The sequence below is a fragment of the Felis catus genome, chromosome B1 (assembly GCF_018350175.1).
Source record: "Felis catus isolate Fca126 chromosome B1, F.catus_Fca126_mat1.0, whole genome shotgun sequence".
Taxonomy (NCBI): domain Eukaryota; kingdom Metazoa; phylum Chordata; class Mammalia; order Carnivora; family Felidae; genus Felis; species Felis catus.
The window spans coordinates 48,280,722-48,395,941 of record NC_058371.1 but is presented as its reverse complement, the minus strand read 5'-3'; the positions used below and the strand labels follow the sequence as shown (position 1 = coordinate 48,395,941).

The 115,220-nt window shown below is 43.2% G+C and overlaps 1 protein-coding gene, 1 long non-coding RNA gene and 1 other non-coding gene across 4 annotated transcripts; 1 reads left to right on the top strand and 2 right to left on the bottom strand.

Moving 5' to 3' along the window:
- The first annotated feature begins 21,946 nt into the window (after nt 1-21,946).
- On the top strand, nt 21,947-110,821 carry LOC123384859. Of its 2 annotated transcripts, XR_006596544.1 has the most exons (4): nt 21,947-22,279; nt 23,187-23,319; nt 105,720-105,857; nt 110,643-110,821. It is a non-coding gene; the product is annotated as an uncharacterized LOC123384859 (long non-coding RNA). The 2 variants fall into 2 exon arrangements; XR_006596543.1 differs by lacking the exon at nt 21,947-22,279 and having other exon boundaries at nt 22,290-23,319.
- LOC101090098 (ATP synthase membrane subunit K, mitochondrial-like) lies at nt 94,154-94,460 on the bottom strand. The gene has a single exon (XM_045055592.1). The coding sequence runs from the start codon at nt 94,443-94,445 to the stop codon at nt 94,260-94,262; it is 186 nt and encodes a 61-aa protein (XP_044911527.1). The 5' UTR covers nt 94,446-94,460; the 3' UTR covers nt 94,154-94,259.
- Nucleotides 98,486-98,631, bottom strand: LOC123385251. The gene has a single exon (XR_006597452.1). It is a non-coding gene; the product is annotated as a U4 spliceosomal RNA (small nuclear RNA).
- Nucleotides 110,822-115,220: the final 4,399 nt, after the last annotated feature.

Here is a 115,220-nt window from a genome sequence, read left to right as displayed (position 1 = left end):
CATCGGGCTCTGTGCTGGCAGTGCAGAATCTGCTTGGGATTCTCTCTCCCTCCCTCTCTCTCCTTCCCCCACTCATGCAGTCTCTGTCTCTCTCAAAATAAATAATAAATAAATAAACTTAAAAAAAAAAAAAGAGTCAGATGCTTAACCAACTGAGCCACCCAGGTGCCCTCTATGCATTTGCCTTCAACAGTTATAATTTTGTTTGTAAGTAGCCAGTGTGAATATAATTGTTATTCACAGTTGAACCATGTTGTTTGCTATTACTTTTCCTCTCTTGCATAACTTTGTTTTCCGTTCAGTTAAGAATTATTGTTTGTTTAATTTCCAGCAGATGTCTCACTAATTCAGCCTCACACTTTCCCCTAATTGCCTAAATCTCCTCTTGGCAAATACATCAATTACTTTCTCAGTGTCATTTGTTTTTTTTTTTTTTTTTTTTCCCATAAGTCTTTTCTGGACCTTTCTGACCTATCCTCATCTCTACGCTAGTGTAGAGCCGTTGCCCTGGGATCTCCTCTTATTCTCATTCTGGGAATTCCTTTGGCTTCTGGAAGCCCGGTTTCCTGGGCATCCTCCTGTTTTTAGTAGGATACCAGCGTGCTCAAACACCCCTGATATTCCCCTCGTCAAGAGACCCTCTCTTTTATTCTTCAGAGAGTGAGCCTCCAGTTTCATGCTGGGGGAGGGGAGGAGCAGATGCCTGATGTGCAGTGATAGATCTGTCGAGTTCACCTTGAAAGATGCCCAGTGCAGTCTGTGGGTTTCGTCCGTCTTCCGCTCACCTCTACTGACAGCTAGCGTTGCCAGTTGCCTGGCCTTTTGGGTGCTCTGTCCTGTAAATCAGATCGATCGCCAATATTCCCCAACTGACTTGCCTCCTGCTTTTCGGCATCCAGCATTTTGTTGCTGCTGAAATACTTCCTGTTCTTTTCATTCTGGTGGGTTTTATGTTTGAAAAAAAAAGGTCTGTTGATTGTCATTTTTTGTGGGGTTTCAGGAAGAAGCAGAATCAAATGGTAGCTTTTAATATGCTATCTTTAACTGGGAGTGCCAGCTGGTTTTTGAAAACACACACAAAATGATTGATATTGTAATTTTTTTCACATTCAGTATTTATTTAGACTTACCAGCATATTTTAACAATTCTTCTGCATACTCTTGCTTCTTTGTCCTTTTCATCCCTTCTAGGTTCATTTTTTCTTATTTAGTATTTCTTTTTGTGAGGGTCTATTAGTAGTAATTTCTAAGTGCTTAAGTGTCAAAAAATTTCTCATTTGCCTCGACTTGTAAATGATATTTTGCCTCACTTTAGAAATTTTGGTTCCAATTTTGTTTCCTCAGCACATCAAAGATATTGCTTCTTTGTCTTCCAGCATTTAGTTTTGCTGATGAAAAGTCTTTTTTTTTTTTTTTCAGTATTCTTGCCATGACTTTATTGTAATCTGCCTTTTTCCTTTGTTGGCTACAGAGTTTTTTCTTTGTCCTTGTAGAATGCTGGCTTCCCAAATCGTACCCACATAACCTCTTGGTAGCAAAAAACTGTGTTTATTGCTTATTAGAGGAAGGGAGAATGACAACTTCACAGATAGTGTCTCCACAAGACCCGACTGACTGGGATGTTGAACTGTGGTTTAAGGCAGGCCTTTCAACTCAGGGACTTGGTTGCAACGAGGTAATTATCATGATATAAGAGTTTGGGATTTGTGGCAATAGCAAGGTGAGGGTTTTGAGACAAGGCATTCAAAGAGTCTTGGAATGTGAACTCTGTGTTGATGCTTTCTTGAATCGCTGGGTCTTATGATGAGTTCCTATGATGAGCTACAAAGTTATTTGCAACTTTTCCTTTCTTGGATACGAATCACCTGGGATAGCAAAATTATGCTACTGACGGCCGTGGAATGGGAAGGGGCCGTGGAATGGGAAGGGGCCGTGGAATGGGAAGGGGCGGTGGAATGGGAAGGGGCCATGGAATAGGAAGGGCGTGTTAAAGCAGACACCAAACGATGTGGGTGTAGATAGTTTTCGTTTTCATTGTTCTCCCTTGGGGCCACTTTCAGCCTGAGCTAGAGGAGAATGGGCCGCTAGTATAGGTCTTCGCTGCTCTTTGAGGTCTCACGATCTGGTACCAAGTTTCTGGGAATGTTTAGTTCAACCTCCAAGGTTCTGAGCATGTTTGTTTCGACCTCCGTCAGCATCAGATTTCTTGCTCGTTTTGCTGGACGCGTATTTGCTCCCAGCTCTTGACTTTACACCATGTCTCTCGAGGACCTGGTGCACCTGTGGGGCCAACTCTTGCTTTGCTCATTGAAAACTCAGCCCCCCTCTTTGCCTGGTCTTCACCCTGCTGCGGGACCCGTGGGTTCGTCCCTCTCTTAGCACTCCTCCCGTTTCTGGTGTGTAGAGGTTTTCCTTTCTATTGCTGTGTATTTTTCTCATCAACATTTTATGCTAAAGAACTACAGTCTTAAAGAGAATTTAAAAATATAGTGAAATGAATATTCTTCATCCTCTAGATTTAACAGTTGTTAATGTTTTGTCACATTTGCTCTATTTGTGTATGTATAAACATGTTTATATAAATATGTATGTGACTTATTTCTAATTTCTTGCTGAGATATATCTATATCTATCTATCTATATACATACACACATAATTTTCTGCTGTTTTATAAATATAAATTTATAATTAATTTGTGGACCCCCAACATCCTTGTATCTCAAATACCTTAGCATGTACTTACTAAAAATAAGCACATTCTCATATATACCCCCAGTGCCATTATGAAACCTAAGGAAATTGATAGTAATTCTTCTATGTATTTTAAGAGGTATACTCAATTTTCTCCAATTGAGGATATATATTTTTAAGTTTATTTATTTATTTTTGAGAGAGACAGAGACAGAGAGAGAGAGAGAGAGAAGGTAAGGGGCAGAGAGAGAGAGAGAGAGGGGAGCAGAGAATATGAAGCAGGCTCTATGCTGACAGCAGAGAACCCCATGAAGGGCTTGAACTCACAAACCATGAGATCATGAGCCAATGTCGGAAGCTCAACCAACTGAGCCACCCAGGCGCACCCTGAGGAGAAATTTCTGTAGCATATTTTTTTCAACAACGACCCAATCGATGTTTACGAATTACATTTGGTTGTTAGGCCTTTGAACTAAGAATACAATCCCTCCACCATGTTTCCCCTCATTACATTGGCTTATTAGACATACCAGCCCATTGCCTTAAAGGATGTCCCACAGACTGGACTTATTTGACTGTTTCTTCATAGTTCAATTAAAATTTTCTTCTACCCCTGTATTTCTTGTACACTTAGAGTTATGTCAACAGCTGTGATTAGTCTTGGGGTAATCAAGTCGGCTCAAGTCAATGGAGCATGTGATGCTTGATCTTGGGGCTGTTATTTGAGCCCCACGTTGAGTGTAGAGATTATTTCATAGGTGGTACTGTGCACTTCATATTATAACACATTAAAAATGGCTATATACTTCTAAAGTATAATTTTACATTAAACGTATTTATGTGTTTTGAGCTGAGTAGGAATGGCAACAATTCAGTATGTGCTCAAATAATCATTTATGGTAGCAATACAGTTTTCATTTGTTTGTTTGTTTTTTAAGATTTTATTTGTAAGTAATCTCTGTACCCAATATGGGGCTCAAACTCACAACTCCAAGATCAAGAGTTGCATGCTCTTCCGACTGAGCCAGCCAGGTGCCTCTGCTCCTTTTTTTTTTTTTTTTTTTTTTTTTTGGCTTTTTCTTAAGAGAACAGATACCCTACAATATAAATGTTGAATGAGTGACTAAATAAATGCAAATTTAAAGAGTATGTCCAGTTCTGGGTTGCACGAAGGGGAGCATGGTCTAGAGAGACCATGAGGAGGATCATCTTGACATTTTTTTCACCAATGGTCAAAACCTCCTGGTATTTAATTTAGCATTAATTCAGCATTTAATTCAAATCAGCGTGGTGTTTAATTCAACACTAGCTTAAGCACTGCAAGTCTCTACCGTGTGCAGGACATAGTCCTTACCTGTCAATCTTTTAAAATTCATTTTAGCAACACAGATTCCAGAGATTAGAAAATACAATCATTTGTAAAAAACAAAACAAAACAAAACACCAAAAAACTTTTACTGATGAGTAATTTGGCTGCAGAAGGGAGGACTGGAGAGAAATTAAGACTGTTTTTTAGTTTATAAAGTATTCTTCATCCTTGATGAAGTCAGATGTGCTTCCACATTAGAGGCCAAGAATAGATAAATAGGACTTCTGACAGTGTTAGATCTGTTACAGAATGTTCCTAGCAGGGCACCTGGGTGGCTCAGTCGGTTAAGCGTCCGACTTCGGCTCAGGTTGTGATCTCGCCATTCCCGAGTTCAAGCCCTGGGTCTGTCTCTGTGCTGTCAGCTCAGCCTGGAGCCTGCTTGGATTCTGTGTCTTCCTCTCTCTCTCTGCCCCTCCCCCACTCACACTCTGTCTTTCTCTCTCAAAAATAAACATTGAAAAACAAACCAAAACCACCCCAAAATGTTCCTAGCAATAAATATGTGTTATGAATAAATATATAGTACAGCCAGAAGCTGGGATTAATTTTCTTCAATCTGAAATAGTTTAAGTTAACTTCTACAGTTCATCGGGTCAGTGGTCTCAATGATGTCTTTAGGGATTTCCATACTTCTGATTTCAGGTTGAAAATAGGTAGCAAAAATTAATTTAGCTGATTCTTAGTCATTCATGGTGGGAGGAAAAATTAGGAGATTAAATGTATACAGACTAAACAGTTCTTTTTTTTTAATTTTAATTTTAATTAACTTATTTGTTTTTAATATAATTTATTGTCAAATTGGCTAATGTACAGTGTGTAAAGTGTGCTCTTGGCTTTTGGGGTAGATTCCTGTGGTTCATTGCTTACATATAGCACGCAGTGCTCATCCCAACAAGTGTCCTCCTCAATGCCCATCACCCACTTTCCCCTCTCCCCTACCCCCCCATTCCACCCCGGGTTTGTCCTCAGTATTTAAGAGTCTGTTATGGTTTGCCTCCCTCCCTCTCCGTTTGTAACTGTTTTTTTTTTTCTACTTCCTTTCCCCCATGGTCTTCTGTTAAGTTTCTCAAGATCACATATGAGTGAAAACATATATTATCTGTCCTTTTCTGACTGACTTGTTTCACTTAGCGTAATATCCTCCAGTTCCATCCATGTTGCTACAAAGGGCCATATTTTATTCTTTCTCATTGCCAAGTAGTATTCCATTGTATATATAAATCACGTCTTCTTTATCCATTCATCAGCTGATGGGCATTTGGGCTCTTTCCATAATTTGGCTATTGTTCAAAGCGCTGCTGTAAACATTGGGGTACAAGTGCCCCTATGCATCAGTACTCCTGTATCCCTTGGGTAAATTCCTAGCAGTGCTATTGCTGGGTCATAGGGTAGGTCTATTTTTAATTTTTTGAGGAACCTCCAGACTGTTTTCCAGATTGCCTGCACCAGTTTGCATTCCCACCAACAGTGCAAGAGGGTTCCCCTTTTTCTATATCCTTGCCAACATCTGTTGTTTCTTGAGTTGTTCATTCTAGCTACTCTGCCCAGTGTGAGGAGGTATCTCAGTGTAGCTTTGATTTGTATTTCCCTGATGCTGAGTGATATTGAGCATCTTTTCATGTGTTTGTTGGCCATCTTCCTTGGAGAAGTGTCTATTCATGTCTTCTGCCCGTTTCTTCACTGGACTATTTGTTTTTCAGGTGTTGAGTTTGGTAAGTTCTTTATAGATGAGACTAAACATTCTACAATGGTAACATTCTTCACTAGTGATCCTGAGAAATTATACCTCATTAACTCACTGAGATACTTCTGCCCAGAGTTAGTGAAAGGTTGGTGAAAAGTGTATGGAAGTTCCTTGTACTGTTCTTGCAACTTTTCTGTAAATTGGAAATTATTTCAACATAAAGAGTTAAAATAAAGCCTCTGGCACCTAAGAAGAATGAGACAGACATATTGAATATATTTCTCCCTGGGTGCCACACGTTCATGATTGTTAATATGTTTTACTTATGTGCCCTTATCAATGCATATTTACCTTTCTCTGGATAGAATTTCAACATGATTGGTTTCTCCTTCTAAATCTGTAGGAGATTAAAGGAAGCAAATCGGAAATCTAGAATGGTGATATTTTGCAACCTAATAGCAATGCCTTCAGAAAAAGGCAAAAAAAAAAAAAAAATCCAAGAATTAAAAAACGTAGAGGCAGATAGTCCCCATACTTCAATAGCTCCTCAAGCATTGCTGTTTTATGGGATTGCAAAAAACAGAACGATGCATGGATATTGATTAAGGAATTCATATGTGTAAAGCAATTAGAATAGTGTCTGGTGCATGGTAAGCACTAAATAAATATTAGGCTATTATTAGGCTTATCAGGATATTCTTGTGTTGTCACACAAAGGATAAATTCAGCTCTTTTTTTTCTAAGAAGGCAAGCAACTTTGCAGTATATTGTGTTGGATGGTTGAAGGTGATGATGAAAGTTTGGTGCCTCTCCTGTGCTCTAGAAAAATGTAGACCCAATTTCCCTCCCCCTCCCCCCCAACCGGCTTGCTACTCCTTATGTAGCGTGTTCTGTTAGGCAGTGGCTGTAGCAGCCATGTGGATAGGGGTGGGGGCTGTAACTCACACTCCAAGGCAGCATAGACTATTCCAAATAGTTTGAAAGTAATCGAGGGAAACAGAGGAGAGGAAGGGGGATAAAGCAGGGAGGAAGGAGTGGAAATGGATGATAGGGAAGCAAGCCCTCAGCTATCTAGGAAACTCAGCTGTTCACAATGAGTCATTTCCTTCAAGTTCGGCTGGCATCTAGGACTTCTTTCCAAAGATGGAATGAAAGGTTTTGTGTCTAGTAAGGGAATTTCAGAGCCCAGGAAAACAGGAGTAAATAAAGGAACACAGTGCTTGAGTATTGGCTCTAGGCCATTTTCACTGCCTGTGGCAAACCACCTAACCTCACGGAGACTTCCCTCCTCACCTGTAGATGGAGAATTCTGATTTCTACCCGGCGCCGTTGACTTTTCAGGGCTGTTTGAGGCTCTTAGGGAGGTCATCTATGGTGACCACGTTTCTTGAACCAAGAATCGAAAATGCATGATCTGACAAAAGCAAGGGTATGTGCACAGGATATTTGTAACTGTGTTGCCTCAGAAAATCCAGGACTTGTAGGGATAAATGAACTGGGAGAAAAAAGCAAAAAAAGAAGCGGTTTGGGGTTACGAGCAAGAAAAAGAGATCTGGGAGGAATTCACCTCTCCAGCCACTGGAGGCTGCTCTGGTTTTTCTTATAAGTAGCTCCATGCAGCCAACATGCTTTATTAGCCAAGGAATCTTAACACTGAACACTGAGGAGCAGAAATAGGAAAGAAAGATGATCGAAGGAGAAAACTGTGGACAAGAGCTCTTCGTCGCTGGCAGAAGAAGGATGACTCATGAAGAGGGCATCTCCTATGAGGGCATAACTCCTTAGGAAAGTCCGGTGTGTGTTGGGTGGGGGAGGAAGGGGTCCTGGGTGTGTCTGAGGGTTAAGCTTCTGACTCTTGGTTTTGGCTCAGGTCATGAGCTCATGGTTTGTGAGATCGAGCCCCAAGTCAGGCTCCGTGCTGAGTGTGGGGCCTGCTTGGGATTCTCTCTCTCCCTCCTCTCTCTCTCTCTCTCTCTCTCTCTCTCTCTCTCTCTCTCTCTCTCTCTCTCTCTGCCCCTGTCCTGCTCATGCCTTTTTCCCCCTCTCTCTAAGTAAATAAACTTAAAAACAAAAACAAAAACAAAAACGAAGTCTGGTGGGATAGTAGGTGGGCTCGGCTACGTGACATCTGACATTATGGAACTCAGGTTTCCTCTTAATTAGAGAACATAAGGGGACAGTAAATACCTCTGAGGGAGAGGTGTCAAATTCACACAGAGGTGCAAATGACTGACACCAGGTTCTTTCCTGATAGTGAAACTTTATGAGCCAGAGCAAGGAATGAAATCTATTTCCTCCTAAAAACCTGTTTCTAATTGTAAACCTTTCCATTATGGGGAAAAAAATGCAAAAAAGTGTAAGAAAAACCTATTGCTCTTGGTCCCGCAATCCAGAGATAACTTCTGCCGATTTGGTGAATTTATTTTCGGTTTTAAAATTTGCCACTGTAGATATAGAATAAATTTATAAGGCAAACCGTTTGGAAACAATATGAATTTTTAAACCCTGGGATATTAAATATGCATCGTTTTGAGTTTGGCAAATGCATAAAGACACAACAAGGAAATAAAAAATCATTTCAAATTCTCAATACTCAGAATGATATTTTGCTGTTTTTCTTTCCATTTTTTCTTCTAAGTATAGATGCACACATATTTTTCTGAAAATTAGAATCATATTGTACATACTATTTATACGTATGCACTATTTATGTATCATACCCGTTCTTTTCCACTTAGGAGTACTTCACAATGATTTCCCCCATTCATTAAATATTTTTAAATACAAACCATTTTAAATGGTAACACATTATATCACTGTGTGAATATATCCTAGCGTTACCAATTAGAAAGGGACATTTAAAAAAAATATGCAGGAAAAGAAATTTCCCAGTACATAAAAGCACTTGGAGACAACCATTTAAATCCAAACAATTAGAGAATTCTTACATGTTCACAAAAGAAGATTCAGTAAGACAGGTCAACTAGGAGACAGTAAAGATAAAGACAAAACAAGGCAAGGGATGCTGGGCTGGCTCAGTTGGTAGAGCATGTGACTCTTGATCTCAGGGTTGTGAGTTCTAGCCCCACTTTGAGAGTAAAGGCAAAATTAAAAAAAAATAATTAAAAGAAAATAAAGCAAAACCCAACACAGTCATAATTTTTCACATAAAGTCTATAATTTAGATTTTTTAAAGGTTTTTTTTTTTTTTTTTTGAGTAGGCACCACACCCAACGTGGGGCTTGAACTCATGACCCTGAGATCTGTAGTCACATTCTCTACCGACTAAGCCAGCCAGGTACCCCTATAATTTAGTTTTCTGTTAACTCTAATTAGTCTCTGACCAGTGAGCCCAAACTAATGGAGGGGCTTTCGTGTTAGTATTTATCCTATAAACACTCAAACCCAACATTCTCTAAACCACATTGATTTCTCTCTTCTCCCCATTCCTCTATCTCCTGTCTTATTAGCAATGTGGCTCCCTTTCCTCCAGTTGCCTAATCCTGAGACCTAAACTCAGGCTCCCTTAGTTCCTGCCCCCACCTGATTCATCAGGTCTGTACCCTGGGGTTGGTCCTGCTCATATCTTGCTTAGACTACCCTAACCATTTCCAGACTGGCCTCCTACTCTCCATTTTGAATTTGCTCCAAGTTTCTTTCTAGGTTGCTAACTGAGTAGGGGCCTTTTTAAGCACACATTTCATTTTGTCCCCATTGATTAAAATAGTTCCCTGGCTCCCCACTGGCTTCAGAGAAAATCCAAGCTCAGCAGGGCAACCTGTCTAACCTCATTTCTTATTTCCCACTCAATCGTATTGTACACCAGCCCTAAGCAACCTTGCACAAGTTCCAAAATAGTCCGTGTTCCTTCTCATCGGCATGGCCTCGTACAGGCCAAGGATCTCCTGGTGAGTCCCCCTGCCTCCCCCCAGCCCCCCTTTTTTTAAAGTGGCTCTATCTACTCATCACTTAAAACTCATCTCCAAGGTTATCTTACCTGGTAGGTGTGTCCTTTTCTTCTCTCACTCTCCAGTCTGGTGTAGTCCTCTCCTTTACGGGCTCGTATAACCCCCAGAAACATAATCCTGTCATAATACTTTCCCACTGCCTTGTGACAAGTGGTTACTTATTTCTCACCTGCATTCAACTTGGAGCCATCTGAGGCAGGGACACTGTCTTTTATCTCTGCATTCCCCTCTAACTGCTAAGTACTTGGGACATAGAGGGCGCTCCGTAAATATTCTGCTCATTGGTGAACGACTGACACTTTGGACTGAGTAAGGGCTCACACCATTCAAAAATGGGTGTTAGAGTCAAGAAAATAATTTCTGATGTGTGGGAACTTCTCAGAACCTGGGACAGCTTGGGTCATTTAACTGAGAGAGGTAAGATCCCTGAGAGGAAGGATGAGGTTTGTGTTTTTAAATTAATGCTTTTTAAAATTTAAGTGTATTTATTTACTTTTGAGAGAGAGACAGAGAGAGAGCAAGCAGGGAGCGGCAGAGAGAGGGAGGGATAGAATCCCAAGCAGGCTTCGCACTGTCAGCGCACAGCCCAATGTAGGGCTCGACCTCACAAACCATGACATCTTGACCTGAGCAGAGATCAAGAGTCAGACGCTTAACCCCTAAATTAATGCTTTCTTAAGTTGATAGGTGTGGTGTCATTAAAATATGTCCATTAACTGTTTTGGTATTTCTCCTTTTATTTGTTTTCTTAGAGATTTTTTTTAATTTTTAAGTAATCTTTACATCCAACTTGGGGCTTGAACTCACAACTCCGAGACTAAGAGTCGCCTGCTCCACTGACTGAGCCAGGTTGGTGCCCCAATATTTATCCTTTTAAAAAGTGGAGCCTAATCTCCTCCCCTTGAACGTGGGTTGTATTTACTGATTTTTAATGAACTGAATGTGGTAGAAGTGAAGGCATGTGACTTCAGAGACGGGGTCATAGAAGGCGTTGCAGTTTCCTCCTTGAGCTCTCTCCATGGACAACTTGCTTTAGGGAAACCAGCTGCCATGTCATGAGTGTGATACTGTGATTTATAGTAAGAAATGCATATTTGGTCTTTCTCTCTGTTCCTGGCAGAGAATGCCTAAAACCTTTGTGATTTCCTCTGCGATGAGTGATAAAAGGTGACTTGTTATGTTCAAGTGGTGACTTTTGGAAAGCCCTTAGGAGACTTAAGGATGGGGATTGGTCGGGGGGAATCCAAATGGAGGGTTAGAACTTTTAGTCCCATCCCTATGACCTTTGGGAAGGAAAGAGGGGCTGAAGAGGGGAGGATAGAGTTCAGTTGCCAATGGCCAGTGATCTAATCAATCGTGCCTATGTAATAAACTCTCCATAAAAATGTGTCCGTATGTAAGTACAGGATTTGGAGAGCCTCCAGTTGTTGAACATATGGAGGTGTTCACACATCTCCCTGAGTGACACAGCGCATGGAGCTCTGCTCCCCTTCCCACGTACCTTGTCCTGTGAATCTCTTCATCTGGCTGTTGATTTGCGTCCTTTAATATCCTTTGTGATAAACCGCTCATGTAGCGAGTGAACACTTTCCTGAGTTCTGTGAGCTGTTCTAGCGTATTAGCCGAACACAAGGAGGGAGTTCTGGGAACCTCTGATTCATAGCCGGTCAGTCAGAAGCACAGGTGACATCCTGGACTTCTGACCGGTGTCTGAAGTGGGGCGGTCTCGTGAGACTGAGCCCTCAACCTGTGGGATCTGCACGTAGATAGTGTCAGACTTGAACCGAGTCGTGGGGACACCCCGCTGGTGTTGGAGAGTTGCTGGCTTGCGTGGGGAAAGAACCCACGTGTCGGTAGCGACCCAGCGGAGATACCCAAGTGGCAAGCATCTGAAGCCTCCTGCCAAAAGCCAGCAAGGAGCTCAGGTGAGTGAGCCATCTGAGGAGCGGACCCTCTGGTGCCAGCCAACATCCTGACTGCGACCTCATAAGAGACCCTGTGCCGGAACCACCCGGCTAAGTCGCTTGAATGCCTGGACCACAGAGATAATAAAAGTTCGCTCTTCGAAGCTTTTAATTTTGGAGCACTTTGTTACACAGCAACAGATAGCACAGTGGGGCAGAGCACAAAGGAGCAGCAGATAACTCCTCGTGTCGAAGCCTGGCTGATTTCTGGCAGGCACTACCGATCCCCTGCCCAGCCTGACAAGTCTTCCTGTTCTCATGAAAAGGCCCTTATCCTGAAATGGAAGGGTGGCTTCTACAGGGACCCCAAAGGCTCTAAAAAGCTCTGGGCGTAGAGTAATTAGGTGGGCAGCCCAACCAGTCCATTGTGTTGGCTGTTCTTCTGTATCAGCTGAAAGGGAAAGTTTTTGGCAAATTTCTCTGCTTTGTTATTTGACACCAGGGCCCGCAAAACATATTTAATCAAAAGAGGAAGAAAACTGTAGGAAAAGGAGATGCTGTTTATTTATTTTTTCAGCTTCCCTTGCCCCCCCCCCCCCCACCTCATCAACACAGCTCCTGCCTTTGATTTATGTTTGTAAATATGAGTTGTTAGAATTTTCACTGGGTAGAGAGGGGGAGCTCTGATGGACTATTATGGTAAAATAAGAAAGAACGGAGGACTCCAATGAAACATTTTGCATAGTCCTTGATTAATTTAAATTCTCACACACTTTGGTGGAGGGATTTGCTTTATCGTGTGGGCTATTGCACGGGAAGGACCAGGGCTCAAATCTGGGGGCTTTGCAGAACACCTGGGTGGCTCAGTCAGTTAGGCATCAGACTCTTGATTTCGGCTCAGGCTGTGATCTCACGGTTTGTGAGTTCGAGCCCTGCTTCGGGCTCTGTGCTGACGGCACGGAGCTGCTTGGGATTCTCTCTCTCCCTGTCTCTCTGCCCCTCTTCTACTCGTGCGTGCACACTCTCTCAACATAAATAAATAAACTTAAAAAATATTAAAAAAAAATCTAGGACTTTGCTAAAAGCTCTGTGTCTCTGGACACGCTTCTAAACCTCGTTAGCTCCAACTTCCTCTAAAACACAGGAAAATAATACCTGTCGTAGCCATTGAACGGATATTTGTTGAGTACCTGTCATGTATGTTGACTATCATGTGCCAGATAATGAGTGTGGTCCCAAGTATACAGGTAGTCCCTATTCTTAAAAAAATTTTTTTTTTAATGCTTATTTTTGAGAGAGCGACAGAGACAGAGCACAAGTCAGGGAGCAGCAGAGAGAGAAAGGGAGACACAGAATCCGAAGCAGGCTCCAGGCTCCGAGCTGTCCTCACAGAGCCTGACACGGGGCTCAAACTCACGAACCATGAGATTGTGACCTGAGCTGAAGTTCGACACTCAGTCGACTGAGCTACCCAGGCGCCCCTGGTCCCTATTCTTACTGACCTCTCAGCTCAGGGGAGGAAAAGGACAAGTCAACACGAACTTTGATTTTAAGAGTCTGATTAGTGCCACCTTAGAGATTATTAATGGGTCCTATGGTATCTTGAAGGATAGGTAGTAAACTCAGTCTTGGAGTGTGGAAGAGGTTTTCAGGAGGAAGAGACTTCTGAGCTAAGACCTCAAAGATTAGTAGACATTAGTCCGAAGAACATCAGGGTGGGTGGTAGTGACAGGGGCAGAGGGTCCAGGCAGAAGAAGCACCATTTATAGAGGACTGCAGAAGAGAGATAACTTGGAACTTCAGGAAACAGACAGAAGGTAGTTCTGTGTGGCTGAAGAACGGAGTTCTGGGTAGAGATTAGTGAGAGGAACCAGAGGCATAGCAGATGCCAGACTGGGAAGGACTTCACCAAGTTGATGTAAAATTTAAGTGAGATAATGTGTGGAAAGTATATCAGTAGCATCTTGTTCCAGAGTTTATCTTGTGTGATGAGGGGACGATATTCTGTAGTTTGGGGGCTCTGATTTTCAGTGAAGGATGCTTGTACGAAGACAGTTGCCAGCTCATTGAGGAATAAGGACCAGGTGGTATTCATCTTTTTTATACGTCGAACCAAGTCTCGGGCTTTGTTGGATTGAAGCCTGAATCCAGGATGTTTTCAGAGTGCCTTCCTTTAGGTAGTCTCTCTGCTGGTGCCATTTACTTCTTATCCTTCTTAGGATTTGTTAGTGTGTGGATGTCTTGGGGAGCTGATAACAGCTGAGGTTACAGTAAATGAAACAGATGAAAAGCAATTGTTCATAGAGAAAAATACTTGGCAAACGCACTCTGCTGTCAGATTGGAGACAGCTGGGACAGTGGGCATGGCCAACATTCCCCACAACCATTGCAGATGGGTGGGAGAGCAGGGGGGTGACAGGAGGGAGAAGGCAGGGGAGAAGAAGGGCTCCTGCCTTTTAGGTCCTCGTGATATGCTAAAGGAGACGCGTGCAAATATAACCCTTACATTAGAGCAGATTGTGGAAATGTCTCAAAGAGGCCTGAAAATATCAGATGTAGAGAAATTACTTCCGACTGAGGGATCTAGGGAAATGCAGAGGTAGAATTTGGGCTGCAAGGAGGGATGTAACATGCTTGGCACACAGAGCACTCATTCACTGGATGTTACACCTTTCGCTTCACTGTGTCTTCTGCTCTTACCCTCTCTGCTTAAGATCAAGCGATAGTCTATACCTAGAAGCGGCTCTGGAAGGATACTGTGTAGGGACAGCAGGTTTTTTGGCTGTGGTTCCCGGGTGCCTTGCAGGATTGCTGGGAGGATGAAGCGGGCCAGAAGAAACTCGACACACATGAGCTGAATACAAATGTGATTTGAATGAGTTCCGTGCCAGGCTTTGGGATTTTTTTTTTTTAATGGAAAAGGGAATTTAATCACCAAATATAGTCACCGAGAAAAATGCCATCCCCAAAGCTGTTCTTGATTTTGAACGCTAAATTGGTCTCGATCTGCCTATTACTATTTTGTATTTCCTTATTTTGGCAAAATATACATAGCATGAAATTTACCGTTTTAACTATTTTTTTAAGTGTAAAATTCAGTGGCAATACTTGCATTCACTATGTTGTGCAACCATCACCGGTATCTATTTCCAAATCTCGTTTGTTACCCCAAACAGAAACTCTGTAACCATGAAAGGAAGCAATAACTTAAAAAAAATTATTTAATGTTTATTTATTTCTGAGACAGAGACAGAGCATGAGCGGGGGAGGGGCAGAAAGAGAGGGAGACACAGAATCCCCAGCAGGCTCCAGGCTCTGAGCTGTCAGCACAGAGCCCCATGCGGGGCTCGAACTCACAGATCGCAAGATCATGACCTGAGCCAAAGTCGAAGGCTCGACCGATTGAGCCACCCAGGCATCCTAAGCCAGTCGTAACTTCTAACCTACTTTTTGTCTCTACGAATTTGCCTATTCCCTGTACCTCATGAAATGGAATAATACAGTATCTGTCCTTTTTGTGTTGGTTCATTTCATGTAGCATAATGTTTGCAAGGTTCATTTATGTTGTGATGTGTCAGTACTTCATATTTCTTTATGGCTGAATAAGAATTCATTGCATGGACATACCACATTTTGCTTACCCATTCATCTGTTGACAGACCCTAGGGCTGTATCCATCTTTTGGCTATCGTGAATAATGCCGCTGTGAACATTCGTGTACAAGTACCCGTTTGAATTCTTGCTTTCAATCCCTTTGAGTATATACCAAGGAGTGGAGTGCCGGCTCACCTGCAAATTCTATATTTAGCTTTTTGAGGAGCTGCCAAAGTGTTCTGCACCACAGCTGCAGGATTTTAGGTTTCCACAGGCAATGCATAAAGGTTCCGATGTCTCCATATCCTCACCGACATTTGTTATTTTTTTAATCAAAAAATTTTTAAAGCATTTGAGAGTGAGAGAAGGAGAGGGAGAGCATTTTAAGCAGGCTCCATGCTCCGTGCAGAGCCTGAGCCCATGACTCTGGGATCATGACCTGAGCCGTAATCAAGAGTCAGACGCTCGACCGACTGAGCCACCCAGGTGCCCCAACATTTGTTAGGTTTTTAAATTTTTTAAAAATTTTAAATTAAAAATTTTTAAAAAATATTAGCTATCCTAATTGGTATCGAGTAATACCTTGTTGTGATTTTGATTTGTATTTTCCTAACAGCTAGTGATGTTGGGCATTTCAGGCCTTAAGATTTCACGCACGCTTTATCTCTTGCTTTCCAAACCATTGCTACCATTCTGTGGATGTTGAAACCGAGGGCTCTTATGAATTGTGACTTGGCCAGTTGCACAGGTTTAAAAGGTGGAGGCAGAATGGAAATTCAGAACTTTTGACTTTGTCCCTTCTTATTTTGTAGATTGTTAAGCACCTTACAGCACAAGGTAATCTTCATGCTATTCTTACATGGCAAGGTGTAAATCAGGGTTTTGGGCGAGCCTTTCTGGTTTTAAGCATGAATATTTGGGGCTCACTAAAAAGCAGTTAACCTTTTACCTGTTAAGAGTGGACAATAGCTCCTTCCACCCACACTTAGGGCCTGAAGAACACAGGTGACTGATCACTGAAAAGCTGAACCATTTACTAATCAGGAAGGTTCAGGGAGAATCTCTGCCTTGCATTCAGTGGTGATAGTTCCAGAGAGGAAATAGAAGGCAGAAGTCTGGTGGGAAAAGCAACAACAACAAAAAACAACAACAAGAAAAACCAGACTCCCATAATATTAGACCTGAATTCAGTTTCCTTTTTTCTGGGCTTAGCCTCCCATTCCTAGAAAGCAAAATTCCTATTTGTACTCGGAAGGAAATAGGAGTCACGCAAAATGTTTGATTTTGATTTTGATTTTTGCAAAGGCTCAGCGCACACCACCTAGTGGAGAGCATCTGAAAGCACAAGGCTGCATGTTTCCTCCCTTTGCTGGAAGTCCTGTTGACTTCCGTCTTCCTGCAAATGGGTTATGCCAAGGTGGCAGGAGTCAGTGCTAGCTTTCTGGTGACTTTCACTTATTTCTTTTCTTCCAATTTTTGTGTTTATGCCATCGGTTTTGCAGAAAGGACGAAGTCTCGAGTATGTGGAACTGCAATGTCCGTTTGTCTTTTCGATGGGATGGAAATCAAGGTTCCAATTGTTTCGAAGTCCTGGATCTGTCTGGCTCAGAGGCAGCAGAGTCCCATCACTCTTCTGCAGTGTGTGTGTGTGTGTGTGTGTGTGTGTGTGTGTGTGTGCGCGCTGGGAGAAACCCGGAAAAAGGGCAGGGAGAGGACCACGCAGGGCTCAGGGTACAGAGCACCCAGGACAGATCCTGAGTCCTCACCGTAGATCACTTATAGGAGAGAGCAGAGCCTTTACATGGCTCGGCCATGATCAAAGTTCAAAGTCCAGGGAGGAGCAGGAGTCCGGCCACAGCATTGTTGGCAACAGTCCAGGCCCTGCAGCCACAAAACACACACCCCATGATGCTGCCTGTCTCGTCCCAGCTTTGGGGAGCTCAGGACAATGCAGTTGCTTCTGACGTCTGCATCCCAGAATCCAGATACGCCCCAGGCAACTTGTGTTCTTATGATCATGTGTTCTCCAGTTGGCAGTCAGGCTTGGGTCCACATTAGCCTACTTTCGGGCAGTATTCACACAGCTGTCTGCTGATGGCTCTGTGCTTTTGAAATAGGGTGTGGATATAGCAGCATTTCTGATGATGAAGTTGTCTGGAGAGATTCCGCTCGCCTATTTTCTTCACGAGGCTCTCTCTCAACTTCCTTCATTTTCTGATTCAGTTCGCCCAGTGTTGGCTTAATCAGCTCCCAGCTATCAGGGGAATATTCTGGATTCTTGACCTTTTTCACATGCAGGCTGCTTGCATTGAACAGAGTGTGGAAACTCCTGGTCTGAGTCCTTCTCCCTCGGCCACCAGCAGCTTCTGACCCTGCGCCAGTGGCCGTGGGCTTTGTAAAGGGCTTCCATTTGATGGCATCACACCCAGCCAGCACCTTCTCTCTCGATTAACCCAAGGATTTGAAACTCAGTTGACATCAGCTGAACCCCTTCACAGCTGCATCTCAACTAGGGTTTGGTCGGATAACAGGGAGATGGTGTGCTAGGGACAAGAGTCACGACAAAGCCCAGATCATCCCAAAGCTGTGACTGAAACAACTCACAGATCTAAAATCTAGATAACATGTTTATGGATTTAAATAAATAACTGACCATGTTTGCACACGTCTGGCTTTTGGTAGGTTAATCACCTCTTTAGATGGCAGGAATGATGCCGTATTTTCTGTAGTATGGATGTTAAATGAAGGTGGTCCTAGTGAGTTCTCCATGGCTGATTTTAAACCCCTCTTCATAATTGTATTCTGTGCAGACACAAATAAACACAAGTTTTGGATTTAAGGATTTCAGGTTTCCCCCCACATAAGAACACTCTCTATGTGGGCAATCTTGTTTTGCTTTCCACGGTTGATGGTTTAGAAAAGCTCTTTTGAGCTCTGAAGCCCCCACTGGCAGGGCCCCTTCTGGCCCAGCAAGTGCCATGTGCCCAGGGAGCCTCTGGCAACCCTCTCTCCCAGGTGTGAAGAAGAAGCTGTGTATTTGAGGGCCCTTGCGGTAGGGCTGAAAATGGTCCCCCCCAAAGATTTCATATCTAATCCCTGGAACCTGTGCATGTTACCTTATGTGGATAAAAGGTCTTTGCAGATGTGGTTAAGGATCTCAAGATGGGGACATTAACCTGGATTGTCTGGATGGGCCCTAAATGCCATCACATGCCTCTTCATAAGAGGGAGGCAGAGAGAAGACGCAGGCAGAAGGAGCTAAGGTGATGGGATCATGGAGGCAGAGACTGGAGTGCTGGGCCCACAAGTCAAAAAATGCTGGGAGTCACCAGAAACCGGGAGGGACAAGGAATGCATGTCCCCTAGAGCTTCTAGGAGTGTGGCCCAGCTGACACTCTGACTTGGGCCTACTCATGCTGATTTCAGACTGTAGCCTCTAGCGCGGTGAGAGAGTAAAAGTATCTAAGTGTTGTTTTAAGCTACCAAATTTGTGGTAGTTGGTTACAGCGGCTTAGGAAAATAGTACAACGCTGAAGCTTAGGTTTTATGAGCTTTGCACCCAACCTAACTGCTTTTATGTTTTAGTCTTTTGGGTTGGTGATAGGTGGAGTGAGATTGAAGAGGGTGGCGGGCTCCATGTTCAGAAAGGTATTCGGTGCTTCTGCGTGTCTGCTGAGAAAGCAGTCAGGTTATGGGGCCTCTGGGGACACTGAACCCCATCGGTTTCCCACTGGTGGCCATTTTGTCACAGCGCTGTTTCCTTTCATGCTTAGCGAGGAGAGCAGAAAGGCTTTGTGTTGTTTTGGCACAAACTGCAAAGAAGGATCTAGAAAGGAACAGTGAATTCTTCTGCACATTGGGTCTTGGGAGAAGTGGGGAATAGAATCCTACGAACTAAAACTGAACTGGCAGGTTTTTTTTTTTTTAATTTTTTTTTAACATTTATTTATTTTTGAGACCGAGAGAGACAGAGCATGAACGGGGAAGGGGCAGAGAGAGAGGGAGACACAGAATCGGAAGCAGGCTCCAGGCTCTGAGCCATCAGCCCAGAGCCCGACGCGGGGCTTGAACTCACAGACCGCGAGATCGTGACCTGAGCTGAAGTCGGACGCTTAACCGACTGAGCCACCCAGGTGCCCCTGAACTGGCAGTTTTGAAAAGGAACTGGGAAAATCAGATCCTAAGTCCTTGGGGCCCAACATTAGAGAATGGGAAATCTAGAGCTACTGCTTACTCAGAGGTGGGGGCCGATGCCTCACCTGCATGGCACAACCATACACGGATTTCATTTCTACTGGTGAAGATGGAGGAAGAAAGCTATTAGTCAATAGCAGATTGCATTGTTGTTCTGGATTACTGTTTCTTGTCCTGTAAGAGAAGTACACATCTCTGCCTATTGTCATAAGACTTACTGTACCTGTCTTGGGAGGGTTATACTTCCCCACCTTACCAATACCAGGCTTAGCCATACGGTTTGATTTGGCCAGTGTGATTGGAAAGGGCTGTGTCTACTGCCAGTTCCCATTAGAATCTTCAGGAACCATCAGAATGTTTCTCCAGCTCTCCTGCTTCTCTCCTTCTGCTAAGGCGTAAGTACATCCCAGATGGGGACTGTTCCTTTCACTTAGAAGATGAGTGAACCCACAGCTGACCCTCCACTGGCAGGTAGTGAGAACAATCTCTGTGATTCTTAGCCTTTGAGATTCTGGAGTTGGCTTGTTCCCACCTAGCTCTACAATGAAGGTGATAAAGGAGGCATCTCTTACTGCTTCTCAGTTACCTTAAATGTTTAAAAAAATTTTTTTTTACATTTATTTATTGATTTTTGAGAGACAGAGACAGAGCACAAGTGGGGGAGGGGCAGAGAGAGGGAGACACAGAATCCGAAGCAGGCTCCAGGCTCTGAGTTGTCAGCACGGAGCCCGAACTCACAGACCGAGAGATCATGACCTGAGCCGAACTCGGACGCTCAACCGACAGAGCCACCCAGGCGCCCCTCAGTTACCTTAAATGTTAAGGCAAGAATTATAGCGGTGTCGTGAATGGTTTCAGAGCAAGGGGCATGTGTGGGGGCAGAGGGGCGGGATGGAGGAAGAAAGACAGGGATTTCGGTCAAGGGAGGTTCCTGGTAAAAGTGAACTTTTAGAGGGCTATGAAGGTGTTAGCTAAGTGGGGAAACTTCCTAGCAAAGAGTAGGAGACACAGCCCACAAAAGTAGAGGCGCGCACAATAGGGTGAGGTCTACAAAAGCATGGATAGGATGGCTCCACTTGCCTGTGTCTCTTGGTGCGTATTTCTTGTGAAGGGATTTGGAGTTCATCCCCACCTCTCTGGGGAGCTAATAAAAGGTTTTAAACAGAAGCACTGGTATCATATTTAGATTGTAGGGCGGATAGAAGAGGTAATTTCTCAGGCAGCAGGATGCGTTCAAACCTGAAAGGCAACAGTGAGATCTACCCTCTGCTAAGTGCTCCCAGGTGTGTGGTTTGCAAAGGTGTGCGAGGGTGGCCACATCACTGCAGACGGTGGATTCCAATGTCCACGAACAAGCAGGTACAATAATAGTCGTGTGGATTTTAGAAACAGAACAACATGAGATCTCGGTGTGTTTGAAGGGAGAGCCTTGTGATCCCCCCCTCCCGTGGCAGATGGGTTACACTCAGCTGAATACCAGTATCTGCTCTGGTGATCTTTATATGCTTGTGATTTTTCCTCTCAGCTCTTGTTTAATATGCTCCTATAACGTGCCACTGGTTGGAGAAGGACGTGTAAAGAGCTTACACTTTAATATATAGCAAGTTAGGAGTGGAAACTGAAAACATTTCTGCCAGTTTCCTTCAAGTAGATCATGATCATCGGTTTGAGTTCTCTTCTGCTGATCAAATGTTTCAGTGGCTCATTGAATGTCTTTAGCCTAAAGTATAGGTTAAAAGGAGAAAATATAGTGATGCTTATATTCTAGTTTTCTTCTTCATTAAGTGGGAGCAAATGCTATTCATACCCAATGTACTATCACAAAGAGGTGATCTCTTCTCTCATCTTGCCATTTAGAAATAAAACATGAAAATTTAAAACCCCTTCATATTTTAATGCAAAATGAATGAATTCAGAAGTTTTGAGGTGGCGATGGCAGTTTTTGACTAATTTTGATGACTTAACATAAGATTGATTTGAATGCATATTTTGATATAAATTCAGTCTTCAAATCAGGTGATATGGCACCAGTTAGCAATTTATTTTTGTCAAGAAAAATATATTTTATACATAATTTAAAATAAACAACATATCACTGATGAAATAAATTCACACGTGTCTTTGAATTAGAACAATACCTGGCACATATTATAACCTCAATCCATAGTTGTTAAATAAATAAGTACATATTGTTAAGACTGTATTTAAATAAACTGTATAATACATTCTTTCAAGACATACAGAGCTAAAATAATATTCTTTGTATATAAAACCACTTAAATATTGTAGATTAAATGGTGAAATAGTTTTAATTTTAATCAAGTTTGAGTTTCCATTTTTAAAAAAATTTTGTTTTATCTATTTTTGAGAGAGAGAGAGAGCAAGGAAGAGAGGAGAGTGGGGGAAGGGCAGAGAGAGAGGGAGAAGAGAAAATCCCAAACAGGCTCACACTGCCAGCACAGAGCCTGATGCAGGGCTCAAATGAAGAACCATGAGATCATGATCTGAGTTCAAACCAAGAGTCAGACGCTTAAAGCACCCAGGTGCCCCAAGTTTCCATTTTATTTAAGGTACAGGGACACAGGCTGGCTGTCCCCCTGGGGGCACTACTTGCCTGGAGGATAATGTCACGGGCACTGGAACTGAATTCAGAAGTCAAGGAGACTGACAAACATTTCTCTACCGAGATTGCCTCATTAAATCCTATCTTAAATGTGAGAACACAAAAGCTAACAAGTTCATTGCCTTGTTCCCAACCGCTGGGCTGGTTCGTGGAAGGAGTCGGATCTGAACACAGGTGTCCCTAATTCACTTGCCTGCCCCACTGCCTCACGATCGGTTCTAAGTGGGCAACAAGGAGAGCCTGAAAAAGTGGTGAGTGGAGGAGGGACACAGTTCAGAGCGTTTGGGGGGATCCAGTGGGCAGGAGTTTGTGGCTGGGCCGGTGGAAGCTGCTGTGTGGGTTGTGGGGGATGGGAGCCAGTTAGGCTTGGACACTGGGTGCTTGTGATTCCGTGGGACGCTGACGTGGACGGGCCCAGCTGGCAGTTGTTCATGTCCGCCTGGAGTTTATGGGCGTTGGTTGGGCTCCTAAGAGGATTTTGAGCAAAAGGTGCGGGGGAAATACGGAAGACAGTGCTGACCTCCTTCTGAGATGTCAGGGGACAGATAGCCCTGACAGAGAAACCTTTATGGCCTCGCTCAGGTTCACCAGGAAGAGGATTCAGATGAGGGCCCTACAGGTGCAGGTGGGCCCATCGTAGTCTCCCCTCCCCACCAGCCCCCTGTATTACATTTAATGTGCGTTTCAGGCCAGCGTGGGAGGCGCTGTCTATACAACCCAGCACAGTCTTTTGAGGTTTTGTTAGAGGTGCTTTTTCCTAAGTCTATTTATTTTGAGAGAGAAAGAGTGTGTGCACGTGCTGGTGTTGGGGAGGGGCAGAGAGAGAATCCCAAGCAGGCTCCATGCTGTCAGCACAGAGCCCGATGCGGGGCTCGAACTTGCAAAACGGTGAGATCACGGCCTGAGCTGAAACTGAAGCAGACTGAACCGCCCAGGCACCCTGGTAGAGGTGCTATGTTAATACTGCACTAGGTCGTGGATCCTGAGGAACATCACAGGGCCAGAGCTTAGCTTTGGCGCCAGGAACTTGAAGAGAAACTGCAGTCCTTCCCCAGTTAACTCCTTCCGTGCTGAGCCAGCCCGGGATTCTGGCCGAGGCTGAGTCCTGGGGCCGTGTGATGTTGAGGAATGTGACAGAAGACGGTGTCTGTACTCCAGGTCTACTTTGAGCCCGGGCTGGGAATATTACAGTGACGTCTATCATAACCAGCTTATGGCTTTGACTGGGGACACAGGAACGCATGCAGCAGTCACCTCTCCTTTCCTGAGCTGCCGAGTTGAACCTTGATAGGTAAGAGAGCGGTAAACGTGGGTGTGGGAAATGTGGGCGGTGTGGGGGGTGGGTTTGGCATGGGTAACATCGTTTACGAAAGGAGTAACCTTTCTAGAGAGCGCAGGGAAGAGGAAGAAGAGGCATTGTTCTTTGCAGTGCCAGATAGAATGTGGCCTTGACTAAAGTAAGAAAGGTCGAAGGGAGACAGGTGTTGGGAGGAGGCCTTGTCCTGGTGAGGTCACGCGTGGTGCCCAGAAGCATAGGCCTTACCTGTTGGGGGCTGACTCCTGTAACCACCGTGAGTGGGAACAGACTGCACAGCCCGGCCGCCAGCTGGCCTCCTCCACCTGGCCTCTTCATGATGGATAACCAGCCGAGTACATGTTTAGTCAGAGGCAGCACAGAATCTGTTTGGCCTCGGTGTGAAGGAGTTTGGGTAAATGGCAAGTATTCAGCTTACACAGTGAATGTGACTTGACCAAGAATTCTCAGAGATATTCGAGTCTCTCTAGGATTTGTCTCTTCGACAAGTGTCCTGTGCACCAGTCTTACCAGTGGGTAAGGCATGTCAGTTCCCAGTTTGGCATGTCAGGGGACCCAGTTCGTGGCTCTATTTTGTAAAAGTTTAAAACTCACTACTCGGTGTTCCTTTCTCAAGAAGAGAGGCTGGAATAGAGCAGCAATCCAATCTCTTGTCTGTAAACAAGAAAGGTCTCAATCTTAAAGGTTTGAATGTTGCCTCTTATGGGTTGACCTATGTGCCTCCAAATTCACATATTGAAGCCTAACCCCCAGGACCTCAGAATGTAACCTTTTTTGGAAATGGGACTGTGCAGCTATAATTAGTTGAGATGCAGGCATACTGAAGTAAGGTGGTCCCTTAATAAAAGGTGACCTTTTTCTTAAGTCCTTAATAGAAAGGAAATGTGGACACAGTCATGCACACAGGGAAGATGCCGTCTGAAAATGAAGATGGCCGTCTCCAAGCCAAAGAGTGAAGCCTAGAACAGATCCTTCCCTCAGCCCTCAGGAGGAATTAACCCTGCTGATAGGATGTCTAGTCTCCACAATTGTAGGGACTGCCTTTTTGTTAAAGACACCCAGTTTATGGGATTGTGTTAAGGGAGTCCTAGGAAACTAATACACCAACCATGTGGTCAGAAATAACGAACATGCATGTTGCAAAAGTAATTAACTTTCCAGAATCTGAAAAAGCCTTTCTCATCTTGATGAGGGTTGGGTTGCCTTTTGAGCGTCCCCTGGCCTTTGCCTTTAATTAGAGCTTCATCCCAAACAATCCGGGCTAACACCTCTGGTATGACTCAGAGTTATTATAATAGATAATAGAATATATTCAAGTTATTTTTTCTTTCTCCACCCTTGCCATGTTTTCCTTTCCATGTTCACATGCTCACTTGACTGGCTTTAGCCTTGACCTTATGACCTGAGTTGGCCAGTGGAGTGTGGGTGGCTTTAAATGCCACTGCTTTGCTTGGGTTCACATTTTTGCACCCTGCTCTCTGTCACGAGCATCTAGAATGTCTACGGAGCTTCTCCATTGAGTTGGGTTCTGAAATGAGAAGGCGTGTGGAGTCCAGCCTGGCTGGAGGAAACTGAGCAGAGGGTAACAGAATTAGGAAACATGATATAGGGTTCATCTATTAATATGACAGAATCTGACGAATATCCCAATGAATTAGTAATAGCTCTCACCGGTGTGTCAGTTTCTGCGCTAAGAATTTCCACGTGCTCTATTTCACGTGGGCGGGATTTCCACACCTCTGTTGTATTTCTGTTCCCCTGCTGAGGAAATAGGCTCAGAGAGATTAAGTCAATTTCTTGAACTCCCAGGCTGGTAGTGGCAGAGTGTAATCCAGATTATGTTGACTCTAAAAGCAGTGCTCTTTCCTCCAGCCAAGATGCCTCCCTGTCATCAGTTATTTCCATTGTCCGTATATATTGCCAATAATTCCTATTCCTATAAGTAATAATTCTATTACCCTCTTTTTTTTGGTCAAAAGCCTACTAGATGTCACACTCTATCCTTATACACCCAGGACTGGAATTTGGTTCCTGGAGTCTGGCAGGATCATGGTCTCCATATGTTCTCAGTCTTCTCCCTTTTTCTTCCCACAGCTCTTTCTAACCTTCACATTCCTTTAGGACTTCCACGGCACCCTTTCCCCCACAGTCTTAGGCATGACTCTGTCTTTTACTGTAAGAATGATTCTCAAACTTGAGCTGTATCCTAATCACCTAGAGGGCTCGTTAAACACAGATTTCTGGGCCCCACCCCTAGAGTTTTTGATTAAGTAGGTCTGGGGTAGGACCTTAGAATTTATTTTACGTGAGTTCTCTGGTGATGTTGATGTTATGGGTCCAGGGACAACACTTTGAGAATTGCCCGGGAGAAAATACTGGTGGTGAACAGAACTTGCTTAATGACTTTCTACAACTGCAACTTTCTACAACTTCTTGACACATAAACTTCCTACCCTCCTTTCTGCCTGTAACATCCAGCAGGGGCTAGTTGCTTCCACCTGTGATCTGGGTCCCAATTCTGTCTACCTCCTCAGAGGCGATTCAGTTTTTCACTTTTTTCTCTTTTATTTTCAAAATGTGCTTCTCTGTTGTCTTTCCCTTCTGAATATGCATGTGTCTGAGTCTTTCTAATTTTATACGCCTGCTTCTCCTCGACACACCTCCTCTCAAAAATATTTATAGCCTGATTTCTTAAAAGTGTTGATATGCTCATTATTACCACTTGTGGTGGCCAGAATTCTAACAATGTTTCCCCCAAGACTCCTATCCCTTGGCTTCCTCATCAAACACCAATCTAGAGACTTTACAGATAGAATTAGGTTACTAGTCCGCTGAATTTAACATAGATTAACCTCGATTATCTTCGTGGACCCAATGTGATCACTGGAGCCGTGAAAAGCAGAAAAGGAAGGCAGGAGGGATGAACCAGGAGGAGAGGTCAGGGAGATTCAAAGCGTGACCAGGAGTCGACCAGCTGTCCTTGGCTTTGAAGTTGGAGCGGAGGAATGGAGGCAGCCCCTGGAAGCCGAGGACAATCCCTGGCTGGCCGCCAGCAAGGAAATGGGAAACTCAGCCCAACAACCACATGGAACCCAATTCTGCCAACAACTTGAAAGAACAGATTTTCCCCGGAGCCTCCAGACAGGAGCCCGGCCAGCTCACACTTAGATTTAGCCTGGTGAGACCTGAAGCGTCCTCTTGGCTTTTGATTTACGAGCTATGGGATAAGAAGCTTATGTTGGTTCCAGTTGCTAAATTTGTGGTAATTTGTTACAACAGCAGTAGGGCGCAATCTATCCCTTCCCTATCTTCCATTCATTTGTCTGCAGCTTGTTTTCAGCTTTCCCTCATCGCCACTGAAACAATGATGATGAGGTTTGCAGTTATATTTTGTTGTTAAATCCTCTGGATGCTCTTCCATCTAACTGGAAACCTCCCTAGCATCTGATGCTGCTTTACTGTAACTCTCACCTCCTTTAAATTCTATGACCCCATCCTCCACATTTTCCTTTTGCTGCCCCTCATCATTTTCCTTCAACAGCTTCTTTTCCTTTGCTGTCATGGAAATAGTGAATTCCCCAGAGTTTTGTTTTTTTCTTATTTTAAGACCTTTCCTTGATTACTCCTCCTTTTTTCATGATTTCTACTATATAATGTTGAAAGAAGTCAGGGAGGAAACACATTTCCCTATACCCTGGGATTTAGGGTCAAGGAGCCTGTGAATTAAACTACCAAAAGACAGATAAACAGGAGAAAAGGCACACAATTTTTATTAGGGGGAGGTTAGGCCATTGGGAGGGAAATGCCAAGGGATGACAGTACAAAAATAAAAAATGTTGAAAGATCACCTCACCACAATGAGATATCACCTCACATCTAGCCTGGGTGGCTCCGTTGGTTAAGCGTCCAACTCTTGGTTTCAGCTCGGGTCATGATCTCATGGCTCATTGGTCTTTGAGCCCTGCATCAGGCTCTGCACTGACAGTGTGGATCCTGCTTGGGATTCTCTGTCTCCCTCTCTCTCTGTCCCTCCCCTGCTCACGCGGTCTGTCTCAAAATAAACTTAAAAAAAAAAAAAGACAAGAAGTAACAAGTGTTGGCGAAGAAAATTGTGGCCAAAAGGGAACTCTGTGCACTGTTGGTGGGAATGTAAATTGGTGCATCCACTATGGAAAACAGTATAGAGGTTCCTCGAAAAGTTAAAAATAGAGCTACCCGATGATCCAGCAAGTCTAGGTCTGGGTATTTATCTGCAGAAAATGAAAACACTAACTTGAAAAGATATGGGTGTTCTCACGTTCATTACAGCATTACTTACAACAGTTGAGGTATGGAAATGACCTACGTGTCCATCAATGGATTCATAAAGAGAATGTGGCATGTATACACACACACAAAACACACCACACCGCACACTCCATCGCACACTGGAATATTATTCAGCCATAAGAAGAATGAAATCTAGCCAGTTGTGAAAACATGGATGAACCCGAGGGCATGATGCTAAGTGAAGGAAGTCAGACAGTCAAGACAAAGGCAGTATGATCTCACTTACATGTGGAGTGTTTGCCGAACCAAAGCAACACCCCCAAGTTCATAGATACAGAGAACAGATTAGTGGTGGCCAGAAGCAAGGGATGTGAGGTGGGTGAAATGGGTGAAGGGAGTCAAAAGTACAAACTGGCAGTTATAAAATAAGTCGTGGAGATGTAATGTACAGCATGGTGACTAGAATTAATGATCCCATGTTGCATATTTGAAAGTGACTAAAAGCATAGATCTTAAAGTTCATTTAAAAAAAAATTTTTTTTTAATGTTTATTTACTTTTTTTCTTGAGAGACAGGATGTGAGTGGGTTGGGGCAGAGAGAGAGGGAGACACAGAATCCCAAGCAGGCTCCAGGCTCCAAACTGTCAGCACCAAGCCCGATGCACGGCTCGAACTTACGAGCTGCGAGATCATGACCTGAGCCGAAGTCGGACGCTCACCTGACTGAGCCACTCAGGTGCCCCTTAAAAGTTCTTATCGCAAGAAAAATTCTATAACTATGTATGGGGACAGATGTTAACTAGACTTATGTAGGTGATCATTTTGTGACATATACAAACATCGAATCATCATATTGCACACCAGATACTAATATGATGTTGTATGTCCATTATACCTCAATAAAAAAGAAGTAAGTGATAAAGTTGTTAATGACTAGTACGGTTTTATGTTTGTGAGCTTTCAGTGTTGAATAAGAGAAATTACCTTCAAAAGAATAAATATCTAATGGTAGAATTTAATGGAAGGTAGTTTGAGACTACCAGCCCTATTTGCTAAATTAAATTATATCAATAAGGCAACTATCTTTCCATTTCCCCTTAAAATTGATGTTATTCTTGCTGCTCTTTTTCTTTCACTTCTTACAAGTATTCTCCTTTTCATCCTTCTTGTGGTTCCTCCAGGGCCTCAATAATCAGTAAGCTTCGTCTCATAAATGAGCTCTGTTCTATTGAGAGTAACTGTTTGGAGGAAGGTATTCTATATACTGCTTCCCAGATAAGTCAGAAATAAAGCCAAGATCAGTCAGTCATAACTACCATGGGCAGGAATAGTTGCTCGTGTATAATAAATTCACTCCTCCAAACTTAACCAAATATTCGTGATACCATTAATATTATTCGACTAGACTGTATATCAACGGTCGTTAAGTGACCAGAATTCAAAATTAAAGCAGGGATTAGAGATTTAAAAATCTTCGGTTGGAGTTTTTTTCATTCAAAAAGTGAAACCTCAAAATAGTTCCTTTAAAAACGTTTTAATACCATCACAGTGAAAATATCCTTTTCTTGGAGGCGGCAAGTGTGGGATGCCCTGGACTTAAATCTGAATTCCAGCTAATTATAAGTTTAATTAACTGGATGTAGTTAGAATTAGTTGGAAAAAGGCTGATTGTTTCATGTCTTGTGGCAAACGAAATGTATATTCATTAATTAACCTCAGACCATATTAGCAACTGGAGCTTGCTAAGGCTTAACTGATTTATGTCAGCAATGGTTTTCCATATTTTAATGTACTGTTACTAGATACAGAAATGTCATATGTAAAAAAATTAAAAAAAATTTTTTTGCATGGAGGGTCATAGAAAAAAACTCAAGCGAATGGGTAGACTTGGGGGCTTATGTACCTTTTAAAAAATGCTTATTTATTTATTTTGAGGGAGAAAGGAGGGGGCAGAGGGGAGAGATAGAGAGAGAGAAAATGAATATGAGTGGGGGAGGGGCAGAGAGAGAGGGAGAGAGAGAGAATCCCAAGCAGGCTCTGCATTGTCAGCGCAGAGCCCGATGTGGGCCTTGAACTCACAAACTGTGAGATCATGACCTGAGCCGAAATCACGAGTCAGACCCTTAACCAGCTGAGCCACCCAGGTGCCCCACTTATGGGAAAGGAAAGGGGGTTTGGGCTTTGAGGGATGAAAAATCCAGGGGAAGTGGTAAGGAAATAAATGGAGGGAGACTGCTGAAGGTAAGGATCATTTTAGTAAGGTTCATGTGTGCAAACTCCTCTCCATCTCCAGTGATAAGAGCTGCTCTCCTCTGTCTTGGTATGGAAGAGAGGTCCGCCTTCACAAGGGAAATTTATGCCCTGCTTTCAGACAGATAAGGAAGGACAGAGAACTCTTCCTGTATCTGTTGGTTCTCAGTGGCCTTCAGCTCAAAATAATCCTGATGCCAAAGTGGCATATTCTAGGGTGGCATATCCTGGTCCCCATTCAAAGTCCTTATAGTTCCAAGACTGTTAGTTCTCAATGAACACTTGTCCTCCTCTTGGAAACACAGACACCTTAAGAAGAACTTGTCCTAAACTGAAGTCATCTTTCCTTTTACCTTTCCCAAATGAAATCTCCTTTTATAGTGTCTATTATTTGTAAACAGCACCACTCTCTACCCCATATCAGCATCCACCCTATATTAGATTAGGATTGAATAACAGAAAACCCGAAATAACAGTGGATTAAAATAGATATTGGGCTCTCATGCAAAAGAAATGCAGAGCTAGGCCAATCAAGGGTGGTAGGCTAGTTTCTTAATTACCACACACCCAGGCAACTTCTATCTTTCTGTCTCCACATTACAGAACAGTTTCTGTCCTCAGGGTCACCTCATGGTCCAAGACTGCTGCCAGAGAACCTGCCATTGCATGGGAGCCTAGGCAGCAGGAAGGAGGAAATGAGGAACGTCAGCTAAATCTGTATGGGGGACTGAAACATATGAACATTAATGGCATATATTGTCACCCTGGATAAAACCGAAGTTCCATTACCAGGCAAGAATGGGAGAATGGATAATATGTAGCCAATGAGCAACCTCTGCAATTACCATTCTTCCACAGCCCAGACTGCCAAAGCCAGGACCTGGAGTTGTCTTTAGTTCCTCTTTCTTATTCACATGCAATCTGTCTTTGGCTTCTGCAGATTCATCTTTCTTCATTCTCGCTTCCTTTATTCATAATTTCTTCATTCTAAGCTGCTGATGATATTGATATTAGTAATATTTATCGAACTCCTACCATATATTGGTATGCAAAGTGCTTAAGGTGTGCTTTCTAATTTTATCCTCACGACAACTCGATTTGGTGCGTACTATTATTATATCAGTATGCCAGATTATAAAACAGAGGTTTAAGAGGTTAAGAAAGCCAGAGGGCCATAAGCATGCGGTTTTATAATTGTCTATTTCTCCATTTTTCCCCAGTGGTCTCCAAGCTCCTTGAGGGAATGGCCCAGGTCTTAATTCGTCTTTGCTTCTCTAGGACCTGACAGAGTGCCTGGCTCTTAGTAAATGCTTGTTGAATTACTGAATGCATGTCCAGAATAAAGTAGATTCTAAATAAATATCTATTTTGGGGCACCTGGGTGGCTCAGTCGGTTAAACATCGACTTCAGCTCAGGTTGTGATCTCAGGTTTGAGCCCCACGTAGGGCTCTGTGCTGACAGCTTGGAGCCTGGAACCTGCTTTGGATTCTGTGTCTCCCTCTCTCTCTCCCCTCCCCTGCGCGCGCGCTCTCTCTCTCTCTCTCTCTCATAAATAAAAAAATTAAAAAAATTTAAATAAATATCTATTTCTCTATGATTAAATCATACTGACCTCAACATTTCTAAAATAAAAAAAATGTAGAAGAGAATGGGCACAAAGTCAGGTCTTTATCAAACAATATATATAACACTTAGGTCTCTGGTGCACTTGAGTGGGAAGAGATAGCTTAGCCTGGCATTAAAGGTGTGTAGGTTTTAGGGGCACCCGGGTGGCTCAGTTGGTTAAGTGCCTGACTTCGGCTCAGGTCATGATCTCGCTATTGGTGGGTTTGAGCCCTGCATCGGGATCTGTGCTGACAGCTCAGAGCCTGGAGCCTGCTTCAGAATCTGTGTCTCCCTCCCTCTCTGTTCCTCCCTGACTTACGCTCTGTCTCTGTCTCTTTCTCTCTCTCTCTATCAAAAATAAATAAACATTAAAAAACATTTTTTAAAATGTGTATGGGTTTTGAAATTGGTTGGTATTATAGTTTTTAAAAATATTAAAAAAAAAGTTTATTTACTTTTGAGAGAGAGAGGCAGAGGGAGAGAGAGAATCCCAAGCAGTCTCCTCACTGTTAGTGCACAGCCTGACACGGGGCTTGATCTTATGAACCATGAGATCATGACCTGAGCAGAAATTAAGAGTCAGTTGCTTAACCGACTGAGACACCCAGGCGCCCCTGGATGGGATTGTGTTTTAATTACAGCTGTGACACTGATGTGTTTTATAACCTTTGGACTATTTTTTATTTAGCCTTTTTGAATTTTGGAATCTGGTCAGTAGAAGTAGAACTAATAATGGCTGCCTTTCTGATTGGAAGGATTAAGTGAGATAAAATATAACACCAGTGGCCAGGGTGGCGGTGGGGGGGGGGGGTGCGCCTGGGTGGCTCCGTCAGTTAAGTGTCTGACTCTTGATCTTGCGGTTCGTGAGTTCGAGCCCTAAGTCGGGTTCTGCACTGACAGTGCAGAGTCTACTTGGGATTTTCTCTCTACCACTCTTTCTGTGCCTCCTTCACACTCTCTTGTCTCTCTCTCTCTCTCAAAATAAATAAATACGTTAAAAAATATATAACATGGATGCTCTGGTGTCATCTTACCACCTGGAAGGAAACCAACCCACGTGATCCTATGTTTAATTGTATCTCCCCGTGTTCTCTTTATTTCTGTCTCTTTGCTAGATTCCTCTTCTCTTGTCCCTTTTCCATCCCAGACAGACATCATGTGGAATCTGGGTCTAAAAATGGGAGTTTGAATCTCAGCCCTGCTACTGACTGTGTTTGTTATTTTGTAAAACTGTATAAGCTGTTTTCATTTTCTTCTTCGAGTTATATTTTCTTGTTTCACCCCCAGCTTGTACCATAGCTCTATGGACAGAGTTTAGTCGGTAACGTTGATCTATTCAGGAAATATCCTCTGGGCTCCTATGGCTGCTAGTTAAAAAGCCAGTTGCTAGAGGGAGGATTTCCATGATGGGGAGGGCAGGCGCATTCTGGGGTGAGCCAGCAGCTGCTGACCTGGCCCGTCAGGACCAGCTCGGAGCCATCTGCGTGGCCTGCACTTGATTGGTTGGACACGGAAAGGAATGAAAACCAATCAAGAAAGATGACCTTTTGTGGAATTAAGCAATTTGCAAGCAGCTGCAGGGGTACTGGGACCCCAGTAAGAGCAAGCAGATTTGCCTGGCTTTTATGTTGGACTCACATCAAACTCGTTAATGTCAATAAGAAAGAAATTGAGCTTGTCTTTGTTGTGAGCCTAATGAAGCCGTTGCTGGTTGAGCAAAATTTCTCCTTTTGACTTCCCTCTCTGCCTTTTTTCTGCTTCCTTTTACTTAATGTTCTTCTTGGCAGTGGCTCTTTCACTCGTTTCAAAAAGGAAGAGGAGATAGGGAAGAGGAAGAGAAGTTTAAAAACCAAGAGAAAGTTTCAAGTGAGGGTTTAGCCCTTTTCCATGGCGATATGCTTAGAGCCTCCCAAATCCGACTCTGGGAAAACTCTGTCCCAGACTGGTGGTGGTGATGTGAAGGTGGGGCACGGTTATGTTGTGGGTTAGAATTCACACCACTGGACGGCGGGCGGGGTCCCCCCGCTCCTCTGTGGAACCACTTCTCAATGGGATGTGTCTCATCTGGGAACACTGGTCAGACCTCTAATTGACTCCTAGGTGGTAAGTTAGGTTGTAGACAACACAAAGCCCAACTCAAACTGACCTAAGCAAAAGGGACCCTTTGTTTGCTCATCTATCTGAAACCTGCCAGGGTGAAGTTCACGTCCTCGGAAAGATGTTCCTCTCCCTCTCTCACCTCTGCAGTCGGCTTCCTTGTCTGGCTTCATGCAACAGTTTCTGGCAACTGCAGAGTAATATCTACCCAAGTGTAAGTTCACCAGCTGGTACCGTATTACTCCCATACTCTATCGTAACCAATCATTCTTTATATTCAGTTTTCCTGCTCAAATTATGATGTGGTTTCTCTCTCGCGATTGGACCCTGATTGGTAAACAGTGCAAAAAATGTCCTCATACGTATCCCTTTATGGACCTGAAATTTTATTTGGGCATATATACCCCCAAACAGCCTTGCTAGAAGACGGGGTAAGTGTTTGATTTACCTACATAGTTCCTGACTGCTCTTTTGAGTAGCTATACTGTCTGTACCTTCACTATATGGGTGTACTTGTGCTTGTGTCCCACCTGACCACCAAGATTTGAAAACAGCTTTCAAGTTTTTGCTTGTCTAACAATGATGAGGCAGTACATTGTTTTTCTAAATTGCATGTCTCTGCTTATTAACATCTCTTTATATTCTTGTTGGCCTTTAGTTTCATCCTCTGTGAACTGCCTTTCCGTATGCTTTGCCCATTTCTTTCATCAGTGTTTATGATGTTTTCTTGTTGAATTGTAGACATTCTTTGTATATTCTGGCAAACATTCCCTTGTCAGTTTTTGACATTGCAGATATCTTCTCTCAATCCTTCCTCTGTCTGCAAACTTTGCCTGTGGTATACTTTATTGAAAAGAAATCCTCTTTTTGAGGTAATAAAAAAGTTTTGTTTAAGTGTTCTTCTTACCCCCAAAATATTCTGTCACATATCCTCAGATGTAAAGTTTTAAAAACTTTCACATTTAGGTTTTAAATATGCTAAGTGTACTTTTGATTGTGGTGTTAGAAGTGACTGTGTATTTTTTTCTAATTATTGAGCCAAAAAATTAATATTTTAAAGGAGAAGAGAATATGACTGTCAGCCTTTGTGAGTGACCAAAAAGTAGTTATGACAAAGTTTAAAGGAAAAATGAATTGTCCAGACTAATATACATAAAATGAGACAATGTATCATAAAATAATCTATTCCATATCATTATGGTAATTACAGAAATGCTGATTATGATAATTTTTGAGTGTTAGATTAAAGCATTAAACCCAGAGACCTCATGGTGATTGTCTAACTGTGGCTTTGAATGACATTATTCTACTTATGAGAAATTTCATCTTTCTATCCACTACCCAGTTTTTATGAATAATTGTCTGGTTTGGTTGCCTTGAATCCATTTTTTTAATGCAATAGTATATCACTTTTACTTCTCCATTCTCAGGAACACAAACCTTCTCTATTCTCAGGATGCATCATTTGAGTGAGATCTATCCTAGATCAGGAGTGGATTATGTAGCCCAGGGTCAGTGGTCATGGCCCCGAAATTCCCTAGTTTAGTGACTGGTCACTGAGAACATATGACCTGTGTCTGGCCAATTGAGAAACTCTATTTCCATGTGACAGTGATTGCCTTGGTAATTTCATATTGATCCAATCATAGTTAATCCCAGGATATGTGCAGGAACCATATATATATATATATATATATATATATTTTTGTTTTGTTTTGTTTTGTTTTGTTTTGTTTTGTTTTTTTGTTTTTTTGTTTTGTTTTGTTTTTGTTTTTGTTTTTGTTTTTTTTTTGCTGATCTTAGCCTCTAGTAGATAATACCCTGCAGTTGCCAGAAACTACTACATGAAGCTTGCCAAGGAAGCCAATTGTAAAGGCAAGAGATGGAGAGGAACTTGTTTCCTGGGACAAGACACTTCACCCTGGCAGGTCCCAGCTAGATGAGCAAAGGGTCTTTTTCTTAGGTCAGTTTGAGATGGGCTTTGTGTTATCTACAACTTAAGTTACCACTTACGAGTCAGAGGCCAAACTTACCAGATGAGACATGTCCCGTTGAGAAGTGTTTTAGCAGAGAAGGGGTAGGGAGGTACTCAGCCGTCCATTGGTGTGAATTCTAACCCACAACGTAACCGTGCCCCACTTTCACCTCACCACCAGAGTCTGGGCAAAGTTTTCCCAAACTCAGACTTGGGAGGGTCTAAGCATATCACCATGGAGAATGGTTAAATCATCACTTTAAAAGTTTTTCTTGGTCTTTAAACCAAGTCTATATAGTGCTTAGAAGGAAAAGGCCAGATGTGTGTGTGTGTATGTGTGTGTGTGTGAAGCATGTGTATGTGCGTGTGAAGCAATATGGATATAAAGCAATATGGAAAGAATTTAAAACTAGGTGCTGAGTGAAGACCTAGAACACAGTACTGTCTTTGTAAATACACGCACACAAAACAACAGTGTATTTTTGGCTAGATTTCATTTAGATAGCAGATATATACCAAGTACAAGTAAAACCTTGGATTGCAAGTAACTTGTTCTGCAAGATGAGCAAACATTTCTAATAAATTTGAACTTAATAAACAAGTGATGTCTTGCAATACGGGTAGTACGTGATGCTGAATGTCACATGATCACAACTGAGCCAATGGTTCTTCTCTTTCTCTTTCTCTCTCTCTCTCACTGAGGATTGTGGGTGATCATCAATGCAATGCCACATTTCATTGAAATCCTTTAAAGGAGGCAAAAGCAAGTGTTACTGGATGGGTTCCTTGTTTAAGTTGCATGAAAAGAGAAAGATTCCATTGAGCCAATAGATGGCAGTGACTCCGTTAGCGATAGTGAAAGTCATCCTACACAATAACCTTCCTCTCTCTTGCCTCCCTCACACCAGCCACGAAGGTTTTCAAAGGAAAGTGCAGGTGAACTTGTTTATTTTCTTTATATTTTGTATTTTCTTTATTATTTTGTATTCTGTTACAGTATTGTAATCATTTTTATATGAGTATTTTTGGGTTGTGGAATGAACCATCTGAGTTCCCATTATTTCTTATGGGGAAATTCGTTTTGATATACAAGTGCTTTGGATTCCAAGCATGTTCCTGGAATGAATTATGCTCGCAAACCAAGGTTTTACTGTACTTTAGAATGTTTGCTATGTGGGAGATATCAATAAAAGTAAATATAAACTAAAAAGGGAAGCCTTTTTTTTTTCTTTAAATGTTTATTTATTTGTGAGACAGAGAGAGACAGAGCATGAATGGGGGAGGGTCAGAGAGAGGGAGACACAGAATCCGAAACAGGCACCAGGCTCTGAGCCGTCAGCACAGAGCCCGATGCGGGGCTTGAACTCACGGACCGCGAGATCATGACCTGAGCTGAAGTCGGCCGCTTAACCGACTGAGCCACCCAGGCGCCCCAAAAGGGAAGCCTTTATAGACAATTTACAGTAGTGTGCCACGAACTGAAGAGTGTGGTTAAATTAACTTCTGGCACATAAATCAAAAATTTTGAAAAATTTTATTTTTATCATTGCAAATGTTTAGACCGTATATTCTCAGTGTTAAACAAGTAGTTTTTGATGTACCTAGTCTTTTGGGATGAGTGATATCTTTTTCTAAAAAATTTTTTAAGTGTTTATTTATTTTTGAGAGAGAGAGAGAGAGAGAAGGAGGGGGCAGGAGGGAGGGGACGAGAGAGAGGGAGATGCAGAATCTGAAGCAGGCTCCAGGCTCTGAGCTGTCAGCACAGAGCCCAAGGCGGGGCTTGAACTCACAGACGCGGGGCTCGAACTCTTGAACTGTAAGATCACGATATGAGCAGAAGTCAGATGCTTAACTGAGCCACCTAGGCGCCTCATGGGATAAGTGGTATCTTTTCATTAGTTAAAGGACTAAAGGGAAAAGTACCAAAACAGTAATATAGGTCATGATGAAAACAATAATAAGAATAAGAGTTAAAATATAATTTAAATTTCATTTTAGAGATGAAACTTTACAAAGATTTGCTCAAGAAGGACTGTAAGTAAATAAGTCTAAAAGAGAAGAAGGCAATGCTTTTTTTTTTTAATGTTTTATTTTATTTTTGAGAAAGCTCGCGCATGAGCATGAGTGTGGGAGGGGCAGAGAGAGAGGGAGACAGAGGACCTAAAGCGGGCTCTTCTTTGGTAGCCCAGAACTGGGCTCAAACTCATGAACCTTGAGATCACGACCTGTGCTGAAGTCAGACCCTTAACCGTGGAGTCACCCAGCGCCCTTGGCGATGCTTTTTGAGTAACAAGCCATGCTGTTTCATTTACTTAGACATGAAGTAACATGACAGCGAGGTCAGGGAAATGTGTGCAGTGTCATAAGGTAGGTGGTTAAGATGAACCCTCTGTGACAAAAATAGTTTATAACCTTGGTGATCTAACAGTTTACTATAGCAAACATTTTAACAAATACTCCTGTAACAAATATGTGTAGTACCAGAATTGTAAATCGGCAGTCCTTGGGATTGTTAAAGCTTTCAATATTGCAAGGAAGTTCTTTGCCATTCTTAGTAGACTTTCTTGGACAGGACTCAACGTTATGCTGACAAGACACGCTCGAAGTCCATAGTTAACTTAAATTTTATGTGTTGGATGTGAATGTTCACTACGCTTTTCCTCCAATCCAACAAGATGGAATGTCTGGTTAGATACTTTGTCTTCTCAAAGCTCCCGTTCAGTCTTCCAGTTCTCTTCAAGGGCTCTCATTATACTGCTAATTAGGTTTTGTAGCCTTTGGCTTCAGTGACATTTTCTACTCAAGACTGAATTTAAAAATATAGGGCACCCCTGGAGGAGAAATGTTATCAGAGGTCTGTGATTTCCCTGGCGGGCACTAGGAGTGAAACTTTACCATGGCTGGAGGTATGAATCTGGAGTTTTATATTTTAACCTGATGGGAACCAGGGAAATATGTTACCACACCAAGCCTAAGTGTTTTGAAGTCAAGGATTCTGTTCCCTTTTCTTTGTGTTTCCCCACATGAAATGCAGATTATAATAAATGCCATATACATATTGAAATTGATTCTCCTGCTGTCATTGAACTCAGCAGCAAAACCAGAGAATGTGAATAGTGAGTAAATAATGTTACAGATTATTGCCTAGATCCGCACCTTGGATTTTCCATTTTCCTTGTTCATGCTGTTGTTGTCAGAAGTATTTCTGTATGCAGAGTGATGCTTTCTTAGGGGAGACTCTATGGTTAAAGCTCAGAGCATACGATTTTATTTTAACGGCATAACCAACCTTATAGGAATCCTGTCCTTATATATTCCAAGTTGGTAGGCAAATGGTTACTTACCAGGGGAAAATATGAAACATTAGTATGCCAATACCATCCATCTCTGAGTTTAGGAAAGCAAAATCTAAAATTACATACTATAATATGATTTTGATAAGAGATACCATTTAATTGACTTCTGTCATAGCTGTAAGAAAAAAATCATCTGGTAAGGGGCCCTGCTACACAGTTTTTTTGTTAAAGTTTGGATTTCTTTTCTTATGGGGGTTGCTTCAACTAGATGAGATGATTCTTTCACAAGAGGCATGTTGACATATAGGGACGACCTCCTGCTTTCAGCGTGGAAATTTGGAGAAAAAGTTATAGAACATTAACCCAAGATGAGGAAGGCCCTCACTTGATGTTTCATGCCAAGAATGGTTAATGGTTTCCTAAAGTCTACCCTCTCTGCTACCTGAGCCACTGTGTGGATGTAAGGTGACTCTGGTGTCATGGAAAGAACACGTGAACTCTGGACCAGGTACCGCTTTTCTTCTCTTGTATGAACGGTGTCTGGAGACACTTAGGACATTTGTGTTTACAGGTAGATGGCATATTCTCTCCTTGGGGGAGCCTTCGCATGTGCAGAGTGTGGGTATGTATATATATGAGTATACGGCATAAAGAGATATGTGTGTGTGTATGTGTGTGTAGAGTAGTGGACTGCTATCTATATACTATGACTCAAAGCGTGTCACTGGAAGTTTCACTCATCTGATCCACCTACATATTCCCCCTATCCCCCACTGACTCTGTCACTTTTCATGGTGCCCCAAATCCTGCCGGTTAGTCATGGCTTTGAATTAATTAAGCGGCAGAAGCCTCTGTCAGCACCCAAACATTTGACGGTAATTAATATATTAAATAATTACCCATAGTAACTGGACTCTCAGTTTAGGTGGTTTGGCAGAAACAACCAGATCACTGAGGAGGGGAAACCAGAATAGGAAGTTTCGATGGTTAATTGTTGAGGGGGAATCAGGGAAGGTCCCGAGTGTGTGTGTGTGGGGGTCCAGGTTTGGCAACGTGCCTCACTAAATATCTCAAAGGAGAATTTGGACAACTAAGGCCCATCAAAAGGTTTTGGGCCTGGAAAGCAGGGAAAAAAGGGAAAATACATCTCCAAAAGGTAAACAGAACCCTGAAGAGATCAGCTTTGCTTAGAAGTTTTCTGAAATCTGGCTCTCCCTCTCTTTCCCTTAATTGCACTTAAGGTCAAGTGAGAACATTTCAGGTGCCACAGAGAACCCACATGGGTCTCTGTTTAGCTGAATATGTTTTATGTCTACATATTCTTTTTTATTATTAAAATTTTTTTGAGTTTATTTGTTTTTGCGAGAGAGACAGAGCACAAGTTGGGGAGGAGCAGAGAGAGAGAGGGAACGAGAGAATCCCAAGCAGGCTCCGCACTGCCAGCATGGAGCCTGATGTGGGGCTCGAACTCACAACTGTGAGATCATGACCTGAACCGAAACCAAGAGCCAGACGCTCAACCGACTGAGCCACCCAGGCGCCCCTATGTCCACATATTCTTAAAAAATAGTCTCCTAGTCAGTATGGCTAGGAAGGTACATACATAAGACTCGAGAAGAGCTATGTGATGTGTGCTTATTTATTCCTAGAAGAAAGGGAGATGTGCTATCCTGAGACACAGGGCTCGTCATTAAAAAGTCTGACACTACACAGTGTTTCAACAGTAAGTAATTCATCTTGAGTGAATGAAAGGAAACAGAAGACGAATTGCTGTATAATGGGGCGAGTCAGTTAAATAACATAAGGGGGTAAGTTCGCTAAAGAACCAGGTGAGTTTAGATAGGCAGAAGGGTGACCTACCTCAGAAATGTGCTGAGCTACTGGAATAATAAAATTATTTACCTAAACCGAGGAGCACAGATTGGCCATGGCATGGATCTTTAAATTCTTTTTGTCTGAGGAAAGCAATCTCACTTCTGTACAGCAGGTGGCAGCATTGCTGGCCACAATCCCTTGCTCCGCTACGGTTGGCTGAGTTTGTGTGATGAATCTGCCAAGGCAGAAATGCTTGTTTGCATTACAGGAGACTGTAGCTCTTTAGAATTTCATTAAGAAGAGAAAGACTACTCTTATTGCTATTACAATCATTTTCCATTTTCCGTATGTCTCTAGAGCGGACAAATAAGATAGCCGTGTTATAAGTTACTGCATGGTTAATTCAAAACCAGAGGTAAGAATTTGTTGAATTCTTGCCCACAGTGAAAATAGATGCATTGCTTTTAACTGTATTTGCAAATAATATTAGTGGCTACATCTTGGCAAGATCACAGTCTGAAAATACTCATTGTGTTGGCTAAAGCCTCACGTTCTTAATTTCCAGCTAGAGAAATTATTCTTGTTATCTGTTTTATTTTCTTGAGTCTATCTAGTGAACAATGCCTTATTAAATGGTAATAATTGACAAATTTCTACCATGCTCTGAGTTTCTGCAGAACATGTACATTCTTAGATTGTTAGCTCCTCGAGAGTAGTCATTGCATCTTAATTATGGTGTATTCCCAATATTGACAGAATACATAATCATGATATTAAATATTTATTGAGTGCTTACTCTATGCCAGCCAGTGTTCCAAATACTTTCCATGTATTAATGCAACTCCTTCTCATCAGGGTGCTATGAGGAAGATGCTATTATCTCTATTGTATAGATGAGGAAACTGAGGCACAGAGAGATTAAAGTAACCTCTGGAAAATTTTCAGGATACGCTAGTCTTGGTTACTTTTTGGTTTCTTTTTTTTTTTTTTTTAATTTTTTTTTTAACATTTATTTATTTTGGAGACAGAGAGAGAGAGGGAGAGAGAGAGAGAGAGGGAGAGAGAGACAGAGCACAAGCAGGGGAGGGGCAGAGGGAGAGGGAGACACAGAAACCGAAGCAGACTCCAGGGTTTGAGCTGTCAGCACAGAGCCCAACGTGGGGCTCGAACCCATGAACCATGAGATCACGGCCTGAGCCGAAGTCGAATGCTCAAACAACTGAGCCACTCAGGCACCCCGGTTACTTTTTGGTTTCTCAATGGTGTTTTGGTGTGGTATTCCTCCGAATGCTAATTGTGTGAGGTCATTAAAAGTTAATGCAAGGCAGGGCAGCTGGGTGGCTCAGCCTGTTAAGTATCTGACTTCAGCTCAGGTCATGATCTCACAGTTTGTGGGTTCGAGCCCTGCTTTGGGTTCTTGCTCACAGCTCAGAGCCTGGAACCTGCTTTGGATTCTGTGTCTCCCTCTCTCTCTGCCCCTCCCCTGCTCATGCTCTGTCTCTCTCTCTCTCTGTCAAAAATAGATAAACATTAAAAAAAAAAAGGTTGATGCAAAGCAGCATTTCACATATTTAAAAAAGTGTATTGTGTCACTTATGCAAATATTTCTGATTCGACTTATGTGAGGTATCTAGAGCCGTCAAATCCACAGGAATGGAGAGTAGAATAGTGGTTGCCAGAGGCTGAGGGAAGGAAGAGATGGGGAGTTGTTGAATAGATACAGAATTTTAGTTTTATAAGATGAAAAATTTCTGGATATTTGTTGTACATCAGTGTGAATATACTTAACACCACTAAACTGGTTAAGATGCTAAATTTTGTGTTACTCTTTTTACCACAATTAAAATTGGTTAAGATGCTAAATTTTGCGTTACTCTTTTTACCACAATTAAAAATTTAAAAAGAAACTTGTTAATGGTTAAGATGCTGAATTTTGTGTTACTCTTTTTACCACAATTAAAAATTAAAAAAGAAACCTGTCCAAAGAAACAAACAAAAAACACATTTTGCTATTATGTAGTGAATTCAGTTTGTAGTTAATTAAAATTTTATTTGAGGGTCTTAAAAATTGAAATTATATTTGTTGGACCAGGAAGCAACATAGCACGCTTGATTGTATCTTTTTGTGTTTCTAACAATGAATTAAAAAATTCCATCTGAAATGCCAAAAGCCCTTGATTAAGAGAGTTAATGATATGCAAACGTTTTTTTATTGTGGCAGAAACCGCGTAAAATCTGCCCATTGTAACCATTTTTATGTATACGTTCAGTAAAGTGTACTCACATCTTAGTGCAACAAATATCTACAACTATTTCCTCTTATGACTCTGCAACTCTACACCCATTCAACACTAATTCTGTCCCCTACCCTGCCCCAGCCTTAAGCAACTACTTTTCTATGTTCTGTTTCTATGATTCTGAGTATTATATGGTTCATATGAGCGGAATCAGACAGTGTTTGTACTATGGTGACTGGCTTGTCTTGTAAAATGCAACAGGATTCCCTACTTTTTAGAAGCTGCGTAATATTCCGTCATCCGTATATACTACGTTTCCTTTATCCGTTCATCTGGATGGGTCGCCTTCATCTCTTGCCTACTGTGAATAATGCTGAGATGTACATGGATGTGTAGATCTCTCTTTGAGATCCTACTCTGAGTATTTTTGGCTCTGTACCATGGAGTGGGATTGCTGGATCATCTGCTAATGTTTTATTTTTTTGAGGAACCTCCATACTGTTTTCCCTCATGGACGCACCAACTTACGTTCCCACCAACGGTGCACAAGGTTTTCAATTTTTCTGCATCCTTGGGAGCACCTGTTATTTTCTGTCCTTTTGATTTGCATTTCTCTTGTGGTTAGTGATGTTGAATGTTTCTGCATATGTATGCTGACCATTCTTACATCTTCTCTGGAGAATTGTCTGTTAAGTCCTTTGCCCGGTTTTTTAATTGGGTTAATTTTTTGTTTTGTTTTATTTTGTAGTTGAGTGGTAAAAGTTCCTTACATATTCTGGATATTAGCCCCATCAGATATATGATTTGCAATTATCTTCTTTCATTCTTAGATTGCCTTCTTGCTCTGTTGATTGTTTCCTTTGCTCTGCAGAAGTTTAAGTTTCATGTAATCCCATTTTTCTCTTTTAGCTCTTGTTGCCTGTGCTTTTGGTATCGTGTCCGAGAAACCATTGCCAAATTTAGTGTCTTGAAGCTTCTCCCTAATGCTTTCAGTTTGTTTTATAGTTTTAGGTCTTGTGTGTATACCTTTAATCCATTTTGAATTAAGGTAAGGGTCCAAACTTCATTCATTTGCATGTGCGTCTCTAGTTTTCTGAGTGCTGTTTGTTGAAGAGACTGTCCCTTTCCCAACGTCTAGTCTTGGCACCCTTGTTGCAAACCATTTGGCCATACACGCAAGGTTTATTTTTGGGTTCTCTGTTCTATTCCACTGGTATATGGGTCTGTCTTTATGCCTGTGCTATTTTATCTTCATTACCATAGCTTTGTAGTATGTTTTGAAATCAGGAAGTGTGAGGCTTCCAATTTACTTCTTTTTGAGGACTGTTTTGGCTGTTCAGGGCCCCTGAGATTTCTTATGGATTTTAGGATCGTCCTATTTCTGGAAAAAAAAATGTCCTATTGGGATTTTGATAGAGATTGCACTGAATCTGTAGTTTGCTTTGGGTAGTATGGGCATTTAGTAAACAGTTTCTAAATTATTAAGTATACCTCATTTGTAAAATTTTACCATAAATATGGTATAGTAGGAAGAATCTTAGACTTTGAGACTGAAAACTTGGATTTAAATAATTATTTTGCTTTGTGACCTCGTGCAAATTGCTGTAGATCTCTGAGCCATAGTTTTATCACCCTTGTAAAGATAATAATCCTTTGTGTCCCCTAGAATTATTAAATAGATTGAATTTGTTAATGACGAGAGAACTCAGGAGTATTGATGATCCTTTTTAAAAAAAGTCTTTTTCATGTTTGTTTGTTTGTTTATTTATTTATTTATTTATTTAGAGAGAGAGAAAGAGCGAGAGAGCATAGCAGCTGGAGAGGGGCAGACAGGGAGGGAGAAAGAGAATCCCAGGCAGGCTCCATGCTGTCAGCAGAGAGCCCAGTGAGGGGCTTGATCCCACAGACTGTGAGGTCATGACCTGAGCTGAAATCAAGAGTCGATGCCCAACTGACTGGGCCATCCCGGAGCCCCAGTGATGATAGTTGTGAAATTATGACCAGTACTAGTAATGCCTTACATTTACATGGCAAATTATGTAGAAAAATCTATGCTTTATGTTAGAATAGACTATCCTAGCTTGTAAAATCCTAGAAGGCAAGGAGTAGTTCTTGTTCAGTGTTTGTATGTGTGATGTAGAAACACAAGCAACAGATTTATGGTGCTGACAGCTGACAGTGATAGTCGAGATGGTCAGGGACAATAGTCTCAAACAGCAAAGAACAGTTTTTTACTTGGGAATTAGATACACCTACAGTTTGACTCTCTTAAGTAACCCAACCTAAATTGGTATCAGGGGTAACCCCTTATTATAGGTATGGACTTTTTACAAAGTAGAATTTCTTTCTCTTTTTCTTTCATTGCTGTTTTGTTTATCCCACCACCTAGAGATCTGGCTTCTATCACTGTTAACATTCTAGGACACATTCTTTCCTGTTTTTTGTTTTTTTTTTTTAAGAAAAAAATTTTGAGACAGAGAGTACGTGAGTGTGAGTGGGGAGGGGGGCAGAGAGAGAGGGAGAGAGAGAACCCCAAGCAGGCTCCACACTGGCAGCATGGAGCCTGTTGAGGGGCTTGAATCCATAAACCATGAGATCATGACCTGAACCGAAATTAAGAGTTGGACACTTAACCGATTGAGCTACCTAGGCGCCCTCCTTCTCCTTATTTAAAAAAAATTTTTTTTAATGTTTATTTAATTTTGAGAGAGAGTGACAGAGCAGAGAGAGAGAGAGAAAGAGAATCTGAAGCAGGGTCTAGGCTCTGAGCTGTCAGCACAGAGCCCGATGCATGGCTTGAACCCAGAAAGGGTGAGATCTTGACCTGAGCTGAAGTCAGATGCCTAACCAACTGAGCCACCCAGGCGCCCCTCCTTCCTGTTTTTTTTTAATTTTTTTTTCAACGTTTTTCATTTATTTTTGGGACAGAGAGAGACAGAGCATGAACGGGGGAGGGGCAGAGAGAGAGGGAGACACAGAATCGGAAACAGGCTCCAGGCTCTGAGCCATCAGCCCAGAGCCTGACGCGGGGCTCGAACTCACGGACCGCGAGATCGTGACCTGGCTGAAGTCGGACGCTTAACTGACTGCGCCACCCAGGCGCCCCTCCTGCCTGTTTTTTTAATGCATATTGCTTACAAAGCTGAACCTAAACTGTACATATAATTTTGCATCTTACCTTTTATAGTTAAAACCATATTACAGTCATTTTCCCTTGTCTAAGTTTCCGTAAAATTGTATTAATGGCTGCATAATATTTTATCATTGGATTTATACTAATTGATTTAACCAATATCCTTTTTTAAAAAAAGTTTATTTTGAGAGAGAGAGAGAGAGAGAGAGAGAGAAGGAGAAGGAGAGGAAGGGGCAGAGAGAGAGAGAGAGAGAGAGAAGGAGAAGGAGAGGAAGGGGCAGAAAGAGAGGGAGAGAGAGAGAGAGGGAGAAGGAGAGGAAGGGGCAGAGAGAGAAGGAGAGAGAGAATCCCAAGCAGGCTCTGTGCTGTTAGCACTGAGTCTGACATGGGGCTTGAACTCACAAATAGTGAGATCATGACCTGAGCTGAATCCAGGAGTTGGACGCTTAACCAACTGAGGCACCTAGGTGCTCCTAACCAATTTCCTAAATGTGGGACTTTTAACATTATTCAACTTTTCATATTAACACTAAGATTTTGTTGTCACCCCCGTGGAACCATCGATCCAGACCCAACTTTGTTTCTTCGTTAGGAGAATGAGCTCAACTCCCTGGATCTAAGGGTTATGGTTCCTATGGAAATTTTTAGTCAACGTGGACTTGCCAAGGAGGCTGTGGCAGTCTCTCTGAGATTCAGTGGGGTCTTCAAGGACCCTCCAAAATACCTACAGTTGTGTCGGTCCCTCAAGTTTCTTTTGTAAAGCTGGGAACAGCCTGATGTTGCCGCAACAACTTAACAAATGAGAATCCGCCTCAGAGTCAATAGTAATTATAGGAATTTATCACAATTGCCAATCAAGGTGTTCTGAAGAGACTCATCTTTCTTGTTAAATTAGCTTTCACTGCACGCAAACAGTGAGTTATCTTTAGGAAATCAATTGCAGGGAAATTACAGCTTTCATGGAGTGATATAACCTTGCCAACTGTCTTGTTATACATAATTCCTCTACCAAGAAATTCAGCTGGGCTCATATGACTTATTTGGGAAGATCATATTTCAATGCAGGAAATGTGGAGAAGTCAGCTTCTAAAGGCCTGGCAAGAAGGTGGAGGTAAGGACCTTTGGAACATCCCCAAACCATTGTAGCCAATTGAACCATCACCACAGAAGAGATCAGTAGCCTGGGGCTTGCCCTCTCAAAAGATCTTGATCTGGAGGATTTAGGGGGAGCAGTTGGTCACTGGTGGTAGATGTTACTGGGTATGCTTTATGTATGTACGGTAGAGGAAACTTTAGTTGGAGGGTACTTTGGATTATTACTGAACTCTTTAAAGAAGCAGTAATCTAGAAGGTTTTTCTGAAAAGCCCTGGTAATACAGAGTGATCAGGGATCATTTCCTGCAGCAGAGAAAGTCCATTTTAGCCTTTCATGTCTGCTGCAGGTTTCCACGTCAAATGTATGGCTCATTGATGCTATAACAAGGTGGTAATTAATATGCAATTAACCCAGAATTACCAGGGAATTACCATGTGGTTTTAAAATGAACTTGACTAGGCAATTTTTATATTGATTGGCTGTACCCAGTGTATGTTTTCCTCCCAGAGCATTTGTGAATGTGTTACATGATACCAGCAGTCATGAAAATCAGCCAAATCTAGACTCTTACCTTAGCATGACCCACCTGGGCATGGCATGTGTATAAAATACATAGGTCTTGGGAGGTTATTAGTTGAAGGCAGAAGGACCTCTTTAAAAAAATTAAAAAAAAATTTTTAAATTTATTTTAGAGAGAGAGTATGTGTATAAGCAGGGGAAGGGCAGAGGGAGGGAGGGAGGGAGGGAGGGAGGGAGGGAGAGAGAGAGAGAGAGAGAGAGAGAGAGAGAGAGAGAGAGAATCCCAAGCAGGTTCCATGCTCAGCATGGAGCCCAACACAGGGCTAAATCCAACAACTCTGGGATCATGACTTGGACTGAAATCAGGAATTGGATGCTCAACTGACTGAGCCACCCAGGCGCCCCCAGAAGGACTTCTTTTAAGTTATGTGTAAGTACCGTGTTAAACACTTCTTCCATAGGCTTTCTCATTTAGTCCTTGCCTCAACGCGGTGAAGTCAGACTGGATTGTTTCCATTTTACAGATCAGGAAACTGAAGCATTTACTCAATGTCACAAAGCTCGAAAATGGCAGAGGAGGAATTTGAACCCAGCCAGTGAACTCTTAGGTCCATCTTCAATGCCTCTGTCCTTGCTGTGTTTTCTAGTGAGGGCCCCTGGGGACCCTCCACAACCAGTCGTGCATGAAAGCACGCCTTCATTATCAGTCTGTTGGATATTGCCTGTCTTGAGAATATCAGAGACAATTTCTCTCTCCAGAAGCATGGTCTGTCTTTGGTAGATGGATAAATGATAAATGCAGGTTCCGGGGAGGGGCAGATTGCCAGGACTGTACTCCTATTTCTACAACAAAACATTTGTGTGATTTTGGTTAAGTCACTTAATATTTCTAGCCTCAGTGGCCTCATTTTCTCTCAAAAGAAAAAATTGCATCAATGAAGGCTATGACTTCTTCCAGAAGCTGGATTTTTACTTCTGTGGAATTAATCATTTTGGGCATACTCCTGCATTATCATAGAGTTTCAGGGCTCTCTAACATCATCCTGAAATTGGGAATTCAGACCGAGAGCCTGGTTAGAACCCATAATGACATTATTCACAAAGGTCACTAGATCCATTGAGGGGCACCTGGGTGGCTCTTGATTTCTGTTCAGATCATGATGTCACGGTTCGTGAGTTCTAGCCCCCAGTTGGGCTCTGCACTGATAGCACAGAGCCTCTTTGGGATTGTTTCTTTCTTTCTCTCTCTGCCCCTCCCCCAACCACTCACTCTTTCTCACAAATAAATAAATAATCATTAAAACAAAATCCATTGACTGTGGGACCTTAAAGGAAAATCTGGCTAAATGAAACCTAGGGTAGTTTTGTCGGCTTCTAACCAACTTTTGCAAGAGAATAACAATGAAATGCTAGGCTTTTCTACCTGGACAGGTGGTATACAGGTTTTTGGCAGATTTCTGTGCTTTTCAGAGGCAGGACACAGACACGTGCAGGATGGCTCTTTTTGCTCAGGTGGGACCACTGCTAGCACATCTGGTGCTTTGTGTGCGTTAAGAAAAAAAAAAAAAAAAGACAAAACCACCCCTCCAACTGCTCCTGGGGACTGTGGCTTGGGAGCAGAGCGTGTGTTTATGAGAAAGGCATGCCTTCGTCTGTCCAGCTGTCCCCCTGCCAGGGGCATGACTGGGTGAGTGTGCCACGTGCTGAAGGTCAGCTCCCCTCTCCTGCTTAGCCGGGCACCCGCCTTACAACTTTGGGAACCGAGGCCACGATACTGGAAGAATCTAACCCTTCAGCTAAATAAAGGGAGCAGTCCGTGTAGCTACAGGGTTAATTTCCCTCTCTCTGCGAGAGGGGCCTTCTACCTGCAGAGTGAAATTGAGATGTCTCTCCGATTCCGTGTCTCCTGTTTATAGGCTACGGCTTCTGATGTATGTCAGGGGTGCTGATACTTGTTGGTTCTACAGGTTGATAGACTGGAGAGATAGTGCAAGGGCATAAAATCAACCTGCCATTCCCAGTTTCTCTGCTTGATCTAGTTATGAGCTTAGCAGCTGAAATAGTTGATGGCCCGCTCTTGGCTGGAGAGGCTGTTGAAGGAGCCCTGTCCTGAGAAATAAGGCCCTTGCACGAATTCAGCCTGCAAATCAGAAGCAGGGCTGCAAGCATCTGGAGTCAGTACCTTTCCTTTCAGAATGGGAAGGGTGAGAGCCTCGGAGCTGCAGCCTTTGAATCGGAGCCCAAGGCTAAACACAATTTGATGGCTCTTCCCTTGCCCTTGGTGTCCCCTGGAGCCCCGAGTCACAAATCTATAGAAGGTGGCAGCTCTTTACCCTGAAGGGGCCTCGGAGCATCTTCCAGCTGTTCTCTGCAAGCTTCTGTCATTGCTAGAAGCAAATGCTACCCTCTAGGCCCCCAGGGCTTAAAGGGACAGGGCCTCCAAGCATCTTGGAAACTGGTGGGGGCAAGGATTGGGGGCGCCTAGTCTGCAAAGAAACCAGGCAATAAGCATTTAAAAAGGGAATGTAATACCTTTTCTCTTGTTCTTATTTGTTATCCCCCAAACGATAAAACAACATAAAATAAAATGAAAAGAATAGGCAGATGTGACCCATAGCCCACCCCACCCCACCCCACCCCACCCCCATCTCTGCACAGCGACTGTTTTCCGTTTGCATATTGACTTCCAGCTCTTGTTCTTGTATCTGTATATTCACACTGTTGTAAATCAGAGTTGCAGCTTATAATATATTAGGCGAAGGAAGCCGAATTCTAAAAGCTTTCTCATATTTCTTCTTTCTGTCTTCCCGTTTCTCAATTTTAATGGCTGGGTAATATTCATATATTAAAATGCCATACTTTCAAAGCCTTGCCCTTTAACCTTTGGTTCTTTTCTGTCTTTGCATCTTTCTTAACTTCATCCTGCACTGGACAAGGAATGTTTCTCATGTTTAGACTTTAGAAAACAGGCCAGACAGGCCCATACTGATATATTGTAAACATAAGGGTCCTACCCTCATGATTATACTTGCTATCACTTGTTATCGGTGGATTTATAGCAGAGAATTCTCTGTGGTTTAGAAGACCATTTCAGACATGTTCTCTCATGAGATCCTCACCACAGGCATACAGTAGATCTTTTTTTTTACTTTTATCAACGAGGAAAGAACACCACATAAAAGTTAGTGGCAGCTCCAAGCGCTGAAAGTCAGACTTCTGACTCCTAGTGTGGTGAACTCCCATTCACCCTTCAGCACCCAGTTCACACATCATGACTTCTCAGCAACTTTTGTTATCAGTGCCTTCCTAAATCTCATTCTCCTAGAATGAAAATTTTCCTCCACTGCTTACTGCTTTTTTTTTATTGTAGTAAAATGCTTATGACATAAAATCGACCATCTTAACCATTTTTAAGGAAGTTCAGTGGCATTAAGTACATTCACACTGTGGTGCAACTATCACGGCTATCCCTCTTCAGAACTTTTTCATCATCTCCTACAGAACTTCCGGGTCTAGTAAATACTGAACTCCCTTTACCCCTGCTCCCTGAAGCCCCTGGTAACCTCCATTATTCTTTCCATCTTTATGAATTTGCCTATCCTGGGTACCTCATGTGAGTGGAATCATATAATTTTGGTCCTTTTGTGTCTGGCTTGTTTTGCTCAGCATTATGTCATGGTTCATCGATGTTGTAGCGTATACCAGAATTTCCTTCCTTTATAAAGCTGAATAATATTCCTCTGTGTGTGTGTGTGTGTGTGTGTGTGTGTGCGCGCGCGCGCGCACGCGCATCATGTTGTATTTATCCATTCATCTGTTGACGGAGACTTGGTTTGTTTCTGTCTCTTGGCTCTTATGAATAATGTTGCTGTGAGCATTGGTGTACAATATTTGAGTCTTCACTTTCATATGTGATAAATTTATGCTAAACTTTCTTAAGGGCCATTGAACAGCTTTCCATAGTGGCTGTACCTCTTACATTCCTACCGGCAGTGCATGAGAATTCTGACTCCTCACCAACAGTTGTTTTTGAGAGGAGCCATCCTAATGGGTGTGGAGTGGTACCTTCATTGCCTTTTAAACATCTACTAAACATAGCTCTATTGCCCACTCCATCCCCTGGACCATCTCGTGTGCTTTGTGTGCCTGAGTCTTGCGGTGGACTGTGAAGTCCTTGAAGTTAGGGACCGTATATATACCCCCAGTCCATAATACAGTGCCTGGAAGGGTACAGGTACTCAGGGAATGCTTGTCGAGTTGAATTCTACCAGCTCACTGTTTTGGCATATTCTATTCTATTCTATTCTATTCTATTCTATTCTATTCTATTCTATTCTATTCTATTCTATTCTATTCTATTCTATTCTACATTATAACTATTCCCCTTCTAGAGTTGAAAATTACTTCGGTAATTTGCCAAAGTCATTATACTGGGCCGAATAATGACTCTCTAAAGATGTGCATGGCCTAATCTTTGGAAGTTGTGAACAGGTCACTTTACATGGCACAAGGGAATTTGCAGATGTGTTCAAAAGGAGGATGATTCTGGATTCTTTGAGTGGGCCCAATCTCACCACATGAATCCTTAAAGTGGAAGAGGGAAGCAGAAGGGGGGTCAGGTATGAATGAGGACTTGACTGCATCTTGCGGGCTTTGAAGATGGGGAAAGGGAACCAGGAGTTAAGAAATGTAGTGGCTTCTAGAAACTGTAAACAGTCCTTAGCCACAGCCAACAAGAAAACAGGGATCTGCATCCCACAAGCACAAAGAACTGAAATCTGCCAACACCTTGAATGAGCAAGGAAATGGATCTTCCCCTACAACTTCTGGGGAGGAACACAGCCTTGACAATGCCTTCATTTTAACCTGGTGAGTCTGTAGGTATGACCTACAGAACCGTAAGATAATAAACTTGTGTTGTTTACACTGCTAAGTTTGTGGTAATTTGTTTTGACAGCAGTAGAAAGCTAATACAGTCACAAAGCTAGTAAAAGCCGAGATTGCACCTGAGGTCATATTAGAAAGCCCACATTCTCTCCATTACGTTTCATCATCTTAAAATGTTCCCCGGTCCACAGTTACCCTACACAAAGTTAAATTAGAAACTAGGAGATGCGGAGTTTTTTTTCTTTTGGAGATAATCTTATTGTGTAAAAACAATAGATCTTATTCAACGAGAGTCAAATAATACATACAAATACACAGAAGAAAGTAAAAGCTCCCATAAATTCCATAACCTAAAAATCAGCACTAACATCATTTCCACAAACATCCTTCCAGAAAATCTGCTTTGCATGTATATATGATAAATATTTATATCTTTTTGTATGTTTCTGTAATTGCTTTTTTGACTGGACAATTTTTCATAGACATCTTTGTGTCAGTAAATATAGATCAACACTATCATTTTAGGTTGACTGAGTAATATTCTGTTGTATGGATGTTTCATAATTTACTTAAGCAATTCTTATAAATGGACACTTACGTTGTTTACGATATTTTAGCTCTTCAAAATGATACAGTGATTAATGCCTTTTTATCTTATCTTACTCATTTAAATATCCCATAAAGGTAATTCCTAGGAGTAGGGATTTTCAAAGAGTATATATAAATTACATTTTTATGTATTTTGAGAAAACTGCCCTCCAGGATGGTTTTATAACTTAAATTCTCGATAATACTGCATAAGCAACTCAGTGTTCCCATAAGCTCGTTAACAGGCTTTGTTAATCTTCTCAATCTTTGTCCACCTGATAAGCCAAAAATTAAATAGGTCGTTATTCTTTTGGTTTTGACTTTTTGGTTACTATCACAATCGAATATATATATTTTAATGTTTATTGGTCACTTGTGTTTCTCCCTCTGTGGGCTGCCTGTGAGAAATTGATATGCCATGGTGTAAAAGTGTAGACTTTCAATAAACAGACCCGGGTCTGAATCAGTCTTTCACCATCTGCTAACGTTGCGATCTCGAGCAAGTTAATTAAATACTCTGAGCCTCAGTTTTTCCACCTGTCGAATGGGCATAACGTTATTTACCTGTTAAAGTTTCTGAGAGAGTTGAAGGAGATAATTTAGATAAAGCTCTTAGTTTGTGACTGGTGTGTCGTAAAGTGTTCCATAACTATCAGCAATTATCGGTGAGACCTCTTGCTTATTCTGTTTGATTTGCAAGAACTTACAAGCTTTGTAAATATTAAGGCTATTTATCCTTTTACAGGTATGTTGCAAAATGGCTTACGTGGGTATATATTAAACTGAGAAATGGGGGAAGAAAACACACCTATCAGTGATGTGCCTGGCTGGGGTGAGGGGTGGGATACACCATCATCACTTAAACCCTTAAACCGTCTCCAAACAACTGGTTATTGTTGCTCAACGCGGCCTCACAGACCCTTTCATTAGCATATTAGCTGCTTTAAATTCTTGTTTTTTAGGGGAGAGGAGCCCTGCTCCTGATGTCCCTTTCTTTCTGGTTGGCATTTCTGTCTGTAACAGGTGCACATCTGCCTCTGGGGCCCCTTTGCTATCTGGAGCTCTACTGAGCTTACAGGGGCCGGCCCAGGGTGGGAGAGGAGACATGCCCTGCCCCACCCCTGCAGAGACTTTTCCTGAGTCCTCAGTTTTCTTCCTTATCAGTGATTGACTCTGGGGCCCAGTCACAGCCGCTGACAAAGGAGTGATTCGGTGATTCATGTTAACAACTATTAATAGGGCTCATTATTTCCCGGGAAACCGACAGGATGACGCTCCTCCTTGTCTTCTGTTTTCAGGGCGCAATTGATTCCTCCTCACCACATTAAGTGGCAGCCGTTTAAATCATATTGATGTCTGCAGTTCAAAGTGATGCCTCTGATGTCTTGCGTGTTAACAAATTAAATACGGAAGTTGGAATCCAGAACATGCCATTTGCCTCTCGTCAGGCACGTGGTGGGGCTCACTGCATGGAGTGGGTTTTTCGTTTTGAGGCATAAATGTGTGCATATAGCCCATTTGTGTGGAGTTTCCATAGATCTGTGTCTTTGTGTGACTTCTGTCTGGCTATGCATTTTTTTTTATCAGTTACTAAAATTCTAAATTTCCTTCTTTTTCTTTATCATTAATTTTTTAAAAATTGTCTTTTTTTTTAAGTTTATTTATTTTGAGAGAGAGAGAGAGTGTGTGTGAGCAGGGAGGGGCAGGGAGAGAAGGAGAGACAGAGAATCCCAAGCAGGCTTCATCATGGAGCCAGGCACGGGGTTCGAACTCAGGAACTGTGAGGTTATGACCTGAGCCAAAAATCAAGAGTCGATCGCTCAACTGACTGAGCCACCCAGGTGCCCTGTATCATGCATTTTTATTACATACCCTCAGTGCCTCAATGGAATGAATCGAAAGGATTTTACAAGGTCTGGCAGTCTGGTGTTGAACTTGTTTTAAGTATAGATGTATTAGGTTGGTGGAATGGACAGTAGGGTGAGTGAGAATGGGAAATTAAGATGGGGTTGGAAGGAGGAAACATAAGACCGAAGAAGACATAGAAAAAGATGGCGGCTAAAATGAAAGTCACCCAGTAGATAGCAGAGCAGCCTGAAAAAGTGGCATACAGGACCATTGTGTCTTGCTGTTTCTTTTTTCTTTTCTTTTCTTTTCTTTTCTTTTCTTTTCTTTTCTTTTCTTTTCTTTTCTTTTCTCTTCTCTTCTCTTCTCTTCTCTTCTCTTCTCTTCTCTTCTCTTTTCTTTTCTTTTTTCTTTTCTTTTTTCTTTTCTTTTCTTCCTTTCTTTTCCTTTCCTTTCCTTTCCTTTCTTTTTCTTTTCTCTTTTCTCTTTTCTTTTTTCTCTTTCTTTTCTTTCTTTCTTTCTTTCTTTCTTTCTTTCTTCTTTCTTTCTTTCTTTCTTTCTTTCTTTCTTTCTTTCTTTCTTTCTTTCTTTCTTTCTTTCTTTCTTTCTCAAAACCCAATAAAATCGTTGTCCTTTTATTTATTGTGGCCAGCATGCTTGCAAAAGGGGGCATTGGTGATCCATCCATTTTTTTTTCTTTCTCTTCTGACATGGTATTTCCTCACATTTCCCTTTGGGTCTAAGCCCTGTGACCTGGGCCGGAAGGTGGTGTGGATGCCCATGGTCCAGCACCTGGGTGTGTGCGCCTTTCTGTGTGTCTGCTGGAGGATACCCCCTTCCCGGGCAGCGTATTTCTGCGTGGATGCATTTCCGAATATTTGCGGCTTGTCTAGGAGTAACCGATTTGCCAAGCGCAGCATAAAGCCGCAGAGGGAAGGAGAGCTCTCCTAAGGACTGGTGCATAATGGCTTCACCAGGTGGACTAGACTCAAATAAAACCGCAAGGAGACGGAGCTTATGTGGTGATTGCTTCCCTTTGCATCCCTTAAGTGAGTCGGCAGCCCCAGCTGCTGTGAGTGGCACCCCCGATTGATTGATTTAACATTACAGCCTCCAAAAAATGTGGAGCAGCTGTAATTGTTGCTGGAGGTGGCTGTCAGCTTCATGCCGAGTGAGTGACTGGTACCTGAGAGACCCCTAGCGGGGCTCCTGCCAGCTCAGCACGAGAGGGCTCCCTTCTTGCTCCACCCGCACTTCCTTTATTGAGCAGAACCCCCAGGGACCAGTTTAAGATCTCTGGAAGCTAATGTGCAGGCAACACACACATGCACACACACACACGTGCAGGCACGCATCCACACAGACGTCATACCTTGGGGTCTCGTGGGGAAGGGCAGGGAGACTGAGACTTGGTTGCTCTGTATTTATTTGCTCAGAGTCACAGAACAGAGGGAAGGATATTCCACACAAAAGGAATAACACGTGGCCAAACATGAGTGTGTTTACCCCCAGATGACCGTATTTCCTCCTTTTGGGATGAATGGGACTGGAAGAGTCAAGGAAGGCAGGTACTTTGAGTCATGGCTGTGACCCTACTATTGTCTCAGGAGGTAGCTACAGAGTAATATGAGTCCAAGGCCACTGACCCTTAAGTTCCCGTAATCTGATTTCTGATATTTCATAACTTTGTCCCTTGGTATATAGGGTGTTGTGTACTTAAAAAAAAGTTTTTATTTATTTTTGAGAGAGAGCATGAGCAGGGAAGGGGTCGGAGGGGTGGGCAGAGGATTTGAAGCAGGCTCTGTGCAGACAGTAGTGAGCCCCATGTGGGGCTGGAACTCACCAACCATGAGATCATGATCTGAGCCAAAGTCGGATGCTCAACCGCCTGAGCCACCCGGGTGTCCCCAGTTTCTTTTTAAAGAAATCATTTACTTCTGACTGCAAATTGGTTTATCCGATAGGTCTTCTTCTGTGAATATGCTTTGAGGGGGCGAGCAAGTGGGGGTGGTGGGCACAAGACTCTTTAGGAGATAACTAGCTTTGCTCTCTAGGAATATTGATGAAATAATTCATAATTTCATGGAAAGTGACTGCTGGGGACTTGGCTGTTCTCTTGGTGTGGTGGCTGAGGTGGTTGGGGCGGGCAGGGGATGGGAGAATGCTCATGGGGGGTGACCAAACACTAATGTTTCCTTCAGTCTCTTTCTTTAGATTTGTTTCTTCCATTGCATTGAAGAAACTGAGGGCTTAGGAAATGCTTCTGGAAGGGTTCCTGCTGAACATGGCCACATGGCCCGAAGGGCAATGACATTGATGAATGCCGTGTTCCCTCTCATACCTAGGCCAAACTCCAGGGAAATGGAGGCTACAGCTATTCCTCCTCTTCCCACTTTCCTCCAAACTCCTGATCTCCCCTCAAACCTTCTCCAGGGCAGGCTTCCCTATCTCAGTTGGTAGAAACTCTCTATTCTTCCAGTAGCTCAGGGCCAAAGCCTTTCACCCACTTCTTCAGGCGAACCTGGTGGTTCTGCCCTCAGCATATAGTCAGGATCGAAGACTTATCATGCCTCCACTGCTGTGACCCTGGTTCAACTACTGTCGATGCCTGCCTGGCAAGTTCAACTGCAAGGGCTTCCCAGAAGCTCACTTGCTTTGTCCCCGTAGACTCGAGTCTGTTCTTAGCACAGTAGCCGGCGTGATCCATCTACGGCATAATCCTGATCATGCAACTCCTTTGACTCATAACCTGGCAATAGTTCCCTATTTCGAGGGAGAAACCAATGTCCTTAAAGAAGCCCCAGGGCCCTATATCATTTGACCCCTTAAATTCTCTCACCTCCTTTCCTCTGTTCTTTTTGCTCACGCTGCTCCAGCAATCCTGGTCTTATTATTCCTGGAACAGCCCTGAATGCTGCTACCCTGGGCCTTTGCTTGAGATGTCCCCTTTGCCTAGAAAACTCCTCTCTGTTGAGACCTGCTGGGCTAACTTCCTCAGCTCCTCAACTCTTCACTCAACTGTCATCTTCTCCATGAGCATTTTCCTGGCCATCTTATTTAAAATGGGATCTCCTGCTCTTTACTTCCCCTCCATGCTTTGTCTTTTCTTCTTTCTGCAGAATATATTACCTTTTAATACACAGTATAAACTTAATTATTATGTTTATTTATTTGTTTGTGTTTTTGTCTGTCCCTTTCACCAGAACATAAGTTCTTGAATCCCTGTTTTGGTCAGTGATGTATTTTCGGAATACTTAGCACAATGGCCAACACAGTGTAGCTGCTCAGTGTCATTGTTGTTTATTTTTTGATTGATTTCCTCTCTTAGTTTGGTGCCTTGCCTTAAAAACTCTCCTCTGACTGCTCATTCTGACCTTCTAAACTAAATCTACCTTCCCAGGTAGTGCCTCAAGCTTCTTGATATTTTCAGGTTTTTCATCAATCCCTTTTATCAAAACTTACATATTCTGTATTCTGTTCTCTTAGGACTTCGCTTTTAAGTAGGTAATGTAACTCATTAATCAATGCTAAGACGTTATTCATTTTTTTCCCTTTGAAGTGTTTACGGTACAATATAATTTGGTCCTAAAAACCAAATGTGCTACTCCCAGGAGTCACAACTCAGGTTTCTAGCACACCGGAGGGGCAGACATTTTTCATTGGTAGAGGAAAACATTTATATCTCAAATCAGGTAATAATAGAGGGAGTGCTGTTTAGGCTTGCCCTGTCTGCTTCGGAACAGCAGTCTAGAATCCTAGCCCCAGTCCGTTCCCCAGATTCTACGCAGTAATTTCCTATCGTTACTGAAAAAACAAACATTGGCTGTGTGTCTATACACGTTATTTCATTTTAACCTTTGCAACATTTCTGTCTAGAGGATATCATCATTTTCATTTTATAGGTGGTGTCACTGAGGTCCAGAGCAGTCATGTAACTTGCCAAAGTTTGCACAGCCAGCATGTGACCAAGACCACGACAAAGTTAGAGCCCGTATCTTTTGAGGCCAAGTTTAATGCCTTTAAAATAATAATAATAATAATAATAATAATAATAATAATAATAATAATAAAGTTTACTATTACTATTGTTTTTTGAGAAGTTTTAGGTTTGAAGCAGAGTTGAGCAGAAGATACAGGGTTCCCAGAGTGGCTGGGTGGCTCAGTTGGTTAAGTGTCTGGCTTCAGCTCAGGTGATCATCTCATGGTTTGTTTGTTCAAGCCCCACATCGGGCTCTCTGCTGTCAGTGCAGAGCCTACTTCCGATCCTCTGTCCCCCTCTCTCTGCCCCTCCTCTGCTCATGCTTGTTCTCTCAAAGAAACAAGTATAGAAAAGACAAAAATACAGGGCTCCCTGACCCCATGCATGTGCGACCACCTCCACCCACAGTGGTACTTTTGTTACAATTGATGAACTTACCACCTGAAGTCCATAGTTTAGAGTCTACTCTTGGTGGTGCACCTTTCATGGGTTTGGACAAATGTATTAATGGCATATATCCATCATTACAATATCCTATAGAATAGTTTCACTGCCCTAAATATCCTCCGAGCTCTGCCTGTTCATCCCTCCTTTCCCCTCTCCATTGAAAGCCACTGATCTTTTTTATCTCCATTGTTTTGCCTTTTCCAGAAAAGAGAGTCCCGGAGTTGGAATCGGCAGTATGTAGCCTTTTCAGATTGGCTTCTTTCACTTAGTAACATGCATCGAGTGCTCTTTTTAACATAGCAGACTCCTCTTGGGTCCAAAAAAAATCACCCTCTGTTGCTCAGAGTATAAATGCATTTAAACATGCCTAATTTCGTCACTGTAATGCTTTTGTATAATAGGTATTTATAAGATGCCTAATTATGGCTGATTGTGCACATGCAGTATGATTTCACTTATTCTGACTTCCCGCCTCCCAGCCCTCAACCTCTTGTGAAAATGGACCCCCTCCTAAGTGCATAGCAACAGGACTCGGAGCTCGTGGCCTCCTTGTAACTAATGAGGTATAAATGGTAAGACAAACAAGATGGGGAAGGAGAAGCCAGAAAGAAGGAGGAGAACGGAGACACGGTGACCTCTGATTATCCAAAGCTGTTTATTGAACACATTTTTGTGCTCAGACCGCCCGCTGTCTCCAGTCGGCATGCCGCTTTACTCCTCCTAATTAAAGCCAGCGGGCTAGGATGCAGGAAAACAATTTTGAGGCAAGAGGGGCGGGGGGTAGGGAGCAAGTAATAGCTTTCTTTTCTCTTTTTAGGGAGACTCTGAGCTTTACTAAGTGAAGCCGGCCTGAAGGACATGCCTGGAAAATTAAAATCCAGGGTAGTCCAAGGCATCTTTGGAATTTTTCTGCATTCCACTTCTCCACGGCCCCTGGACCGTGGCTCAGTGTGGTATAAGACAGGGAGCCTTAAAGAAGGAAAAGTTAGCCTTTGTCAGGCTGGTGTTCGCAATCTGCATGAACCTCTCCTTGCCTTAATTATTACTGGAGGGCATAGCTGTTAACAAATGATGGCAAATTTGCCGTTTCTCTCCTTTCTTCAGTCTTACCACAAAAGTGATTCTCAAATTTCGGTGAACATCAGAATCACCCAGAGGGTTTATTAAAACACAGATGGCTGGGCCCCGCCTTAAAGTTTCTGATTCAGTAGAACCAGGGTGGGGCCCAAGAATACACATTTCTGGCAAGTTCCCTCTGGATGCCGAGGCTGCTGGTCTGAGGACCACACTTTTTGAAAAGCACAGCTCTCAACCAGCTGTTCCATGTACAACCAACTTTCTCATGTACTGACCTTCACACTCATGATCGCTGTATTTTTCTGATTTGCATTATCCCACAATATATGGAGCTGGAGCATGCCAGCATGAGAGGTCATGTTTCCAGCTCAGGATGTCCTGAGCGAACATGATCCCACTGTCAGTGGGCAGTGACCCTTCCATCCATAAGGCCCTGGCAGAGGGGGGTTAAGCTCCTTTTAAAGAAAGTTGGGCAAAGAAGAGGTTGGAGCTGAATTTCCCATCTTTTTAGGGAGACCACATGGTATCATGGAAAAAGCATGCATGGCTTTAGAGTTTATCAAGCCTGGGTCTATTCAATTCTTAGCCCTTCCCTTGTAGTTGATAGACTTTGACTATGTTATTGAACTTGACTGAACTTCAGTCTCCTACCTGTAAAATGTACTTATTCAACAAATATTTATTAAGCACAGACCTTCTTTCTCGCTTCTGGGAATACAGGGGGGGAGGGCACCCCACCCATGTCTCATGGAATTTATATTCTAGTGGGCGGGGGGCAGACTAGACACAAGTAAACCAGTAAATACGCATTATAACTTCAGCTAATGATATGAACAATAAAAAAAAAATGAAATGGGGGAAACATAGCTTTTTGAGTGAACTGCTTTGTGGGTGAAATAAGATAACTGATATAAAGGGCCAGGCATGCCGATGGGACACACTCAGCATGATGGGCTTTGGCCTTCGCTCTGAAAAGCTGGAGCAGTTAGTGGCCAGGTAGTGGCCAGTTCTCAGGATAGGCCTTTGTGGTGTCTATCAGACTCATGGGGGGGTGGGGCTCCTTCCGGTGGGAGGAGCTTCCACATTAGTGGAAGAACATCACCTCTCTGTGCTTAGCTTAATACTCACCTAGCGGGGGTGCCTGGGTGGCTCAGTCAGTTAAGCGTCCGACTTGGGCTCAGGTCATGATGTCCCGGTCCGTGAGTTTGAGCCCCGCGTCGGGCTCTGTGCTGACTGCTCAGAGCCTGGAGCCTGTTTCGGATTCTGTGTCTCCCTCTCTCTTTGACCCTCCCCTGTTCATGCTCTGTCTCTCTCTGTCTCAAAAATAAATGAACGTTAAAATAAAAAAAAAAAAATACCTAGGGACAGCGAGCTCTACACACCAAAAGTACACATGAATTCGGGGACTTTTCTATCCTGCTTCTACTTCTACAAGGCCACCCCCTTCACCCCAAACATGGACCAAGATGGAGTACTTGGAGCCCCACACTCTGTCTTCCTCAGAGGGTGGGGTTCTTGAAAGATGCCAGAGGGAGGGACTAGCATCTTAGGACAAATAGGGCAAATCAGATTTGGGAGGGGGGAAGAGGCATGTTTCATATAGGATGACAGTTTCTGTCTGGAAGACAAAACTGTATCATTTGGATTCCACTAAAACTTCTTGGCCCCTGGGAATACTCAGCAACGAGATCCTGTTTCCTCTCGTTGGGGGCTGTGAGACTGTGTGTTTATCAGGAAGGGTAGCAGGGGAAAGGGTTCAGAACACACGACCCCAAAATGTGGAACCTTGGCACACTGGGATATTTCACCACGAGGGAATTTTTAGAAATGGCAGGTGCGGGAAGGAATTCCTGACCTTCCCCTGAAGCAGCTCATGAGACCCTCGTGTGAGAGGTGCCCACCCTGTACCAGGAGGAAAGGAGCATCCTTATCTCTGAAGATGGAGGGATGCTGACAGGACTCTGAAGGAACAGCTCTTCCCAAGTTTCTCCCAGTTTACTACTCTTGGCTTGTACCCTTTGTCTGATCACATTTTCTCCATGGCTCTCCACTCTTCATCTAACCTAGCAAAAAAAAAACCCCAAATCTCAGGTTTACCCACTTTGTTGGGCCTTCATTTCCTTATACAGGCCCTCATGTCCTGGAAAGCTTATATTAAATACATTGGGATGCTTTTCTCTTGTTAATCTGTCTTTTTGTAAATTTTTTAAAAACATTTATTTATTTTTGAGAGAGAGACAGAGTGCAAGCTGGGGAGGAGCAGAGCGGGGGGGACACAGAATCCGAAGCAGGATCCAGGCTCTGAGCTGTCAGCACAGGGCCAGACGTGGGACTCGATCTCACGAACGGCAAGATCATGATCTGAGCCGAAGTTGGCCGTTTAACCGACTGAACCACCCAGGTGCCCCATTAATCTGTCCTTTGTTCCGGGGGGCCCGGTCCAAAACTTAGAAGAGTAGAAGAAAAAGATATTTTCCTCTCTTACATGAAGATAAGAAGATCGAGAAAGATTACCGGATGCCTCTTAGAGACCTTTTATCGCTAATTCTGAGGATTCAAATACTCTGCCACTGAGGTGTTCTCAGGCTGGCCACTGAGGCAGGGGTAATTCTGGGGGTCCTGGAAACCCTTTCTGCCCTGGGTCCCACCCTTCTCACCTGTTCTTCAGCGTGCGGCAGGCATACATAGGACCTTAAACTTCCATCCTTCTCCAGTGTCTAACACTCTTTTGGAAGAGACTTAAAAATATCTTACCAGGGGCGCCTGGGTGGCTCAGTCGGTTGGGCGTCCGACTTCAGCCAGGTCACGATCTCGCGGTCCGTGAGTTTGAGCCCCGCGTCGGGCTCTGGGCTGATGGCTCAGAGCCTGGAGCCTGTTTCCGATTCTGTGTCTCCCTCTCTTTCTGCCCCTCCCCCGTTCATGCTCTGTCTCTCTCTGTCCCAAAAATAGATAAACGTTGAAAAAAAAATATCTTACCATAATTCATATAATTTTAGGTTAATGGGTTTGTCTTTTCTCCCTGGGCTGTCTGTATCCCTTCTTGTTTCTAAGGTATAAATGACCCATAATTAGACTCTTATCTGAGAGCAAGTTTGTTTTAAATGTTTATTTATTTTGAGAGAGAGAGAGAATGAGTGAGCACCAGCAGGGGAGGAAGAGAGAGAATCCCAAGCAGGCTCCACACTCAGCACGGAGCCTGATGCAGGGCTTGATCTCACGACCGCAAGATCATGACCTGAGCCAAAATCAAGAGTCAGATGCTTAGCCAATTGAGCCACCCAAGCACCCCAAGAGCAGGTTTTGATGGAGACAAAGGCAAAAGCATAAGGGCCAGCTGAGGCCCTTTAGTAGGATGGGGTGGGGGGGGGGAGGTAGGGAAAGTACTTCTGTACTTTGTATCCTGGTGTAGGAAAAGGGCATGGATTTTGCTTCAGATGGGCCCAAGGTTGAATTCTAGCACCTTCACTTACACTTTGGGCAAATTACTTAACCTTTCTTTGTCATCCATGAAATGAAAATTAATAATAATAATAATAATAAAATAATAATAATACCTGTTTCCGAGGCTGGAGTAGGAGGATGGATAGTCCCTGGTCTCAAGTCTCTGCTCCATTAAGTACTTGCTACTTCGCATGTCATTTAGAGGCTCCTTTGTACCAATTCCCTTGCTGTTGACCAGCTCTGTACCTGCTTAGGGGAGACAGGTTTTCTGCTGCCTGGGCTTCCCGCTTTAGGGAAGAAAGACATAAGGTACGGTAATTTACATTGAGGTTTGGAGCGCAATACGTCAAAATGCTACCTATGCTGCGGGCATTGCATTTTCAAAGGGAGCATCCTGTGGAGAAGGTGAAGCTTGACACCCGCTTCTCTGGTTCTCATCCCCGGATCCCAGAAAGTGGGTACATGCACCATCTTTGCGATTGCCATGCTCACTGAGGGGAGGGGCTTCTCTACCAGCGAGGGCAGACAAGCAAGACCCTTTCAGGCCTCAGCATGGTTCTGTTAGTTTCTGCCCACAACCTGGGGTGGTGGTGGTAGTGTGTGTGTATATATAATTGTGTATATTGTATATTTTTTATATTTGTATACATGTGCGTAATATTTGGTGGTGTTATTTGTCTCCAAGACAGGTTGTGAGAAACACCACACTAGTGGTAGAAATGAGGAAGTAGGGCCACAGGGGGCGTGGTTGGCAATGGAAGGAAGGAAAGGCTCCCGAAAAAGAATGGGCTGTACCTGGAGGAAGCAGGCAGGAAGGGCATTTGGGGCAGAGGGAGGAGCCTGAGCATGCCCCCATGTGATGGAGGGTGCACTGGGGCCTGCGAGGAGCTGCTGGCCTCTCGCCCTGGGGTCCCATCCCCACCCCATTCAGTTCAGGGCCTTCCAGACCACTGAGCCGAGAGCAATTCATTTGTCTTGAAGGACAAACTCAGTGCCCTTCCTTTACTCTGATGCTGTGTTCTTTAGGTGTCGGTTCCCAAACAGCCAGGGGATGGGGACGCTGTCTGTCCACACTTGCCTTTTTGAGAGGCAGATGTAACCTTTTTGGTCCCTGGGCGGCTAACCTCTGTGATGGTTTTGCCCATTTGCTATAAATGACGATCTCTACCGCTTGGTTAATTATGTGATTACAGCACCCAGTGACAAGGAGAAAATTAAAAATCCATGCTGCATTTTCTATAACACTTTACAGCTCTATGCAAAAGAGGGCAAATGCAATTTAGCTGAGCTGTGGTGAACAAGAGCTGTTTCCTCTCCTTTCAGCCCCTCCCTCGTCTTCCCCGGAGAGAAGCTGTGTTAGCAGTTGACTAACGCAGGGAAGAGAGCAGGTGTGGAAGAAAACATAAATTACCATTATCCCTGACAATTCTGGACGGCGCCACCCGCAGAGAGGGCGCTCAGCCAGACTTTCCCCCCTAATTTCAATAAAGGCCAGGAAGTTGTGGGCTTTCAGTGAGTGCATTAGTGTAGAGCACAGATCCAGCCCGGGTTCCGCGTTTGATCTTTATTTCTTTATGTTCACCTGTTGTGATCGTGCCTCTTTGGAAACATCCAAGGCACTCAGATGGGGACTCAGTGCTCCAGCCCTTGGAGCCAAGAGTTTGCCGGAGTCTTCCTCCTGGTTCTGGTGTCTGAACGTGGAGGCAGGGCTCACTCTCTCGGCTTTAGGTTTCACACTTATAAAATGGAGAGTTTTAAGACACATTTTTTTTTTTCTCGCATTATCTTACGTCTCAGAAATCAGGATGCCCTTATGATGGACGGTGTTTGAGCATGTGTTCCAGTTAACTGACTTTTTTTTTTTTTTTTGGTGTTCCATAAAATAGTAGTGGGTCTTAGAATTGGCATTTTAGGCCTGATAACAGAGGATACCATGCAGGTTTGTTGTAGGGATTTAAAGAGGAAATATCTGTCATCTGTGTGGCTCTGTATAATATTGTTAGACTCTGGGGACATGGATTCTAATTCTGGCACTCTGTGTCACTGGCACAAGTTATTCAAACTTGGCACTCTCACCTGGAAAATGGGATTATCCCCCAGATCTCCTTAAGAGCTATCATAAGACAGGGTGCCTGGGTGGCTCAGTCGGTTAAGCATCCAACTCTTGATTTTTGGTCAGGCCATGATCTCATGGTTCGTGAGATCGAACCCCGTGTCTGGCTTTGCGCTGAGGGTGGTACCTACTTGGGATTCTCTCTCTCTCCCTCTCCGTCTGCCCCTCCCCTGCCTGCGTGTGTGCTCTCTTAAAACAAAAAGGAAGAAAGAAGAAAAGAAAAAAGAAGAACAAAAAAAGAATGATCCTAAGGCAGTCTTGGACTGAGGAGCTAAATGAGGAAGAGAGGTCAATATTCTCTACACCGTCTCTGCTTCTTCAACACATGTTTGTGGATGCAAAGATTCACAGAGGATACAAAGGTGAAGAAAAGTGGGTCACAGAGATGGTTTATGATGCATGGTCACAATAATAATGTAATTAATATACACACATATGTATAATGCACAGTTATACATCAATTATAAATAATACATACTATTATCACAATATTAATATTACTACAAGATGAAGGGGATAGATGTGGTAATTGAGGTATAAAAAGCATGGTGGATAGAAGAAGAGACGATTTCAGCAGACAAGTCCAGGAAACATAACATTGGTTTGGAGTCGAATTATGGTTTCAGAAATGCAGAAATGAGGGAAATGGTCAATGGAACATGTTAACAAGCAGTAAGTTGTGCTCGCGAGAGGACATGGTATCCAGTCTGACTCCAGGGTGTTTGGGGCATTGAGGGGCCAAGCAGGGGACGGGCGGGGGATACTGCTCACACAGCACCACTTCCTTCCTCCCAGCACTTTGAAGTCAGCTCTGACGTCTTTCCTTCTGTTTCCTCTGCCTTCTCATGTGACCCAAGAATACCTTTTGTCAGTGTGTGTCCCCATGTATCAGGACTCGATTCACCTCTCTCCTTCTCTTTTGCTCCCACTCGGACCCAGGCCACCATCGTCTCTCACTTCAATTTCATGAGAACTTCCAATGGGCGTCTCCCTGCTTCGTCTCTTGCCCCAGATCAATCCCTTGTCCTCCGAGTAGCCAAATGGACCCACTTTGCCTGCAAGACCGATGTGGTCCAGGCACTCTGCCCCCTCCTACCCTCACCTCACACCCCTCTCTCTCCCATGTACCTGAAGCTCTACCATTCCTGGTCTTATGGTTCCACCGGGACTTTGTCTTGGTTAGTTCCTATGTTTGACACATTCGTCCCCTAGAGGGTCACGTGGCTTGCTGCCTCTTACTCAGATCTCAGCTTAAATGTCACTTGCTCAGATGCCCTTCCTAACCACCCACCCTGAAACATCTCCCCTGCCATTCTCTGATTCAGATGCCTTTTCCTTCAAAACACTCATCGCCGTTTGAAATTTCGGTTTGTTTCCTTAATTTGTTTCCTTTCTACTGGTCTATAGATTTGGAAATCTTGACTGGTATTATTTTTCCAGTATCTCCCATACCCTGAGCAGTGCCTGACATGTAAAAGCTATTTATTGACGATGTGAGCAAGACTGCAACAAAAGGGGGAGGCTAGGTTTTGCTGTGCTTGGGTGCCATGCTCCAGAGTCTGCGCTTTACTCAATAATCCAGGGGAGAGGTATTGAATGTGCATAGGAGTGGGAGAGGGGCAGACGGAGAGGGAGAAAGAGAATCTTAAGCAGGTTCCATGAGCCTGGCTCATGGAACCTGAGCCAAACTCAAGTGTCGGATGCTCAGCCGACCAAGCCACCCAGGCAGGCTTTGGCTTCTTTCTTTAGCTTTGTGCATAAGAAATAGCACTTGGAGGCTCATATCAGCGTACTGTGTTGGACATGAAACCATTAGAGCATTTATCACTTTCCAGTGTCCTTGCTCCCTCCCTGTGTCACTACCCTGTGAATTCTTGGAGGCTGGGGACACATTCTTATTTCTCTCTTGGTCTCAGAGTCCGGCACAATGTAGGGCACAGAGCAAGCACTTCGTGTGCATTTGCAGAGTAAATAGATGTAAGAAGCAAACACTTTCAAGTATTTTCAGAAGGCATTATCCTGAGTCGTTTCAGGTTGGCCTGTCGGCAAAAGCCCTTCTCTTGCAGAAACCTTGGAATAAAACCTTTGATAATCTGGGGAGGCTGAGGTAGAGACAAAGGGGTGATGAGTGAAAAGTTGGTGAGTTTTTCTTCTGGTTTCTTCTCTAGACTTTGACCTACTATTACAGAGCTTTTCGGGTCGTAAATGAAGAGACGTTTAGATCATTTCCCGGAGTGCTGAGAAGATATCTATGGTCATAATTCAGTATGTTTTATTTGGGGGAATGAGAAATTCTGTTTTCCTTTCATTTGTAGTTGCTAAGCTCTGAAGATTGCCAATTAGCCCTTGCCCTCCCTGGATGCCTTGGTGCATTTTTAAAATTCGTGGTTCTTGAAAAAACAAAGCAAACAACCCTATTATTTTTCCTTCACTTTTCTATCTTTATTATAGCACTCTTCTAGTCCACCTTATATTACAGTCATTTGCTGGTGTGTCTTTCTTCTGTGCTAGATTGGAAACTATGTCAGGCAGGCACATGTACATTCATCTGGCACGGTGCCAGGTACACAGAAGGAGCTTAATTGATGCAGGTTGTGTTGTATTGGTTGTAATTGCACATTAAGACCCTGAGAAGGGACTGTTTCGTTTTATTCTGTTTCCTCGGGAACTTGGAGTTAATACCAGATTCTCCCCTCTTACTGATTGAGTTGAAAACATTTGTACACTGCCTTCAGTTGATTCCCAAAGATTATCTATCTATCTATCTATCTATCATCTATCTATCATTTATCTATCTGTTCTGAAAATAGAGCCGTCTGTCCTGCAATAGACTGCTTTTTAGAAGCTGGGCAGTATCCTTGGGATAAGGCCTCCACTGGTATCTTCTGAGATGTTTGCCTTACTTTGCGACTTCAGGGATGTGGGGCAGGAGGTGTTTCCCAAGTCACTGTCAGTGAGGACTTCCGTGGAGTTTTCCTGAGAGGAGACTATGTGTGGAGTAGAGGGTAGAATCAGACCTTAACGTGATTCTTCTTTGAAGAATAAGTAGTGACAGAGGCTATCTGTAGCCTTGGGTTAAACTCAAGTCATATGGATGGATGTACAACCTAGCCCTGGCATAGGTACTCAGAACCCCCAGGAGATGGTGATTCAAAATCTTGAGAGGGCCTTGGAAGTCCCTAATGGGATTTCTGGAGCCACTACCACTAGAATACTTATCCCCAAAGGTCTGATCATCTGGACTCCGTCAGGGCTTGGTCAGGCGATGTCCTTTTTGTTTCCCTTCACTCGAGAGGAAAGTAGCAAACTGAGAGTGGAAAGACCACCTTCCAAACAGTAGCTTAGAGGGACCTGTGGAAGCCTGGGCAGATGCTGGTGGCAAAAGGTGGTCTTGGCTGCCTGCCTTGCGATCAGGCTGGAACTCGGGATTTAGTCTATACCTCCAGAAAAACCCTCAGGTTCCTTTACTCCACGAGTCCCAGTTTCTTTTTGGGATTTGGTTTTAAGTTTATGTTTCACAGAGCTAATTAAAGAATCATAGTGTTGATGTGTGGTTGGTGCCAGGGGCGGAGGGTGGGGGGTGGAAGAGAAAGCTGGAGCCTCAGGGAAATGCATCAGAGTGACAGGAGGAAACAGACGATGCACTTAAAAGATTCACAAAGGTGGTCCTGGCAGTTAAAAGAAACCCCTGTGAGCCAGCCGCAAGCCAGAGATCTTCAGTGATAGCTCAGGAGGGAGATTTTCAAATAGCAGTCCATCGGGTGGCTGATTGTTTTGGATATCCAGAGAAAGCCACGGCACTAGATATAACCGGCCACAGCATGGAGTATCCTACAGAATGGCGCCTTTAAGAACGAACAAGTTTCTGATTCTGTCGAGATAAAGTAACATAAAAGAATTTTTAAGTAAGTGGTCATATCCATGATAGAGAAAGCGATTACAATCACATGAATTAAATCAATTCTGGAGACAGAAGGGAGATTACTTCCATCAGATTATTTAGTCTGGGTTGAACAGGCTCAATACTCAGAAGACGTACCAGGTGGTGATTTCTTGGTTTCTAGATGGTTTGCTAACCTGGATTGCCGAAGGTGAGGGCATTGGCCACAAAGCTCCCATTACAGTGATGAAACCCGTCTTATTCTTCTTGCCAGTGAAGCCTCTCTTAGAGCCTGGGAGAGGTTAGGGACAGCTTGGCACAGAGGCAACAGAATGGCCATCACACGCTATGGCTATAGTTCCCTGGAAGAGGTTGGAGAGCCCTTGGGGCAGACTAACAGGCAGCTATGAGAATTGCCCAGGGAGATGGTTGTGGGATTGTGGCTGTGGAGTAAGGGGGTGGACAGTCTCAGCGTGAGCCAGCACTGGAACTCATTAGCTGTGTGGGGACACGCGATCCATGTTTATGCCTTGGATTCTGCACCTGTCAAGTAGGGATGATAAAGTTACCTCCTGCATGGGCTTCTGGAGGAAAAAGAAAAATAACATTAAGTATTATAATAGAGTAGGTGGCCACAAACTATAGCTTGTGGGCCAAATCCAGCCTGCCACCTGTTTTTGTAAATAAAGTTTTATTGGAACTCAGCCATACCCATTCATTTCATATTGTCTCTGGCTGCTTTCATACCACAATGGCAGAGCTGAGGAATTGTGACAGACACCATGGATCCCACAAAACCTAACATATTTATGGCCCTTCCCAAGAAAGTTTTCCTGACCTCTGTTAGGGGCTTCCAAAGGCAAGCATACAAATCAAGAGGAATGAGGCCACTAAACAAACGAGAAAGAGAATTTGCAAAGTGTCTTAAAGTTGGCAGATAAGAAGACTGGGGGACATATGTGGGGTGGTGAGGTTTGACTCCTAGCCCTCATTGTTTCATAAACACATGTGTCAGTTGTATTAAGAACACAGCCCTGCTGTGTTTTCCCCACCGCAGCACATATCTGGTGCCCAGAGTTACACTGCCTGTCTGTCTGAGCTCCCAGTTTTATCCTCCGCTGGGCAAGTGTGTCCACTGTTGGAGGCCTTCCTTGCTGTCCTCAGGCTTCTTACCCGTCTTTCCCTGATCGTGGAATACAGTTGTATGTTGGGATCTTCCCAAGGATGGCAGGGAAGGAGATGCCAGAACAGCAGAGAGGGGATTGCCATTTTGTTTAACGCGAAGGAATTTTTGGTTATTGGGTTCAAATTAGCATGTTTCTGTGAACATCCCTCAGGCAGAAGGGACCCTGCCGCCTCCTAAAAAATCAGGGTGCTTTCTGTGATCACGGATTTGGGCTCACTCTCGGGAATGCTCAGAAAATGCTTCAAATCTGAAGCCTTGGGGACAGGACAGGCTTTTGTGGTATAATTGGAAGAATTCATATAAACCAACTTTACCCAAAACATCCTGTTCCCTGTCAGGGGCTGAATGAAGCCCGAGGGTTGATACTTCACAGGTTTTGAAGTGTCCTTAGGAAGGAGAGCGGTGTGTTGCTGGTGTTTATAATACCCTGTTCCCCGGGGGAGCTGTCTCCTAAACCAGCAAACACATTTGAAAGATTAGGGTCTTAAGATCACAAAAGGACAGGGCCAGTAACGTTGTAGAAATCATCCAACCACCTCCTCTTTGTGAGACGGAAAGAGAGGGCCAGAAATGAGAGGACGCCTACCCAAAGCCTTACTGTCAGTCACAAATCAATGTTCTGACATTAAAGAAGGTTAAGACAAAAGGTCTGGTTCAGTGGGACTTCCAGACCTTTAGGGGGCCTTGAAGGTTTTATTAGGAGATTTATGACTGATTTTCTATATTTACCTATGCTGACGTCAAATAGGTTAACTAAAATGCTGGGTTTCATTATTTTAGTTAGAAATAGATTGACCCGGTGTGTTAATGCTGGTTTTTACATGTAACTGGAAAGCTCTGATTGACATTTCCTATGTATTATATGTAAAATCGAAGCTTATTATTGCATAGATACGTAATATATAGTATATGATATATTTATAATAAAGCTGGAGAACTGTATCTATCCATAAACATTTTCTAAGTATGGCATCTATAAGGGGATGACTACTAAAAGGAGTTTCTGGTGGAGAAATAATTTGGAACCGCTGATCTAGACAAGCGGTCAAGAAACAATAGTGGGCAGGCCAAACTAGTCTTTGTAAATAAAAATTTATTAGCACTCAGACACACTCATTGTGTTGTCCTGTGAGGAAACTAACCTGAGAGGGAGGGTGACCTGCCCCGGGCCATTTGGCCATACCTGAAAGAGTCAGACCTGAAACTGTGTTTTTAGTTTCCGTCTTGGTGCCTGGCTACCCCACACCGTGTGGTCCCTCATGCACCTGCTCAAGGCTCTGCTTCTCCAGTTACCAGCCATTCATATTAAGAGGAAATGGGTCCTATGTAGAGGAAGATTTTGAAAAGGGAAAAGGAGGCAAAGATCTGGAACACGGGCAACTCTTGGTGCCAGGGAAGTCATGGTGGGGGAAGTTGGGCAGGTTCACAGGAAGAGGGAATTTACCATGAGGCGTGGCCATCTTTTTCCACTCGATGTTTAAAATTTTTTTGCTGTTGGAAGCTGAGTTGCCCATTCATTGTTGAACCAGCATTTACAGGGCAGGGATGATACATCAGACCCTGATCATGTCTTTATAAGCATACGTCATCAGTCCCTATGACAAACATCTGGAGGAAGTGTTATTTTTATTCCTATTTTAAAGATGAGGGTATTATGCTAAGTGAAGTAAGTCAGTCAGAGAAAGACAGATATTATATGTTTTCACTATGTGGAATTTGAGAAACTTGACAGAAGACCGCAGGGGAGGGGAAGGAAAAATAAGTTACAGAGAGGGAGGCAAACCTTAAGGACTCTTAAATACAGAGAACAAACTGAAGGTTGATAGGAGTGAAAGGTTGGAGGGGCAGGGAAAATGGGTGATGGGCATTGAGGAGGGCACTTGTTGGGATGAGCACTGGGTGATGTATGGAAGCGATGAATCACAGGACTCTACTCCTGAAGCCAAGCCTACACTCTATGTGAGGTAACTTGACAATAAATTATTTAAAAAAAAAAAAAAGATCATGAGACAAAGGCACAGAGATGTTACATAACATGCCCACTATTGCAAAGCTGGAATGTGGTAGAACAGGGGTTTGAACGTGTGAAGATAAACTGTAGGACCAGCCCCATCTAAATAGCCCTTTTTATATATTTTTGCTTCTTTTCTGATGCTGGGCCTGCCATGGTGGGGAGAGGCTCTCTCCTTCTTTTGGAAAGAAAGCCGACTTTACATGTATATTAACTATAATTTCATTCTCTGTGACTCAACACAGAGAGCCTTTTCGTGTCTCCTTACAGGATAAGGCTGCTCATCCTTTAAACACTGCACAAAGAAGAACCAACTAATAATATTAATAATGTTTACCTCCTGGTTTACAAGGCCCTTCTCCATATAATTTACCCCAGGAGACCGGGATACTCAAAGACAGAGAAAGAATAAGATTAGTTTCCGGGGAAGGAAGTTCTGTAACTGAATCCAAATTGTAACTTCAAAATAACAAACAAATCCAAATGGACTTATCTTGGAAACTGTCTTTCACATGATTAGAAATGAAATGCTCTTTTGAAAAATAAGAATTTACAGTTTCTTAAAAACTTTTTTATAAATCATTATAGATTCATAGGAAGTTGCAACAAAAGAAAAGAAAAGAAGCTCTACAGAGAAGATCCGTTTTCCCCTAATGATAGCATCTTGCATAGCTAAAATAATAGTATAAAGTCACAACCAGGAAACTGACATTGGTGCAGTTCACAAAGCTTCTGCCAGTTTCACTCCTTTTACATACATACACTCATTTGTGTACGTACGCATGTACAGTTTTACGTATACAATTTTGTCACATGTGTTACATTTGTATAACCACCACTGTGATCAAGGTATAAAATTGTACGGGGGCACCTGGGTGGCTCAGTCTGTTAAGCGTCCCAACTTCAGCTCAGGTCATGATCCCATGGTTCATGAGTTTGAGCCTCGCTTCGGACTCTGTGCTGACAGCTCAGAGCCCGGAGCCTGCTTCGGATTCTGTGTCTCCCTCTCTCTCCGCCCCTCCCATCCTCGCACCCTGTCTCTGCCTCTCTCAAAAATAAAAAACATTTAGAAAAAAAGATGTGAAATTGTGCCATCACCACCAGAACCCCCTGAGCTACATCTAATAGCCACATCCATGCCCTTCCCATGCATCCTCCCTAACCCCTGGCAACCACTCCTTTATAATATTGTCATTTTAAGGCTGCTAGTGAATTCAATCATGTAGTATTTAGCCTTTTGAGATTGATTTCCTTTTCACTCAGCATAATGCCCTTGAGACCCATTGAAATTATTACACATATGAATAGTTTTTTCCTTCTTATTGCCATGTAGTATTTCCATGATGAAGATATGCCACTGTTTAACTATTTAGCTGTTGAAGAACATTTTGGCTGTTTCCAGTTTTTGACTGCTCTAAATGAAGCTTCTATGAACATTCATGTACAGGTTTTTTTTTTTTTAATGTAAGTTTTCATTTCTCTGGGATAAATGCTCAAGAGTACAATGTTAGATCATAGAGTTAAGTAATGCTTAGCCTATAAGAAGCTGCCAACTTTTTTTCCAGAGCGGTTGAGCCATTTTACAGTCCCACCAGCATTGTATGAGTGATCCCATTTCTCTGCATCTTTACCAGCATTTGGTATTATCGTTATTTTTCATTTTAACAGTTCCGATAGCTTTGTAGTGATACATTATTGCGGTTTAATTTGCATTTCCCTAATGGCTAGTGATATTGAACATGTTTTCATGTACATATTTGCATCTATATATCCTTCGCTGTCTATTTATGCACTATGTCCATTTTTTCTAATAGGATTATTTGTTATTGTTGAGCTTTGAGAGTTTTTTAAAATATATTTTAGATATGAGGCCTTTGTTGGATATGTACTTTGCACATTTTTTCCTCCTCTGTAGCTTATCCTGTCATCCTCCTTCTGGGCTTTTATTCCCCCCTGAGTAAAAGTTTTTAATTTTAATGAGGTTCAATTTGTCAGTTTTTCCTTTTATGGATTATGCTTTTGGTGTCAAGTGAAATCATCTTAACAGGAGGTGGGGGTTGGCTGGGAGTGTAGGAATGGAAAGAACATGGGGGACACTCACAAGCACTAAAAGGCTAAGTGTCCCTCTCGCTTCTCCCTACACGAAGTGGGGCCTTATGCCTTGTTTTAGCATCAAGCCATTGGGGGAGTGCACGGTGAGCCCTCTGCATGTCAACAGGGTACAGGAAAGGAGGCAGAGGCAGGGTGTCAGTTGTGTGGGCACAGAATAAAACCCTCAGGAGCCAAGAGCGAGCTCTGAGAATTAATGGACTGCTTTCTTCCAGCCTATTCAAATAATCCAGCTCATTTCATGTGAGATAAATTACAGGACCTTGCCACCCCGGCTCCCAGGGGATGACATTTCCGTGATTCATGGCATTCGTCCCCTGGGAGCCCGAGGCGGGGAGAGGGCCTGCCTTACTGACTGATGAGCTGTGGCCCGCTGACCTCGCCTCAAGGCCTCCGCTCAAAGAGCAGGGAGGCGGACAAATTCAAATGAAGCCACTACCCGCAGGACAGGCTGGGAGCATGCCACTGAAAAGGGGCCCTCCTAAGGGACCACTGTCAGGTTAGACCCCCTCGTCGCTGTTGGGCATCTTCAGGGACCCGGCATGACTTGAGCAAATGCTCCAAACAGCCTGGGTTTAGCTTTGTTGTGCTTGGCCTTTGTCACTGTTGGCGGTGGTGGTGGCTGGAGCTGTCGCGCACATGTTGCTGTGGGGGTGGTTTTGCAAGGCAGAAGAGAATGCTGGATGTAAGCTAGATATAGCGGGGTTTGCCACAAATGGAGTCTAGAACACGATCTTGTGCAGACAGAGGATTCTACACGTGCCCCTGTATGGCTGTGTATGTGGTCCTTTGAATGATGGCGGTTCATGGGAATCCACCGTAAAGCGGGGCCCCTTCTCCTCCTCCCTTTAGACCTACCCACGACAGCTGGTTTTCCTGCCGCCAGATCACAACTCCGACTTTGCTGGTAACTCTCGGGTAGTGCAAACCCCAACAATGGCTTGCAACAACAGACAGCCTGATTTCAGAAAGTAGAATGTGTACTGCCTGGTAGTAACCAGTAAGTCTGCCTCCCAGTGGAGGCTTCTCCCAGCCTGGTTCAGGCAGGAGGCCTGCAGCAAAGGAAGAGAGGTGTGTGGTCTGCTTCTCCCCCATTTCCTGCTTCTGTCTGCCTACTGGTTATACCTGACCCCTCTGGCTTCGAGACGAGAGGGCAGGTGGAGGGACCAGGGGAGCAGAATTTTATTTAACAGGCACTGTTGGAAGCTGGCTTCAAGTTCTCTAAGCTTGACAGATATGTAACGTGGAAGCTTCCTCTCCTCGGCTACTCTGGTTGGTCCTTTGGAGAATTTGGACCACCTTCTAGTTGCCGGTGGTCTCTTACCTGCTTGCTTCTTGCAGCCAGAGATACCTGTGCCCTGGCTGGTCACTTACTCCCTTCATGGCCCCTGGGAATTGGGCAGTACCTTTGGCTAGCATCTCTCTAGTACAGACACTCCCATCCTTCTTGGCTTTTTTCCTCTTTCTCTGTTGGATAACAACAGCAGACATCTACTGAGCTCTTACTGTGTGTAAGGCACTGACTTAAGACCTTTACATGCTTCATTTCCTCACAAGTCAGAGAGGCATGTAGGATGATTATTTTGCTATTGAGGGAACTAATACCTGGAGAAAGATACTATAGTTTGTGTCATATCATGGAGCTGGTAACTAGCAAAATTAAAAAAAAAAAGTTGAATTCAAGTCTGCCTGACTCTTTTGTTTTCAATTTTCAACATTTTTATTCATTTTTGAGAGACAGAGAGAGAGCAGGGGAGGGACAGAGAGAGAGGGAGTCACAGAACCCAAAGCAGGCTCCAGGCTCTGAGCTGTCAGCACAGAGCCAGATGCAGGGTTCGAACCCACAAACTGTGAGATCATGGCCTGAGCTGAAGTTGGACGCTTAACCGACTGAGCCACCCAGGCGCCCCAAGTCTCCCTGACTTTCAATGTCTACATTGTTCTTCCTTGAGTTTAGGTTTGCTTTGTTTGGAAGAAAAATCTCAAGCCATCCTTTCTTCTTAGCTATTTCCCTATATTTTGATGGAGGAAATTCACTGATTCATTTGAAACACTGAGAAAACTTTGCCCCTCAAAACATCAGGTCTTTACCCCATACCTCTATCACCCGGAGGCGTGCTTTCTTCGCCCCCTTTGGGCCACTTAATTACATTCTCTCTTCTTTAGGAGGAAAGCTGACATGTAATTATTTTCATGATTAACACTCTTGTGCAGCTAATTGTAATTATGCCTTATAATCACAGTTATGATCGTCAATTACTCATTCCTGCCTCACTTGAATGTTTTTCTTTATCCCAGCTTCACCAAGCTGATGGAGCTAATGCATCTGCTTCTATGCTCCTCCCTGCCCCCACCCATAAATACACAAACTTCTAAATCATGCCTGGCCATTATTTGATCTTCTCTATTCTTCTCACCTTTGTTCTTGCCCCATTTCACTGGCCATTGCCCATTTGCCTCTCGCTTTTGGCTTGGCATGTTTTAATTGCCTCCTATGGACCCCATTGGTGAGGGAGGGATCCCACCCCAGGGTATGGCCAAATACATGAAACCTGACATTGGCCAGATGAGCTCAACAGCATCTGATTAGTCACATACGCTCCCTGCCCCGAGGAGACGGACACCATGCAGGGCCACATCCAGGGGCTGTGGGCGGCAACCTTCGTAGTGTCAAGAGGTCGGAGTGACCATAGAAGGAAGTGATTGGCTTGTTGCAGTAGTACTGTGGGCTGGCAGGGGACTGACACTTGCTAATCGGGGCTAAGCAGGTACCCACCATAAGGAGAGTCCTTTGGCTAGGCTTCGTCCACGGGAGCACAGTGGGGACTACAACATGCCGAGGGCCATTCAAGAATGTCACAGATGTTAGGCCTAATTGTAGGGTCTTAGGACACACTGCTCTCACCTTGAAGTGGGAAGAAGAGGTGTAAGCATGGGCCTTGGAGGTGGACTGTGCAGGTTTGAGCTTTTGGATCATGAGAAAGTTACATGACACTGTGCCTTGATTTTCCCATCTGCAAATGGGAATAATGTGCACCTTCTTCATCAGGTTGTTGTGAATATGTATGTATTTTTAAAAATTTATTTATTTTGACGGGGGGTGGGGTGGGGTGGGGGAGGGGCCGAGAGAGAGAATCCCGAGCAGCTTCCGCCCTGTCAGCTCAGAGCCCAGTGTAGGGCTCGAATCCATGAACAGTGAGATCATGACCTGAGCCAAAATCAAGAGTCGGTTGCTCACCTGTCTGAGCCACCCGGGCTCACCGTCGTTGTTGTGAATATTAATCCTGTCCTGCCTTGTCTCCGGAGCATTTAGCTCAGCGTCCAGCCCACTGTGTAGTGCTCAGAACCTTCATCCAGTCTTCTGAGCACGTCTTCTCTGGTTTTGATCTTTGAGTGAGTTCCCTAGGGCCCAGGAGGCAAGTACACTTTCTCTATTTCTTAAGATGCTTGAAGGAAATGATGCGGCCTCCTCTGGTTCTAGATTGCAGAAGCCAAGTTCTGGTGGCCGGCTACACGGTCCTCTGTAAAGAAGAACCAAGAGTGGTCTGGAGGCCTCCTGCATCTCGTCCTCTCACCTTCCTTCCTCTGAGTCTGAGGCCATTCGATTATTTAAATCATAAGCACCACACACCTTTCACTTTTCCTCAGATATGCTTAGTCCTGGGCTCCAGCCTCAACAAGCTTAGGGGCCTCAGATCTATATTGCGCTTCATGAGTTTCAAGCACATGGAATTGAACAGTCAGGCAGCCCGGATGCTCTCCTTTTCTTCAGGCATAAGTGCCTTCTTCGGGGATGCTCTCCGTCATTTCTGCCTACCAAAAGCTCTGAATTCATTAATCCATTCTATTCTTCAAGCCCCAGGTGGTAGCTTCCCATGAAACCCTTCTTTGCCTTGTCAGTAGGACGTGACTTGGCCTTTTCTAAATTCTTTTATGTATGGTCTGTTCTAGTCTTGGACACTTAACCATCATCACTGCGTCTTGGGTTGCTGATTGGCTTTTTCTAAATGCCGACCTCCTCGTCTACCTAAGACGTGAGTCTGGCACATGGTGGGCCCTGGGTGGACTGTTGCTGATTAACCTTCCAAAAACATTGTGTGTGTTCCAGAGGCCTGGTGGGATAGTGGACGTGGTCCTGGAGGAAGCAGAAGAACGGGGCCCAAGATTGCTGGCAGACTTCTACTGGCTCCTATTTTTGGCCCAGCTGCTGATGCTCTTGGCTTGGCTCTTGCTGTCTGGTGGAGAGAAGCTGATTCTGGGCTTGGTCTTAATTTATGACCTCAAATCTGAGTCACGCAAACAAGGGCCCTGGTCCTGGAGAGTTTAGTAGCAGGTTTGCTATAAATTGCCCCCTGGAAAATCCGAGAGGAGTAAAAGAAACTAACGTGCACCGAATGCCTTCTATACGCATCCTGTGACAGTCATTACCACTCTACAAACTGCATCTCTCTGTTACAGGTGTGGTACCGGGGTGGTGCAAGTGGATTCTGCAGGGAGAAGGCTCTGAGATGGAGACTGGCATGTGGGAAGTTTGTTAGGGGAGTTCCTGGGTTTAACGCCCGTGGGGCAAGGAAGGGAGCGGGCATCAGGTAGAGGGAGAAGCTGGGTTGTGGTATAGTCACAGCAAAGGCTTTGGTCATCCCAGACAAGTTTCCAAGCTTCCTTGAACCCATGGCCTTCATCTCTGAAAATCACTTCTCATAGTGGCAAGGCTCCAGTGCCATGTTTTACTCTGACATCTGTCTCCTGACCTTGGCTGAGTAGACCAGGGGTAGATTGTGGACCCAAGCTCAGCCCATCAACTGTTCTTTCCTGAGACTAATACACGGGATGCCGGTTGTTTGGAGTGGTGGCAGCCATTTTATGCCATCTGTGTGGAGACGTTGAGAAAGTCAGTCTGGACAGCACATTAACTATAGCAAATAATACTATTTGTATATTTGAAAGTTGCTAAGAGAATAGATCTTAAAAGTTCTCGTTCCAAGAGGAAATATATTCGAAACTATGTGGGGTGATGGATGTTAACTAGGCTTGTTGTGATCATTTCACACTATACGCAAATATCGACTCACTATGTTGTACACCTGAAACTAAGATAATGTTATATGCCGATTACATCTCAAAAAATAAATAAAATTAAAAAAAAAGGAAAGAGAGGTAAAGATTCTCGATTTTATCAGTAACAAGAGGAATGGAGATTAGACTGAGACACTGATTTTCACTTGTGAGAATGACAATTATTTAAAAGAATAACAGACTGTGGGATTGGTAATGGCATTGAGAAATAGTACACAATTTGATTACAAAATGGATTACAAAATGATTACAAAATTCTGGAGAACAATTTTATACTATGTAACTAAAGTCTGAGGTTAGAACTTTGACTTCTAGAAATCTCATTAAAAAAAAAAAAAAAAAACAACAAAACCGGTCTGTAAAGAGACACAGACATCATAACTTGTAACGCATGAGGTCAGAAAGAGATGAAGTGACAGAATGCCTGGATTCCTGAGGACTTTGTATTTCTTGGTCGTCTTTGTTCCCGAGGCTGACTGCACTTCCTGTCTTTGGATTCCGTAAAACAGCCTGGTGTTCTTTTATTTCGCACCTCCCTTTCCTCAAATCAAAGATGGCTTCTGTTACTTGCAAAGACAAGAGCATTGATTAAGACTACAGATGACGACATTGAGGTTCAGAGAGGTCAAGGAACTTATCCAAAATTACATAGCAATTTAGTAACAGAACAAGGATTGAAACTCAGATTTTTTTCCCCAACAGAAGTTATTTTTTTCTATTACGCAGTGTTACAAATTTAGAATTAACTAAAATCAAGTTCAAGTTTTGGGGTTATTTTATTTATTTACATTTGTTTTATCTTTTAATGTTTTAAAGTAAATTCACTTTCATCATTTTAGTAGATTTGATCAATATAACAAACTTGGGTACAGGTAGAGTAGATATTATAATCTTCATTTTGCAGATAAGGAAACTGAAGCCTGGGTCTGGGCGAAAGTCAGAGAGAGAGAGATTGAAAGAGAGGGAGGGAGAGGGGCTGAATTTTGGAGATGAATCTAACATGTCCAGTTTTGGCCTCAACATTCTCTTCTCTTCTCTGGGTGAGTGGAGTGGCTCAAAAGGGGCAGAAGCCAAAAGGCCCTGTTAGTTGTTGGCTTCTGTGGTATGAGAGTTAGGTGGAACTTTCTAGCTGAAGAATCATGAGATGCTGAGATCTGGAAGAAGTCATGTTCTGAATCTTGTGACGATCAAGGACATCTGGATTTTGTAGATCCAAGTAATTGAAGGAGAGGTTAGAGCAAAAATGAGGCAACTCTTAGGTGCGTGTGGCTTACTGTCCACTGTCTTACTGTTTGCGATGCTCATTATGATCAGCCTAAAGAACCAGAGGCAGGGGGATAGTATCATGTGATATGAGATTGGCTGGTTCTGTGTAATTTTCCCCTTTCAGTAGTGAATTCTTTTCCAGAATGAAGCCAGGTATAAATAAATAATAAACACAATGAAAGAAGGAGTTCCTCAGGCGAATATGAAGTTTAATAAAGTCACTCTCACTTCTTTGACTCTGAGCTATTTTATCTTTGGAGTTTTGAAAATAGATCTAGTATAGACTGTGGGTACTTTGAAACTCAGTAAGTCATAAGTTTTAAGATAGGAATGGAAATGCAGTTTTCTTTCTGAAAATTTTCTACTAGTGTAGCTCATTTGCTACCTCATCCCGATAGACATTTGGCAGTTGAGTGCCAGAGTTCTGTTCATGGTACTCCAGCTGGTGCACGAGTGTCATCTCTGTCACTGGCTAACAAATTCCTACATGTGTTTCTCGGTTGGAGATGCTGGTGAGCAGAGTAACCATTGTTAACTGGCTAGTCTGGATCATTCTATTGTAATATTTCCATGTCCACTCTCTATTCTTCAGCTGACTTGATGACAACAGGACACGGGAGAGCACTGGTTGTCTGAAAGTCAATGGATTTTCCTGGAGGTGTATGATGGAATCTGATATCTATCTATATGTGTATCTATATCTGTATCTATAGAGAGAGAGAGAGACAGAAGGTAAATATGCGTTTTTTAAAGATACAGAAGAGAGGAGATTGTGTGTGTTGTCCACCTTAAAATATAACAGCCAGTTACGAACGCGGGTTTATTGGGGAATAGCAGAGGGCTTGCAGTTAGGGACATGCAAGTTATGGCAAACCATAGCTAGTCTGGAGATCACAAAAGAGGATTGTTGCTTTATAGAAAAGAGGAGGAAGTTAGGAGGAAAGACTTTGAAGGGAAGTCCATTGGAGGAGAGCCAGAGCCCTGGCTGGTGATGGTTTCTTATTGGCTGAGTTGTGGTATTTTCTTATTGGCTGAACTTGTTGCTGGGCAAGGAAGTAAAGTAGGACTCTTCCCATTGGCTCTGCAACTGACAAAGAGTGGTAGTGTATGAGAGCTTCCCTTTCTGGGTTCCGGACTCCGTTTAAAATAAGGTTCCTTTTATCCACTTTCACAGTGTGCATGTCAGAGTGTGTGTATACCTGTAAATGTGTGTGTGGGTTTATGGGAAGAGGTGAGGAACATGTGGGTATGGTGGATATAGGGCGGTAAAATGCCTGCTTTAAATTATCCCATTATTTTCAAGTAAACAAGGACAATTAAAAAATTACTCCTGTGGTTCTGGATTTCACTGAAACTTCGATTCAGTGCATGCTTCACCTCACCTCACTTCCATCAGAGAGCACAGGGGGCAGGACCATAGCCTCAAAAGGATTCTATAACCTATTCTTAAGAAGATAGAGTTTTCTTTAGATGAATAAATGAAGAGCAGTCTTCCAATTCTGAGGTGACTGTTTTACAGGAGAATATTTGTTCTGGGTGCTTACGTGAACCACAAGTATTAATCTGGGCTCTTCCTTTCATTGGGATGCTTCACATTCTACGTGGTTTCCTGCTGTGGCATGTGTGACTGTTGAAAGTGCTCAGTGTCCTGCTCCTCCTCCTTGACAAGCCCACTCAACAACAGTGGCACTGACTTGGTCTCTTCCTGGATCTACTGTCCCAGTGTCCTCACTAGGACAGGCTTCCTTCCTACCAGAAATGTCATCTTGTGCTTTACTAGCCTGGTTTAGTTGGATCAGAATTTATAAGTTCAAGTTAGAAGGTACATTAAGGGCTTATTTTTTACAAATGTGAAAGTGCAGACTCAGAAAAGTGAAGCCATTTGGCTCACAGAACACTTACGGGCAGAGGGGAAATTAGGATCCAGGGCGACATGCCTCCCAAACGTAGGGCTATTTCCATTGTGGTGATTCCATGGTGTTTATTGATTGTTTAGAGCCTTGTATTTATCAAACACATAAGCCATTCACAGAATTTTTCAACTCATACTCAATATTCTTCCATATGCTGCTCTAGGAGGTTAGGGATAGAGGATGATTTTACATGGGAATATTGAATGCTTAAGAAACTTAAGTAGCAATGCTTAAGTCAGTGACTTGGATGCGTGATTTTCAAGCAAACACTTTGGGGAATGCCCTGTTTGGGTTCCTGTTTTGGAATTCCAACACCTGATATGCATCCGGTAGATTTGGGGCTAATAGGCACATACCAAATTTGCTCTTGCAGCCTCCTACAAGTTTCCATTGAGTTGATAAGTTAGAAAGTGAGCTTGCTAAATAGCCATTCACTGGTCGATGCTACTTACTGTGTTGAGTGTTCGGGTGTTTGGGTATGTGGAAAAGAGCGCTTTTGCAAAAAAGGATTAAAGGAAATTTCTGGCATAGAGGAGAAAATTCTGATCTCATAAAAATCCCTGATCTTCAGAATTTAGAAATTTTGCCATAGTTTGTCAAGAGATTTATGGAAAGTTTTTCTCTTTAGGAGACTTTAGAAAGAAGATCATCATCTTTGTTGTTAGCTTAAGAGCTGAACTTCTTGTAAGTAGAAAAATAAAAGGATAATTGTCATACTGGGTTCCAGTAACACAATAGATTTTCTTGCCATGATACTGATTAATGTGACGGACTCATTTACACTGACATTTAAGACATTTTCAAATGTTCGATTTCTTTAATAAGCTTTATTCCTTGCCTCTCTGTGAGTACTTATTTTTTTCTCACTCCTGATTGCCCATCTTTTAAACCAATTTCCAATTCATAATATAATCAGCCATCAAATTCCACAAGGCTGTCAATGTCAAGGGGCTGTTTTCAATCTTGAAACCGTACAGGACAAGGGACCTCTACTGGTGCCCTCCATATCTTTTGGGAGCCTGGTTACTCTGTACCTATTGACCAAAGGCACCATGCTAGGAAGAAGGCTTAATATCTCAAACTCACTGCAATGAAAAAAAAAAAAAAGATTTTTTAATGTGGAGGTGACATTACTCAACCCTTCCCTTCTACCTAGGTAAGCACTATTCAGCAAATACTCTATGTTAAGCCGACCCACAATGAAAAAATCGATTGAGTATATCTACATTTTCTATCTTTGATGAAGATTTTCTGCAAAATTATACAAGTATAGAAAAGAAAGTTCTTATAGCACAATTCCACCACCCAGATATTTTTAATAGTAACATTAAATTCATCTTTCTGTTCATATCCACTGTATGTGCAGATAGAGAGGAGTAAGATCATCAAATAAAATCAGATCAATAAGTTGCTTTTGGCACAGTGTATTAACTTTGGTTTTATATTAAGTCAACAGAAAAAAAAGAAACAAGTGAATTTATAGGAAGTGCTGAACTCATATAAATGTTTCTCTACCTCCAGAGTGTTTAGTTTTTAAAAGATCTTTCTAAGGTTATGAGAAAAGTCTAGGAAAAAATTAAGGAATGGAAATCCTTGTGTGTGTTTTATAACTCTGTGCTTCCATTTTTGGCAGTATTGAGTGACTCCTTGCTATGAAGATGGAGAAAATTAGCACCTGAATAGCTCTCCCCCCTCTCCCCTTCCCTCCCCACACCCTTACTCCTATTTTTACCATGTCAATGTTTATAGCATCCACATTCTGTTCTGTAACCATCATTTCCACAGTTATTGAGTTCAGGTCCTATTTTTACAAACTTTCAAATCCTAAAGATTGTAACACATTTCTCAATGACACCCACCCCCCAACCCCTGATCCCCATGGGCCACATGTCAGATTTTGCTCTCCTGGAGCCAACTTTGTCTAGCTCCCTCCCTGTCTCCCGCTTCCTGCTTCCCTTCATTCCTCTCCTGGGTTAGAGTTAGTGCTGCCTGGACCAGAAGACATCTTCTTTCTTGGTTTATTCCATGTATTTTGGGGAATATCTACTTGACTAACCTTCTGAGAACATCTTATATCATGACAGCTAATTCCTTAAAAATATTTGTGGGTGGTAAAATCTGAAGGTTGACAACAAATACAGGCACAGATTTTAAAACCCTGAAATAATTGAGGAGTTGAAACATTCTTATATTTTTAAAAAATCTTTTATTTTCTTTAAGACATGTTCTTTATATGTAATTTAGAAAATATAGATAAACAAGAAGGACACAATAAGCCTTTCCCACAATCCCACTACCCAGATATAAGAGTAGTTAATTTTTAGTAATTTGTTATTTTGTATTCTTACAATCTCTCTATTCACAGAAAAATACCTGTTTATCTTTAGAGATATGATTGGGGTGCCTGGGTGGCTCAGTCGGTTGGGTGTCCGACTTCAGCTCAGGTCATGATCTCACAGCTCGTGAGTTCGAGCCCCATGTCAGGCTGTGTGTTGACAGCTCAGAGCCTGGAGCCTGCTTCGGATTCTGTGTCTCCCTCTCTCTCTCTACCCTCCTCTGCTCATGCTCTCTCTGTCTTAAAAATAAACATTAAAAAAATTTTTAATATGCAATTTATTGTCAAATTGGTTTCCATCCAACACCCAGTACTCATCCCAACAGGTGCTCTCCTCAATGCCCATCACCTACTTTCCCCTCCCTCCCATCCCCCATCAACCCTCAGTTTATTCTCAGTTTTTAAGAGTCTCTTATGCTTTGGCTCTCTCCCACTCTAACCTGTTTTTTTTTTTTTTTTTCCCTTCCCCTCCCCCATGGGTTTCTGTTAAGTTTCTCAGGATCCACATAAGAGTGAAAACATATGATATCTGTCTTTCTCTGTATGGCTTATTTCACTTAGCATCACACTCTCCAGTTCCATCCACGTTGCTACAAAGGGCCATATTTCATTCTTTCTCATTGCCATGTAGTACTCCATTGTGTATATAAACCACAATTTATCCATTCATCAGTTGATGGACATTTAGGCTCTTTCCATAATTTGGCTATTGTTGAGAGTGCTGCTATAAACATTGGGGTACAAGTGCCCCTATGCATCAGTTCTCCTGTATCCCTTGGGTAAATTCCTAGCAGTGCTATTGCTGGGTCATAGGGTAGGTCTATTTTTAATTTTTTGAGGAATCTCCATGCTGTTTTCCAGAGCAGCTGTACCAGTTTGCATTCCCACCAACAGTGCAAGAGATTTCCCATTTCTCTACATCTTCTCCAGCATCTATAGTCTCCTGATTTGTTCATTTTAGCCACTCTGGCTGGTGCGAGGTGATATCTCAGTGTGGTTTTGATTTGTATTTCCCTCATGAGGAATGACATTGAGCATCTTTTCATGTGCCTGTTGGCCATCTGGATGTCTTCTTTGGATAAGTGTCTGTTCATGTCTTCTGCCCATTTCTTCACTGGATTATTTGTTTTTCGGGTGTGGAGTTTGGTGAGTTCTTTATGTATTTTGGATACTAGCCTTTTGTCCGATATGTCATTTGCAAATATCTTTTCTCATTCTGTCGGTTGCCTTTTAGTTTTGTTGATGGTTTCCTTTGCAGTGCAGAAGCTTTAATAAACATTCAAAAAATTTTTTTAATAAAAAAATAGAGATATGACTATACTGTAATATAATTTGTAACCTGATGTATTTTTTTTGGTAACATGATTTTCTAAATTCAACGTTATTGTTTAAAAAATTTTTTTAATGTTTATTTGTTTTTGAGAGAGAGAGGGGGGACAGAGCATGAGTGGGGGAGGGGCAGACAGAGAGAGAGAGAGGGAGACACAGAATCCGAAGCAGGCAGCAGGCTCTGAGAGAGAGAGAGAGAGAGAGAGAGAGAGAGAGAGAAAGGGGCAGAGAGAGAGGGAGACACAGAATCTGAAGCAGGCTCCAGGCTCTGAATGAGAGAGACAGAGACAGAGACAGAGAGAGAGAGAGAGAGAGAGGGAAAGAGAGAAAGGGGCAGAGAGAGAGGGAGACACAGAATCCGAAGCAGGCTCCAGGCTCTGAGCTGTCAGCACAGAGCCCAATGAGGGGCTTGAACTCATGAACTGCAAGATCATGACCTGAGCTGAAGTTGGAGGCTCAACCAACTGGGCCACCCAGGCGCCCCTACGACCTTAGGATTTAGATTGGAATTTATGCCATTGGCTTTTGAGGGTCTCCAGCTTACTGATGGCAGATAAGGCATTTAGCCTCCATATTTAGCCTCCATAGCCTCCAGTGAGCCAATTCCTTCCTCTCTCTCTCTCTCTCTCTACATATATATAATGTATACAAGCAATTGAGTGACACATGCAGATGGAACATAAATCAAAACAACATAAGAAGTGTATGTTGAATAATCTGTATTCTGTTCATGCCCCCATTACCTAGTTTCCATCTGCTGCAAATATAAACATATATTTTTATCTCCCCAACACCTCACATTTTATACAAAAGGTAGCAGTCTTCTAGACCTGGTTTTTGTCACAAAAAAAGTCTTCCTGTAAAAATGTAGAGAGAGCTTCTTTATTCTATGATCTACTACATAGTGTTATATGAATGTGCCACAAATTACTTAAACAGCCCACCTTGAAGGACCCCTGGGTTATTCCAGCTTGTTATTATAGACAATTCTGGAAAAAAAATTGTGCACAAACCCTTCAGTACATATGCAGATACATCTAGGAGCAATTCCCAGAAACAAGGTTGCTGAGTCAAAGGGTAAATGCCTGTGTCATTTTGATGGTTCCTGCCAGTTGCCCTCCAGAGTGACTGAGCAAATATATACTGCCTTTACCATGGTATCAAAATATGTTTCCCTAAACTTTTGATATTAGAGTATGTTCTCAAATTTTGGAATTTTTTTTATGCCACTTTCTTAGGATGAATGAAGTGAGTATACTTCCATATGTTTAAGGTCACTTGTGTTATCTTTTCAGTGAATTACTGAAGTCCTTTGCCATTTTCATCTGGATTGTCCGTTGCTTTAATGTTTAGGTGCTCATTAAGGTAGTTAATTATCTTTATTAAACAACTAAAAAAATGCAAAAACACTCCTAAATATAAAATCATCCTAAGTGACAATACCCCGAATTTCTGATGTATACATGTTAGACCTATCTCTATGTATAGATACACTTATTTTTATAATACAGCATCGTATCAGGCATATGATCAAGCCATCTGCTTTTTAACATATCATGAACATTTTACCATTACAACCGAAAGGTTTCCACACTGAGGAGGCATGGGACGCTTGGAGCTGGAGGGATGAAACAAGTTCAAATCCACAAGAAATGGAAACGTTTCAGACACCAAGGAGATCAAGAATAAACACCAAGATAGGAGTGTCAGAAATGGGAGCAATGACAGGGGCTTGGAGGTGAGACAAGATTTCAAAGAGGAGATTCGGGCAAGTACAGGTTAGACCAGGTAAGGGAGAGGGGAGACCCCCGGTTGGATAGTCACCTTAAGGTGTGGCTTAATTAGCACTGGGACCAATGATGTGCAGACTCTCGCCTGGGTCAGGGTATCCCAGAGGAAGAGGCAGGGATGAGGTGGGCTTCGTCTGGGTCAAGTATTCCAATTGTGTCTTACATATTTAGAGAATAATTTCACCAGAACTATACTGCTACTTACAAAGACAAGATAAAGATTCGTTAAGTTGCATATATTATCTGGGGAAAATAGAGTTTATCTCCTGGTGCCTTTCATCAGAATAGACATAAGACATAGGATTCAAATTCACATGGTGAGCTGTAATTTTTCCACTGGTTCTTGTAGTTCATCAAAGGAGAGTCCTTCTAGTCTGGGGCACTTGCTCTCCTTCTGCTCTGGAGTGGTCTCTTCTCCACCACACATCCATTTTATATTCCTAGTGATTTTCAAAGCTCCCTCTGGTCCCTGGACCTGTAGCATCAGCATCACTTGGGACCTTGTTAAAAATGCCAATTTCGAGGGCGCCTGGGTGGTGCAGTCGGTTAAGCACCCGACTTCAGTCAGGTCACGATCGCACGGTCCGTGGGTTCGAGCCCCGCGTCGGGCTCTGGGCTGATGGCTCAGAGCCTGGAGCCTGTTTCCGATTCTGTGTCTCCCTCTCTCTCTGCCCCTCCCCCGTTCATGCTCTGTCTCTCTCTGTCCCAAAAATAAATAAACGTTGAAAAAAAAATTAAAAAAAAATGCCAATTTTGGGGGGTGGCTGGGTGGCTCAGTCAGTTAAGCATCCGACTTCAGTTCAGGTCAGGATCTCATGATCCATGAGTTCGAGCCCCGTGTCGTGCTTTGTGCTGACAGCTCAGAGCCTGGAGCCTACTTCCGATTCTGTGTCTCCCTCTCTCTGACCCTCCCCTGTTCATGCTCTGTCTTTCTCTGCCTCAAAAATAAATAAACATTAAAAAAAAGTTTAAAAAATGCCGATTTTCAAGCTCCACCCCAGAACTTCTGCATAAGAAAGTAGTAGGTGGAGATCAGCAATCTGGGTATTAACAAGCTTGCCAGATGAGCGTGATGTGAACTGAAGCTTGATGACTGCTGGTTTAGAACAATAGTCTCTCAAAGTTTCTCTTAGGAGGAACTGCAGTGAAGTGTTTAATGGAAGCTGTAGAAAGGTCCTTTGCACTTTATCTTCTGGCAATCCTACATGGCAGGTATGTTTACTGTCCTTTTATACCTGAAGAAACTGAGGTCCAGAATGTTCTAGTTTTGCAGAATTGGAACTGAGATTTCAACTGAGGGATGTGGCCTTCAGAGAAGGAGGGGTGTGTGTGTGTGTGTGTGTGTGTGTGTGTGTGTGTGTGTGTGTACTGGGGCCACAGGGAAGGGAGAAAGGAAAATAAATTGTATAGTCATTGTCAAGGTCCTGGCCTCCACCTCACACCATATATAAAAAGTAACTCCTGGGGCGCCTGGGTGGCTCAGTCGGTTAAGCGTCTGACTTCAGCTCAGGTCACGATCTCGCGGTCCGTGAGTTCGAGCCCCCCATCAGGCTCTGGGCTGATAGCTCAGAGCCTGGAGCCTGCTTCCGATTCTGTGTCTCCCTCTCTCTCTGCCCCTCCCCCATTCATGCTCTGTCTCTCTCTGTCTCAAAAATAAATAAACGTTAAAAAAAATTAAAAAAAAAAGTAACTCCAAAGGAATCTAAAATTGTAAAACTCTTAGAAGAAAATATAACGGGAAACCTTTGTAACCTTGGATTAGGCTCTGTTTTCTCAGACATAGGACTAAAAGCACTAGCAACAACAATGAAAATAGATACATTGGTCTTCATCAAAATTAAAAAGTTTTGTGCTTAAAAAATTTAAAAAAATGGGAAGAAAAAAAGGAAAAGGAAAATCATCTTATAGAATGGGAGAAAATATCTGCAAATTATATACCTGATAAGGAATTTGTATCTAGAATATATACAGAGTTCTTACTACACAACAATAAAAACCAAAAAACCCAATTAAAAATGGGTAAAGAAGGAGAACAGTATGGAGATTCATCAAAAAATTAAACCTAGAAATGCCATATGATCCAGTACTTACACCATCCAGTATTTACCACTCTCCCCCCAAATGGAAATACTAATCTAAAAAGGTACATAAGCCTATGATTATTGCAGCATTATTTATAATTGCCAAGATAGGGAAACAGTCATCAAGAGATGAATGGATAAAGAAGATGTGGTATAAATGCACAATGGGATATTTCTCAGCTATTTTTAGAATGAGACCTTGCCATTTGTGACAATATCATTGGACCTAGAGGGTGTCAGACTAAGTGGAATGAGTCAGAGAAAGACAAATACCATTATGATTTCACTCATATGTGGAATCTAAAAACCAAAACAAATGAACAAAAAACCCCAAACTACTAAAAGCAGAAACAGACCCACAAATACAGAGAAGAAACTGATGGTTGCTGCAGGGGAGGGGTGGGGATAGGCAAAATAGGGAAGGGGAGTGGGAGATATAATCTTCCAGTCATGGGAATAAAAGGCACAGCATAGGGAATATAGTCCTTGGTATTGCAATAGCGTTGTATGGTGACAGATGGTAGCTATACTTGTGGAGAGCACAGCATAACGTGTAGAGTTGTCCAATCGCTATGTTGTACACCTGAAACTAATGTAACATTGTGTGTCAACTATACTTCAATGAAATACAGTGGGCAAAGGATTTGCATGGATATTTCTCCAAAGAAGGTATACTAATGGCCAACAAGCACTTAAAAGGATGCTCAACGTCTTTAGTCATTAGAGGAATATGATCAAACCTATAATGAGATACCACTTCACACCCAGTGGCATGGCTAGAATACAGGTGGCGGATAAGAGCAAGTGTTGGTGAAGGTGTGCAGACATTGGAGCCCTCATATATTGCTGGTGAGAATGCACAATGGTGCAGCCACTTTGGAAAATAGTTTGACAGTTTTTCAAAATGTTAAACGTAGAGTTACTATGTGAACTGGCAATTCTATTTGTAGGTGTATGCCAAAGGCATATGTCCACGCAAAAACTTTTACACAGATGTTCATAGCACACTATTCATAGTAGCCAAAAAGTGGAAACAATCCAAATGCGTGTCAAATGAATGGATACATAATATGTGGTGTATCCATAAAATGGAATATTATTTATCAATAAAAGGGAATGAAATACCAACATATGCTATAACATGGATGAACTTTGAAAGCATTATGGCCACATATTGTGTGATTCCATTTATATGAAATGTCCAGAATATGTAAGTGCAAAGAAAGCAGATTAATGGTTCCCAGGGGCTTGCAGGAGGGAGAAATGGAGAGTAACTGCTGTGAGTATGGACTTTCTTTGTAGGGTGATGAGAATGTTCTAAAATTAAATGGTGATGATGGTTGCATGACTCTGAATATACTAATGACCACTGAATTGTATACTTTCAAAAGATGAATTTTATGGTATGTGAATTATAGCTCTGGAAAGCTGTGACAAAAAAATTAGTTAACATCTTGGGGTGTAAAGGGCAGAGCAGGAGTGGTTTCTTCATCAAGCTGTGCTTACCTCTCTAGAGAAACCCCCCAGGAACCACTGAGAAGACAGGTGACTTGGAGACACTGAGCTCTGTCAATAAATTCCATTATATTGCTTGGAGACCCCTGCCCTGAAATATCCTGAAGACGTTACAGTAGCAAATTCAGAAAATTAACTCCAAACCTGGATTGGGAGACATCATCAGGAAGGAAGGCATTCATGTCACTGAGCCCCTTCTGACATGATAGAGAGAATGGAGAACTGGTACAGATGCAAAGACTGGGGAGAGACACCATCACACAAAGAATCCAATTTCGTTATTGTGGGCGTCTTTGCTCATTATTCTGATGAGAAGTGTGAGCCTGTGCCTTCAGTGCAAATGAAGATCGACGTGGAGTATCTGCTGGAAGGTAACAGTGTCCCAGCTGGCTGTCGCAGCCTGTGGAACCTGGAGTTAGCCTTAATCAGCAGCAAGCACAGTCAACCACGCTCTCTGTGGCTTGTTCCAGGTCACCCCGAAGAGGCCACCAGCTGGTGTTTTGGGAATTGAGCTGATGAGATATTATTATCTGCCAGTCTTCATTTTCAAAACATAAAAAGAGATTCAAATGAATGCAGAGAACCTTGTTTTTAGCTCTCAGCAGAAGTGTGCATGAGGGATGGGAAACGGATAAACGTTTAAAGTGTGGAGGATATGAGAACAGAAATGCTCATAGGAGATCTGCTTGTGATACTAGGAAGCAGGAGGGTGTCCTACCTCCCCTTTTCTCTCCTGTCCACTCCCAATATCCTGGTTTAGGGTCTCCTCCCCTCCTATTTTGTCTTTGAAATTTCCCTTGACAAGTTTCTCTGACTTCTACTTTAACCATGATTTCCAGTTTTGAAGCTGTTGTTTCCTTGCTGAAAAAGTCTATGGTAAGTTAGAAAAAAAAATTTTTTTAAGTTTATTTATTTTGAGGGAGACAGAGCACAAGTGGGGGAGAGGCTGAGAGGGGGGCAGAGAGGGAGAGGAAGAAGAAGAAGAAGAAGAAGAAGAAGAAGAAGAAGAAGAAGAAGAAGAAGAAGAAGAAAAGAGAGAGATCGAGAGAGAGAGGGAGAGAGAGAATTCCAAGCAGGCTCCATACTGTCAGCACAGAGCCTGATGCGGGGCTTGAGCTCATGAACTGTGAGATCATGACATGAGCTGAAATCCAAGAGTTGGACGCTTAAGTGACTGAACCACCCAGGTGCCCCCATGGTAACCTTCTTTAGATCACAGGATGAAGTACAACGTCTTCACATAGGATTCAAGTCCCCCATCGGGTCACAATATACTCATCCACTTTCACTTTCCTGTCATACCTCCGAAGTCCCTGGTGTATTTCAAGCATTTAGGGAGTATCCGTATCTTCTTTTCTTCACCTTGGGTATTCTTATTCATCCTTGAAGGCTCAGTTGAAAAGTATCTCCTCTAAGAAGCCTTTTCTGATTCCTCCAAGCAGGATTAAATACTCCATGGCGTTCCCACAAGGCTACACCCCTTTTCCCAGCACAGAATACTCAGGTGGGTCAGCCAGTTATCTACACTGGGCTACACACTCTAAGAATAGGCTCTTAGTCTATTAGTATGTGTTCTTAGTCGCTAGTGCAATGTCTTCTCCATTCCAGTCTCTGTCAGTCTGTCAGTCTGTCTGTCTCTATTTTTTTTCTTTCCAGTTTCATAATTTATTGTACAAATTGAGTACCACATGGTGAGTTGACATTAGCTTCTCCAGGCATGGGAACTTAACAGATGAGGTACACTTTAAAATCTGTTTATGTTGCTTTCACAGCTGGTGTTTTTTTAGACCTTAACTTGAAGTACAAGACCATCAAAGTGATGCCTCCATATGTGGCCAGTGCACAATTCATTCTACCTGTGAGAGTGTAAGAGCTGAAGTGTTTTTTCATACCAGTGAATTGGAATTGGGCATCAGTTTCTGGACCTGCCATGATTTCCATCTTGCAAAAGACACCAATTCCGCTGGTTGTGTCCTTCAGCCTATGTGTCTATCTCTCTCTTTTAATGAAGGCGATGGGCAGTGGGACCAGATAGGCAAATAAAATATAGGCTAAGATGAAATTCGAACTGGGGAAAGGTTGTGCTAAAAATTGGAAACTGCATCGTGTATGGTTTCTTTGTAAATGAAGGGCAGCAAAGATGAAGCCGCCAAGAATGAAGGTGCTGAGAAATGCCGGGATTGTCTGGGGACTTAGTGGTTTGAAAATGGTGTCCTTACCAGGAAATTAAACTGAGCTCATTATCTCATTAACGTTTGACTGGAGAGGGAATATTCAGCTGAAATTGTATTATCTTTCCAATATGACAAGTTGATAACAACCTGGGATTTTGAAAGACATTTTGTTTTCTTAGCAAGAAATTCCACCAATACAAATGAGTATCCATGGAGAGGGATTCCATTTTAGAAAGATCCTTAAAGGCAAGAACCATGCATGTCTAAATTGCTTTGTGTGCATGATAAATCCCAATGGTTCACAAAGGTATCTTTACACTAAGATTAAATCTCACCATCAACATATTGGAGTGGTTAAAAATTTTAACTGTTATACAAGATAATTGTGCTTGACCAATCTTTTCCCTTCTCCCAAGAGATCCTTTGCCATGCAGATAACAATCCCAGCATGCTTATTAGAAGCCACCATTTTTAATGTCCTTCAATTTCCAACGGATATTACAAATTCTATGTTTGATTAGATTGTTTACACACAGCCTTGTTTTTCAAAGATGGAAGGACAGATAGCGAGTTTCTTAAATTTGCTTGTTGGTCAGACAAACATCTACCTTACAAAGTAGAGGGGAACTGTGTTCTCGGGAGAAATTATTTTATTTCTAAAAGTAGGAGGAATGTGATATAGCGGAAAAACAATGGGAAGTTCTTTTTGAAGTCAGGGGCAAGGGTTTTAATTCCAATTACTCCGCAAGTTTGTTTATTTTCAATTCTCTGTAAAGTAGGCAGAGGACATGCGCCATAAGGGGTCTAGGGAGAAGGGGGCTACAAAATGGTATCAAAACAGCAGAGCACTTGATGTTTTGCCTGGTCGCAAAGACTCCCATATCTTAGCCTGGGCAAAGCAGGTGGCAGCATGTGCTAAGCAAATATTCTGGGGGAATGACTTTAACTGATGTCCTTCAGACAAACTTCTGTCTCTGTTGCTCCTCTTAAAGCTTTCAGTTAATACTCAGTGGTAAGGAGTTTGGTACTTTTATTTTTTGTTTTTTTATTAAATTTTTTTTTCAACGTTTATTTATTTTTGGGACAGAGAGAGACAGAGCATGAACGGGGGAGGGGCAGAGAGAGAGAGACACAGAATCGGAAACAGGCTCCAGGCTCTGAGCCATCAGCCCAGAGCCCGACGCGGGGCTCGAACTCAACGGACTGCGAGATCGTGACCTGGCTGAAGTCGGACGCTTAACCGACTGCGCCACCCAGGCGCCCCAGTTTGGTACTTTTAAACTCTAATGGCTACAATCACTGTTTGCAGGGTATCTATAAACACTTTACTTGGGTATGACAGCAAAAGTCTGAGGAAACACCCAGTGAGGTCACCGTTTTGAATAGTAGGCTTCTACACCTGTATGAAGGCAAGCTGAGGGAGTGTTGTCAGGCTGGCCCCAAATGCTCTTTGTGGAATTCTTTTGGATCTGCTTTATCTCATAAAGCAATGAGCACTTATGCTTGGGAAACTAAAATCGCACCCTTTTTACCTACTATAGGTTTTCCTCTGTATTTTCCATAGCGAGATGGATATGAAGCCCACACAATAAAGAGGTCACACACATAGTTTAAGGAGCATAGACAACTATAAATTCTCTCTGGGATCTCTACGTGAAGTTCAAGGTCTGCACTTGGAACGAAAGGAGCTTGGGGCTAGAGGTTGCCTGGGAAGGCTGGGACACAGCTCTTCAGGGCTGTGGAAGGAAGGGGTGGGGAAAGCAGTTAGTCAGCATCTGCAAATAACTTTGTACGAAGATGAAAAGGTAGCAACATCTGAATGAATGTTACAGGTGGCTGAATTAATTAACTCCAAATCCCAACACCCCCAAACATCCGGTGCTGGGATTAGGGAATCAGAGCTAGTTTACTAGTGAATCCCAAATCTCAGACATTATTTGGATTCAAATTGGAACTGTTGCAGAGGGATCCAGGTGGGAAAAAGATTAGGGAAACAGGGTGGTTGGATTTTTGCTTTCTCCTCTGGGAAAAACGATGGACTCTTTTACTTCTTCTCCTTTTGCTTCCTCATACGTCTCATATTCTTTCTTCTTTACGTCTCTTCTACTGGCCATCCTTCTTCTTTTCCTTCTTCCCTCTACCCACCCATCTCTCTGCCTCCCTAGCATGGGATGCCTGTTCTCATCTCTTTTCACTCCTGTCAGCCACCCTTCACCACTGCTCTGCCTCCTCTCTCTTTCCGCTTTCCCCCTTCCTCTATTTGTGGTTTAGTTTTGCTTCAAGGCACGAGTGTATACTGCTTCATGAGTGTCTCTCCATTCTGGAACATCTGATTCAACTAAAAAAAGTGAAAAAAGTGCTGCCAGGATGAAGGTGAACAGCCATCAAGAATGGCAGCGTGCAGGGGTGCCTGGGTGGCTCGGTCGGTTAAGCGTCCGACTTCGGCTCAGGTTGTGATCTCGTGGTCCGTGAGTTCGAGCCCCGCGTCAGGCTCTGTGCTGACAGCTCAGAGCCTGGAGCCTGTTTCAGATTCTGTGTCTCCCTCTCTCTCTGCCCCTCCCCTGTTCATGCTCTGTCTCTCTCTGTCTCAAAAATAAAACGTTAAAAAAAATTTAAAATAAAAAAAAAAAAGAATGGCAGCGTGCATTAAAAGAGGTGGTTTCGAGGCTGTGTTCATGTGAAATGGTGAACACCCACGGCTGAGCACATCGTTGGCAGATGGAGTTTTGGGTTCATGAGGACCAGGCACCTTATCATCACATCAAAGAACATTGGGTACCCTCAGCTTCTATGGTGATTTTTTTTTTTGTTTCTTTTTTAATGTTTATTTGAGAGAGAGCATACATGGTGGAGGGGCAGAGGGAGAGAGAGAGGGAGAGAGAGAATCCCAAGCAGGTTCTGCACTGTCAGTGCAGAGCCTGATTCGGGGCTTGAACCCGCGAACTGTGAGATCATGACCTGAGCCAAAATCAAGAGTCAGACGCTTAATTGACTGAGCCACCCAGGCGTCCCTATGGCAATGTTTTTGATGGAAAAAAAAAAAGAGACTTAAGGGGAAATTAAGTCAGGGGAATCTATTTCTATGTAGAGATTTTAGAAATAGGGGTGAGATGGAGCTGATGAGGAAAGAAATTTTGGTTCCAGTAGAGTCTGCTATTCCTCCCAATTTATCTTCAGGCCTTGTGTCCCTGGGGAGGGGCATTTGCTACATAAACAGTGGCAATTATATTGTGACGAACTGGGCTATGGAGTCAGACTGACTAAAGTTTGAATTTTCTCTCAGCCATTCATTGACTATTTGACCTCAGATTTCCCAAGCTTTGAAAGGAGGGGTGATGAAACCTGCCTGGAGATAACACCTTGTGAAATGCTTGGAACAAGGTGTGTGTTCACTAAGTGATAGCTGCTGCTATTATCATTCCCAGTGGGAAAAAGGCCTATGTAAATGCTTGGGTCGTGCTTCAAAGACCCTGCTACTGAAATGATCGCTTGGAGCCTTCACATTCTTTTAGAAAGAATGGTAGAGTTTTATGTGTCAGTGGAGCAGCTAAGCATGATATCTTAGACCAGGGTCAGCAAACTTTTCCCGTAAAGAGCCAGATAGTAAATATCTCAGGCTTGGCGGGCCGCAGACTCTGTTCCAGCTGTTCAGCTCCGCCGTTGTACCGTGGAAGCAGCCGTAGACAGTCTGTAAATGAACTTGCGTGGCAGGGTTCCAACACCACTTCATTTGTGGCTGCTGAAATTAGGATTTCATATACCTTCCCTGGGCCATGAAATATAATTTTTCATTTGATTTTTTTTTCTCCTAACCACAGAAAACCACAAAAACCATTCTTAGCGAGGGGGCCATGCAAAAACAGGGAGCTGGCTAGATTTTTTTTTTTTTCAATTAGCAATAATCGCGCCTCGGATAAACCTCATTGGCTATGATACTGCCACTGCGCAAAGCTAGATTTTTTTTTTTTTAATGTTTATTTTTGAGAGAGAGACAGACAGAGCTTGAGCGGGGGAGGGGCAGAGAGAGAGAGAGGGAGACACAGAATCCGAAGCAGGCTCCAGGCTCTGAGCTGTCAGCACAGAGCCCGACGTGGGCTCGAACTCATGAACTACGAGATCTTGACCTGAGCCGAAGTTGGATGACCTACCAACTGAGCCACCCAGGCACCCCGGGAGTGCTCTAGATTTGACTTGAGGGCTGGCTGCAGATTGCTGACCCTAGTGTTAGAGCCACGAGATTCTAGGACATCAGTTTGCTTCCTTCCTTTGGGCCACAGATGGGGACTCAGAAGCACAGAGACATTCTTTGCTAGGGTTGGAGTCTCTCTTGGCTAAGCAGCAGAGCTGAGACTAGGGTGTAGATCTTTTAATGACAGGTCTCCTGACGTTTGGTCCTTGCTGGAGTTTTGCTGACTTCTGCTGCTTCTTTGCTCTAAAACTTCCCTTAGTCTTCATACTGTGATATCATTTGTTTCTCTCAGAATACTTTCCAATCATCTTGCGTATTGATTGCTACAGAGATGCCATCACTTAGCACGGGAGGCAGAGTCAGATGCCTCAGGGACTGGGAAGTTGGCAGGCTTTGTCCTAGGCCATATGGGAAATGTGGCACATTGGAGAGCTCACACCACATCTGTGAGAGAAAATCCTATTCAGCCTCGATGACTGTGGCCTTCAAGAGTGAGTCCAGGGACTTTGAGACTTTTCAGGAGATGCTAGAAATCTGGATTTTTAGGTGAAATTTCAAGATGTCAGCACGATGTGTAAAAAGCCCATGATGGGGGCACCTGGGTGACTCAGTCGGTTAAGCCTCCGACTCTTGATTCTGGTTCAGGTCATGATCTCTTGGCTCAGAGGATCGAGCCCCATGTCAGGCTGTGGGCTGACACCGTCAAGTCTACTTGGGATCCTCTCTCTCCCCCTCTCTCTCTGCCTCTCCCCTGCTCGCGCGTGCGCTTGCTCTGTCAAAATAACTGAATGTTATAAAAAGAAAAAGCCCGTGATGACCAGGCAAAGCATGACTAAAAAGCTACAGCCAGCCTTCAGGAGATCAGTTTGTAATCTTTATCTGAGACTGTCATTTCTTCACGGCACAACAGAAACACGAAGTATAAATATTTTGAAAAGGCTTTCTTGTTTCATTTAGAAATATATTGGTTAAAGTGTCTTCTTCATGAAAAAGATGACAAGTAAAAATATTTGTTGGAAAGATGACAGCAGTGAGCACTGGTCTAGGACAAGCAGGTGGCCTTCCCTTCCCTTTTGACCTGTGTGACGATTGCTTGAAAACAGACCTGCCGGGGAACTCTGGAATTCTGGAGGTGGACTGAGCAGAAGTTGCCAAGCACCTCAGGGATGCGCCACAGATTCTCAGATTTTAAGGTTGTGACTTGCTTAAAGCCTCCTGAAACCTTGTATCGCTTTTCCTTCTTCGCCAACAAAGCACCAACAATCATGGCAGTTGTTCTGTTTATTGAAGAACCGAGGTTCTCCAGTGACTCGCTTTCCCTCATTTCAGATACCTAAGATAGTACACTTCTCTCTGAGGTGCCGCCTCACTGTGGAGGGTTTGATCTGAAGCGGGGGCAGGGGCAGTAGCCGATTATGGGATGGCGTCACTGGGGGAGAGCGGAGGGTCCTCGCGACAGTGACAAAGTGGCTGTACAAAACTCAGCTCAGTTACAGGTTCCCGGGTTTGGGTGCTCAGGATAAGCCAGACTGGCCACATGGCAATCATCTGGGAGCCCACAGATTCCTGGACCTCATCCTTAGACTCTGACCAGTGAATCTGGGATCATATGGGGATGTGTACTTAAAAAATTCACCCAGATGCTTCTGATGCTCAGCCAGGTTTAAGAACCACTAACTAACAGTAGGATCAGGAATACTCTTAAAATTCCCAGAGAAACCCCCTTGGGGGAGTGTGGAGCCCGAGCTAGGGAACACCATGAGGGGTGATGTATATTGCTATGGAAGTAATAGAAACCACAAAAATTGGCAATTGCGATACAAACAAAACATACTTTCTGTAGATGGAGGAAAGTCTCCATCAAGGAAAACCAACGCTAGAGGGTTCTTGGCCACGAATAGGCAACAGATTAATCTGGGGAACCGTAGTCTGGAAGCACATACCTCCTGTGCCCATCCAAGATTTCTTAGTCGTATTTTCCAATAGGTAAGTCTAGGGGTATCTGTAGAGTCAGGATTGTGGCACTTATGAGTTTGTGGGGTCTTTGAAAGAGCAATTCTTAACATTTTTCTGTCCAGGGTATACTTGAGCAGGATCACATTTTCCACCCAGCCTTTCTGTTCTCATTTGTCACTTAAAAAAAAAAAAAAAACTGTTACTTTCTAAAATGTTATACATACATTAAATGCTTACTTCCCACAATGTGGAAATCACTTCTCCCACTTGGCAGGGAGTTTGGTAGACAGGCACAACCATGGCTATGGTCAATCCTTCCCCTCCCTATAGCAAACACTGCTCCTCATATTGAGAGGTGGAGTCCACTCTTCCATCTGTATTGGATTTGGGGTGGACTTTGACCCAATAGCACGCTCTAGAAGCGATCTGGTGCCTGTAGACAGACTCCAACTCTGCCCTTTGGAAACCTGCCGCCATGTAGAAGGTTTGCCTGTCGTGAGCCCCTCAGGCTGTGAAGAGTTACCACATGGAGAGGTCATACCTAGAAAGAGTGATATTCAGTGTTGGGAGTTCAGTCCTCCATGGTGTTCCTACATGTTTTGACAGCTTTTGTCTTGGACTGTCTTTTCAAGGATGTTTGGCTAACAAAGATCCTGGGAGGACAGAGATAGGGTCTTCCTCCTGGGCCAAGGGCAGATTTGTTTCCTGACCAGGGTAAATAGCGATAATGTTTCCTCCCTCAGAGACAAAGTTGGCCATGTTTGTTAGCAGCCCCCTTGTAAGATTTGGAGTTTGCTAAGCCCAGGGTTCCTCAGCTGCGGCACAGAGCTACTCTGTGAGCGGCAGTTACCTGAGTCACTCCACATTGCTGCCAGGGGACAGACAGCAGGGGGACCCTGACGCAGACCTGAAGCTTCTGCTGCGCCCGGCACCACGAGTAAGAAGGCCCTCTCTGTTGCTCACATAGGACTTCCGCCGGCATCTCTGAAAGTGCGACAGACTAACTTGTTAGCTTGCACGTGGGGTAAATCGCAGATTCTTCACGGTTCTTGATGCCCGGCCAGCCCCTAGCTGTAGAGGGCAGTTCAGATGCTGTGGCCACGTGAACCGAGGCAGCGGGCATCCGAGTGACACCCTTCTTGGGCCCTTTGGCCACATGAAGCAGAAGAGCCGAGCCCAGCCCACGGTGCAGCATCATAAAAAATAACGTATTGCTGTTTTAAGCTGAGTGTGGGAACGGTTTGAGGTATGGCGTGACTGAAAAGAGGGAACACAGCTGTCATCATCTCCTGAGAGCAGCCCAATGGTTCCCATAGTCCCTTCTGCTCATTACTCATAAATCCCCACATACCTGGCATCTTACTTTAATATTCAAATAGACGTGCCTATGTCTTAAATATCTATATTTCAAGATTGAACATAATGGCTCAACGATGGCCACGGGCCCCCTTTGATGATAGGATAAAATTTAAGGTTCTATCTTCTGCGTCTGATCTATTAGATGTTATTGTCCATAACTTCCCTGCCAGAAGTTTTCCTCCAGTTTTTGTTTTTTATTAAAAATTTTTAATGTTTTTTAAAATTAATTTTTAGAGAGAGAGAGACAGTGTGAGCAGGGGAGGGGCAGAGAGAGAGAGAGGGAGACACAGAATCTGAAGCAGGCTCCAGGTTCCAAGCTGTCAGCACAGAGGTTGATGCAGGGCTCAAACCCACGAGCGAGATCATGACCTGAGTCAAAGTTGGACGCCTAACTGACTGAGCCACTCAGGCACCCCTGGGTTTTTTTTTTGTTTTTGGCTCTGAACTCTAACTTCTGTATCTTTGGATGAGCATGCCCTTTCTGTCACTACTAAGTCAGACCCACCCCTCTACCTCATACTCCTGTTGATTTTCCCTTCTGCATTCTTGTGGCTGTTAGGATTAGTGCTATGTAGATTCTTCTTCTTTTTTTAAAAAATTTTTATGTTTATTTTTGAGAGACAGAGCACAGAGAGAACAGAGACAGAGGGGCAGAGAGAGATGGAGACACAGAATTCGAAGCAGGCTCCAGGCTCTGAGCTGACAGCACAGAGTCTGATGCAGGGCTCGAAGCCACGGACCACGAAATCATGACTTGAGCTGAAGTCGAATGCTTAGCCTACTGAGCCACTCAGGCACCCCATCACTATGTAGATTATTAATCACATGCTGATGTATGTTGTACTCTTAAAAAGTGGCTTCTTGTATACAAAAGCAAATATATTCATTATAAAACAAATTCAAAGCAACAGCTCTTCAGATGGAACAAAGCCCTCATCTCACCTCCTACGTCCAACCTCTTTAACTTCCTGCTACTACATTTTCTGACCTTTTCATACACACCCGTGCACACATAGGCACACATTGACGTGATCATTTTTGAGAATGAAAGGTCGTAAATAATTTTTAAATTATGTAATAAACTTTATTATTTTTTTTAATTTTTTTAATATTTATTTTTGAGACAGAGAGAGACAGAGCATGAATGGGGGAGGGTCAGAGAGAGGGAGACACAGAATCTGAAACGGGCTCCAGGCTCTGAGCTGTCAGCACAGAGCCCGACGTGGGGCTCGAACTCACGGACTGCGAGATCATGACCTGAGCCGAAGTTGGCCGCTTAACCCACTGAGCCACCCAGGCGCCCCAATAAACTTTATTTTTTATGTGAAATTACTGGATGCAGATGTCACTGACACCATTCTCAATACTAGAATTAGCCTAACAAGTGTTGAGTTGGGGAGTATTATTAAGTTTGAAGAACGAAAAAAGACTTCAATCAAAGTAATTCTTTTTTTTTTTAAGTTTACTTATTTATTTTGAGGGGGGAAGGGGCAGAAAGAGAGAGAGGGAGAGATTGCGAATCCCAAAAGGGCTTCGTGCTGAGCATGAAGGCCATCGTGGGGCTCGAACTCATGAACCGTGAGATTATGACTTGAGCGGAGATCAAGAGGTGAGCACTTAACTGACTGAGCCATCCAGGAGCCCCAAAGTAATTCTTATATATGCCAAAAACTCATATGTCAATCTGACATGCTATGGCCGACAATTAAGTAAGAGCCATGCGGTGGATGTTTTGGGGTAAAAGAGTATGTGTTTTGAATGCTTTTTGATATTCGTTGGTCAATTGCAAAATTTATACTTGTTTATCCTTATTCCTGCAGTGTAAGACAGGGTGTGTTTTCCCCCACCCTGCCAAGATTAGATATGTGTCTATAAACTTTTATACATACATACATATACATATATATGTATATGTATATACATATATATTTGGGGATACAAGTTCAATACTTCTTTTCTCAGTTAACAGCCTAGTGGCTTATGCTATACAAAGAGCATTCACAAATACCACCTCCTCTGATCTTTACAACAATGCCAGGAATAGGAAGGGTCTCACTTTATAGAAGAGAAGATCAAAACTCAGAGAAGTCAAAAAGCCCAGGCAGTTTGCACAGTTTGCAAGAGAGCTCAGAAAGGGTCTCAGGTCCTCTGTGCCTTCTCCTGTGCTCTCAGGCACCCCTCCAGAAGTTTCCCCTAGAGAGGACGGTATGGGAGTCGGGTAACCCAGCACTCCCTATATGAGAGGGGGGTGTGGAGTTGGAGAACCCAGCCTCGCTCAGCAGCTGCTGGCCCCTCTGATGAGATTCGAGATGCTCTCTGGAGCTTTCTTATTTGGACTGCCTGTGTGCCCACTAATATTTCATTGGCTTGTAAAGGCCACAGATTTTGATTTCCCTCTTTTAATGAAGAGTAATATTAAGGACACATTGAAGAAAATGTGAAAGATCAGCCACTTTCTTCATTAATCACAGGAGATTCTGTGACCTCAAGGTAGATGGGAAAATTGAGGGAGGACAACAGCGAGCAAGAGAGGGAGGAGGTTTGGTGCGAGTGCATTTCAGTTACTGACTGGATGGTCAGCGGCTGCCCTCCCCTAAGCTGCCAGCCAGCGTTTACAGAGTGATGGAGAGAGCCCCGCCCCTCTGGCATGCCAGCAAGCCTTGCTAATGTAATGGAAATGATAATTATTCCCAGTCCCAGGCATTTCATTTCCTCTGGACTGCAGGGGTATTAAAGTTGATTAAATACATATGCTTTGGGTAGACAGCTCCTCCAGTCACATATGGAGTGATCAGTCGTCTTTGTGCTCGACGGAAGGGGGAGACACCAAGACCACAGGAGCCAGGCCAGGGCGGAGCTGGGGTTAGGACATAGGGATTGAGGGAGTCCAAGTCCTTTGTTACAGGCAAGGCAGAGGCACAACCCAAAGACTTTAAAGTAATTCCCTGTATCATTATACAGATTAAAAAGAATCCTCAAAAATGTTTATTAAAGTTAAAATTCAAGGGGGCACCTGGGTGGCTCAGTCGGTTAAGCGTCCCACTTTGACTCAGGTCATGATCTTATGGTTCATGGGTTCGAGCCCCTCACTGGGCTCTATGCTGACGACTCAGAGCCTGGAGCCTGCTTCAGATTGTGCGTCCCCCTCTCTCTCTGCCCCTCCGCTGCTGTGCGCGCTCCCTCTCTCTCAAAAGTAAATAAACGTTAAAACAAAATTAAAAAATAAATGTTAAAATTCAACTTTAGTCTTAATAGAATTAGCAATTTCCCTCTCCTTAAAAAATATACATTTGACAAATATGAATAATTTATACCCATTTGTCTAAAATTTGCAATTTAGGTCCAAACGCGTGTGTGTGTGTTTTGGATTATAGATTGGAAGGACTAGTACATTTTACAGTGGGTGGGCAATGACTCACATGTCCTCAGGATTCAGTTTTTAAAAAATGTATCTCTTAAAATGTCCGCAACATTTCTCAAAGCCAAGAAGGGATGTTTGTCTCACTCGGATTCCTGTGTTTGTTTAATTGATCACAGCTTGATTTTCCACACCGTTGGCATGAGGAAATATGAGAGGCTACTCTAAACAGGCTTTTGAATCGTTGATGCTGGATCTTGAGATGAAACTTTTGGTCACCCCACTTCTTCCTGCTCAGCCTCAACCCGTCTCTGCAGGTAGCAACGCAGTAAGAGCCCACAGCTTCACGGGCACGGAGGGCATAGTGGCTCCACATAGGCTGGCAAGATGGGTGTTTGGGCACTGGTTGCTCTGGTTATTCTCTGGGGCTATAGAGAGATTTTGTTTGGGCACATTGTACTTGTTTTAGAACAAGGAAAGTTCCTCCCCACTCCATATACCAGAATATCTACGAGGAGGGAATTCCTATAACGGGATACACAAATGTTTTAAAAAATATTTTTAATATTTTATTTTATTTTATTAAAAAATTTTTTAATGTTTATTTTTGAGGGACAGAGATAGAGTGTGAACGGGGGACGGGAAGAGAAAGAGGGAGACACAGAATCCGAAGCAGGCTCCAGGCTCCGAGCTGTCAGCACAGAGCCCGATGTGGGGCTCGAACTCACACACTTCGAGATCATGACCTGGGCTGAAGTCGGTCGCCCAACCGACTGAGCCACCCAGGCACCCCAAGAAATAACTAATTAGATAAATATTTACCATGGTTGCATATTTTTAATTTTAATTTTTTTATTTATAAACTTTTATATTTATTTATTTTTGAGAGAGAGAGACAGAGACAGAGACAGAGAGACAGTGTGAGCAGGGGAGGGGCAGAGAGAGAGGAAGACACAGAATCCAAAGTAGGCTCCAGGCTCTGAACTGTCAGCACAGAGCCGGACGTGGGGCTCATTCTCACAAACCTCGAGATCATGACCTGAGCCGAAGTCAGACGCCCAATCGACTGAGCCACCCAGGCACCCCAAGAAATAACTAATTAGATAAATATTTACCATGGTTGCATATTTTTAATTTTAAGTTTTTTATTTATAAATTTTTATATTTATTTATTTTTGAGAGAGAGACAGAGACAGAGAGACAGCATGAGCAGGGGAGGGGCAAAGAGAAACAGGAAGACACAGAATCCAAAGTAGGCTCCAGGCTCTGAGCTGTCAGCACAGAGCCGGATGCAGGGCTCGAACTCACAAACCTCGAGATCATGACCTGAGCCGAAGTTGGATGCTTAACCAACTGAGGCACCCAGGCGCCCCTATTTTTAATATGTTAAATATTAAATTTAAAAAATGCACATTTTTGCCAATATCAGAACTTCTGTTTAATTCTTAAAAAGACACTTTTGTTGTTTGTTGTGTTCTAATTCTAAGAAGACTGAGAAAAAAGTTAATATCACCCCAATCCTGTCATCCAGAAATAACCAATGTTAATATTTTAATGTATTTACTTTTCTTCATTCATGACTTTGGGTAGTTTTGCCATCATAACCATTTATCCTCCATGAAAAGACCTGGAGGAAACTTAAATGCATATCACTAAGTGAAATAAGAATTTACCTTGATTTTCTTATTGTATAGGTGTTTTCCCACATCTTAAAACTATTTTAAAATGTAATTTCAATAGTTTCACACAAAATCAGTTTTTAAAATATTTATTTTTCTTGATTGTAAAAGTACCAACTATTCTTATTAGAGAGTTTGGAAAATTGAAAACATAAGGAATGTAAATCACAAAAGAGCCCATCAGATGATAAACAGTACTTTTGATGTATTTCTCTTTCAATTTCCTCCCCCTCTTCCCTCTTGCCTCCTTTTATACAAATTTATATGTTATACATAAACACACATGCACACACTCTGTGGACGTGTCAAAGTTTGAAAAAAATGAACTGGATGCTTTTTAATCCTTTTTAAAAACCTACTTGTTTGAATTTTTCCAATGGCATTACCAAATTGTTGAAAACCAAAATTTAATGGCTATATAATATTTCACTATATGGATGTAATTTACCTAACTAATCTTATATTGTTGATCTTTAGATGGGTTGTAATTTTTCATTATTGTAGATTTAGAAGTAAATTTCATTCATATATAAAAACTTGTGAGCCCATCATTGCAGCCTTTCTTAGGACATTTTCTTAGAAGGAGGGTGGTATTGGGGTACCTGGCTGGCTCAGCTGGTTAAGCGTCTGACTCTTGGTTTTGGCTCAGGTCATGACCTCATGGTTCATGTGAGGTTTGTGCTGGCAGTGCAGAGCCTTCTTGGATTCTCTCTCTCCCCTCTCTCTGCCCCTACCCTGCTCATGCTATCTCTGTCTCTCTCAAAATAAATCAATAAACTTAAAAAAAAAAAAGAGTATAGTAGAGCTGAAGGAAACACAGTGAGGCTTCTGTCATATACTGCAGGTGTCTTTCTAGAAGCTTCTCCACACCTTCCTGGAGGACCCCAGCAGGCTTGTCACACTGCATTCAGCCCCATGATGTCACTTGCCTATCCCACTGCTGCTCATCTCGTGAGCAGGGAAAAGACCAGCTATTATTTTTTTTATTAAAATTAATTTTTTAACAATTTTTATTGAAGTATAATTGACATAGGATATTATAGTAGTTTTATGTGTATCCCACATGTGATTTGACATTTGTATACATTGCAAACTGATCACCACGGTAAGTCTGGTTACCATTTGTTGTCATTCAAAGTTAATACAAAGTTAATAGAGTACTATTGACTATATTCCTCATGCTGTACATCACATTCCTGTGACTTATTTATAACTGGATGCTTACACCTTTTGACCACCTTCACTCATTATGCCTGTGGCCCCAACCCCAGTCCCCGCCAAATACCCCTTACCTCTGGCAACCACCACTCTTCTCTGTATCTGTGCATCTAGGTCTTGTTTTATTTTCTTGGTTTTGTTTTGCGTTTTAGATTCAACTTATAAGTGAAATCATGGGGTATTTGTCTTTCTCTGTCTGACTTATTCACTTAGCAGAATACCTTCAAGATCCATCCGTGTTGTAAATGGCAAGATTTTGTTCCTTCTTATCATTGAGTAGCATTCCATTTCATACACACACACACACACACACACACACACACACACACACACACACAAAGATACACACCGTATCTTTACCCATTCATCTATCAATGGACACTTAAGTTGCTCTTATATCTTGGCTGTTGTAAAGAATGCTACAAGGAACATAGAGGTGCATGTATCTTTCTGAATTAGGTTTCGTTTTCTTCAGATAGATATTCCAAAAGTAGAATTGCTGCCGTTTTTAATAGATGAAGAAATGATGGCCCAGGTAACTTCACCAAAGATCACAGGGACAAACAAACAGTTAAGAGGGGGGAGCTAAGAGATCTGATTCTTAACTCAGTGCTAGATCCTTAAAACAAAGAGAAGTGAACATAGTTTGTGATGTCCCAGAGGCAACGGAATGATAAAAAGCAATGAGAGAGATACAAGCCAACAGGTCTTCTGGCACTTTCGCCCGTCATTTGGAGACTCTAAGGGGAGGGACCAAAATAGCTGTTGCTCTGGTATGTAATTGCCTTAGTCTGTCTAGGGAAAAAAGCGCGAGAGCTCTAATTTGCAGAAGTCACAAACTAAAGTGCTTTGAAATGTACTTAAAAAAAAATCAAAGTGCTGAGACAGCTTTGTTCCCCAATAACCACAATAGAAATTTGGGATAGTTATCGTTTTAATCAGATGTTTAGGGAATCCATGCGGTTATTCTCTTGGTAGCTGTATTTTTCCTTTTTGATAAAGAAGGCACCAAAATTCCTCAGGATGAATGTTTCTGACCTAGATTAAACTAATAAAGAGCAACATGCAAGCTGTTAACTGTTTGATGGCTCACTGTAGTGGAAAGGAAGAACCAGAATCCCAAAAACTGGACACCGATCATTCAATTTAGCACAGACACCGGTTTATTCTATTCTGCAGCTGCCCCCCTGGTCCTGCTCACATCTGGATCAATTTCCCGAGTCCTGGCAGCCTGAGCTGGTGTTTCACTGAGGGATATTTACTCCCACACAGCTGTTCAGCAGTAGGAGCAGAAAATCAACTCGGATACAATTAATACCATGTTGTAATAAGGAGACGTCACCACAAGAAACAGTTGCTGAATTGATTCTGATGATGCCGAGGAGGATAACTATAATGATAATGGTGATTAATATCACCATTACTGGGTGCAGACTCAAAGAAGGAGCATATTTTTATACTGCCTTTGTTTATGCAGTTGCAATCTTTCCCCACATAGATCATCGACAACAAGACATTCCATATAATTCAGGTAGATGATGGGATGACACCCAAATGCCAGTGTGATTTTTTTTTTTTTTTTTTCCTGATAGAGATAACCTTGTATGAGATTGCCAAAGTTCTCATACACAGAATCTTGGAACAGGAACGTCCAGGTGGCTAAGACCAAGTGAGAGGGCCTGGGAGACTCTGATTTTTCAGTATTCCCTCCGCCCCCTGCCCCATCTTGGGAGAGCCCTGTGAGAACAGTTTAACTGGACAGTGTATCTCCATTGCCTGTGGGACTTCCTCCGTGCATGCTGTCACTGCACGGGGAGGGCAGCTCTTCACGTAGACCTGTCTTGAGAGCCACAGACCATTTAGCCTCTGCCGGTTCAGCATGCTGTTAGTCCCCGGTCATGTGACAACCTAAAATATTCCAGATTGCCCTCCCCATATAGAGATCCATTGGCCTGGGTAATGGAGGTCACTCAACTTTGTTCAGTTCAATTGGGTTTTAAGGTTGAAAAGAACAGCTAAGATATGTGCATCCAATTTTCCTTATTTCACTGGTGAACTGTAGGGATTTGTGACCCTTTACGACTCTCTCTCCAAACTGATGCCTGAAATCCCACCCCTGGAGATTAAATTACATATGGGAACATAAAAGCACTCACCGTGGCATCTTATTATCTGTGTTCTAATTCTGGTTTCCCCCCTTTTCAGCTGGCGTGATCGTGGACACATCACTGACCCTGGTGTTACAGTGGCGTCGTGATTAAAATGGGGACAGAGTAGGGGCACCTGAGTGGCTCAGTCGAGTGTCTGACTTTGGCTCAGGTCATGATCTCACGGTTTGTGGGTTTGAGCCCTGCGTCGGGCTGTGTGCTGACGGCTCAGAGCCTGGAGCCTGCTTCAGATTCTGTGTCTCCCTCTCTCTCTGCCCCTCCCCGACTCGTGCTCTGTCTCTCAAAAATAAATAAACATTAAAAAAAAAAAAAAAGCCGCATGCTCTGACTGAGCCAGCCAAGTGTCCCCCTCACAGGATTGCTTGGATGGTTAATAAAGTAATACATGTGAGAGACTGACATAAGATGAACGCTCCATAAACCTTTGCTTTGTGCATATGTGGTCTGCATTCAGTAAGAGCTGGACTTGAGTCACATAGGAACAGTGGCTGTCGGAGGTAGCCAGCTTTTGTGACCCGGGGCGGCGGGCGGGGAGGTCCTGGCTGGAAGAGAACAGCAGGGAAGGCAGCTTCCTCCTGCCTGCGACCCCTCAGACGTTAGCTATGCTTCCTGTTGTGCCCACCATTTTATCGACATCTCGTAGGTCACAAGTGCCCTGAGAGGAGAAACGAAGCTTGCTAGAACCTTCCTCCAGGTGGGCGGCAGTGTTAGAACCCGCAGATGTGTGTCTGTCTCAGGGATCTCTCACAGGCCAGTGGGCCTCAGACTTGACTGCAAAGGGAATATTACAAATACAGATTCCGGCTACCCACCTTCCTGAACTCCAGTGGTTTCAAGTGAATATCCTGAATTTTCCAATGGATTCTCCAGGTGATTCTGAAGTAGCTGTCTAATTTGAGAAACAATGATCCAGACAGTGTTTTCATTTTTAAAGATGAGAGGACAGGGGCGCCTGGGTGGCTCAGTCGGTTAAGCGGCCGACTTCGGCTCAGGTCATGATCTCACGGTCCGTGAGTTCGAGCCCCGCGTCGCGCTCTGTGCTGACAGCTCAGAGCCTGGAGCCCGTTTCAGATTCTGTGTCTCCCTCTCTCTGACCCTCCCCCGTTCACGCTCTGTCTCTCTCTGTTTCAAAAATAAATAAACGTTAAAAAAAAAAAAAAGATGAGAGGACACAAGCCCACCATCAGCCAGCATGTCAGTGGCAGCGTGGGGCCCGGGAGCCAGGCGGCCTGGTAGCTTCCTGCAGGCTCGTCTCTAACAGCTCGGATCATATCCAGGAGGCGCGGGAAGCAAATGTCTCTCAACTCTGCCTCGCGACGTCTCTTTTTCTCCTGTTCTCTGGCCTTGGGGCCTTTCAGCTTTTTCATTTAAGCTTTCAGCTCTCCAATTTGACCATCAGAAGCAAATACGGGAAGACCATTTTGTGAGCGTTTCTTAAAAGGATCTGGAGACATTTGCTGCAATGAGTCGTGAGTGGCATTTTGCCCACCTGGAGAGAATCGAAGAAGGATACAAGGCCAGGGATGGGAGGCCGGGGCCACTGCAGGTGCTGCTGGAGGGGCTCGTGGAGCCCCGCCCCCTGCCACCAGCCACCACCACCTGTTATGACCTTCTGTCTGCAGGGCAGTCAGAGAAACGTTCTGGTATTGGGACCACACTCACCACCAGGTCACCAAATGTGCTTTTATATTATTTTTAAATGAACTCACCAGTGAGAAGATACACTTCCTTCCCAAAATCCCCTGCCAGCAAGCCCGCTCTGAACACTGCCTGTACATGCCAATCCATATTTCTAGGCCGTGCAACTACTCATTTACTGGCTTCTGTGCAGAGGCAGCTGGATATCAGCCTCCCTTCTTAATAACATAATGCTAATGATAATAATATGTCCCATTTTTTTTTTACAGTGTGTCAAATACAATGCCAAAGGCACGCTATGTGTAATTTCTCATTTTTCCCACACACAAACCCTGGGGGATAACTAGTATTATTGCCATTTTATGAATGTAATGCTGACGTTTAGTGACATTAAGTCAGTTGTCCAAGGTTACGCTGCAAGGAAGTGGTCCCAAGGAAGGGCCGTGGCAAGGTAAGACCCCCCCACCGGCCCCTGACTCCCAGGCCCACATTCCTCACCACTCACTGTGTTCTGCATCTCGCAAAAACTCAGTCTGCCTGCTCCTGCCTGGGACAGGCATGCCTTGTGTGGGGTGGGGCTGGAATGACCGGTTTGATGCTTGGGGTCTATCACTGTTCCTCCTGTTGGTGACATCTCTCCCATATTTGACTGCAACCAGTGGCAGGGCCCCCTTTGTTAGAAAGGGCGACAATAGAGGGGAGAAAGAGCAGCCAGTGAGGCATCTGGGAAGGTAAGAGGATGCCATTTACTTGGACTCAGTTGACAAGAGAATAGAAAGTCTTAGTTTCCCACTGAGTTTTGCTTGACTTTAACCCTTAGGTGAAGGGGCTCAGAGAACACTGGAATGTGGGGGGCGGGGAGGGGATGGAGATGGAAGGATGATGTGAACTTTGGGAGATTAGACATGTTTTGGTGCTTTCTCATGTTTCTTGGTGATATCCAGCTCCCAAATGGACAGCGGGCCACAGACACCAATTCCCTCCTCCTGTCCGGTGGGTCACTTCTCCCAAGAGTCGGTCCCCTTGAGGGTCAGTCCCACTGTTTTTTCACTCATCAGAGCTCCCTGTGCCTTGAAAGGACCTGGCTCTGCCCTGTGATAAATACCAAGAACCTGGGGCCATCGGTCTTGTTTTGGCCTTATTCACACGGTGGTGACTCCTTTCTAATCCTATTCTTTTCTGCTCATCGGCACCAGCTCGTCAGCCACCATCCTTCCCATGGTCTCCTCAGTGAAGGAGGGAGACAGATGGATTCTAAAGTGGCTGGATAGCTAGACTCAGGACGGACATGTTCGTCCTCCCTGTTCCATGCCTCAACCTCCCGACAGGCAGGAGGGTGTAAGGAAGCTCACGTCAAAAAAAAAAAAAAAAAATTAAAAAAAAAAAAAAGGGGGGCGCCTGGGTGGCGCAGTCGGTTAAGCGTCCAACTTCAGCCGGGTCACGATCTCGCGGTCCGTGAGTTCGAGCCCCGCGTCAGGCTCTGGGCTGATGGCTCAGAGCCTGGAGCCTGTTTCCGATTCTGTGTCTCCCTCTCTCTCTGCCCCTCCCCCGTTCATGCTCTGTCTCTCTCTGTCCCAAAAATAAATAAACGTTGAAAAAAAAAATCAAAAAAAAAAAAAAAAAGAAGCTCACGTCTTCCTTTGTGAGCAAGGTCTTGAAGGATTTCTCTCCCTTGGCCATCCTGCCAAATTCAGCCATAACCCAACACAGGAGGTCATAAACAGAACTGGGCAATATATTTATCAGCTGTGATCCGTGTAGCCTGGGAACACAGTGTGACAGAACAGCAGCCTCACAGCTGGTGTCCTGCGTCTACCCTTGCCTCGCCAGAGCGTATTTTGCACAAAATTAACAGAGCGAACGGGTCATAGCACATCTGTGTTCTAAACCGGCCAAGGATTCCCTTCTCGCTCAGAGTAAAATCCAAGCTTCTTAGCACGGCTTATCCTTCACAATACGTTTGGGCCCACGGGTACTTCTCTCTTAGCCCCTGTCTCCCCCCACTCACCCCACAGCAGCTACATCAGCCTCTTTGCTGTTACTTAAGAAGCAGAGACGATCCCTACCTGAGGGCTCCGTGTTTACTCCTTCTGGTCCCTGGATTGCTCCTTTCCAACTGTCCATACTGATTGTTCCCTCACTCTCTTCAAGTATTCTACTTCAAGATATCATCAGTGAGATAATTCGTGATTACCCTAGATAAAATAACACCAAATTCCTGTGACTTTTCACACCCTTAATTATTATTAGGTTTTGATAGCAGTCACAGTCAGATCTGTTCTACATTTGTTTAGTAATTCTCTGAACGTACCCTACTAGTTTATAAGCTTAGTAAGTGCAGGGACATTGTCTATTTCTATCACAAGTGAATAGGGGTTGGCACATAGTAGGTGCTCAATCAGTATTTTTTGAATGAATGAATGAATGTACAAGGTGCCCTAAAGCAAGTGTTTTGAGGAAAGCAGATGTGACTAGATAATTTAGTAATCACTAAATTCCCAACGTTCTCCCTGTATCAGAGCTTACATATCTCTCAACCCTTCCACACCTATCTCGATGGAACATTGTAAAAAATGGCCACAATTCCTTTCCCTGTCTGCATACATGCACTTGCAATGTGACCTTGTAACTTCTTTTAAAAAGGGAGTCCCAACTCTTGGACTAAACTTGTGACTTGCTTTGGCCAACGGACACTAATTAACAGACATAAAACACTCAGACTCGAAGTTTGCATGACGAAGCCCTGTTGCCCTTGAGACCCTGAACCCTCATGTGAACAAAGACATGACTAGCCTGAAGCCTAATGAGAGGCATGTGGTCCAGTTGCTCCAGAGCCCCAGCTGGCAGTGAGCCCCACCCTTAGAAGCTGAGTCACTGGGGGCTCTTGGGTGGCTCAGTCAGTTAAGCGTCCGACTTCGGCTCAGGTCACGGTCTCGCAGTTTGTGAGTTGGAGACCTGCGTTGGGCTCTCTGCGGAT

What these genes read in the sequence shown, in the direction of transcription:
- LOC101090098 (XM_045055592.1), bottom strand. Translation starts at nt 94,445, where the DNA reads ATGGAAATCATGGCAGGTCCAGAAACTGATGCCCAATTCCAATTCACT.